General features: G+C 41.4%; 2 protein-coding genes and 1 long non-coding RNA gene across 9 annotated transcripts; 1 reads left to right on the plus strand and 2 right to left on the minus strand.

Annotated features, from left to right (window-relative positions):
- The first annotated feature begins 633 nt into the window (after nucleotides 1–633).
- Nucleotides 634–69,822, plus strand: ENPP2 (ectonucleotide pyrophosphatase/phosphodiesterase 2). Of its 6 annotated transcripts, none has more exons than XM_062627120.1 (26): nucleotides 634–897; nucleotides 15,296–15,398; nucleotides 21,120–21,275; nucleotides 23,388–23,513; nucleotides 25,436–25,496; nucleotides 26,650–26,747; nucleotides 27,578–27,657; nucleotides 28,836–28,955; nucleotides 38,458–38,513; nucleotides 40,726–40,791; nucleotides 41,531–41,603; nucleotides 46,278–46,433; nucleotides 50,028–50,139; nucleotides 51,300–51,425; nucleotides 53,393–53,424; nucleotides 54,228–54,355; nucleotides 56,389–56,476; nucleotides 56,600–56,687; nucleotides 57,554–57,726; nucleotides 58,027–58,078; nucleotides 58,566–58,702; nucleotides 59,199–59,334; nucleotides 60,488–60,565; nucleotides 63,038–63,170; nucleotides 63,841–63,997; nucleotides 69,212–69,822. In XM_062627120.1, the coding sequence occupies exons 1-26, from the start codon at nucleotides 634–636 to the stop codon at nucleotides 69,380–69,382; spliced, it is 2,970 nt and encodes a 989-aa protein (XP_062483104.1). In that variant the 3' UTR covers nucleotides 69,383–69,822. The 6 variants fall into 6 exon arrangements, with proteins under 6 accessions (XP_062483104.1, XP_062483103.1, XP_062483098.1 ...); XM_062627119.1 differs by having other exon boundaries at nucleotides 741–892; XM_062627114.1 differs by lacking the exon at nucleotides 634–897 and adding an exon at nucleotides 14,734–14,866.
- A 3,850-nt stretch (nucleotides 69,823–73,672) lies between these two features.
- LOC134168039 (uncharacterized) lies at nucleotides 73,673–75,665 on the minus strand. Of its 2 annotated transcripts, none has more exons than XR_009966380.1 (4): nucleotides 75,452–75,665; nucleotides 74,439–74,569; nucleotides 74,269–74,323; nucleotides 73,673–73,803 (listed from the first exon to the last, which is right to left on the minus strand). It is a non-coding gene; the product is annotated as an uncharacterized LOC134168039 (long non-coding RNA). The 2 variants fall into 2 exon arrangements; XR_009966381.1 differs by having other exon boundaries at nucleotides 74,264–74,323.
- A 32,132-nt stretch (nucleotides 75,666–107,797) lies between these two features.
- CCN3 (cellular communication network factor 3) lies at nucleotides 107,798–113,494 on the minus strand. The gene is made up of 4 exons (XM_062627121.1): nucleotides 112,897–113,494; nucleotides 112,446–112,697; nucleotides 110,446–110,654; nucleotides 107,798–108,979 (listed from the first exon to the last, which is right to left on the minus strand). Exons 1-4 carry the CDS (start codon nucleotides 112,898–112,900, stop codon nucleotides 108,683–108,685), a joined length of 762 nt encoding a protein of 253 aa, XP_062483105.1. The 5' UTR covers nucleotides 112,901–113,494; the 3' UTR covers nucleotides 107,798–108,682.
- Between the last annotated feature and the right edge of the window lie 30,685 nt (nucleotides 113,495–144,179).

A 144,179-nucleotide genomic window follows, 5' to 3' on the forward strand; every position in this document is an offset into this window, starting at 1 on the left:
ATATCCCAGTGTAAAGAGGATAAACTCCATCTTCACCCCCCCACCTCCAGCCTGGCTATAGCAATACTTGGGTTCCATGTGTGATATATATTGACAGCTTCTATTTTATATCCATTCAAGTAGGAAACCTTCAAATACTTAAAAATCAGCTGCAATAAAAAGATTTGTAATCAACAATTAAATCACTCAAATCCATTAAAAATCCAAAGGCTCTGCTCTTCTTAATCTGGATGTGCAAATGTAAAAGTATATGCACTCTAGAAAAAGTGGCCTGAGTTTGGAAGTGGCTCAAAAGATGGCTCAGGATATGGTATTGGAAGTTAGGGTACTCTGGTTTTGTAGTTAAATTCCTAAAAGTAGATAAAAGCACTCTAGTTAGTAGATTCTGGTGAAGCACTTTGAAAAGTGAAGATACTAATCCTATCCATTACTGAATAGCTGTACTAAGTGGTCAGAAAAAGCTCAGCACCACCTTGTTATCTGCACATGACCTGTCCTGAGGCATCTGTGGTGAAAAGTGAAAAAGGAAAGTAAAAAAGGGACAGATTAAGCAAGTGCCTCAGATTGTTGCATTTGAAAGCAGAGCTTCAGGACAGGGACGCTTTCCACAGAGTCATTTCAGGCAAAGGTCACATGCGTGCATATCAAATCATTCCTGAAAGCAGCGCCTTTGTTCCGCAGCTATCTCCCAGTGGAGCCATTGTCCCACAGGGCAGCTGGCACCCTGACTTCAGCCGTGCTGCGCCGGGAACCCAAGCCCAGGGTGGCCAGGGCCAAAGGCAGCCTGCAACCTCCCCGGGCAAGCACATCCCTCTGCAAGGAGCCATTGCCAGGCCAAGGAGAAGAGATGTTTCCATGTCAAGGTTCAGTCATGGAGAAAAAAGACCCGCTGGTACGGTAGGCGCATCTTCCCTCCCCTCCCACCCCCTGTGTTTTTCTGGCTCGTTAAAGTAGCTTTAAATAAATATAATTGCAAGGAAAGTCAGGCTATGAAGTAGCAAGAATGTGTTTTTGCCAAGTGCAACTTGGATTGGGATTTGGCAAGTTAGAAATCCTTTCAGTGTGCATTCAGGGGTGATGTTAGAAGTGCTCTGATTCATAAGGAAAGTAGAAAGTATTTGTAAGGCACAAAGAAGAAAATGTGTTTTAAAAGCCATATTAGACCTCTTATAGCTTGTTTTGATTTCTGAATATAGCTTCTCTCTTGACCATTTTCATCTAATCTGCCTTTCATTTATATTGTTACCTTATAGCAATGAATATTAAAATTGGCATCTGGCACAGACAGAAGCAAAGTATCTTGTGTTTTGCTTGTATTTACCTCCTACAATACTAATATTATGCAAGTACATAATTCTGAGTTTGAAGCTCCCACATCACTTAGCTTTTGATTTATATTAAAATTTCCAGTGTCTGGAGCTTCCTGGGCACCTTTAATGTGCTTAAGACTTAAAGGCAGTCTGTCTAAACAGGGCTCCCATTACAGGCACCTCTACCTAAGACTTTTCCTCCAGAGGAAATATATGGATTTCTTTAATCAGGGCAGTTACACCTCAAGGATCTATCATTTCTTCATAACTCCCTATGCCACAAATGTAAAGTGCTGACTAGAGAGGCAAGTTGATAGGAGTTACTAAAACTCCTGCATGCCTTGCAGTTCCCCTCTGGTTGGATTTATAATGGTTTTAATTGCTCTGATTTTTAAGTATTAATCACTGGGTCCCTGTTTTGAGTCTCTTTTGCTTCTGATTTGCTTAGATTTTAATTGTGATTTACTTCAAATTACTACCGATCTATGCAAGTTTCCTGTCGGCATCAGTGCTGTGCAGGCTGCTCTTATTGCCACCACATTAGTGATGGAAATGCAGAGCTCTGCAAGTCAAAGCAGGGGATTGATTTGTTTGATATAAAAGATCCCCACCAGGAAATCAGGCATTTTTGTTGCAAAGCAGGTTTGAAACACTGCATTACCTAAGTGGTGTCAGGGCTCTGTCTACAGCTTACACAAGTGCTGCAGCCCTCCCCGCTGGACGCATGGTGGGTGAAAGAGCTTCTCATGAAGTCCAAGGCTATAAAAAAGTTTTCTCCTAGGAGGCTGGCCTCTATAGGATGTTAAGAAAACAAAAGAGCGCTCCATTTGTGAAGCAATGTATATTCTGCAACACCTTGCCTGATTTCAGAGCACGTAATACAATGGTTAAACTATAAGTTTAAAGTGACTGCAGCAGGGAGGTTTCCAGTTGTGCATCAAGGACACCAGGTGAGTTAGAATGCCAGATAGCTAAAGATATGCCAGCATCATTCTTGAAAGCTATAGCTATTACTAGCAGCACTTGCACAGCAGCCTTTACTAAATGATGCCAAATGTAATCCTTTGACAGCAGTTCAACTGGAAGTGGAGGGAATGAGTGTTTCTGAGAGGTGAATGAAAGGTGGTGGCATGAGGCTGCTCTGGGGCTAGCACCACCTTGTCCAAATTCCCAATGAATGTAAGTGCTCGTTTATGGCCCCTCACCAGATTAATGGGTCCGTTATGGAAATGGAGCAAAACCTGCTATTGCTGACACACCAGTAACACAGACTGGTTTCATGTGCTTGCAAAGGTGGTGGCATCCTTGACCTGTGCTGCATCTTGCTGGACAGGGGCTTTTGAACCACCCACGCTGGCCCAGTCCAGCTGGGATGCAGTCTCCCTTGGGCTCATCACCGGATGAGATGATGACTATGATTGCAGGGTGTCAGACCAAATGATCTCACAGACTTCTTTTGTCTCAAACCCCATGAAACTCTGCTCCTTGCATTTAGAGTAAAGGAGAAGGGATCGCTGTCACTTGGGTACACACAAAAAAGTTAAATACATAAATAAATGCATATGGGCTCTATCAACATTTGAGAGCTATTTTGCTGTTGTGTAATGTTAAAATTCCATGTGAAAAATCCATGTGACTTCTTCAAGTGTTTTCCACAGGGAATCACTCCAGCTTTTAGGCAGAGCCCTGTGCAAACCTAGGACAGGATCTGAACACTTCCCTCAGCACTTTGCAAACAGCATAACAAAGTAAGGAGGAGGAATATAGCCTAGGGTCACCCCATCACACTCCCTGTGTTTTCAATGAGTTGACTCCAGCAGCTCAGCTCTGCAGAATTGCTCCAAACTGCCGTATGTAAGTGCAAGTCCTTGAGGCAGGCCCAGATTCTGGTGCAGCAGGATGCACCAGCATTCTTGGCAAATAGCAGGAAGAAAAGGCAAAGACGATTGTCCCGATTTCTGAAACCAGGACAACAATGAAGTGAATTTCAAGGTAAAAGTTACTATCTACAGAATATTTGCTCACCTATTGTTATGTATTTCCCCTGGCAGGATAACCTTTTTAGTCATCTATACATCCCTGGTGCCGTTGATGAACGTGACAGCTTGAAAACCTTTACCCAGCAATGACAGGGGAGCAGGGGGATGGCCAATGGCTGTTGGGGGTTACTGGAGCAGGGACAGGATGGTGGTGAGGAACCTGTGTTGTGGCAGCAGCAGAGGGTCTGCGAGCATCAGCCCTGCGGTAAATTCAGTGTCAGGGCAGCCAAAGCTGGGACACAGAAACACTGATTGCAACCGCAGGAACTGTAACATCATTGCTAGTGGCTTGGTATGTGTGCATTGGCCTCAGATGTGAGTGGGATAGTGGGAATAAGCCAATGACAGCCCAGGCCTCATCTGTATCAGGATCAGTGAAGGATGTTGAGTGCAGTACTTAAATGCTTCATAAGCTGTATACAGGCAAAATAAGGCTTGGCTTAGACATCTTTAGGGAATGAAGAATGTGAGTTTGCAGCTGTGGTCTGGTACCTGCAGCAGGTGATACTGGAAGTGTGTGGCTCAGCCTAGGAGAGTTACAACTTCCTCAGTCATTCTGGACATTCCTCAAAGGCTCTCTTTGTACCCTCAACAGGAATTTTGGCTAAGACAAAGCATCTGTGAATGAAAATATGGCAGCTATGAGGGGGTGAGGAGAAAATGTCCTGATGAAATAACACTTTGTAATAATTCCATTGCTATCACCTGTAAATGCTTGCTTTTGTTTCTTGCCATGCTGAGGCTGCACAGCTAAGTTGGCAGTGAAGAAAAGAGGCAAATGGGCAAGGTCACCCCCCTGGGGTGGGACAGGGATGCTGCTATAAAATTAGGTGAAATTCCCTTGGAGATGATGGCCCTTCAGGATAAATGTGAGAAGATTTTAAATGCCTCTTGCATATCCAAAACAATAGCATTCCTTTCCCTGCTCAAGGAAGCAGCATTTTTATGTACATTCTTTGTAAACGACAGGAGTGTACCAAAAAATCCCTTGATGCCACAATCTAAGTCCTTTAAGTTCCTTTAAAGGAAACAGCCTGAAGGGTTCAAATATCAGCTGGCTGCTGAGTCCAAAAGGATTCATTACTCAGGTCATTTGTGCCTGACCAGATAAAGTCAATGCACCTAAATAGGCTTTAATTTTCTGACGTCTCTTAACTTATATTGGACTTGTGTGGTAGAGTACAACTGAAACAGAACATTTACAATTGTTCAGAGATCACAAGCATGGTTTCCTTCCCCCAAGCCCCTCAAGAAGAAGGACCAACAAGGCAACAAGAAGGAAAGATTCCATTTTGCAATCTCCAAACTTTTGTTCTGATTCATTTTGTCTCTGTTTGCCCCCAACACTAAGACGTCTTTTTCTGCCTTTCTATTCCTTTGCCCAGCCAGCCCAGCATTCCCCACAGATGGCAGGAGATGGCTGTGACAGTCATGGGATACTGGGTGCCCTTCAGCTACTACTGTGCAGTCCTGGCAGTTGCTGCTGGCAGCATCAGACCTGGATTATTTGCTGAAGCTGCTGATTCTATGATTCTATGTGCTTCTGCTCTGTCTCAGTGCAAAGTGAACCTGGTTCACCCCAAGGGTAGCGGTGCTCCTCCTCTGCTGAATTCAGCTGCCACCTGAAGATACCGCTGCTCCTTGCCTGTTTCCATAGAATCATACAGTAGTTGGGGTTGGAAAGGACTTTGAGATCACCAAGTTCCAACCCCCTGCTCCATCCTCACTTTTTTTTCTCAGTGTTGGGTTTTTTGTTTTCTTTTTCCTATTATGTTTTGTTTGAGGTGATTAAATCATAGAGTTCCTCAGCACCAGCCTGCCCTCAGCACCAAGCTGGAGGTAGGTAACCCGAGCAGTGAAGCTCCCATGGTCAGCATGGCGAAGAAGAGGGCTAGAAGAAGCTGGGCTGGTCAACTCCTCACCCAGAAGGACGAAATGTTGAGTTTGCACACCTGAGCAGGGACAACATGCACTAGAGGGCTTTCCTTTCAAGGGCAAAACTACGGCTGGAAAAGGTGTCTCCACTCTCTTCACCAGAATGGTAGTTTAAAGTCCTTTCTATGAGGGTTAGATCAGCTGCTGCCTTCAAAGTTGTTTGGTTGCAGCATCCTGGGAAAGGGGGCAGTGAAAGGATGCTAAATTAAATAGTCCCAGCTGCTTTGCAGGCTCTCTATGGATGCCCAGGAACATCTGCCTCTGCCCTGAGAAACTTCAACAAATATGATTTCAAGCTGACTGCATGGTTGTCTGCTGTGAAAGAGATTTACTGGGTGGGGAGCCTTCTGTGATGGATGAGCAAAGCAGAACTGCTTTTGGTTTACAGCAGTCAGCAACCATTAAGCTGAGGAGCCTACTCTGTCTGAAAGTCTTGTATTGCTAAATGAAAAAAAAAGATAAACCTTAAATAGCTTAGATTATTTGCTTTAAAATAGTGAAGAAATCTACTGATATTTAAGTGGCCAGAGTTTCCCTAAAGCCTACTTGTTTAATCTGTTAAAAAAATGACTCTTTATTCCTTTCCAAAGTTTTATGCTGAAAGGTGAAAAAAGTATTTGCATAAAAACCCCGATAATCCTTATGCAAATCTGTGCTAGCTCAGAGTAGCATATTTTTGATTTTTAGCGCTTTCCTTCTTTTACTTTTTTTGTATATTGCATTCCTGCAGAGCTTGACATTTCTTCAGTTACACATTATAATATGGGTTTAAAAGAAGTAATCCAGCAACAGACCACATTGTTTTGCTGCTGACATGTTGCTTTTACTTTTCTCACCCGTAGCAAACAGGGAGTACTGTTCCAACAGGATGTTTTTCCCTTTGTACTTACATTCGTCATCTTTGCACTGGGCTGTAATCAGAAAAAAAAGCTGGCGTTGGACTAAAGCGGCGGTGACACGGTTCAACTCAGGAAAATTTGTGATGCTTGGAAAGTGGCCCATCTGTCCGAAATGACCCCAAAAGTAACATGCAATTGTTTTAACCTTTTGTGCGTTGCCATTAAAAGAGGCGGCAGCAGATGCCTGTTAGGAAATGGGGAGAGCTGAGTGTAGCACTGCTCCCCTGGGAGCAGCAGGGAGAGGGGGAAGAGCTCGTCTGTGCTCTGCCCTCCTCCTCCCTGGCCATGGGATGCTGCTTATCTCCAGTACCCAGCTCAGGGTTCAGAAGCAGTGGCAGTTGGCAGCTCCCTGTATCTCACAGGCACGCTGCTTTCAGAGCTGAGGACCAGAGCAGCGACCTCATCCAACTGCAGAACCTGAATTTTTTAAGCTGTTTTGACTGCCACTGTGGCCCTAGGAATGATTAGTTGGGTTGAGAGGGTTGGAAGTGATGGCAAGAACCAGCCAGTCTGTCAGGACTGCTGTGGACACTTGATATCTGGACGCTAGTGCTGGTTTTGTTTCTGTTCTGAAGGAAAAGGGCAGAAAATCCAGCTATTTCCAAGTGAATCAAATACCTCCCCCCTCTAACAGCTGGAGGTAGCTTAAGCTTGTGTAAATTGAATGTCTTTCAACTGTGAGGTAAATCAGTACCCCAGAAAAGGGGCTGTATATGGGACTAAGGTTGTGACAGTGTTAGGTGTGTCTATGCATTTTTGTTTGAGCAACAGCCTGTACAGCTCCTATTGTATTCTCCTCCATATAAATGTTCATGAGTCCACTCAGTGAATCTGATCAGGCAGCTTTTAATAACTATTTTCCAGAGGCCATCTGCATCAGCTGTCCCAATTTCTTCAGGATTTCTTTTTAATGGAGGATTTCCTTCCCTTTCTGCTGGACTAATTGCATTTAGTGGTGCAGTCTTGCAGTCCTTATGCAAATAGCTCTGCACTTGAATCGGACTTGTGTTCATGTGAAATAGGTTCAAGCCCCAGAAGGCTCTCAGCCTTTTTTTTTTTTGTCTTAACACTGCCACAGCCTGTTCTGTGTCCATGCAGTCATTTACACTGCCAAAGAAAGCTTTCCTAGGTGCAGACACTTACAGGTCACTATAACAGCAGCCAGTTCTTCAGTCTTGAGATGCCTCTTTATGCATAGAAACAGAGGGAAAATGTGCCCATATGAAAGCATGTCCCTGTTTGTTGTGGAGGAGCCCTCTGTTTCCAGCCTGACCACACTTCACTTTTTCCCCAGAAGAAGCATTGGTGCTCCAGACCATGAATGTCCACAGCCTCAGCTGCAGGCAAGCTGAGAACAATATTCTTAGGGACATATCTCTTTACACTGAAATCAAATCGGATTTTGCTATTTAGAAAATGTCAGTGGGTTGGGTTTTTTTTAGATTAGCAAGAAGAAAACTGTTGATTATAATACTTCTTTTGTGCTCCAAGGGCCAAAAACATGTAAAAAAATAGGTATTTCAAACAAACAAACAGGAACTCTTGTTTCGCAAAGAAAACAAACTCAAAGTCAACAAACCAGCATTAATTATATCCACATTTTACTTGTAGGGGTGAGATTAGCACTTGGAATTTTTTTAATCATATCCAAGCCTTGAGCTTGAAAAGTGTGCCAAAATTGAGCTTGAGCTGAGGGTAAAAGTGATTAAGCAGGAGAGGTATGTGACAGGGTTATTGAGGAAGTCCCCCCAAGAAGTTTTATATACACAGGAGATTCAAAGCTAATAGTCTACTGAGAAAGGCTCAAACATGGTGAAGGATGTACATACAAGTTACTCAATGAAGCTAGGAATATAATTTGAATTCAGGGACTGTAGTGACAGGACAAGGGGTAACGGGTTAAAACTTACACAGGGGAAGTTTAGATTGGATATAAGGAGGAAGTTCTTTACTGTGAGAGTGCTGAGGCACTGGAATGGGTTGCCCAAGGAAGTCGTGAATGCTCCATCCCTGGTGGTGTTCAAGGCCAGGTTGGACGAGGCCTTGGGTGATATGGTTTAGTGTGAGGTGTCCCTGCCCATGGCAGGAGGGTTGGAACTGGATGATCTTAAGGTCCTTTCCAACCCTATTTTATGATTCTAAGTATGATTCTATGATTCCAAGTCTAGAAAACCTGCTTTGTTGCATCTTTAAGTAGTTTCTTACTCATTTTTTTGATTTTGTTTGGGTTTAGTTGTTGGTTTTTTTTTCTCTTCCAGCTTTAACTCATTGTTTCTAAAGGGCTAAGGTTTTTGTGGGATGGAATAGGTTGTATCGCTTGTAAAACTCAAATGAATTAACAGTGAATGTGTGTGGCACATTCAAGGTACCATGCAAGATTACTGTCAAGGGGTAGGTGGGGGATTTTCACACCACTGAAACCTACAGTAAATCTGTTGATGAGCACCTGTGACACCTGTCACCATCTCAAGCAATGGAAAGCAAGGATGAGGATGTGAAGACATATCTAGCCTTGCATGGGCTGCATTAAAAACATATATGGGCTTTTTGGCTTCATGTTTCACCCATTCACCCACTCCATGCAGAACTGATTTTTCATTATGGAACAGTTTTTATTCTGCGTCATGCTAGAATTTTTATATATGATTATCTTAAGAAATATAGTTCTGAGCTCAGTGCATTTTAATGAAGCACTTTTGCTGCTTCATATTAATAATGTTGTCCAGAAACTGAAATGGGAAATATTTGTTTCTTTGAAGGAGAAGAAGGTATACATGTTGAACTAGTGTTAATACTGTTGCTGACATGTGCAGTTCACAGGGAGAGGTGTAATACCCTGCGTTGGAGTGGTTGGTCTATCAGCTGTAGTACTGCTGGGAGGAGAAAGACGAGCGTTCAGGCACATAGAGCTTTCTTCAGGTCACTGAAAACTTCGCTATCAGGAGATAAAGACATCTGATAAAAGATGTGATCTCACTGATAACATCTGCTTGCGTGCAGGCACAAATGGTGACTGTGTGTGTAGGGTGCACTTGAGCCAAGGCCCCCCCCAGGCTTCAGAGGCAGGTTCAGGAGCTGCAGTGCTATCACCAAATCCACAGCCCTCATTTAGCCACTGAAACCGTTGTATCTGAGGTGGGGTGGGGGAGAATTTATTTCTCCGCTCCATTATGCTGCCCTTTTATTCACTAGGATATTGGGTCTCAGGCCTCATCACAGTACATATAAAAGGGTAAAGCAGAGGCTGGCACTCAGGTATTCCCTTGTCTGGCGGTTCCTCCTCTCTCCAGGTAGGCAGAGCATGTAGGCTCCGTTTCGGACAGGCACGCACTCAATACACCAAATATACCTGTGTTTTGTGCAGAACATGGTTTGCCAGCCGTCTTGGGAGGGTACTTACAGGAGAGTGAGGAAAGGGATGTGACAAGGGTGAGGAAAGGAAGGATGCAACGTGCTTTGCTGGTTGTCCTCAGTGAGTTCTGTGAGCCCTGTGAGCCCTGCAGGTGTTATATAGGCTGCTCAGAAATGCTGATGGGCATAGAGGTGCCTGTGGCACTTTGTGCCTCGGGGGCTGGGCTGAAACAAACTGCAATGTTGAAGACTTTAATTTGTCTGTCACAGTCCCCGAGGGTCTGGCACCCCTTTATGGATCTTTCTGGCTAAGAAAGCTATTCTCAGCACACTCCTGCACCAGGCCTTATGGTTTGCATACCTTTCCCTTGAGGGTGGTGATGAGCAGACAGATAGATGGTGACTGTTCCTCAAGCCTCAGGGTGCTGACAGGTGGTGTGTTCAGGCTCCGTGATGAGAAGGGTGTACTTTCATGAGCACAGCCTGGTTTGTGGGTGTTCCCAGTCTCACGGGGTAGCAGTGGCCATGGTGGTGCAGTCAGTCCTGTGCCCCTGCCAGGGGATAATTATAAAAGGTACAAAACGTAGCTTTTATGTGTCTAAGAACAAAAAATACTTGCAGAAGCTGCTGCAACTCTCACAACATGTCCTGCAGGCCAAGGAAGGGACAGGCTGACCCTTGCCTATGCTAGCAGCTTCTTTTCCTCTATATCCTGCTTATCCCTTAATGCATCCATGTGAACAGCTGTGTCCTCTCCTACCCTTTGTGACCAGATCATAACTTTTTGCTCCCAAGCCATTTGCTATCTAGCACTTGCTGGAGTGTTTTGCCTCCATCAGGTAAAAAAGGACTTCTCAATGACCCTCTTTTGGGGTCTTCAGTGCTGCTCTTACAAGCTGAGCAGATACAGTTCCTTTGTCATTCAGCAACTCCGGTGTCTTGCATACATGGGTTGTGAAATCATGTTTCTGGACTCCTCTATGTGGCTGTAGCCTGGATCCTGGGCTGATCTCTGCTGAGAGACTGCTCATCCCAGATCATCACCCTCCTGCACTGAATCTTATCCACCTTGCCCCTCTTTTTGTCAACCTGGCTGGTTTTGCTGTCCTTGCACTCACACACTTGCCTTCACTTCCTTCTCTATCTTGTTTATCAAAGATATTTGGTTTTGAGCTATTGATATATGAAGTCTAAAAAACAAGTTAAAAGTCCTTTATACACCAAATTGGCTCTTCTTTCTATGTTGTGCCTCTTTGGGTTTGCTAAGAACGCTCAGGGTGTTTTCAGTGAGGTACTCACATCTTCCCATATTCATTTTGGCTGCTGGAGGTTTATTTGGTTTCATAGAGCTTGTATCTGGGGAAGCTTGATGTTGGCACTGCTTGAATTTCTATAGTTTATCAGAAGGTTTTGTTCTCTGAGTTGCTATTTCATGTACCCAACTGTTTTCCTTGGCCACAACTACATGTGGAAGCTGCCTTCTGGGGGGAGATGGTGGGTGGTGAGAGCTCTGGGTCACTTTGGAGAAGTCCTTCACATTTCTGTCTTTCATGCTGCTGTCAGGCATACTGGAGGCTTTCACCCTAGTCGCCCAGTCACCTGACGTGGCTGCATCCAGCACCCAGTGCAATGTGGAGACAAGCAGCTGAAAAGGCCCATTTCTTTAAAGCCCACTGCTTCCCCAGCCTCTGATTCAGCCAGTATACTTAATTTCTCTGCATTTTCTTGTCTCAATTAAAAAGAAATGATTAACAAAAAGTAGTTTTAATCAGACTGTAAATATTGCTTCTCTTATATTAACTGTGTGGAAGAGCCTTTGACACCATTTCCTACAGCGTTCTCCTGAAGAAACTGGCCAGTCATGGCTTGATGGGTGTACTGTTTGCTGGGTAAAAAACTGGCTGGATGGCCAGGCCCAAAGAATGGTGGTGAATGGAGTTAAACTCAGCTGGTGGTTGGTCACAAGTGGTGATCCCCAGGGCTCAGTACTGGGGCCAGTTCTGTTTAATGTCTTTATCAATGATCCGAACAAGGGGATCAAGTGCACCTTCAATCAGTTTGCAGGTAACACCAAGCCGGGTGGGACTGTTGATTTGCTGAAGGATAGGAAGGCTCTGTAGAGGGATCTGGACAGGCTGGATCTATGGGCTGAGGCCAGTTCTATGGGTTCAACAAGGCAAAGTGCTGGGTCCTGCACTTGGGCCACAACAACCCTCTGCAACATGCCAGCCTTGGGGAAAAGTGGCTGGAAAACTTCTGGGCAGAGAAGGATGTGAGGGTGCACAGCTGAAGACAAGCAGCTTGTGCCCAGGCAGCCAAGAAGTCCAACAGCATCCTGGATGCATCAGAAATAGTGTGGCCAGCAGGGCCGAGGCAGTGATCGTCCCCCTGTACTGGGCACTGGTGAGGCTGTACCTTGAATCCTGTGTTCAGGGCTGGGCCTCTCGCTCAAGAGAGACATTGAGATGCTGGAGCAGGGCCAGAGAAAGGCAATGGAGCTGGTGAAGTCTCTGGACATGGTTTAGTGGTGTACTTGGCAGTGTTATGTCAACTTTTGGACTCGATGATCTTACAGGTATTTTCCAATCTAAACGATTTTACGATCCTATGAATGCTTGTAACTGTGGAAGTGTTACAGGATGAACTTCTCATGTAAAGTGTCACCTAGTGGTTGGTTGGAAGTTTTGCATCCCGAATTAATAATCAGTATGATCATATAAGCCATAAAAGCCAAAGACCAACTCTTAAGCACAATGACTGATGAAGGATATTTCATATTCCGTTGGTCTGGTTAAAATTCCTTTTTAATGTGTTTCATTTATGCCCTAAAACTTGCACTGAACTGCTGCATTCTTGGGCAGAGAATACATTATTTCAGCTGAAGTCTTTCCTGTTCTGATGAATAAAATAGCAATTAATTGCTTAAAAAGTTAATTGCCAGTGATCCCAGCAGTGAAATTTTGCCTGAACAAAATCACTGGGCTTTGTTTATTCTAATAGGTTCCTTGTGCATCTACGGGGTGGCTCCAGGCAGAACCCTTGTGACAGAAAGATGATTGTGCATCTGGGTATGCGGTCAGTTCAGAGCTACTGAAAAATGTGTCTTACATAACACATATGAAAAAGATTAGCAGTTTCAGAGTCAGCATCATCTATAGTTCTAAAGGATATTACAAAGGAAGTTAATTAATGTAATATACTTGCAACATGGGCCAGGAAACATAAGACGAGCTCCTCCACTTATGTAGAATTGTGCTGTTTAAGAGGTCCAGAGAGGTTACATGAATGGAAAAATGAAATATGTATTTTCACATCAGTAGAAGTCATCCATGCTGCTGTATTTTGGGGGTTTCTTTCTTGCTTTAATTTTCTGGGTGGCCATTTTTAACTTATGTAGGAACTTCCTTTCAAAAGAACAGAGCACCTGTGTGTAAGGAAGAGTTGCAGGAACAGCAAGGGCTCAGCACCTCTGAATGGACGTATTGGCTTGGGCACTCAAAACTGGCCACCAGATTTGAAAATTCAACTGTGTTTTGCCTGGGTCACTCAGTGACCCGAAGGTCCCAGGACAGAGGAGAGCTTCAGGCTGCTGATTCCCATGTTTTGCCTGTGGAATCATGAATTCCATTAGCTATGTAGGCAATACCATTGAGTGATTTTATTTGTGACACTTTTGGTTTCCCTTCTGCTGCTGTCACACACTGCTGTACTTACCTAGTGTTTAGGTGTGAAGTTGTTTAACCATAGGATGTACCAGAGGCTAACAGCGAAGAGTTTTATCAGAACAGCTAGTAAAAACTTTGGTGATTACTTTTCTCTAGACCTCTATGCACATATTTTTTTACTAGAAAAATATTGCCTATTGCAACCTATTTAATTCCCACCCCAGCTAGTGATGGAGTGACCATTAGAAGATGGGTCTTGACTTCACAGCCCTGGTCTGTGCAAGGGAGAGGAGCATGATGTTCTTGTGTAGCTAAGATGTAGGTCTTTCCAGGCTAATTACATTTATGGGAGCCTTGCAGTGCAAAGATGCAGCTGCACAATGGAGCCACTTGAGTTAGAAACTGCATGAAAAAGGGTCAGCTCTCAGCAAGGGCTGGTGGGCTGGTAAGATGTTGGTAGGAAAATGGGGGCTTTTTAGCCTCTGCTCTGTAAAGCTACACAGTGAGGAAGGAGGGATATCGAAGCAGGTAAAAGGTGCCTCTAAACAAACCTCAAAGTTATATGTGTTTAATATTGCAAGATAGGTTAAAGAAAACAAAACTGTGTTTCTCTTCATTCCAGTATAGAACATGGGACAGGTCCCAAGGGAAGCTCAGACCATAGAATCGTAAGATCATAGAGTCATAGAAAGGTTTGGGTTGAAAGGGACCTTAAAGTTCATCTAGTTCCACCCCCCCACCGCCATGGGGGGGATACCTTCCGCTAGACCTTCTGAGGGCTTACAAATCTAGACTCTGTCCCTTTAAATGTGATTGTTAGTAAACACTTAAATGAAAAAAACTTTCATCAGAGAAAAAAGTGCCAAACTACACTGGTAAGTAATTTGCCTTGGCAGATAATATATAAGTCACTGATCCGAACCGTAATTCTGCTCAGCGTTATCATTTGCTTTGTAAATAGAAGTGTTTATCCAAACAGCCGAGCTTTCTGTTGTTGTTGATGAAAATGGGAAAATGTGGAGCAGAAGGAACATGTCACTTCCCTTCCTTTCTGGAAGTCTATGGTTTCCAGCTATTCAGATAAAGTTGCTTGTGTTTCCATCAATCCAAGCCTTGCACTGCCACAGAAGCACGGGAGAACAGCATTGAAAAATACACCCCTGCTCTGAAGGTGTCCCCTGTTTGGGGGAAACTTTGCTCTGCAACACAGTTGGAAACTTCAGGAGTACCCATGGAGAATGAAACGGGTGCCCAAGCTCCCCAAACCCATAGGGAGCACCGATCCCACCACATTGCAACACTGGGTGACGTTTGAGAGTGGCACCAGGGTATTTTAAGTTCTCAGCTCTCAGTGAGCTTCTCCCCCTCCACTTTTTCTTCTCTGAGCCAGATGGAGATGCATTTGGTTTCTCTTTTAGTCATGTTACTTTTGCGAGGAGAATAAAATGAGCAGGAACAGCTCTTGGCCGCAGCAACACAAGACAGCCCTGCTTTGCCAGAGGAAACCACATAAAAGCGTGTGTGTGTGTGCGTGTGTGTGTGTGTTTGGGGGAGGGCGCAGTGAGGGATGATGCCTGGAGCTCCTCGCACTCGGAGCTGCGATTTGTGAGTGAAACATGATGAAATCACCCCCTGGACAAATCACACGAGCCTGTCAACCTCACCAGGTGGGATTACTTGTAGCTAATAGCCCCAACTCCCCGAGCAAACAGAGCTCTGCGCTCCCCGTAAGGAAAAGGCGAGGGTGCGCGCAGGCTCTTCAAGCAGGCTCTGGCATGGCTGGGGAGGGCTGCGTCCGCCCGCGCCAGGTAGGGAGGAGAGCAGCGTGTTTGCTTTCAGAGGAGGAGTAGCCCTGCTCTCCTGAATAAGTTCCTACAAAAAGGAGCGTTTCAACCTCAGCAAGAGATGTTTTATTCATAAAGCCCTCCTGGTTCGTGTTACTCTCCAAGGGTGACGCTGTCAGCTGCTGCTCCAGTGATGGGAACTGCAGTGCTGGGGAGCTCCAATGTACAGAGGACCATCTCTGCCCCTTTAACCATAGTGCTCTTAGCACGCAAGCACTGCGCTTTGCTTACTTTGCTGTTTTACTTTTGCAGGTTATATCTTTATTTGCTTTTGCCTTTGGAGTAAATGTCTGCATGGGATTTACAGCAAATCGATTTAGGAGATCTGAAGAATGGGATGAGGGCCCGATCTCAGGTACAGTAACAGACATAAATTGTACATCACAATACCCTTATGTTATATAGTGTACTTAGAAACCACTCCTACTCTGAAACAGTAGTTTGCTTGTTCCTTTTCCCTCTAGGATATAGAGGGGAAGAAATAACTCGCCGAGCCTGAGTCAGTTGACCTTTGGGACTCACCTATAGGTCTCCTATTTACTTAAACTTTTGCTCTGTGTGCATGTGACTATGGAAAATCTGCCTTATTTTAGGACTGAGTGCTGTCAGTCTCTCAGAGACTGCTCTCAGAGCACGTCCATAGCATTTGTCATGTTTTGCGCTTCACACACTTTCCCTGAAGAGCTCGGAGAAGCTCCCCGGTGCGTTTAAGAGTCCTGGTTTTATTTTGGTAGCTATTGAAGCGGTTTCTAGAAACTTGATGAATGCTTTCGAGAGGCGCTGCTGAGAAACGCTGCTGGGATTTGTGCGGCTCCTGAGGTCATGCTGGTTTGCGAACAGCAGACGGCAGACATCTGACGGCGGGGAGGGCCGGGCAGAGGAGAGCAGGTGTTCACCCAGATGTGCTGTAGCCGAGTCCTCTGGTTTTGTTCCGCAGCCTCCTTTTTGATTTGGAGGAAAGCAAGAACATGCCACAGGGAAGACTGTTGTTTGTGTTCTGGGGCAGGATAGGGGTTTGTGAGCTCGGGCAGAGTCCGAATGGAAAAATACATTAAATGGAAAACTAGTAATTTTTTTCTTTAAAGAAAAAGTAGGCTTGACTTGTGTGTCTGTTCCCTTTGGCAGGAAAAATGAAACCTGTGGTCGTTGACTTAGAGCTGGTTAATATAACTGAAGTGAAAGGGTTTCATGTGCAATGCCTGTCTCTAAGGATAGCTTGTGAATTTTAATTACAAAATTGTTTACTGTGGCCAAAGTTTGTTGTGTTCCTGGTAATGTATCTTGTCCTCTTTCACGGGAATTGGTGTTTAATGACAACCATAATCAGGACTGCTGATAACTGAGCAAAGGCATTTTAGATAATCAGAAAGATAGCATCCGTTGCTTTTGATCTTTATGTAACAATAAAAAAATTGTTTGAAAACTAAATATATTTCTATTTTTATCTTCTGGTGTAGTTGCAGAGTGTGTTTAATAGTGATGTGAAAGATCTATATTTCATGTCTTCAACACCTGACTGCCAGTTGCTTGCTTTCACTGGTGATCATCTAGGCTTTAGTGCAGGGCTGCTCAGCTGATTTGTACTGAAGTCCCAAAGGTCTGATATTGGGAACCCATTGCAGCTGGTCAGTGCCAATTCTGCTAAGCCAACCAGCACTGTTCAGTGGTGTTCCTGCCCATGGCAGGGGGCTGGAACTAGATGATCTTAAAGGTCCCTTCCAACCCAAACCATTCTGATTCTGTACCACCATCACTTCTGGGATCAGTAGCTGTGTGCTGTTTCCAATAGCAGGAGTTTTAGCTCAGCATTCCAGAAAAATAGGAAGCAAACAGAATCTCTTGCAAGAGAGCAGGAGATGAGGTACTTTTGGTACTCTGTGGAGAATTTGCTGTTAAGTGGGACTGGACCAGCACTTGGCACTGCAGTAGTGCAGTTGAGGGTGCAGTAGTGAGAGATGGAAAAGTGATGGAGGGTTTTGTCTCTTCTGTGTTTATGCAACTTGGTTACTTTTATTGCAGTAAAAAAACAGGATATGATAGCAAAGAATAAAGTATTACAGTGTCATCTGGCTAAAGGAGAAAGTAAAAAGTAACACTGGAGAGCTGGTTTTCTAATAAATGAAAAGCACAGTGGTCAAAGAACCTATTTAGGCTCTCCCAATTGCATGACTTCCAGTTATATTTTCAGAAATCCAGTGCAATGAAATATCCAGAACAAAATATTGGTATAAATTCTTTTGCAACATCACCCTCCCTTGGCTTATTTGTTCCAAGTTTCTTGGTGTTTGGAGTTAATTATTAAATTGACCAAACTCTTTACCAACCATTACTGTGTAGACCAGGTATTTCTCCAGAGGTTTGCCATGACTGTAAGCAAATTTCAGTTTTCATCTGGCATAGACCTCCTCTGTGAGCCAAAACCAACATGTTTTGTTTCTTAATGCCATGTCAAAGAAGTACCATAGTTCCTGAACACCCCTTCTTGTTCTATTTTTACTTTGTAGAGGTATATAAACCTTTATACGTTTTGAGATATTTAATATTTGTACCCAGCAAATCATGCCATTGAAATAGCTTTTTGACTTAAAATTTCTAAAAGACATTAAAGAACCAAGGCCCCCACTTTTTCATAACTCAGTGATTTGCTTTATGAGCTTTCTAGATAGCTCGGTAAGAGCTTGCAGGGAAAATGGCCTTAGTGTCCTAAGGCATGTTCCTTGTTCATGAGAGGATGATGGCTATAAATCTGGAAGGAGAAAAGTTTTTTCTGCCCTTTCTCCCTGGACTTTTAAACGTGCCATTAGAAACCGAGTTCTATCTTTCTTGTATTACAACAGTTAGGACTTCTTTTTTTTTTTTTTATCTACTTTATGGGCTTTTCACTGGAATTTTACTCATTGCAATTGGATTCTCAAAAAGAGAATTCGTAATATGAATATTATCAGGTAGTGTCATTCTTGTAATGACTATGTAAGCACATCTATGTTGTGTAGTTCTATGACCAAAATACCACTGAAAGTAAATGGATTTGATTTTTTTTTATTTATGTTTTTTGCTGTTTTTTTTTTTAATATTGTAATTGGATAGAATCAGAGCAAGTAGTTGGATATGGCACTTTACAATGGAAATGTAATAACCTCCATGGACTGAATCAGGAAGGCACTATTGCCCCAAGTAATGTCTCTTTTGAACCTATGACATGAGGCAATCCTTAGATGGTTGTTTTGAGCTCAGCTGGCCAAAAAAAAAAAAAAAAAGTACAGAAAAGGACATAAAGAGCTTTATGTATTAAATAAGGAGGGGAGGATCTTCATGTTGCTGTTGTGCTGCATGGTTTGATGGCAGGAGCTGTGGAGGGATGCAGGCGTTTTGCAAAGGACTTTGAAATTGTGCAGGATTGTTCTGTACAGGGGTTTCTGTTAATTTGAAAATGCTCGCCAGGGTTGGAACTCCTGATGATGTATTTTCAGACTATTCTGCCATGGCATTGTGCATGACCTGAAAACCATGGTCTGGCTGCAAAAGCAAGGTCAAGCACTATAAACAAAGGAATGATCTTAATGTATTCAGAGATCACAGGAATTAAAACAAGTCCTTTTTCCTATTGCTGTATGGAAAGTGTCCTACGTTGGCTCAGGAGGTGTGACCTGAGTTTGTTAAGTAATTTAGGATAATTTGTCACATCAGTAATAATGTGATTGTAAAGAGATGTGAAAATATAACACACAAGGTAGTTGGGCTAAACCATTCTTATGTGAAATGGAAACTCTACCTGCAGTTATAGAAAATGGATCTGGAGAGGATCCTGAACAGGTATGTAGACTTTCTCTATATCCCGAGACATGGTCAGTTATTACTGAAGTGCTCCTGATAGATCTTGGTTTAACCTGTTCTTCAAAATCTCCAAGATCAGAGATTGCACAGCCTTGGTGGGCAATTTGTTCCAGCTCTAGATAAATGAGCTGCTCTTTACAACGGCTAGGCATTCCTTGAGCTGCAGGTGACTCTGTCCCTTATGCAATCTGCAATCAGATTTAAACCTTCTCTTTCCTAAACATGTTGATGTGTTTTTTAACCTTCTGAAATGATCTCTCTCATTCCTTTGAAATGAAGAGGGCAATGCCAGTATGAGTGATATATAGTGTGAGCTAGTATGTAATACCTTTGAGTCCCTAATATCTTTGATTTGCAGCTTACTGAATGTGTGATTGTATATTACCTAGCTTCCAAAAAGGGAAAGTAATAGAAGAGGTTAAATAACATGGAAATGTTATTTAGTAACAGATTTTGGGAAGTATTTGTCAGGAAGCAGCTGTCATTAAGAATAAGGAACAAGAGTTCATATCTCTGAAAATATCCCAGTGTTGGCATGCTTTGAAACAATTCTCGTGTGATTGCTTTCTAATGTAACTTTGTGGCCTATTTATGTGAGTAAAGAAAATACTGATCTGTGTGCTGCCAGCATAGATACACAACATTTAGCTTCTTAGAACTCCAGATGACCAAAATACTGATGGCTCAATAAGAACATGTTTGCATGGTATGTACCATGGAGTGAAACTTCACTCTGTATGTGATGTTACTTGCTCTTAGCTTTACTGGCTTTACTGAAAATCAAAAACCAACCCAAACCCAACAGCAGAGAGACACAGTTGTCTACTAGTACCTTTTCCAGCACTCATACAAATGCACCTTGCCAGTGCTATGGTCCATGACTGCAACTGTGGTAGGTTTGAGTTTCTTACCCGTTATCCTGCTGTAGGGTTGATTTGTTTCCAGGTTTGCTCCCTGAAGTGGTTTGTGCTGGTGTCCAACTAGTGCCAGTGCCTCTCCAAGGAAAGTGGTGGAGCAGTAGTGCTGGGGATGGGAGCTGATAGAACATCAACCATCCATGTCACCTCAAACTCCCCTTTCATCATCTTTTCCACCCATTCTCATGGGATAATGCCATCTTGTTTGGGAAGGGGTTTCCTCTCAGTTGATGTGGAGACTAAACTTTTAACTACGTAAAAGAGTAGGAAAATATATAAGAAAAGATCAGAGCAGCTGTTTCCCAAAAGTGCCATTGCATCAGTCCTCTTAAAATCATACTGCTAATCATGGTGAGGTTTGCCAAAACCAAACCGTGGTCTAAAAGAAACCAAACCCCAAGAAAATTTCAAAGACTTAATAGGTCTCAAGGAGCAAAAGGCATTGTGAAATTTTCCTTGGAACACCTCTGTTTCTAAGGAATAACATAACAATTTTTACTTTATTTCATAAAAAATGATTAACACTAAAAGTAGCACACAACCTGCCTGCTTCATGTAAGCTGCTATGTAGAATTCTCTTGTAGGAAAAGTGTATAAATTATATCAAGTAAGTTCTGAGAAGAGAGCAGAGAAGTACATATCAGCTTTGACAGTAAAGGCCCTCACTAATAAACAGGTTATTGAAGTCTAATACATTATTCATGGTTTTCAGACTGGCAGTCCTTCATTTAGTTATACACATTAAATACATTGATATTTTTTTTTTTACATATTTCTGAATTTTGTTTTTATGACTTGATGCTCTGCAGAAGCCCACCAAAAGATAGAGCATTTTACAATTTTCTTTCATGCTTGACATTGATTTGGCACCTTCCAGTGTAGCAAACCAAGTCCTGCTGACTGTGTGTAGATTAATTGCAGTCCTTTCCTATGCAAACTGCCCAGCCAGCCATGAAAATGTCACTTGGCTTCTGAAAACAAAGGCCTGCTTCTGAGGAATAGCTTCAGCTCCTGGAATTGGGCCTTGGAGACTTCAATACATTTCTGCTAATGATCTCTTGATTGTTACAGAGGTAAAGCCTGTTTCTTTGCAGGACGTTATCACAGCATGCTGCTTCCTTCCTCTTTCTTTCTTCCCCCAAAAAGAGCAACCTTTTTGGAGTTTGTTCCTTTCTTTTTCTCCCTCAAGCAATCCTTCTCCTCTCCCTGCTTCCTTCTCCAGAGCAGGCAGCCAGGGTTTTGCTCATCTGAGTGGCTCAGGTCTGAGCCACCCATAACACCGCTGCCAGCCTGACAGATGTTGCCCTGTTTCTTGTTCCACACAGTCCTGTCAGATTCCCCCTGGATCAGTACCTCTGGCTCCTGCAAAAACAGATGCTTTGAACTTCAAGAGGCAGAGCCTCCTGGCTGCCGCTGTGACAACCTCTGCAAGAGCTACAACAGCTGCTGCTTCGACTTTGATGAGCTGTGCTTAAAGACAGGTAGGATGGGTCTCCTGTCCCACACTGCCAGGCGCTGCTGATACCTGGTTTCTGCCAGCAGTCAGGACCTGCCTGCTGAACCAGCGTTCCCTGACATAACCTGCATCTCCTCCTTACCTCACCTTGCCTTGCCGGGCAGGCTCAGCTCAGCCCAAAGTGAAGCCCATGTTTCCTTGCAAGAAGCAGTAGGGATGCGCACCTATTGCTCCTCATTGCTGGGCTTCGGCCATGGTTTCCAGGGCACAAAAAGCAGGGTACTATTCACACTACTTGAAAAATAGATCTTCTGGTATTCAGCTAAAAGCAATACTCAGTGATCAGGCACCAGTTTGACCTCCAAGTTGCAATGAAAAGAGCCATGGTAAAGGCTGGAGGGTTGGTGATTCTGTGTCAGCCATCCTTTTTTTTCTCCCAAGTGATAAATTCATATTGGACCAATTCATGCCTGTGGGCAAGCGGTTGCTTGTGAAGCAGCTCAGAAGCTGGAAGCACTGAAACAGCATGGGTCCTTTGGGAATGAGCTGCAGGTGACAGGTGGGGCTTGTTACCCTTGCTCCAGTCTCCGATTTCCAGATGTCAGGATGCATATAACACACTGGTAAAAACGTTTGACTTCAATTCATTAGACCCTGGAGGATAGAAATACAGCACTGGGTTCATTTTCATTTTGCTTTTTTCATGAGTCATGGTCAAGAAAATCTTCAAAGAGCACCAAAGGGAACCATGTTTCACTTCATAGTATAGTGCATTTAAATTATTAGTTGTACCCATCTCCTTGGGTGTTTGCACATTGGTCAGTTGACACAGGTGCCTGATACTTCTGCCATTAAAATTTTGATTGCTTTATCAAAAAATTACACTTATTAAACAGCCAGAAGTCTGATGGTTAAAAATATCATTGCCCATGGATGTGCAATGCTTGAAAGTCCTGAATTCCTCAGTTCTGTTTGTAATGGTATCATTTTAATAATTTAGTACCAAAAAAAAAAAATGGTGAGCTAATCTGGTATGAAAAAACTTCTGATTTTTAGGCTGATGCTGTTTTGCTCTTGGTGTAAATGTCCGCAGAAAGAGCGGCTCTATTTGAAGACTTTCAGTGCAATACAAGAGGTTTGTTACCAAAGGACAGATACTAAGTTTCTCAGCCACCTGTCCACAGTGCACCATGTCCGCATGTGTATGGGTACCTGCATGGACCTTGGGACTGGTGTGTGAATTGTCATACACTCCCACAGGCATTTATTAAGGCAATTATCACATGTACATCTGTAAATACTACGTAATTATAGAAAAAGGTCCCAAATGAAGGAGAAAAAGGGGTAAAAGTCGTTGCTCTTATGTGGTGTGTTTGTTGCTGGCTGCATGTTGTCTAAAGTGATTCTAAAGTTTCTTCTTGGTTGAGCTAGGATGTGGAAAACAATATGCTTACATCCTTAGGCCCTATTCCAAAATATATCAATGTACTGTCCTTGAAAGAGCACCCAAATTTAGACAAATGCTTAGATCCTAACTTAATTTATAAGATGAGAAGGTCTGGGGTGTTTTACAGGAGCTGTGCCATGCTTTTCCTTGAAGAACAGCTCTTGTACTCGTACCTTTTGTGGTTGATACTGAATCTAACCCTATGGGTGAGGAAATGATGGGAGGAGAGCATCAATTTGCACTCACATAGTCTTACCTTTCAGTCTTCTCTTATTTCCTATAGATTGAATCAAGGACGGGTATTTGGGAGAAAAAACAGGATTACCCAAGAAACATCAGAATCCTTAGCTTGTGGTTCAGGCCTCACTGCTTTTCTGTTGAGATCCTTTCTTTCCTTCTGCTTTCCATACTTTTCCTGGCATTCAGGTTGTATAAAGGACAGAGTACAAAACCTGAGGGCAGCAAAAGCACTTGTGGGTGGGTGGAGGAGCCCTCCTGCACTTGCAGGATACAGGGGTCCTTTTCATTTCTGGTTGACATGCCAACTTCAGAGGTCTTGAAATCACTAAAATGGGGCCATAAACTTTACCTCCCACTTTAACGACTAGAGTGTTGTCATTATGGGTATAGTGAGTACTTTTTTGTTTTGATTATAATCTCTCATTCTTGCTAACTTTATGAATATTTTAGCTCGGGGTTGGGAATGTACCAAAGATCGCTGTGGAGAAACCAGGAATGATGACAATGCTTGTCACTGCTCTGAAGACTGCTTAAGTAGAGGAGATTGTTGTACTAATTACCAAGTCGTTTGCAAAGGTACATCTTTGGTCTTTCTACTTCTTATCTTTCCAAACTCGATAGAAGGCAGCCCTGTGGGTAAAGAGTCTTCTTTTAAGGGAGGAATCTTCTGTTCTGATTTTTCGGAGGATGGGGTGAAGAATGGGGAATTGCATGGGAATTAGCTGGAATTAGTTTCTAATTTATTGATAGTAGAAGGACATTGTCTTTACCTGTAGAGATAATTACAGGAAGAGGAGCAGGTGGATGAACAAGAATTTAAAGCAAAACGCACAAGTGTTCAGATGCATTTGCCTGCATCACAGGGAAAGCAGGGATATCTGATGGTCTGGGAAGGAATGGAGCATTCCTAGATATGTTATCTCTGTTTCAAAGACCTCTCCCCACCCCCACCACAAAAACTCCTTAAACTACTTGGCATAACACCTGCAGGGTTTTTTCCTTGTAGGATTGGAGTTGTGAGAATACGGAATGGTGGCAATTTGCAGATGGTGGCATGGGCTTTAGATAACTGCCACCTTTATGCACGCCATGCACTGGTAGGTGGATGGACTTTGAGGGCTTAATTTGATCCTCTACCCTGACTTTTTGGAGCACATCCTGCCTTGTGTAATGTGTCTCCCATTCAGAGCAGATCTTTTGATCCTTCGTAATGTGCTCTACACGTTCCTATTTTTTTTGCCTCAGCTAGTTCTTAGATTTTTATTCATTAACTTTACCGATGGAAGGGTTACAGTTCAAAAGTCTTCCTTCCACACAATTTTGGCCAACTGCATATGTTGAGAAAAATGTAATAATCCAGATCCATACACTGAAAACTGGGTTGGTTTTTTTTCTCTTGAGCTTGGAATCCAAATGAAACATGGACTTCCCAGCAAGCACTGTAGATTATGTTCTTCCCCTTCTCAAAGAAACCCAAGGCTGAGACCACTTAAATGTTGGTATAGTTTTCAGTTCCTGCCTTTTTTGTGAGCTCCCTCTTACAAGGGTCAAGACAGAAGAATTTACATGTCTCCAGCTTTAATGTACATAATCTTTGTTGAACTGGCTAATAACAAATGATCTCAGTGACCCTGGCACTCTAACAGGAGCAAGCCTTATGTGAGAACAGTGTTTCCTCTTTCATGCCTTTGCCTATCTGAGGATAGTGTGTTTGGGGTTTTTTTGTTTGTTTTGTTTTTTTCCTTCTTGGAAATAGTCCCTCCACCTCCTGTCATGGTCAGTTGGCATTGCTGCAGGACATATTTCCTGCAGGTCTTTTCTATGGTGCTTTTTTGTTTTGTTCTTTTAATTGAACTGCAGTTCCTTTAATAATGCCAGATTCAGGAAGCTAGCTTCATTAGCTAATAATTTGTTTTTCAATTGACCTGTGAAAGTGCAAGTCATGAGCCACTCTATACACAGCATTCAGTGATGAAACCCTTAAGAAAATAGTTGATTACATAAGGTAATTTTAACTAATCTAGCTCTGAAAGAGTATTAATGCTTTTTTTTAGCTGTGTCTGGTCTCACCTGATCTGTGAGCTGATCAGCTGGAAACTATTTAGAGTTGTTTTTCTTCCCCAGAATGAATTTTTGTTTTGTGGCTTTAGCCAGCTGCATCAGCTCATGGAGAGGAGGGTGGGAATTCCCTGCCAGAAGCAGCGCTGCATGATTTTGACAGATTGAATATAAAAAAAATGAAATAGATGACCGCTGAGCATGAAGTGTAACCTCTGTTTCCTGCACTCAAAAGGACACTCTTAGCTCCAGTTTTAAGAGCTACTTCTAGGAGTGCTAGTTGGGATATTCTTGTTGAATAGAATAAAAACAGATCATTCATTCAGCTTTGTGAAGAAACCTGCTCATCATTCATGGGAACTATGACAAGGGAGTCTGTTACCTGGAGCTGGACTTTATTTTCTATTTTTTTTCAAACTCCAATGTGACTTTTCTGGTAGGAGAAACCCACTGGGTGGATGATGACTGTGAAGAGATAAGGACTCCTGAATGTCCAGCAGGGTAAGTATTTCCTACCAGCGGCAAAGCCAATGGTCCCCAGCTCTGCCCCAGCCCTCTGAGCTCTGCATTTCTTCACTGCCCCATCTCATAGGTTGAATGCCTGTGGTCTGGATGCTTTCCTGTGCTTCACCATTTGGACAATTAGGCAGATACTATTGTAACACGTATGCTTTGAGCTGCTAGGTGAGAAATGGTGGGCTTGAACTCTAGGTCTTTGATCACCTGCTGATGGGTTTGCCTGCTTCATTTGCCATGTAAGGAAGGTAGCCAAACTCTATTTGTTTTCCTCTAACCTAACCAAATGGTTTAGAGTTTTTTGGCTGCAATAAAATGCAGGTTGGTCCATATGTGAACATAGTTCAGGCCATTTTTTTAAATTTAATTTTGTATTAATGTTCCTAAATGAAAGGATTTCTAAATTGCAGTGGAGTACAGGATTGACTGAGTGAGGTATTTGAGCACATGGCCAAACTGAGAAAGTAAGCACTTCAGGAATCAGGTGGCTCACTGTTAGCCTTAGAGGTAAGCATCTGGTCAGGTGCTGCAAAGTCTGTGCTATTAAGAAGATAGTTTGGAGGAGATAGGAGTGCCTGCTTCTCCTGGTGACAGTAATGAGTGCTTACCCCAACAGCAGGTTTCCAGCACCCATTGCTGCCCACTTAGGGTAGCAGTACTAAATAAAAATGTAATTAAATAACATGAAATACTGTTATCTTTATTATGTGAGAATGGGCTCTGCCTCAAGAGCTCACTCAAAATGCCACACAGGCTTTTGTCTGTGAAGGGAGACCAGCTGTCACAAGCCATGTGGTTTTTAACTACAGATTGTATGCTAGGGTGGGTACTCATGCATACTATTTTTCTTTGTTCTCCTTGTCCTTCTATAAACACTTGCCTTTTGGGGCTAAATGCTTTTAGCTGCTCAGGGAAGTTGTCTTTTATGTTGGAGTTCAGCCCTTTCACTGACTGTCAGTGAACAATGGATGTTACTAAGTGTGAAGATTATCGATTTGTGCTGGTCTGTTAAGTAAGCAAAATAATTATAGGCATATATCATATGTAGTAGCTGTAGATTCTCTGGAGTCCTAGTGAGCAAGTGGAAATAAAATCACTTTGTAATGCTGTATTACACTCCTGCCGCTTTTGCTTTTAGCTTTGTTCGTCCCCCTTTGATCATCTTCTCTGTTGATGGTTTCCGTGCATCATATATGAAGAAAGGGAACAAGGTCATGCCCAATATTGAAAAACTCAGTGAGTACATCTGTTTTCTTGCAATAACTGAAATACAATCTCTTGCAGCCCCATTGTTTCCATTGCTTATTGAGCAACAGACGTAAGTGTGAGCTGGTGGGTAGAAGGGCTGCAACAAATGCAGGGCTCCTCTGACTGAAAGGTCTGTCAAAGATTAAGTCTTTTCTTTTTCCCATGAAATGGCAGAAAAGTCTGTTTTGGTTTAGATGGCATCAAGTGGTGACTTGAAAAGCACCCTGGCTAAAGGAGCACCCAGCAATCAGAGTGGGGAGAGAGATGCTGCTTTCAGGAATGCTGGTCAGAATCGGTGGCTTTCATGTGGCTTTGTCAGCGAAAAAAGCAATCTTCAGTATGTTATGTGTACCATGCACTTATAAGCTAGTTGGGAGGTACCCAAAAGAATTTCCAGTTGATTCAGAAATATTGAAGATAGCCCATTGTGAAACTGCAGCTTTAGTGTATTTATCATTCAAAAGTAGCCTGCATTTTCTCATGTTGTTTTACTTAGCCAGATACTCCCAATGACTCTGGATTCTGGAAGGAGGTAGCTCAGAAAGTAAAACAGTCTATGGAAATGCAGCTGGTTCCGTAGTCCTCTGTCTGCTTCATTTCAGTTGCTTATTGTGAAGTACAAAGTGCGCATGAGTGGATTTACTACTGGCCCATGGGAAGATCTGCCACTGTTAAGCAGCTGAATGTTCATTTAAATGGGTTAAAATTTAACCAGTTTCTGCAGCATTTTGAGTCCTAGCAAATGAAAATTTCTGTTCTTGTTTTCCAAGTCTGAGAGCTCCACTTCCTAATGTTTATATTTGCTATTGAATTTTCAGGATCTTGTGGAACACATTCTCCTTACATGAGACCTGTCTACCCTACAAAAACCTTCCCCAACTTGTACACCCTTGCTACTGTAAGTCCCTGTGAAAGACTTTTTGATGATAAAATGTTGCACTGCAACAGAAATGTAGGTTGTGGGAAGCAAGGTTTTGTTTTATTTAATAAAACTGCTTCACTGTCCATCCTTTTCAGTCCTCAGTTAAGTATTTTCTTCATCATTTTGCTGTTCTGAGATAATGTATCTCACCATTATACACTGTGCCACAGCTTTTGTGTGCTTTCTAATGCCTGCTTTTGCAGTTATTTGTACTGCTGTGTAATTACAGGTTGAAGTTTTTGTGTTTTTTTTTTTTGGGGGGGGGGTGAGGGGGAAAAACCACCCTGAAACCCTACCCAGAATACAAACAGCAGTTGTTCCTTCATTGGGGTAGCTGAACTCAGTGGGGCTGATTTAGCAGCTGACTCACAGTTTACAGTTGCTGAGTGTGTTGGATGCTGCACTGGCCCTGCAGTACAGCAAGCCATCACTTCTGCACTCCGGTGCCAGCCTGTCCTCATGCTGGCATGCAAATGTTCCCATGTGACAGGACTCCTAAAACTGGGATGAGGGACTTCCTACCTGCAGTTGCATTTTTTTTTCTCCTTTCTTTCTTTCCTGCAGCCTCTGCACAAATGTTAAATGGGAAAAGAGGGGATGGAGAAACAAATAGCTGGGGATGGGAGAGGGCCAGGAGAAAGGGAGAAGAGCAGAAATTTCTTACATTGCCTTTAGTGATGGACAAATTGCGCTGTGGCTTTGGTTGCCTTGCCTTTTTTGTTTTTTTATTTCTTGGAAATAATTTATCTCACAGAGGCTCTGGTGAAGATAAAACATTATAAGATGGAAATGCTAAGTGTTACTCTTGCAACCAGAGAATGAATTACTGTTTCCAGAGAGGGAACTGAAAGTCCAAATCAATCTTTTCATAAAATTTTGCTTACTTTAGATGGCCTCAAACTAACTTTTAACCAGTGTGAAAATACTTTGAAGTATCAAGTAACAGGAGTTTTTATGCTTTTTAGCACCATTCAATCATGTCCTACTGCTTTCGTTACTACAACCAGTTTTAAATGTGCTTATCTTAAAACTTTTTCTGGTGTGCAGTTACAAAGATACCTATTTTATAATAATTCAGTGGTCTTTGCAGATAGCTGTGGAGAACTGGATTTGCGTGCATTAAGGTTTTACTAATAAGTGTACTTCTCACAAAGGGACTCTATCCTGAATCACATGGAATCGTTGGCAATTCGATGTATGACCCAGTGTTTGATGCCAGCTTCAGTCTTCGAGGGCGAGAGAAATTCAATCACAGATGGTGGGGAGGTCAACCAGTAAGTTTCAGATTCCCTTCTCCTCCTTTCCTCCTCCCTCTCCTCCCCTCCCCCTGTGCTGTGGAACACAGCCAATAATAATAATTAAAAAAATACATCTGTGAACAATTTGTACCTAATCTCCCCCCTGGCTGGCCCTGTGTCTGTTAATTTAACCTCATGTTTTGAGTTGGCTTTTGCTTTTCAGAATAATAAAGCCATTGACTATGGAAAGGTGCTTGCATTGATACGTATAAATTAGATGTGGCTAGGAAAAAACCCTCACTTTGGGCAGCAGTTTAACACTGTATTTTCGTCACAGTGGCATAATGTTTCCTTTTCATTATGGGTTTCTCAGGTTTTCATCCTTGTAATGTCCTTGTGGCAGTATTAATGTTCTGTCAGCACACTGTGGCACAACTTCATAATTAAGTCCACAAGCGATTGCTGTTACCTGACTTGCTGCAGAGGCTGTAGAAGTTTGAATTAATTTCTGCCTTGAGCATAGCAGCAGTGGCTGAACCAGGTCCTCTTGGACTTGGTGTTTTCTCTAGCTCTGATTCCTTATTCTGGGCATAGAAACATCCTCCTTCAAAATATTCCTTATTAGTACAGCTAAGAGTCCCCTTGCTTCAGCTACTCTTTTCCTCTATTAGTGCATGCTGTGGTGGCTTGCTTTGCCATCAAAAGTGGGTTTAAATTAAACTAACAAGTTTTACGTGCAAGCCACCATGGTGCAGGCACACATCATTGCACTGATTGCTTACAGAACTGTCGTTTAGCAGCTTCTTGTTCAGCTAAACCGACAAAAGAGTGAGGTGACAGAGCAGGGAAATTGGAGGGGGTTTAGGAACACCATCATCTGTCACTGCTGTTTGCTGATGTGATAAGTGTTATCCCCCAAATCCCTTAAAACAGAAATATCCCAGGAGACTAAAGGAAGTTACTCAGATGATTTTAGGCTTAACAAGTGTGTGTGTTATTTGTCTGCATGTGGTTTTAGTCCACAACAAATGTGAGACAAGGCAATTTCAAGCTGCAGGCAGATGTGACAGGCAGATGTGTATGGCTGTAGCTGAGCCAAAAGGAGGTATTTTTTTTCCCTCATAAAATTTGTCAGCCTAACACTAAGCATAGACACTCCCTTGCCCAGCTATGACCTGGGTTAGCTTTAAGCACAGCTTGTGTCAAGAGGAGTGGTCAAGGAACCTTACTAGCTATTATCCTCCTAGATGCGAGCAAAGAAACAGGATCAAAACTAGCAGCAGTGAAAAGGTGGCAGTGGGTTGCTTCACCTCAGCTACAGCCGGAGCCACACAGCTAACAAATCATTCCTGCTGCATTCGGGCAGCAAGCTCACAGACAATCTCATGGTTCAACTGCTGTGTGACAACTTGTTAAACAGCTGTAATTTAATTATACATTGCATATTTAATTGTGCATCTTAATCACAATTCAGTAAGAGTTAGAGGAGAAGTAACTGTTTGGGACTGTACAAATGTATCTATTTTTAAACTGTGATATTTATACCAGTCAAAGTCTATAAATACTTCACACCTGCTGTGTTGAGTGGGGAATATGTGTAATTCCCACACACGTCCATTAAAAAGTTATGCTGCTCCAGCAAAAAGAAGTTTTTCTGGACTGTAAGCAAGGGTCATGAAAAATGACAGCTGAGAAGTGTTCAAGAAAGTTACACAACAGTGGATGACCATATGTTGGATGAAATCCTCAGAGGACAGGGAGTGCGTTGCTTAAACAAGTATGGACAATAAAATCAACCACCTGATCCGAACAAGTGTTAAATAGGAAAATACGCAAGCAATAAACTGGAAATGCCTTTGGGAAACGGGAAATATGCATAGGGGAAGAGCTGTAATTTAATCCTAAGCATTTAATATGAGGGAAACCAGTAAGTTGGGCAAACCTGACTGAGTGGCTGTAGTGGTTGGGTGAGGAGCTGGTAGATCTCCAGAAACCTGATACACATGGACCCTGCACATAGAAGAATTGCACATATGATGAGTGAATTTCAGAATTTTATAAGAGGAAAAAATTATCTCCATCTATACATGGGTTAGATACAGTCTGTTCTAGCTATCTATAATTTTTCTCTAACTATCACATTGACATAGACTGCCAAAAATAGCTAGGTATTGAAAGACAAGACAGTAAAACTAAGGGGAGAGGAAGGAAAACCTTTTCTGCATATCACAGAAGTCTTAGAATCATAGAATCGTTAGGATTGGAAAGGACCTTAAGATCATCCAGTTCCAACCCCCCTGCCACGGGCAGGGACACCTCACACTAAACCACGTCACCCGAGGCTCTGTCCAACCTGGTCTTGAACACTGCCAGGGGTGGAGCATTCACAACTTCCCTGGGCAACTCATCCCAGTGCCTCACCACCCTCACAATAAAGAACTTCTTCCTTATATTCAATCTAAACTTCCCCTGTTTAAGTTTTAACCCATTACCCCTTGTCCTGTCACTACAGTCCCTAATGAAGAGTCCCTCCGCAGCATCCCTATAGCCCCCCTTCAGATACTGGAAGGCTGCTATGAGGTCTCCAAGCAGCCTTCTCTTCTCCAGGCTGAACAGCCCCAACTTTCTCAGCCTCTCTTCATACGGGAGGTGCTCCAGTCCCCTGATCATCCTCGTGGCCCTTCTCTGGACTTGTTCCAACAGTTCCATGTCCTTTTTATGTTGAGGACACCAGAACTGCACACAATACTCTGTGAGGTCTCACGAGAGCAGAGCAGAGGAGAGGGGCAGGATCACCTCCCTCGACCTGCTGGTCACACTCCTTTTGATGCAGCCCAGGATAAGGTTGGGTTTCTGGGCTGCGAGCAGACATTGAAACCAGCTCATGTTCATTTTCTCATCGACCAACACCCACTTTACTGTCATAGCACATCCATCTGGTTCTTTGTAGGTCTTGGGTCTCAAACTAGAGTACTCAAACAACTGCAGAGTGGTACTTTGTTTGCACACAATCGGGAACTATTATTTTTCTTCCCAGGAAGGCATAAAAAGTGTCTGAAACCCCCAGCCTCATATTATGGCTGAAACTGCCTAGAAGAGAATGTCATTTAATGCTGATAATTTCTGAAGTACTTCCTTGCTCCTGGAAACTGGTCTATTGTATCTGGCTTTATTAAAATGTGGAGGTTCAGTGGGATTTGAAAGATGAGTAGCTGAATGTTTCTACAGCAGGAATTATGTGAAATTAATTTTGAGAGCATTAGGAAAAGAAAGGGGAAGAACGTAGTTTGGAAGTATTTCAAGGTGCTGTAGCTGGCTGTGGGACTTCATGAAATCCAGTCTTTCTGATTCAGCATACAACCTTGATTTATTATACAAGCTTAAAACCACCTTGTTTTCAAAACAAAAGTGTTTGACAAGAAACAGCTGCAAAACCACTCCTTTCACAGCATCTCACAGAAATAGTCAGCATCAGGGCCCATGGTCCCAGAGGGGAAATTAAGTTTACTGCTCATTTTTCATGACACTGAGGCTCTCTTTGCTCATCCCAAGTAATTTCATGCACTAAATTAGGCCTCAGCTGCCTTTGGCTTCTGTTAAGCAGTACTTTTCCATATCTTGGTTTGATGTTGCAAGCTTAAGCTTATACTACAGACAATATATTGCTTTTCTTTGGTGATCTTTCATAATCCGTAGAAATCTATTGGCCTTCCCAAGGTCAGAAGATCACAGAATTGTAGAACTGTGGGTCTGTGGTTAATGGGGACAGACCTTCATTCAGAAAGTAATCCAGCTTGGACCTGAGTTTGGCTCTGATGATGACTCTCTCTTCAGCAATATCTTAATTATAAAAGTATTGAAGCTTGTTTATGGCACCTTGTAGAAGGCTTTATTTTCACTATGAACCTTTTAAAGAGAATACAACCTTCATCATTGTTACACAGCTTAACTGAGTGTTCCTGATTTTATCTAAATTTCACATTCTATATCAGTTGTTGGGATAAAACCATTTTTCTCTCTTGTTGGTTTGAATTCTGTTGGTTTTTAAGTATCTAAAGATTACAGAAAGAACTTCTTATTTTAATTTTCATACTTATTCAGCCTGAGCATTGGCAGCATAGTTGCATTTGAGGAGACCAAATTTTGGGCTCAGCTTTGCAGAAAGCTGTCATCTGCCTTTTTGTCCGGAACACATTTTGCAATCACTTTGGTGGAGACATAAAAAGAGGCATGTCTATAATTGTCTTTTTAGAAGCATTTCTTTTTATACAGCTTGATCCATAAACAAGTAACAGGGCTCTCTGAGTCTGTCTAATTATTTTTGAATCAGGGTCGGAAGTTCTAGTTCCAATTCTAATTTCATCTAGTTCTAATTCCATTTAGTTTCAACAATCATTTGTGTCTTGTTAAAGAGTAAGGAGTATTGAAGGTGCTACTCCATGTTTTACCTTGTTGGGAAGACAAATTGCAAACAGTGCAGGAGTGGAACAGTGGTGGCACCACCCTTGTATTAATTCTCCATGTTTGCACCAGTCTTGGAGATGTTTTTTCTCCTGGAAAATGTTGTGATTTCCCATTTACCACTTTTGCCTGGATGTGGAAAGGATTTCCTGTTCATGGATTACTAACTCTTGTATGTGTTTCCCCTGCTTCTGACATGAGCCTCCTTCCCTGGTTGGTCAGCAGGCTTGTGTAACTTGGCCCAAGGGCCAGACTTCAGAGCTGCCCCTCCCATCAGCCTTGACCTGAGATGTGCTGCTGCCAGTCCTATCATAATGCAACAAATACAGGGCAGCCTCTGCAAAGTTATGGGCTCTTATTTATTCATAGAGGATTAAAAGTAGGGAGGCGCCCTACTTCCTATGCAGGCTTTCAAAGAATTCATCAGCTATCTCAAATAATTTTGTATGTAGTATCTGTGAAAATGTGTCTAGCAGTCAGAAGAAGGGAAAACTTGGGGCTTCTATGTTCCATATGGCATTGCCTCTTAAACTATTGCTTAGCCTGTCTATTTTTATCCACAAAGGAGGGAGAAAAACTGTAGTCATTCAACATATAGGATATAAAAATTACTAATTCAATGTATAGGATGTTTCATAGACATCTAGAAAAACATGTATATTATTTCCTGTGGCATTTGCCAGTGTACTAGGTTTGAATCTGTAGTTCCATAATTTAACAGGTCTGTATTATAAAAATTAGATATTCTCTAATTCCTATGGCATGATAAGAAGACAGAATGGTTAATCTTTAAATCTTTTAATATTTTAAATCTTTTATTCCCCTCCTCTCTGCTCAAGCAAATTAATTCAGAAATACGTCCTTTATATAGTTTGTAATACAATAAGATTTGTTCCATATGCAAAACAGGGGTGCATGTCTGACATAGTTAAACAGCTGACTCTAAGATTCTAACACATTAACAGTTAAAACCAACGTATTTACATACAGCAAATAAATTACATAAGCTCACAAATGGTACTGACCTCGCAACACCTAAGACAGCAAACTTTATAAGTGACCTGAACTGATGTGACCAGCCACATAGCATATGTAATGTATTGCAGTTACATGCTGTGTACTGGAACATCTAGAATTAATCAACTTTAAGACTGTGACTAACCAAAAGAGAGGAAATGGAACAAGAACTCCTATTCCCATCTTAATTTCAATTGGTTTGGATGGGCAAGGTTGAGTGAGCATTGGATAATTTAATTTTCTGTACATTGACTGACAACATAGAGTCATGTTAGCCTGTGAGAGGCATAACTTGACTTGAAAGACAATGAATTTAATTTAGACAGTGAGAGATGTTCACTGGTGATTAGGCTGCAGTAACAGTTTGCCAGGCTTTTCTGGTGGACTTACTATCCTATAGCTGAGGGTAATAAAGAAACTTATGTGCTCCTATGAGCTGCTCCAGTTTGTTGTCTAATTTTACCTAGCCAGTAAAGGGCCCGGCTGATCACGGACACTTCTGGGAGATTGCTACCATTAGATTAATCAGCAGTAACTGTCACAACTATAAAACACACTGAAAAGTTGATTTAAAGCTTGTTCAATGCTGATAGAAATTCCTCCATCTACAAGACTGCTGCTACTCTGCATGCTCAAAGACATCTCTGCAAATGTATAGCTCTAAGTAGGAGCTTTAGGTAAGATGTTGAATACTGTTGAGTTTTCTTATTTTAATTTCAAATAAACCAAAGGCTTCATCTCTTTAAAAAAAAAAAAATGTAAGAGGGAGGCCCAGTAGTATTTTGTTATAACCTTGAGTTGAATCAGGCTTTGCCTGGCAAAGTCAGGATGAAGTCATTCCGACTCACTGCTCAGGTGAGTCAGATAGTGGCCTTTTGATTTGCTGGCCTTTGACTTCAACAGAACATTGTCTTTGCTGTTGAGTTTTTTTCAAGTGCAACAAATGTGTCCCTATCCAAATAGCTAATGCCAATGTAAATGCCTGCATTCCTGAGGTGAAATACTGAGGAGCAGGGAGGGTGCAGTTTTCCTGTCTGAAGCCATCCCTGGATGCCTTTGGACTGTCCTTACTGCTTACTTAAGCTTGCACAACTAGGAATGGTCTCCATTTACTTGCATTGCTCCTGCTTCAGAAAAGTGTTCAGTGCTGTTTCCACATGGCATTCATAAAGCACGCTCTATGCTCAAAAGGAATAAAACCCACCTAACACCTTCTTGCATGCATGCTGGGTACACCTTGGCAATGTAGGTAGGGCCTGATTATTCATCTGTTGACTGGTGTTTTACTTGCTTGGCCAGAGGGAGGGTGTCTTTTGGTACGTGTATAAAATTGTTGCCTAAAATAGACAGTGTCACTTGTAATTTAAGCAGTGCTAACAGTGAGGAGCAGCACAGGACAGCTTCAGCTGCTAAGGGTGGAACTTAGCTGGTGTGACTTGGCCAAAGAGGCAGCCTGGACCACTTGGACCTGTGCAGGGCAAAGCAATAGAAAGTCAAACTAGAGTTAACATATGGTAAAATCCAAATGCTGAATTCCCTGGACTCAGTTTGTTGATACCTTCCCAAAGATATCTGCAAAATGATTTAAACTTTGCAGGAACACAAACACTTTCAAAGAAAAAGAAATCTGCTGCAGCTCTGTAGGAACAATGGTTTTCCAAGTACTGCAAGACCAAAGAGCATAACAGCAGTGGAGCTGGCACTCCTCATACTGAATTTGTATTTGACTTCTTTGCCATAGTGGGGCTCTACTCTAGGAATAAATCAGCAATGCAAAGGAAAATGTAATTGATTAAAGTGTGGGCCTTTTTTCACCTGGAAAGTCCATGAACTACTAAGGGATATGGAATAGCTCCTGCCCTAGTTAGACACAGGGTGTAGGCTGAAGGTATATAACCTGTGCTGATTTATATGACACAAATGAGCTTGTGGATGCATCCTTGAATTACACCTCTTGACTGCAGCATACAGGCTCAGTGACATGATAAGTGGATTGTAGGCACACTTCCTCATCTCTCCTGTTCACCTGCTTCCTTCTTCCCTATCCCATAAGGAGTAATATTCTGTGAGCACTTGAAGACAATATCCCTGTTATTCAACAATTCAAAACCAAATTCCAGTATAAATGCAAAGTCATCTTAAATTTTTTTTACAGTAGATACTTTGCAGTCACATCATCTTGTGGTCATTGTCACCATGCAAACCCCAGTGCTGGTGGAAGGCTGAGGCTGAAAAGGCTGGGGGAGGTACATGGGGGACTCCTCATTTGGTGGCAGATTGAGCATAGATTAATATGAACCAACCTTGAAATCAGACTCTTGAGGAGAAGCACTTGAAAACAGAAGGATGGACTGCATATCTGTGGCCATTTTGCTCCTGCTGCATTTGGTAAGCCAACGTTTCTATAGAGCTAACATGGATGTATTTTTGCCTGAAAAAGGGATACATTGCTAAAAAGTTAGAATACAATGAAAACAAAAGATCTTTTATAGCTGTGATTTTAATTTAACTGGATTGAGTCCAGTAAGATTTTGAAGAGTAGAAGATGAGAGATCAGTTAAAGGGTGTGACCAGGGCACTGGAAAGGCAAAGATAACCAATTTTCCCATAAATAACATAATATCCAATTTTAATTGCTGTTAACTATAGCTTCAGTGTGCAAATGATCTTCCATTAGACTGTGCCAAATTTATTTCAATTAAGATTGATACATGAATAGTTCAGGCATGACATTTGAGCAGTCCATGCCCAGATGACAGTTTATAAGTGCCTCTTTGAGCAAGGTAGAGGAATCTATTTTCAGAAAGTTGATATAAAGTAAACCAAAGATTTTGCAGTTATGAAGTAAGGGAACTACATTTTGGTGTAACTGCTTATGAAACGGATAAGTATGCATAAATAGTGGGAAGAAATAATCTAGTTGTACACATGATGCTGGCCTTTAAGCCATTGCCACGTTTGAGGTGAGTTTTGAGATAATTTGGATAGCTCCTTGCTAGAAAAATTTAGTTCTGTAGGGTTATAAACTCATATTGTTTGTTTTCCTTAACAGTGAATCTTTCTGACATTTGGTCATTCTCATTCTCCTGCATTGTAAAGATATCCAAAGAATAGAAAAGAGAAAGTGGGTGAAGGACAGAGAGGAAGAGAAGGGTAATGAGGATAATGAGTGGTATGGTACGGCTTTTATTATAGAAAGATCAAACAAACTAAGGTTGCTCATGCTTGAAAGTAATAAATAGAGGAGAGTGTCATGACTGTTGTACAGAAGTGGGAAGAGAAAGGATTAATAGCCTGTTTTCAAAGTATGAGAACAGTACCCTAATCCCAGAGATACTGGCATGTTGAAACCAAACAAAACCAAAAATACACTGATGCAGTGTGCGAATACATTGTGGAACTTTCTGCTCCAAACTGATTTGTAGGCAGAAAAATACATGGGATCTGAAGGACTGAAAAAAGGATTTGAAAAATTAATGGAGATTTGTTCCATCATTTCCATCAAGCACTTGGGATGAGCTCAAAATTAAACATCTATGGAGGAAGGTGTCCCTCATTGCTTTCTTTATAGCCTTGCTCACTCATCTGTTCCCTTTTTTTGCGTTCTCTTTTCTAACACATTTTCTGTTGATGGTTGCTGGTGGTAGAATATCGGGAAAGAGGCACATTTTTGCAAGCACTGCTTAGTGTTAAGCCGTGTTCCTTCCTGCAGAGTATCCTCCAACACCTGAGTCTTAAAAAGCTCAGGGGAGTAATGACTTATTTTTGAAAATCAAATAGAATACTGGGGAAATCCCTGGCCATGGATCGTAATGCTTTGTATTAAAAGCAACACAGAGTTTTAGGGGTGAAAGTCCACAGCACGGTGGCTGATCCACCAATACAGAACTTACATAGGTTTGTCACTCCACATGTTTGAACTGGGGACACAGGCTGAAAACTGCAGTTTTCACTTCGAGGCTCAGGGTAGAAGAATGTGTGTTGAAAACATTTCCTTTTGATTTCAGAGGGTAATTAAAGATCTGAACACATTCTAATCCTCTTATATTTTCCTCATTAGATTTGGATTACTGCAGCCAAGCAAGGGGTGAAAGCTGGCACGTTCTTCTGGTCTGTGTAAGTGCACCCTGTTTTCTAGAGATTTGTAACTAATAATTCAGAATTAATCTGATGCAAGGGTTTATTAAGTCATTTTTCTTAATCTAAGCATTTGTCAGCTTGGAGACCATATCTGTAAGCCTCCCTTGTTTCATTTGTGCAATGTTTCTGATGCTACAGTTTGCTGCTTGAAGTTCATACACAGTTTTTTAGCAGTTGTTTGAAGAATAGATGTGTGAATATGTAATAAATTACTTTCATTACACGGTGTGTTATTTCACATCCTTAGTATTGCTAGTAATGTTTCCTAGTCCTTTGAGTGTTTGTGGAAGACTCTTTTATTGTCCTCTTATGTCATCTGACATCAACAGCCTAATTGACTCAAAGCCTGACTCATTCAGTTTACAATCCAGTCTGACCTTTGAGTAAGATATCCAATTTCCCTTTCCTAAAAGACAGCCTTGAGGATTTTTGCTGTCTATTCTTTTGTTTAATGGTTCCAAATTATTTTCCCTTGTCCCAGCTAACATATCTTTCTAACCAAACATATCTTTCCAACCAAACAATTAATAAATTTTGATAATTTCTGAGTTCTGAGGAATTTGTATGGGTCAGCCTCTCTATTTCATTTTAATGGAAGGATTGGAGGAGCAATGAAAATGAGCAGACCGTCAAGGCTGAAGTACTAAAGGAGTTTTGCCTATTTTTTTGTGATTCCATTAGGAATAATACTCTTTGCTACTCTAAATATCATTTGGCATATGGAAGGAATAAAATAAAATATATTGTGTATGAACCTAATGGTAGGTTTAGGCTTGCAGGATGGTTATCTGTCAGAGCTCCAGTCTGGTGCTCTACAAAACAAAGAAATTAATGTGATTCCTAAGCTCTAGAACTACATAGTCACCATAAACACCCTGGCCAATGAATGCCTGGGGATATAAAATGTTACGGAAGGCAACCGCGGATATGTCATGTGAATGGCAATAATACGAGAGCAAGACAGCCACTTCAGCTACGAATGAGATGGGTGAATGTATATGTCTTAAAACTTTATTTTTTAATTTGAGACACAGAATGATTTTTTGGAGAGTTTCAGGCAAACTCTTTTTTTGGAATAGAGAAGCGTTAAAACCATCTTAGTCCCAAATTAGTTAATTGAAACAATGGCTTTTTTCTTAGTACACAATTAATACAAATTTTAAAGCTGGGCAATACCCAAGATGATTGTTCTGCTTTACAATATTGCCTTGTTTGCAAATTTTAGTACAAATTCTCATTTTTATAGTTGTTTTACAACCTAAAGTTTTCCCTGTAGTTAGAGACTGAGGACCACTGCTGTTCTACATGGCATTAAAAATGAACTCATTTTAAAATGGCTGTTGGCATTTTTATTTCTCTGTCAGATGTTTCCAAAGAGTGCTTAATTCAATTCAGCACGGTGAATCCAAGACAGTTGTATTTGATTCCTGCCCGATTAATCTGATGGAATCTGGACTGACTATGCTATTGTATTAAAATAGCTGCGTGGTCACTGACCAGCAGAGCTTTCCTAGGATGAGCTATTTAACAGCTGTTTATAAGGTTAGTCCTTTGCATAGCATAAACTTGGCCTCTGCAGCCAAGTGAGAAGTCTCGGGACACAAACAGTGAAAAAGGATGAGTCTGTTCTGCAGAGTGAGAAGCCGTCAAAGTTATTGTGCAAGTCACCATGCTGATGGCCTGGTGTGTCAGATGGCTTTGTTTTCATTTACACCAGACTAGCCCTCAATTTGGTTACCATTAAATCTATGGGAACAGCCTTCAAGACTGCCAGAGCAGGATGATAGTTTAAACCTGTACTGATGTGAGAAAATTAATGGTTTTTACTCATGCCAGCTATCCAATGGTAGCACCATTGTACATAAAAAAAAGTCCATCTGGGTTAAAGCTACCAGAATGTTACTCATTTCTATTTAGAACACTTAGATTTACTGCCTTTAGATCTGACTCCAGTCACAACCTTTGGTCATCTTTCTTTTGGCGTATGTGGACATCCAGGAGATCTGAGGTAATTCTATTTGCAAAACAAGAATCAGGATCAAACAAGAAACAAAACACAGCTTACTAAAAGCAAATAATATTGTTATAATTGTTTTTAATCATGTTAGAATCAGTTCATAGCAAGACTGTGTTGATAGTTTTTTGTATTCTATGATAACAAGGTATATTTTTGTATTTTGTGGTCCAGTGTCATCCCCCATGAGCGCAGAATATTAACAATACTGCAGTGGCTAACTCTTCCAGACAATGAAAGGTAATTCACTTATTGGCATCTGCTGTTGGATAACTGCTAGCTTGTCTTCTTCTTAAAAGTAGCTGGAAGAGCAAGGGGAAATTTAGTTCTAAAAATAATTTTTGTCTGTTAAATGATATCCCTGATTTAAGGATTTATTTGGGATTCATGTTTAGTTTTAATCTTTTATTTTAGTCTCAGCTTTTAACCGTCAGTATTTTCATTCTTGTCAATAAATGTGTAGCATGGTTTGAATTTATTTCTTATCAAAAAGTATGTAGTTACATGGATTAACTTGGATTGTCCTTATCCTACTGAGTCTAATATGGTTTAACAACCTTACAGGCTGTGGCAGTTGCAGGACTGGATCCTGAGCAGTGGGAAAATGTTAAGATTTTAATTATGAGTATTTTTTAATATGCAAGTTCCCACATGTTACTGGCTGCAAAGCTCAGGCAAGCTGCTGTTGTGATCTCTCCTACAAGACTTAGAAAGAGCATGTGTCCTCAGATGGTACCCCATGTGCCTCCCCGCATGTGTTCTTGGATTTAATAAAACTGTAGAACAACTAATTGCTTAATCGTACCATGGGAACATATGACTGCTAAATGAGTCTATGATTTTGTGATTGAGAAACAGTTCTTTTTCCGTAAAGCCAACTCTCATTGGAAGGTTGTCTTGACCTAACAGATCTGAGGTTTTGTTGTTGAAGGAAAGCTATCCTGAACAAGACCTTTCTTTCTTTCTTTCTTTCTTTCAGGCCTTATGTTTATGCTTTCTACTCTGAGCAACCAGATGCTGCTGGTCATAGATACGGTCCTTTCAACTCGGAGGTTAGTACAGATTTTCTTCTGCAGATAAACCATGTGTCTGAAATACACTTACTTTTTTTCTCCCAATAATTGCCACTGCTCAGGAGTAACATTTCTAGCAACCTTTTTTCACCCATTTCTGAAATATGCTTCCCCTCTGCCAGAGAGCAAAGTTGTTGTCTAAAGGATTCCTTTCCAACCCTAATGATTCTCTGATTCTCTGATTTATCATGTGAGATTCCCTACTGAGAGAAGGAACTGCCCATGCCTTTCAGAAGGCTGTTGCTCTGTGTGATATGATAATGCAAATGGAAACATTTACTTGGCAAAGACAGGAGTATATTTAGGTACAACAGCATAATTTAACTTTCCCCTAAGGATTAATCCTTCTTAAAAGTAATAAAAATATAATGCAGAAAATATTAAGGAAAAATGCAGAGGAGAAAAAGCTTTCTTTGAAGCTGACAGCCTGCAGTAGCCAAAGTAATAATTCCAGTCTGTCATGAAGTGTAAAAAGCTGCTATTTCCAGTTTCATATAGGCCCTACAGGGGTTCTGAAAGCTTTGCCAGTACTGTTCCCTCAGGACCATACTGTTGAGTTCGGAAAAAGTTTTGAAGCACTGTAAGGTATTTTAATGAGAAATGATGTGCAAAACACTACAGTAGTTTAACCCCTTGTTTGAACTTTGGGTAGCTGGCTGGGACTGACGGGTGCTGCTTCCTTGCCAACACTGTCCAGGTGACAAGATCATGTACTTGTTTGGGTTTTGTAGGGAGGGAAAGTAAATTCTGCACCTGAATATCTGCTTTGTGTGGCTGGGATCTGGCATCTCTGGTGATCTCTGACATCTGGCAAAGGTCCTCTGCAAAGTTCCAGTGCGAATGTAGGCCTGCAGATTGCCATCACAAGACTTCAGGAGTTTTCATACATGCTTTTTAAAGGGTAAACAAATGTTTGCAAATCTTCAAATACTGAGGAGTGTGTCAGATACCTACCCTGTGGAAGGTAATACAAATCTCCCTGAGCAGTCCGGTACACAGCAGTAGTTTCTTACTTATTTGGTATACATCTGAGAGCTGAACTCTGCTGGAGAGCAAAGAGAAGCAGGAATAGTATTTTTTAATATTCCAGAGCTATTTAGTCTGTTTAAATAAGTTTGCAGTGGTTATGAACTTGCTGTGGGTAGCATCGCTGTTGGAGAGCTTTGAGCCACAATCACAGAGCAGTGAGTGTAAGGAATTATTCCAAACCAGCACTGGAACACTGCACTGGAGAGAAAGTAGTCCCTTCTCTGGATAAGTGGCAGTTCAAATCTGCCAACACTCTTGCTAAATTGACAGGCATTGATATGTCTTCATGTTGTCATTTTGCTTAAACCAGGAGAGATGTCTGATTTATTTGAGTGAGGTATTGGTAACGAGAGCTTTCTGAGTCAAGGATTTATTGCTCGGTGATGCTTTATAGTTCCTCTCATTGAAGTGTTACAAATATTATGTGTGACTTATGACTGACAACTCTAATTTTATTTATCTGTAGACAGTCACTTCCTTCTGAATAGAGTTTTGGGACTCTTTACATGGACTTTGAGGAGAATATGAACATGATGACACTGAATTTGTCCTTCAAATTGTTGTCTTTAACCAGTTTAGCATCCAATGTGGTAATCTAGTTTTAGGTTAATTATAAGTGTCTAAAAGTGAAGTCTAATTGTATCTTCATAGAAAAAGTCACTATAAAAGCAAAAATACCCCAACACATTTTAATATTTGGTGGCCCTTCTGGATGGTTATCTGAAGGTTGCCTCTAATTGCAAGGCAAAGCTTAGGCTCTTAATAAGCATGAATTAATAGCTTATGAAAATTTTACAAATAGACTGATTTATGCCATTAGTGTTAAACACAAGAGCATGAAACTGATTGTTAGCAAATTGAGAACAGATAAGTTAGCAGATGAGCATGTATGGGTTTGCAGTTCAGACAGTGGACATGACTTTGTGAATGGAAATTTAAATAAATGAATACAGCTGTGTAAGTACACAGATGCTGAAATTTGCTGGGGGCCTCGTTTCAGGACAGATATTTTATATTGTTTTTCTTGACACTGTTTTCAATATAATTTTTAGGAGCTATGAATGTAGGTAAATCAACTGGAAAGAAAGTCCTCAAAGGGATCCCGTTCAGCTGCTTTCTTGATACCACCAGCACGACCTCCCTATGAAATCATTCTTTTCTTGTATACAGCTGGCAGCAGTTAAACAGTTGGAGTAATACTTACTGGCCACTTCATTTTCCCCAGGCAAAGGCAGACCAGCCAAACAATAATGTTTGAAAACAAGCTCTTAATAATTCTGAGTTATGGTTAAGATAGGCTCCTTACTTCTTCTTTTGAAGAGTGAAGATTTTATGTTGAGTTTTCTTGCTGCTTTTAGTAGCTAGAGGAATATTTTTACACTTTGGAAACCTGATCATTAAAGTGAATGTTTACTAGAGTTTATTATACCAAATAATGTTCTAAATGCATTTAAAACATATAATCTAATGTCACCTATTACTGACAATCTTCATCTTCTAGACTTCATCAGATGGCACTTAGAGCTTCACAGGACATGCACAACAGCAGTGTCTTAAAAGCTAGAAATAAAGGCACTTAGATGCTCTTAAACTTTATGGGTGAATTGCCAGTGTTGTTGATGAAAATGGAATACAAATTATGGCCAGTGTCCAGTAGTGTAACATTGCATGTCCTCTAGCGTTATGAATTTCAGTGTAAATGAATTGGCTCTCTAGGATTTGGTTTTTTTGGGGGGGGGGGGAGGGAACATGAATAAACATCACAGGAAGTATTTCAGTGAGTTCCATTATGTTTCCAGGAGTAGTTATGGGAGTTATCAAATATATGCTTGCTCTTGATTTACTTCTGCATTTTGTTTTTCTTTCCCTCTGTGCTTCTGCAGTTGAATTCTGGTAGGTTGTTCCGTCCGGGTCAAGAAGCAAAGCTTTGGCTGGCTAGTTACCCTTGTGATGTTACAGTTCCCTTCTGTAAGTGAGGAGGGATTCGTTTCCCTCCTCCATAACTCTGTTCTGACTCTTCTCAAGCAAGACTAAGATTTGGCTGGTTAATAAGAACTTGGCTTTTTTTTTTCTCCTAGCTAACATTTTTTTGAAAATAGAATATTCTAGAAATATACTACCATAAGAGCTCTAAAACACATCGAAATCTGGCACTGCTAAGCCGTTCCTGCTGCTCTTCTAACATGCTGTCTTGAGACGGCCAATTTCAGTGTTCAGACCTGGGTCTCCTGCGCTCGCGTGTTTCTGGCATTGTGGAGCTCTGTCTGAGCTGATTCAGAGACAGTAAACCGAGAATCCTTCCTTTCCCTGCCGCTCCTCTCATCAGGACTGCACAAAGCTTGAAGCCTTTTAAAAACAGAAAACTCTGGTGCTGCTTTATTAAAATGCCTTTCTGGAGAGAGACGAATGAGACTGGACTAGAATCTCCTTTCCAGCTGCTTGCCTTGGAAGCAATGAAACAGCATGGCAGATGGTAACATCCCCTTCCTTCCCTTCCCTGTTTACATAGCTCTGTAACTGAACAACTGTGAGAAGCTGCCTAAGTACATAGAAGTTAAATATCATCATAAATCTCTGACTTTTCTCAAGCCCGTTCAACGTGCTCTGTTATATGCAGCATATTGTAGTTACTGCCTCCCTGTAGGTATCATCTATCAGCACTTCACACGCAATCCTGAGCAATGCCAAGAGCCTGCAAGTTGTGTTAAAGTCAGTGAGAGTGGTACAGTTTGTCGTGGTTTAAGCCCAGCCAGCAGTTTAAAATTATGTGCAAGCTGATTAATGGGACGGTAGTTTTTTCCAGTCATGTCTTCATTTTTTCCCCTTCTACAAGTCTATCCCAGGTATTTGTGCATTTATGTACAGTAACATTACCCAGTAAGATGCAACACCAAAAGTGCTAGGAAATTAAATTCTAAAATTGCCCATAAAGCTGGTAATAAGGCAGGTAACAGTGCAGCTCCATGCTGAGTCTTGCATTGTAGTTTTGTCCTGCAGACCTGCAGTCCCTGAACAGTGGCTAGTGGGGTTCTGGTGATATCAGTGGGGTGCACGGCTGGCACACAGTGGTGGCACCTGTTAATCCTACTGTTTAGGGTACCTGATGTCACTGATTCAGCCAAAAAAAGTCAGTGTGGAAAACCTTTCAGAAAGCCATTTGAACTGGACAGGCTCTAGTACTCGCACCTGAACCATCCTCCAAGTGAAATGTTGCGTTTCCACTAGCACTCTACCCCAGACTTGCTAAATTGTATGTAATTAAGATTACTTAAATTGAAATTAAGTTTACTTAGATTTTGCTAATATTAATAAGTTAACATTTGATAAATAACTCCCCCCATATAACTATATATTTTCAAAACCAGAAGCCTCACCTGTCTTTTGAAACACCAATTTAATTTGCTTGTATGCTGCCCGCTCTTGTAACTGCTGTTCTGCTTTCAGTACAATTTGGTGGATTCCTCCTTAAGAAAAGATAGACCTTAAATTGTCCAAAAGCCTACATTTTTGAAAAGGCCACAGCATTTATGCTTCAGGATTATCTGGCACAGGTAGCTTTACTATCTGATGTGAGCTGAGACAGGCTTTTTTTCTGAGTCCAGACATCTCTCCCTGCCAGTACAGGAGAGTAGTTATGGCTCCCCTCTTACTGCGCCTAAGAGACCTAAGAGAAAGCTTCCTCCTAAGAGGAGACAGGAAAGACCAGTTGCAGCTCCAAAGAAAGGAAGAGGAAAAGTACATAGCGTGGATCAATATGCTGCGGAAGCTCGTCGGAAGAAAGTAAGTTTACATATGTTCCAAACTGTTATGATGGAAGTGCCACTTTTTCGGCACTATGCTAGCTTTATTTTTTTTTAACTTGAGAGTTCACTCCATGCTTCAGGTTGGGATTTGGCAGACAACCTCTATAAATGTACTGAAGGACCCAAAGAAAGCGGCCAAACCCGACCAAGTCTTCTGGGAGCTATGTTTTTCTTGTTCCAGACTCTGTACTAGGGAAAGTCTTCTTTGTAATCTCTTTATAGTTTTAAATCCAGCCATCAGCTGAAGGCACTGTCAAACAAATCCCTGGGAAGATGCTACCAGTGCTGCTAACCCTTCTGAGCTATTACAAATTGTGCAATATATTGCAGCTTCCTTAACTCCCAGTTCATGGGAGCCTGGTGATTGTTTGAGCTTCCATGTGTAGTCATTGTGGTTGTGGAAAAGTCCTGAAAATGTGACTCATAAAATCTTAAAGGGAAAAAAAACTTCAAAAAGTTGTTTAAAGAACATGTATTTTAAAGCCAGTTTGTGACTTGGGAGGAGATTCTTGATTGCATGATTTCTGAACTCTGCGTTTGCAATAGAAGTGGTGCCTAAGCCTGCTTTCACAAGAAAAATGTCAAATGGAAATTGCTCACTACGAAAAGGTGCAAGTGGAGGAAAAGGGTATTCCTTAGTGTGTCATCTGTCTCCAGCTGGCGCTAAGACCCTGGAAGGGTTATAGACAACTTCAGTATTATTCTTATTTCAAAAATTGAACTAAATAATTAAAAAACTCTTCAAATAAGCAACCTAATATTTCTCCTTTAGGCTTTAAACAAAAGCCTTGACACTCCACCCTCTCCTACAAGAAGCTATAAACACTTTTCTCAGTATTTTTTTTTTGTGAGGGTGTTTTCTTGACTTGTTGAGTGATTCAACTTAAACCAGTTGTTTTGAGACTGATTCTTTAAGTGTAAAGTCATGACTGACAGTGACACGCAAAAAATGATCAAGTATAAGAAAACAGGAATTTTCCAGAGATCTTGTGACACAGATTTACCTGAGAGGAGAATTGAGAACTGCTATGGATGATATTGCTATTACTGATCAATTTGCCATTCCAAGTTATACCCTTCTGTCATGAAGTATAGCTTGTAACATTCCTGCTGATATGAGCATATGTAACATTCCTATTTTAATTTCTTTCTTGCTCTGGATGAAAAGGTCACCCAAACTTAGCCCTAAAGAACTCTTCCTGTTCTAAAATATGAAAATTTTTAATTATTATTCCAGAAAAAAAAATCCTAATATTTGACAATAGTTCCCATTGTATCTGCAAGTTAATCTTTTGGTGCTGTTTGAGAGCAATGGAATATAATACAGGCTGGATCCTACTAATTAACAAAAAAACAAAATAAAAAATGACAAAGTTATAAATTCTTTCATCCTTCTAATCAAGCTTCTTCTAAGGAAAAGCTCAGGAGAAAATCCAATGGTGTGTATCTCAGATCCCATACTCGGAGCTGTCACAGTAGTGAAACTCTTTATTGTAGCACCATCTTAGAGATCCATAAATCCTGAAAGAGAAAATATTTCTGTACAGGCTTCCAAAGTCTTGATATCAACATACTAGCTGAAGAAAGGTATATGCAAGAGTTTTACTTGTTTCCCAATAACCCTTTGGAGGTTGCATCTTGGAAAGAACATGAACTGTAAGAGCAACATGTCCGCACAAAATATCCTTGCCTGAATATGCCACCTGCAGCCAGACTTAGGCTGCGAAGACTGGGAAAAAACTTGAGCGCTGTGTAGAATAATAAAAGATAGCTGAATTTAAAATTGAAGAGAGACAGAATGCAATGAAATGAAGAAATATAAGTGAGGCCTTTCTAAGGGCTGCTTTAAATAGTCAAGTAGTGAAGATGGCAGATTTGAAGGTTTTTTTTTGTGGTTTTCTGCGTGAGTTTTTTTGTTTCTTTTAAAACCAAGATTTTTCATTTATATTGATCTTCTTACTTAGAAATGTGTCTGCAGGTTTACAGATTAATTTGGTGAAGAGGGTATCTAAACAAAATTACCATCACTTGAAATCCTTGAAATCTCTGGAAGTATTGTTGCTCTATTTTTTTATTCTGATTACTTTTTAAAAGAAGACTCAAGCCTGCTGACAAATGTAAACATTAATGGGAAATCCATCTGGATTTCCAGTTTCCTTGAATAAGCTTTGGATTCTGAGTAAAAGTTGTATTTCCTTATATGATTGATGTTATACAAATACAGCTTCATAAAAATGGAATTCCCATTTGTTGAAGAAATTCATTTCAAAGTGGAAGAATACTGAAACAGACAATTTCCTTTTTTTCTAAACTTGAAAAGTTTCAAAGTTTTAACTGAACTGACTACTCAGGCTTTCCTGAATTAAAGTATTTCAAAATTTTACTCTTTGCCTGAACCACTTCCATATGTTGCAGAAACTGTTCTTCTTGTTCCCCACTGTGATTCCATCTCTCATGAGCCTCTTCTCTCTGTATTTATAGTGCCGCATGGGAGATGACATATCCTGTCTCAAAACCTATCAGACTCGTTTAACATCCATCCCTTAATGACTCATGCAGAAGGAGAATTTCTGAACCGTCTCTTTCTGGGTCAAACTAACATGATGTTTATTTTTTCTTCTCAGAAAATTCTGCCAAGGTCTAGGTTTTTCTGATTCAAAATTTGCTAGCATTCTGTTTGTCAATGGGAGGATGTTTTGTTGTGGAGACTTGGACCAGCCAAATCAAATGGAGAAGCAAAGAGGAAGTTGGCATATAATGACAAGAAATGTTTTCTTCTCAAAGCCAAAACAAAATATGAGTCCTCTGCCTAAAGTCTTACTTTAAAATGTTTCCCTTCTCTGTGCCATCTGGTAAAAGATCTTTCATTTTCATATAGCTGAAAACAAAGTCCTATGAACATGTCTTGGTGTTTTCTGTTTTGTTGCTTGATGAAAAGGAAACTTAAATGAAGAAATTGCAGTACTGCATCCATGTCTTCTGGGGCCTGTTGACAATTTTGCCAAAACTTCCATTTGATATGTTGAAAACTCTTGGCTCTGAAGCTGAAGAATGCTCCCTCTGAGCCCCATGTGCTGCTCAAGTGACTTGCATATTGTCATCCTAGTATCAGATTGTTACTTGAATTTCATTAAGTGACTTGGCGTATGAATCCCAAGCCCAAAACTTCACTTCACCTTCAAATTTTGACTAAACTATTCACAAAAAATAGCTTTTAAAAGTCTTGCTATTTATCTACGAGAAACAAACCATGCCCCAAAGTAACATGTGTTTTTCTGATATCTATTGTCTTACCAAATCTACATGTGTCCATAGGAGGACTAGGATCAGCCATAAAGACCTTTTGCTGTCTTGCACCAGAATTTCAGCAGGACTTTCTCATGATGAAATCACAATGTGGATATAGGAAAGGAAATGGGACTATAACTGTAGGTGTAACAGCTCAGCCAAGGCTTTGCCTCTTGACCTGGATGGTTTTCCTATCAGAATTTTGCCAAAGGATCTCCATTTGTAGAATGGGAACATTGCAATGACAGCATTAACCTTTTTTCCTATCTGCATGTTTACACAGATGATGGTGAATCCTCTGAGAGAGATTGACAAGACAGTAGGACAACTAATGGATGGACTGAAACAGTTGAAACTACATCGATGTGTCAATGTCATATTTGTTGGTGATCATGGTAAAATAAACAATATTCTTTATCAGCATGATCCACCCCTGGCAGTGTTCAAGGCCAGGTTGAATGGGGCTTTGAGCAACATGGTCTAGTGGAAAGCGCCCTTCCGCATGGCAGGGGATTGGAACTGGATGATCTTTAAGGTTCTTGTTCTCCTTTTCATGAGGAGAGAAGTGGGGCTTTAGAGTGAGACAGGGGCTTTAGAGCGAGACATTTCCATGGCCAAGTGAGTCAAGTTGTCCTACTAGGCGAAAGACTGGAATATTAGTAAGAGACTGTGTCCAGCTTGGGTGGGAAATGTCATCAAAATAATGGGGGAAGGAGGAAAACGGTAAAATGATATATTGGGTCAAGGTTAGATAGAGAGTCACCCAAAAGCAGAGGTATTTTTTAGTAGATTTCATTCCTTCAGGCATCAGAAGAAACTCTACAATAAACAGAATAGTAAATATTAGCAAAGAAAAAAAGAAAGCTTTATTAAAGAAAAATGTGACCATGTTTGAGATAAACCTGCTTCTGCATAACATTTTAGCGATGGTAGCAAAGGTCCTTTTCTGTTTAGAACTTTGTTTAATAAAGTCTCACACTAACTACTACATTGACAATAAAATGGCGTATGTCTCCTTTCTGGCTGTGGGGAGAGAGCACAAGGGTCAGGGAAGATTTCCAGGGGAGGCAGTTTTGCGCTGACAAACGCCTGTGACTGGGAATACATTCCTCCCTGCCACAAACGGCTGTAGAAGAGAATTGTTTATCTGCGGCTGCCTTGGAACAGACCACCAACAGACAATACCTTTTGTGTGCAGTTTCTCTTAAAATCCTTTGTTTAAAAAAACCCAAACATCTCCAAAGTAGTACACTAAACTAGAAACAGACTTCCATTTTTCCATGAGCTTAGTTTGGAGATATGTCAGTGCACACATGGTATATGTGGTGACTGTTTCTGTGGTGCTGAGACTGGTATTTCTCTTGTGAAGGCAAGTGCTAAAATCACCCGTAGTTTGACTCCTACCAGTGTCTGATGTTGGAATTAAAACACTGGAAGGAACAAGATTAGTCAAACAAAAGGGAAGAATACATAGGCTGTTTGGAGTCTCTTCTTGTGCTGTTTTGGAAAACATATTTATTTTCAAGCTGGATTAATTTTTCATTTCCTTCTGCAGGGATGGAAGATACTACATGTGAAAGAACTGAATTTTTAAGCAACTATCTCACTAATGTGGAAGATATAATTTTGCTGCCTGGATCTTTAGGGAGAATTCGCCCCAGGTCTAGCAATAGCATAAAATGTAAGTTACTTGTACCCTTTATGTCCTGAGAACTAGACTCCATCCCCTCCAAAAAGTGTACATGTTGGCTGGACATTCATATGGAAGCCCACTGGAAACCAGCTGCTTGCTCCCTTCGCAGTCTGTAGTTCACAGACCCCATGGTGACACAGCTGTGTCAAGAGGATGGCTGAAATATTCAGAGTTAAAACCTGCCTTTTTGTAGCAAGGAGTGAGTACTCAAAGAGAGTTTCACACATCATCTTGCATGTCACTGTGACTTTATGCATGCACTTCTCTCTGCCACCAAGCATGATCTGGGGTACCTCAGACATGCATGGATTTGATATATAAAAAAAGCATCTGGTACCTTTTCTGAGCTAATGGAAAAGAAATGAATTGTTAATTTTGAATCTAGGAGCTTCTTCATACTTTTGGCCCAGATGAGAACACACGGGTTGCTAAACAGCAACAGGTCTGCGATGTTGAAGGATAAAAGGGAGATTTAGAGCATGCATTCAGGGCCAGTGTTGACAGTAAAACTTGCTGCTTTTTTGTACTGCGCTGTTAGAAACTCATCCTGACTTGGTGTTTGAGATTATCTGGTCTTTGATGAGAGCACTCAGGGCTCAGGCAGGAGTCCTCTAGTGAAGCTTACTCTGTGATTTAAAGCATCAGAGACCCAGCTGCATCACTACTGCTCCTTTGAGGACTATCACCTGCAGGGCAGCAGTACCTCGACGGGGCTTGTGCCAGCACTGTGGTTGCTCTAGTTCAGCATGCCAGTGCACATCTGGCTTTGTCAGCAGCATAAGCTACCATGCAAACTGTGAAACTCATAAATTAACCATAAGCACCTACGGTTTTTGCAACATTTGCTACGAGGATGACAACTTTTGATAGAGGGGAAGGTCAGCCAACTGACTCACCCTAACACTTCAGATATACTTTGGTTGAGGCCAGATTTGACAAAAAGATCTTTGAAGAGTAAATGTTTTCAGAATAATAGCAGGAATCATAAGAATGTGCTAAAACTTTCTTAGAATCTGATTTATGCATGCATTTATTTTACTATAATTTAACTGGGTATTTATGCTCTAAGAATATGGAATGAGTGTGTAAAGATCTGTTGAAAATATTGTGCATGTTGATAAAACTTACTAGACTAGCATAAAGACTGAATTCTTGTACTTTGCAGTCTACTGAAATCTTGTATTCGGTTCCAGGCATCGGGGTGTTTTTTTCTTTGTGTGTGGTTTTGTTTGTTAGTTTGATGGTTTTTTTTTAAGATCTTTCAACCCTTGAATTCCCAAATTGCTGAGAAACTATGGGTTTTCCTGTAATACCATTTTCCTCTTTTTTCCTCTGCAGCTTCCTAATTTGAATATCTGCAAACAAACAAACAGAAAGATATTCCTTAGTTTTAGAGCTTGGGTTTGTCCCCTGAAATGGCAAATTATGAACTTTTTTATTCCTTGTCCATTTTTCCATTCCATAATACTGCCTCAATATTGCAGACACACCTTTGCAATGTTTTGAGATTCAGTAGAGCTCATTCCAAGCTCAGCAAGATAATGACTTAAGCAACCAAAACAGTAATAATTAAGCAAGAGATTTTAATTTCCTAAGATCTTCTCTTAACCTATTTTTTTCTCTCAGGTCTGATAAATGCCACCCCAACCTTTTCACACACCCCTGCCCCCTAGAAGAAAACAGAGTTAGTGTGGACTGTGGTTTTAGACCTTCCTTAGACCTTTGCTGGTTTTAGACCTTCTACATCTTGCGTGTCCCTTTAATAGTCCAAAGACATATCCAGAATGTTTTACTGTGGCTTTTTGCATGATATATACACTGTACTTTTAGTAAAATTAGCCAACTTTTAGGAACAATTCTTCTGTAAAGCTGTATTTTTTTCTTGTATTTTATTCTGCAAATTGTTCATCTTCTATATTTTTGTCTTTTTTTTTTCTTTTTTCTTTGCTTAACAGATGACCCTAAAGTGATTGTTGCCAACCTTACAGTAAGTATTTAGGACTTGGAGGCATCTCTGTCTACACTGCACTGCTCACATCACATCTTAATTTGGTGCATTATTCAGGATTCTCTCCTCACTCTTTAGGCAGGAAAACCAAGCATGAATAAAGAGTGTTAAATGGTGCCCTTCAAGAGTACAGATTAATGTTTGTCATAAATTCCACTGTTTGCTGCTGTAGGAGCTTTTATAACCTTTTTGGGTAGTGCAGAGCCAGAATCTCTCTGACCACCTTGACTCCCTGAACTGAATCTGTTTATTCATTCCTTCAGAAATGGAAACTAATATTTTAGGGTAAATATTTTACTAGCACTTTGAAGATGTTAAAAAAGTTCATTTGATAGCCTCCAACTATAACCTTGCTTTTAATGGGGAAAAAAGTGTTAAAATAAAAGCTGATTAAAAAAAAAATCTGATTTTGTAACCAGATGGTTTTAAATATATCTGCAGATGAGAGATATTTTGAGCATTCAGCTTTCCTCTGAAACTTAAGTTTGGGTCCAGTTAGAATAAAATTCTTCATCCCTGGGCTAAATAAGTGTGATGTTTTGCATGATGCTTTCAAAAAGACTGTCATGAGAATGGAGCTTTCCAAATACATCTTTGAATGACTCCCTGGGCCCTGATCTTACGTAAATACTGCACAGAAGGGGTGGACCACATACTTTAGATGTACACTTTGTTTTCAACACATCAGTAATGACCTAAACAGCTTGATTTCTGTAGTTCAAGGCTTTATGTGCGTCTAAGCCAACTGACAGCAGTGTAATTTGTAACTGTTCATTTTTTAGTGTAGAAAGCCAGACCAGCATTTCAAGCCTTACCTGAAACAGCATCTGCCTAAGCGCTTGCACTATGCTTACAACAGAAGAATTGAGGATGTCCATTTACTGGTGGATCGCAAATGGCATGTGGCAAGGTAAACTCTTGCTTTTGCTTCCGTCCTGATTTTCAGCCTTTTTCTCTAAGGAATGAAACACCTGGGATTGCCCTGTCTTGAGTTTTGAACTCATGGTAAGGTTCAATGACGTTTGGTGCAGGCTATGCGTCTGAGGACACAAAAGTGGTTTAAGTTTTGGGAAAATCAGTAGCTGGACAGAGGGCAGAAACCCAGATTTGTTTCCTCAAGCAGCTCTGTGTTTTTTTGACTGATTAGCTCAAATATAGAAGCTGATAAGCTTTTTTAATGCAAGCATATTCAAATTGGGAAGCAGGGAATATGGAAGGAAGGGGAAGCTGTATGTGACTGACCAGGGATGTTATGGAACAAGAGGCTGAGTGCATGCAATAGGTAAATGGAAAAGAAACAGTTACTGGCAGAGTGGGTAAATGCCTGAAAACATGTGGAAGGGTATGACAGGGTGGCCATCAAAGTGCCAGCAGCTCACTGAGTTGGAAAACAAAATCATAGAAATCCAAGATGCATTACCTCAAAAAAAGCCCTGTTTTGGGTTGTTCTTCCCCATACGCCTCAGGATTTTCAGTTATAAAATATGGGCAAATTTAAATTTTCCCAGTCGGCTAAAAATCAAGTGAGGAAAAACAAGTTGGCACATATATATATAGGGGGAACAGGAGAGGAGTAGCCTTTGTGTATGAATTGTGCACCCCTTTCAGGTTTAGTATGTATTCTGTTTCTTGCTTCGATCTTTTGACACATGTTGTGTATTACAGTGTAAGAATGGCTGGGTCTTTATGCATAAAATTGACTCAGTGGTTCTTGGAAGATGACACAGGTTTTGGCTGATGGTAAACTGTAATGAGCTTTAAATTATGGTAGGGTTTTTTGCCCATATAGCTGCCAGGCATGCACACGATGTGTTGCAAGTGTCTTTTGACATCTGTGCTTATCTTTCCATGAATTATGCAAAGATCACTCTGCTGAAGCAGTGAATGAGAAACCCCAATTTTTTTCTTGCATAACTCTACTAGCTGGCTGGCCAGCTGCCCTGTGCAGTTTCTGTGGCTAGGGTTTATATACATTTCAAAGAATCATACTTAGGCCTATAAAAGTTTCAGTTTTACAGATTTTACTGGAACTGATGGGATGGCCAAAGTTGATTTACATTTAGTAATTTCTTATTAATTACATCAGACTTTCTTTGGCTTATTTATGCATTAGTTCTTCTGAAATTACATTCACCGGTAATTCATTTGTTAATGTAACTGCAATTTGTTGTATATTCACAGCCAGGAAAATGGCAGTTACAGAACTGATTGCTGTAACTCTAGTAATTTACCAGGCCAAAATGAGCATCATTTTATCGCGGATGAAGAAATTAACTTGTAAGATAATGTGCTCCACTGTATGTATTGCCTGCATGTGGCACTCATAAAAGAGTAAAAAAAAAGTACTCCAAACAAGCTCATGCTTATAATTCCTATGACATAATGCTTCTTTTTCCACATATTAAAAAAAAAAAACAAACCAAAACTACCAGTAACAAGCTGGTGATTAATATTCCTATGATACAGCACTTACTTCCTCAACTATTCATTAGAATCTTTCTGTTTTCCTTCCAGCTTTGTTTCTGCTCCCCATTTTTAGTTTATTGGATGCAAGGCAAACAGGTAAAAGTGCTTTACAGCATTGTAACATCACAAAAGTCCTTTTTTAGAAGCCTCTGTTGGTCTTTTGAGGATTGGAAGAGTATGGTCCAAAATACCTCCAGTTTGTAGGAAATGAAGTGATACGAGAAACTGAGAAGATAAGTAAACAGATGCTGTGGTTGTTGTCAATGAGTAAGAGTTGGGTTAGATTTGCACCCTTTTATAGTGGGAGCAGAGGGGGAAACCCTGAGGTTGTTGGATGAGCCTGCGGTCCTCACTACTGCTATTCAAGGAAGATAAGCAATGAACTGCTTTGTAACCTTATCCCTCCTACCTCTGTTGTATGTTATCAGGTCAACCACCTGCACCTTTGAGGAAATTCTAATTTTTTTTTCAATTTAGGAAAGCTGTGGATGTTTACAAGAAACCAACAGGAAAATGTTTCTTCCATGGAGACCATGGCTATGACAACAAGATAAACAGCATGCAGGTATGAGTAATGCAGTAACCTTTGTGGGAGGGTCATTAAAGGCAGAAGAAATTGGAGGTCTCTAAAACATAAATATTCACTGAAAAACCCTACCTTTTAATGACTTTTTTTTTTTTCCTTAAGACTGTCTTTATAGGTTATGGCCCTACATTCAAATATAAGACCAAAGTACCTCCTTTTGAAAATATTGAACTTTACAACGTCATGTGTGGTAAGCTACCTACTTGAGAAACATGCTGTTTTAACTAAGAGGGCTTCATTTAGCCACCTATGAGCACATGCCCTGACTTCCTCCCAGTGTCCCTTCCCCAGTCCCAAACGTTTGTCTTTTGTCAAGGAGGGTTGAAGGCTCTTCTTCAGGGCCTCAGTTTGCTCTACTCTAGCAGCTGGCCAGTAAAGGGGGAGGTCCCATAATTTTGCCGCATGCAGCTTGGCAAAGTTCAAATACACAGCACTACAGTGCGTGGTGTCCACACCTCAGCAGTCTAGCAAGAACCCGCAGTTCTCATGGAGCAGCTAAGGAACATCACTTAGATTTCTATGTCATCTCCTGGTATGATTGTGTTCCCTGAACTCATACTATAACAGCAAAGAAGAACCCGATGATGTATTTTCATTAGGAACTTTAATACTGATTTTCCAGTGAAATAAAAGTTCCAAGCCAAAGGTGTGTGCATGTCACTTATTTAAACTTTTTGTTTCAAATATTGAATACTAAAAAGATAATTAGCCCTTCTCTATAAAGCAGGTGACTTAAATAACCCTGTGTTTCAGTTGGCTGGTGTAAGGTCATTATACATTGACTGTAGGTTTGCACTGGAAGCTGCAGGAGTAGTTAAATTGTTTACCAGTCTTGATGTGAACAAACTTTCCTGTCATAAAGGCTACCATACTATTCAGCCAGCATCTGCAGTTTTATGGTGTGGACAAAATGTTAGTATTTTTATTGCATTAAAAGCATTCATTTACTTGTTTTGGGTGTAAAAAGTATTGCAAGTAAATGCTTATAAGTGGAGATGCTGCTGAATACATATTTACAACCTAACCATCATTTGTTTGTGTTTGGTGGTTTCATAGATCTGCTTGGATTAAAGCCTGCTCCCAATAATGGCACCCATGGAAGTTTAAATCACCTGCTGAGAGCCAATGTTTATAAACCAACTGTGCCAGATGAAGTTGCTAAACCACTCTATCCTGTTGCTCTACCTTCTGCTTCAGATTTTGATATAGGATGTACATGTGATGATAAGGTAGGTGTTTAGGATCTGCTGAAGTTTCCACCATTTGCAACAGTTGCCTAGTAAAGTTGAGGCCATTTTATCTCTTTTGTGAGGATTTGATCTGTAAGAATTCCCCAGATCCTTCCTGTGAAGTGTTTGTGCCCTTTTGGAACAATTCTGGCATTTTGTAAAACAGGAAACAAAAAAATTATCAGTGTTTCATCTCTCTAGTTTTGTTTTGCTTAGATGTTTTGCTTAGCTGTCTAATAATACTAGAAGTCAGAGTGCTCCAGTGATCCTAATCTTGTTTCCTTTTTTTTTATGCTTGAGAAGAACAAGTTGGATGAACTCAACAAGCGCTTTCATGTTAAGGGAACAGAAGGTAAGTGATAAAAGTACCCTTCTACTGAGTGACCACTTTTGCTTCCCCTTTGAGAGAGACTTTAGAATAAACATAGGAAGGAAAGTCTGAAGAATAGTGGCAGGAGTGATAGGATAGGGGTTGACTTAAAGGTACAAAAAAAGTCATCACCTCATGTGTGACTGAAATGTGGACATAAAGATCCTTGTGGAGTCTCCTGTGTTTGGAGAAATACCCTTTTTCCATGCTATGATTCCAACAAACTTTGATGTGCAAAATGGACTTTTAACCTCAAAGGGGGTTGTGATCCTGGAATGGGGATCCTATCCAAAACTATTGATAAATTGCTGCTCTCTCTGTTGAAAGATTTCCTTAGCTGTTATTCAGCATCAGTGTTCGATTAAGGATCACTGTAAATTCAGCATGAGTTGGAAAGAAGACACTTTTTTCCTTTTGACCTTTAAAGTTTTCAGTAATAAATGTAAATGTAATTTCTTCTGATTTGTAGAGAAGCATCTTCTCTATGGGCGCCCTGCAGTACTGTACCGCACAAAATACAACATCTTGCATCACCATGACTTTGAAAGTGGCTACAGTGAAACATTCCTGATGCCTCTCTGGACATCCTACACTGTATCTAAACAGGTTAGTTCTGTGTTTGGTCTTAAAAAAGTGCTTAAAAAACTCCTGGGGAAATCTGCTCAGTACCTCTTTTCTTGAAGACCTAAAATTTCCCTTCCCTGGGTAGATTTTTCCCACCAGAAATTATGTTGTAAATTCCAGAAACACAGTTGTAAACAGTGCCAAAAACCTTCTTTTCCTTCAGGAGAAAAGAGTTTTAAGGCAGAAAGGGCTGTATATTTCTTTTCTGTTTCATTTTCTTTCTAAGTTTTGCTTGATGCGGGTTTGTTTTACTGTGATGGAATAAGCAGCAATTTCATTGGGGTTATTTCCCATGGTGACTTAATTCCTGAAAGAAGGGCTTTGCAGCAGATGCAGGAGCAGGTTTTGCTTGCACAGCTAAGTGGTTTATTCCACACAAGGTCTTCCATGTAATGTTGACTATATGAAATAGTTTTATTTTAGCTATAAATGCTGGAATTGCTTTCTTTGTCATTTCTGTCTATATTCCTCAATGCAGGCAGAGGTATCTGGTGTCCCGGAGCACCTGGCCAGCTGTGTGAGGCCCGACCTCCGCATTTCTCCTGGGAACAGCCAGAGCTGTGCAGCCTACAGAGGAGACAAACAGCTCTCCTATGGCTTCCTCTTCCCTCCTCGTAAGTTCAGAGAGATTTTTAATACCTAGAGGTTTTGTAATGGTCTTTTTTGTTAGAGAAAACTTTAGGTATGACACAGCTTCCTCCAGATATAATCAGACTAAGGAGTATTTGAGATTGTTGGGAAAGAAGAGGTAGGAATGGTTTAATTTCCCCCTGCTCCAGGGTGATTCCTTCCTCTGTGATGTCTCCACCTCAGAGTAGCTGCTCCTTCACCTGCATCATGTATGGGCCCCAAAGGAATTGATACATTATTCTTGCTCCTTGCTCCTTGTGGAGGACCAAGGACCCAATGCCACTGCTGTGGTCCCTCATCTCCATGAAAGATGCTCCAAACTGATGCCCAGCTTCATGCAGTAAAGAGTGCAGTGTCCCAGTTTAGTTAATAAAGGTGAACAAACAAGTGCACAGAATAGGAGTACAAGCTAGAAGACAGTCTTCAAAACCTGACCACTTAAAGTCAGTAGGTAGATACCAGCTTATACGAACTAGGAATCTAGTCAGAGTTTTTAATTTTTAATTCAAACAGCAATAAGATAAATGTATATTTAATTTATAAATCCAAAGTAGGTCATTGCATACTGTAAAAATTTCAACCATGCCACAGGGATAATGCTAGTAGAACACTTGCATAAATGAGTGTCCTGATTCAGCCTTGGAGCAACAATCTTCCAGAGCTAGATAATGTTCAAGGCACACAACTGTCTCACAGTTATGAACTTCATTGCTCTGCTTCCTCACTCAGTGGCTGAAATATTTTATGGTGGATTTCTGATACGGAATTACTGGTGCAAAAGCTTGCTCATAATTAGAAGATAATCCTGCACTCCTCTCCCTGGAAATTGCCTCTTTTGTAAAATCCTGCAAAGCCGCTCTCTGCTTTTGAAAACTGCAAAAATAGATGAGCTATAAAAGTATTTGAACTTGTTGACGGTTGAAGCAAAGATAACATCCTCACTTTCCACGTCCAGTTGTCACATTGAAGACAAATTGTATGCATATAATGCACACTTCTGAATATAGCATCCAGATTGCTGTTTAGATGACAGTGTTTCCTTTGGTTAGTCTCCAAAGCCATTCCTAAAAACATTTTTATATTCTTTGAATTTCTGACATTTCATCTTGTTAATATTTTCTGTTTTATTATTTTCAGAATTAAGTTCCTCTGCAGAAGCCAAATATGATGCTTTTCTAATAACAAATATCATTCCAATGTATCCTGCCTTCAAAAGTAAGTACCCTTTTCATGGCTGTACTTCTCTTTCCCAACTTATTGCCTAATATGTGTGTTGGACTATGGAATAAATTGATGGGACAAGTTTAGAACACAAAGTTGAGTTCCCTGTAGCCAGGAGATAATGCATGTGGGCACCTGTATAGTTCTAGGTATGGGTAGGCACAATACCGCAAGAAAGACTTACATTGTAAGTACGGTTTATTTTCCTTGGAGCTGGGTTAAGAGAAGAGCACAGACTTGATGTAGTTCAGCAACCTCATGCCACAGTAATTCAGTTTGTGCAAGACAATTCACACTTTCTTGTCTGTAGCTCAAGCTAGTGAAGAGCGTACTTCAGCAACATGTTTTTACTTCTCAAACCTGGGAATGTGCACTTAGCATGTTGTTGTAGTTCAGGGACAAGTGGTTACTTTTAATTCTTTCTTTCCATGCCCTTAGAGGGAGACCTAACATATTTATTACCTATAAAGAAAAGGCAAAAGGAAAATAAATGAGGAATGACTTTAACCTGGCTGAAACTTTCAGCACTGTAGGGATATAGTATTAACATTTCTTTTGTCTGCACATCCTTTTTCTCTCTAGTTTTGCCAAGAGGTAGGAAAACCATCAGACTATTCTGGTGGCATTTTTGGCTTGGCAGGAATTGGGAAGCCTTGGAAGAATCTCAAAAGCCTGTTCTTGTGAGATTTCCAATTCAGATTTTAGGCCAGAGAGGTTTGGATAAACATCAAAGCCTATGGGAAGCTTTTTCTTTTTAACCAGAAAAGAGTGTTTTAACTGAAAAACCTCTGAGTAGGAACAAGCGGTGATGTTTGCTGGAAGTATAAGCAAAGGCACTTAACTGATTACAGAGTGCAAAATTATTGGGGATTTCCCACTCAAATCACTTCATAAAAATGCTTTTATGCTAATGTTAGTCTAAGTAAATTAGCCATGATTCTAATCACAGGAGAACAACCCACCACTAGCAGCTTATTTTGTCTAATGACCTTCCTTTTCATCACAAGTGGGTGAAGGACTCCCTAAGAAAAAATGCTGGAACTGATACCATTCTGTTATGAACCACTGCATGTGTGCAGGTTGCAATGCTGAGAGCTGATTATAAGCGTGTTACACAGGGCTTTTTCCACACCAGGGAAAATAGAAGGTGGCAGTTTTATGCTTTGGTGGCAGTGGTGGCTGCAGAGGCCCACTGCTCTTTGGGTTTTTTAATTCACTGTCCCATCACATCCCTCCCAGGCAATAATTCTGTATCCATGTTTTCTGTAGTGAGTATGCCTTAAGCACCTCCTGCTCTGCTCCAGGAGCTCCAAGATGATGCCCTTGGGCTGGCCCCCTGTTGCACTGGCATTGCTGTCTTTGTGGCTGCAGTAGGTACCTATGTTGGGCACTGATTCAGCTGGAAAACTGAGGGGGGAAACATTTCCTTTTGGGCTATTTTTATTCTGATGCATTGGAGGAGCAAGCAGTTGGAGGAGGGGTACTGCCAAGTGCTTACCACAGCTGAGGTTCTTGTTAGACTGTTGCTTGTGGGGCCCTCTGTGTCAGCTCCAGCAGGGAGTTCATGTGGCCCTGAGCACTCTCAGGACAAGGTGTACTGGGGAACTTGCTGGCATTGCCATCACCACCAGGGAATCATGGACTTAATGGACTGAGCTGGCAAGAAGACAAAAGTTAAACTTTTACAAGTCTGAGATGTTTTGCTTACACACACTTCTATTAGTGTTGGAAAGAAGACGGAAAAGAATGATGTAATGGGAGACTCCAGTGTGTTTCTGCAAGCATCTTAACTTGTAAAGTTGAGGGGGGTGTGGTGGGAGAAAGTGTCATGCTCTTCCCATAAGCTGCTGTAATGAGATGCCATGCCATAATTTGGGCATCCTTGATGGCACCTCATTTAAAAATTAGTCATTTTATATCCATTTAACTCCTTTGTAAATACCTTTGTATTCCTTTAAAATATTTGGTTTTTACTTTTAATTATGGTGCTGTTTCCTTTCTAGAATTAAACAACAGCAACAACAAAAAAGCCACAGCGCCATTCCCTGTAACTAGATAAAAAAGACAAAGGAAGTGTTTGCAGGGACATCAAAAGCACGTGAATAGCTGTTTCTGCTGTTTGATGAAGGAACAGCAGGCTCTCTGTGCAATGTCTATGGCAATGCTAGCCTGGGAGTGGTACCATGCATTTCCTTTATCACTGGTTGGGGAGAAAAATAGTCAACAGAGAACAAAGAAGCCTGAATAGGATTTATTGACCTAACTGAATGAAACTGCAGTAAATCTATAATGCTTAGTCCTTGATTTTCCCTACCAATGCGGTAGGGAAAAAAAAAATCCACTGGATTTTTACTTTCAGGAGAAAAGAAGAATTGTTTATAATCTTGACTTGTTTTGACATCTAAAAATTGTGGTGTATGTTATTTTCAGTTGTTTGTTGGTTTGGCTTTTTTTTTTGCCTTACAGAGGTATGGAACTATTTCCAAAGGGTTTTGGTGAAGAGATATGCCACTGAAAGAAATGGAGTCAATGTTATAAGTGGACCAATCTTTGATTATGACTTCGATGGTTTACATGACACACCTGACAAAATAAAACAGTAAGAGTTTGTCTTTAAATTGGTTTCCTGTTGCTTGTCTAAACGATGGCTTTGTCTTAAGCAGTTCATTAGCTGCACATTATTAGAGTTTTGGGAGGAGATGCAATTTTTTAGTTCTTTCTAAAATTATTGTCCATCAAGACTGAATACCCCTGTAGGTAGGACAGTAGTTAAAATAAGTGATTGACAATTCTGTAGGTAACTGTTCACTTTGACTTTGCAATTAAGTGTTCATTCATCCTTGAGATGAAGCTGAAATATGTTCCAAATAATCTGTTTTCCATAAAATCCTTCAGAATTTAAGAGCTAACAACTGGATACCAGATCAAACCATAGCAAGCCATAGCAGTGCTATTGAGTTAGATACTCAAGTCTTTCCTTAATTCAGTAATGCTTTTTCCTCTCTGTCCCTGAACTGAAGTAACCTTTCAGCACTGGTGTGTGGTATTTCTATAGCACAGTATCAAAACTGGTGTGTGGTATTTCTATAGCACAGTATCAAAACATGAGCTAATTGAATACTCATTTTCAGATAGTGTTTAGGAATCAAACACTTCTCAACAGTGTACATGTGTCCTCTCACGTAGAGGAGAAAAGACCATATTGTTTGTGTAACCTTCTTCCAAACAAGTTTATCCTTTGTGGATAAATGTTTGCTTTATTTCCTCAGGTTTGTGGAAGGCAGCGCCATCCCCATTCCTACTCATTACTATGCCATCATAACCAGCTGCTTAGATTTCACTCAGCCAGCTGACAAGTGTGATGGACCACTCTCTGCTCTCTCATACATCCTTCCCCACCGGCCTGACAACGATGAGAGCTGCAATGTAAGTTCTGCTGCACTACTGTAGCCCTGTGGTAATACGATCCTAGGACATGTGAAATCCCATTACTATTAGATGCTAGTGCTCACTGATGTCTTCAACTATTACTTCACCTAAAATTGTCTGGAACAACTGACATACAGTAGGTTGGCAGTAAACAACTTGTAGGCTTCTACATTATGGCAGACACTGTCATTGTAACTTCAGAGCAGACTGGGGGGAGGTTGTGTGTGTAGGTGTATTGTGCTGGCAGTGGTCTGATGTTTTTACTGAGGTCTGTTTCCATGTGTAGGTTCACTATAGTCTCTCTGCTATGGCAGTCTGGGTGCATCAGACAGCATGATTACATTCAACCCACACAGTCTTAAAACTATATGTTAAAACCTGACAAGGGCAGAGTGTCAATTCTTGCTGTTTCCAGAATATGTCTTGATTCAAGGGAAAATTTGGGTTTCTTATTAACAGAGACGAGCAGACACCCTCTGGTTCCTTTCCTATCTTCCTTTAGGTTGCAAGATCCTATAGTGTAAGAATCTTTGTGAAATACAAAGGCTTTGGTCTGGTCAGCACTACAGAAAGTAACACACACTCAGCAGCTTACCATGCAGGAGCAGAGCAGTCGGGTCCCCATGAGCTCTGATGCTCTGCAAGGACGTCAGTCCTCCCAGGCAGCTGTATTTAGACTTGTCCTTCCGCCTGAACTTGTTCTCCCATTACACAGCTGTGCGGATTCCTGCACACAGACACTTCACTATAGGCTGCCAGGAGGCCGTTTCCTGAATGAACGCATTAATGTTATGAATTTTGTATTGGCACAAAAAAGTGAAGACTCCTATTCCAGCTACAGGCAGAAATAGTCATTCCAACTCTGTACACAATTCACCTGGAACACTGTCTCTTTCTCATTCATCAAACATCGCCTGCTTTCAGGTCCCTCATTTTAAAACCATGCTTTTGAAGCAGTATCGCTCTCTCTCAAGCAGATCTGGCTTCCCCTTGTTTAGACTCTTAACTTCCTTGGGCGGAGATGTCTTCCATCAGAAGTCTCAGAAAGTCCTACATATATTTGATTGTGGTTATTCTCTGGACTCCTCTTCTGAATCAAGATACAGTTGGTGATCCTGAAGTTACTAATCTGGCAGTTATTTGTGCCTCTGTTCTTGTATCTCTGCCCATATGTAATTTTATGACAGTCAATTATTTCTTTCTCCTATATTGCGTGACACAGTCCTCTTAAAATGCTGAAATCTTTTTTATGAGGTGTTTAGAGTAATGGCCTCTTTTAGGTTTTGGTTTCTTATATTTCCAACCCAGGCTTCTTTTTCCTATAGGTCATACTACTTATGGTATTTGCAGTTCTGGGAGGAACTTCAGTGATACTACAAGGTTATTAGCAGATACTGGTCTATGCTTTTTACATGGCAAAGAAACACTCCAAAATTGTTTAAATGTAGCTCTCGAATGAAAATACAGTTAGACAAAATTTTACCTTTCAAATTCAGCATCAGTCTTACTTCTGCCCATCGTGTTCCATTTTATTTGTTCAAAGAAGTGGTTTTGTAAAACCTTACATACTTAATGGGTGAAATGAATGGGGTAATATAAGAATTTTTCCTTAACCTCTCCACAGGTTTCTTATAAGGTCTGAAGAAATATTAGCTTTCCCCCCACTCTGCCCTTGTTGCACACACTTTCTCTCTTTTTACATGGCTGTTGGAGAACACCGCTACTCTTCTTATTTGAATTTGTTCCATTTCCAAGCTGTGTTTATTCATGGTGAGCTTATACCCATTTATTCTTGTGTCAACATTTTTCTATGGCTTAAATAGCCCTTCACTGGGCTTCTTTGGGATTTACTCTAGTGATGATTTATGATGATTCTCAAGGCATATACTTCTCTCTGTTCATGGGAGACCCAGGATCTTTTTTGCTCTGTTTGTAAGAAAGGATGAGCACTTTGGTAGCCTTCCCATGCATCTGTTCCAGACTGGTTTTTTTCCTCTTTTTTACCCTGCCTGGAACATGAAGGAGATAAGCACTCCAGCTGAGATCTCAAAATGAAAGTGATTTTCTTTCCACTGAACACAGCTCCTTTGATAGTATCTAGGATTTGCTTTTTCCATAGCTGTGCTCATAATGGTGGCTCAGAGTCACACACAACCAATACACCCAGGTCCTTCTCTTCTGCCTGCCTTTTCATGTGAGAAAATCCCAGTTTAGCAGAAATTTTCACTGTCATTGTGGATAACCCAGTTTCATACTGTACTGCATCTGCATAGAATCATAGAAATAACCACATTGGAAAAGACCTTTAAGATCATCAACTCCAACTTTTATCCTAGCACTGCCAAGGCCACCACTAACTCATGGCACTGAAGGCCTCATCTACATGGTGTGTGAACACTTGCAGGGACAGTGACTCCAGCACTGCCCCAGACAGCCTGTTCCAATGCCTGAGCATCCTTTGAGGAAGGAATTGTTCCTCATCTCCATCTAAACCTCCCCTGGTGCACGTTGAGGAGGCTGTTTCCTCTTGTCCTATAGCAATCTTAAATTTAAATCTTAAATTAATCTTAATTTCTGTCAGAAATCTGGGTTCATTGATGCCACTTCTCAGCCAGCATGTTGGTTATTACAGAAGGGTATCTTCCTGCAGGGCTCATTCATTAAGCAATAGTGTTTCAGACTGGGTTTCATCCTCCAGTACAGTGTTAGAATCATAGAATCATAGAATAGTTAGGGTTGGAAAGGACCTTAAGATCATCCAGTTCCAGCCTGCCTGCCATGGGCAGGGACACCTCACGCTAAACCATGTCACCCAAGGCTCTGTCCAACCTGGCCTTGAACACTGCCAGGGATGGAGCATTTACAAGTTCCTTATAGTCTTCCATTGCATTGACAGGAGCTCACAGTTTTTGTTTTTTGGTTTGTTATTACTAGCACACCAATGACCTTGGCACAAAAAGCATGTATGAAAACATTACACAAACCCCTTTTCAATATCAAAGCTGAAGGAACCCTACTAGAAACCTCCTCCAGGCCACAATTTTCCCTTTCAAATTTCTCTTTTTAGTAAGCGGGCTCCTCACCCACCTTATCTACATTCTGATCATGTTCAATTTTCCCAACTAATAATCTGACATCCATCTTTTGTCCAGAATATCTAGTATTTTTTCCTGTGAATTTTAGGCTAGCCTCCTAATTGGTTGCCTACTTATGTTTACCTCCATGTTTTCAATTGTTAGTTTTTCCTTCTAAGACTCTACTATTCAGGTGCTACTATCCGGCACTGATGGAGAAAACTATAATTTTAAATATATATACTTAATTAATTGTTTTTCAGTAATATAATACCCTGTTAGCTGATTATTATGTTTAAAATTCTTCCTGCTGGACCTGAAGTTTCATGGGCCAGCTGTGAAGAGGAAAAACTACAATCTAGATCAGTTGATTGATTTTGTGGAGCTGTCTTGCTGGACTTGGTTTAAACCAACCTCACAGTCCTGTGATTTATTCATGTTCATATTACAGACCTTTCGCAAACATTTAGAGGAGTCCTCCTTATATTCAAAAAGAGCGAGCTTTGTAGCAATGAGACTTCCCTCAGAGCTCTGTAAAATGTAGATTTCCTGCTCAGAAGGAAGGCTTGAATACAACAAAATGTCACAGTGATTGCATTTGCAATGTAGTAATAATGCTATTGAGGCTCCTTTGTACAGTAGCAACCTGATTGTTAGAAGAAAGGCTGAGTCGGGGGCTTCTTTCAGCCAAATCCTGCCAAGCAGTGGCATTCCTGCAGCACGGCCACAGCACTGCAGGGTGTGAGGAGGGCACTTTCCTTTCTCTTCACTCTTAGTTTGCATGCATCTTCTTATGCTCCAAGGCCTGGTTTTGAGCTGCAGGTTGCTAATCCTCAGGTTGAGAGGAAAGTCTGTTCTGAGCCAAGAAAAACCAGACAAGCACTAACTGGGTCATGGCAATTTGCTTTAGAGCAGCCAGCAGTGACCTAAGCTGGTACTTGGTGACCTCTCTCTGCAAATGATCACGCTCGCCCTCCTGGCCCTTGCAGGGCAACCCGCTGCCTTGTCCATGGCTCATCTACTGCTTTGGGTAGGCTGTGGCATTGCTGAAGCTTAGCCTTGATCAGCGAGAGGACCACTCTGCAGGGAGACCTTGAGACAGCCAGAAAAGGGCCCATTTTCAGGAGTCAGCCCAGAAATAGATTTTTATCAGCAAGATTTCCAAACCACACATGGAGTCCAAATGGCCAGAGGCACAACCCTCCATTCCTAACTTGCTTCCCCAGCAGTGGTGTCGCTGTACCAGCCAGAGAGGCCAAAGGGGGAAAAGTCCTGTTTGCTCTGTCCTTTTCCCACGTCTGCTCCCTGCTGTGCAGGGCTGACTGCGATGCTCATAGGACTTTTCACTGGGCTTGTTAACGTACTCAAAAGAGCCAGGAACTGCAGTGTGTTGCAGGGCCAATTTTCTGATGTACGAGTTACATTAAGTTGGTGGATGGCTCCAACATGTGCTGGATCTGGCACAAGGTATGCAGCAGGAGCAGTCTCCTAAGAAAGATTACACCCATGCAACCCTACCCAAACCACACACTCTGGCAGCATCACCTGCCTTTTCATATTGGGAAATGCTTAGTGGAAGTCTTCTTTTCTATCAGTGTATAATATGTATGTTCCAATAACAGGATTTTACAGGTACAACAAAAACCATAATCCCAACTGTTCAATGAATTGTAATCCTAACATTAAAGTGGAAAGTTTAAAAGAATATTATGCTAGAGGTGCTGGTCAAATAAGAATAATGTGTAGAGGCAGGGTTCAAAGCTAAACAGCCTGGTGTTTGGGCTTTAGTAACACACAATTGATGAATATGGAGCTCTTCTGTGGGAGAAAAAAAGACATAGGGACAAATGGATATTCTAAAAGCATATGGCTGTTCTTCGGCAACGCCTGCAGCATCAGTCCAGCTTTTCCTAGATGACTATGGTCGTTGTCTCCATCCCATCATAAAATGGGTCCCAAAATAAAATAGGAATCATCTTGTATGTTTCAAATCTGTTTTCTTGGAACTTGTTTACCTCAGTCATTCTTGAACAGGGCACAGAGATTCTTCAGATGGACCCAACGTTTAGAAAAGTTGCATTTGCTTTTGGAGCTGATTTTGGCGTGGCATGTGATAAAACTTTATTTTACCTTTCAGAGCTTGGAGGATGAATCGAAGTGGGTTGAAGATCTCCTTAAGATGCATACTGCACGTGTGCGTGACATCGAACAGCTCACAAGCTTGGACTTCTTCCGAAAGACCAGTCGCAGCTACACAGAAATCCTCTCCCTAAAGACATACCTGCATACGTTTGAAAGTGAAATTTAGCTTTCTAACCTTACTCAGTGCATCCTTTTATCAACTGGTGTATATTTTTATATTGTTTTTATATTTATTAATTTGAAACCAGGACATTAAAAATATTAGTATTTTAATCCTGTATCAAATCTTAAATATTAAACCCTTGTGTCATTTGTTTGTTTCTCTAATGTTTAATATAGGTATGTCTCTTGGTTTATTTAGTAGCGCTTGTAATACTGCAGCTTGAGGCCCTACTCCGAGCTTTTAAGTGGTGCTGCAGGGTTTGATACGTGCATCACGGAAATATTAATTTCCCATGTTCCTTTACCACACTTGTAGTCCTGTACTGTGTATCAAAATACTGAACATGTAAAATTACATTCATTTACTGTTAACTATATGACAGACATATTTAAACCCTATAGACAAATAGCATCTTAAATATAATAAACCACACATTCAGTTTTTTTAATGTGTTTTGATTTGCTTTCACAGGGACATTCAGAGGGGCTTGTGGGCAGCTGAGTGCTGCCACATCTCTCTTATTCACCAGGCAGAGCTTAGGTTTGCTTGTAAGAGGACTGCCAGGACTACAGGTGCCCTGCCTTACTGCTCAGCAGTGAGTCCGTAAACCAGACACCCACAGAATGTCATTACTAGTTAGGTTTTGCCATAGTAGCAAAGCTGGGAGAGGAGTTTGCTTGGTGTCATAAGCCACTGGGGTACCCCATACATGGCCCTGCTCGGGAGCTGTGGGGAGGCTGTGACATGACAATATCTGCTGTCACTGATAAGGCTGTGTTACATTCTTCTGCGCTGCTGCTGCTCTTGGCTGGTTCCTGGGAATGTCTGCTCCATTACCTGTGCCATCACCAATACCTGCTTTGACTTAGAGACGACAGTCTCGTAATCCTGGCAAGCCCCTCCACGTGACAATGATGGCACAGTCCTAAGCCAATGGAAGAGACACTGTTGCATGCTAGCCTTATTTGTCATGGACAGCTTCTACAGAAGGTATATGGTATGAAGCATTAGCATTAATGTAGTTAGCTGATGTAAAAGTTAAATTATTGGTTAGAATTCTTCTCAAGACTCATACCACCAGTGGCGCTATTACAAAGCTGTCATTTGGGGTTACAGGTTTCCCTCTCTACTGAAGTGCTTTGCATCTATTTTCAAGGGTTGAAATCCTGGAGGGAAGTGGAAAGGGCTGGAAAGCATCTCAGCCATGTACACAGACAAGTAGCCAGGTCTCCTAAGTAAAATTAATCTGGCACAATTTTAGCAACTTGCAGCGCTGTAACATCTCTTTAAGAGAAAGCAGCAAACAGGAATTAATCATGTTAACACCGTGATAAAGTTCTTGTGACCAGTAGACAAAATTTTATTATTTTAGATTAAATTAGAAAAGCACGAAATTTGAAGGCTTTAAAATCCCTCCCAAAATGTTAGGGTAGGAATTCTAATAACTGCATAAAGCTCTGGGAAACATCTGATTCCTGCAATTTAAAAATTGTCTCTTGTGGTTGTCTGGTAGCACAGAAGTATTTTCCTCTAAGCTTTTGGCAGGGCTTCTTGCCATGATAAACTTTATGTTCTTACATGTGCTACAAAGGGTATTTCCTCTGGATTTAAAACCATTTTCAGTTAAGACCTAATTCCTTCAACACCAACTTTAGTGATTATATAATGTGGTTGTTCAGAAACTAAACTCAAGACCTCCACTACCATTTTGCTTTGACATTAATCTGTTGCTTTGGTTTTGTTTTTTTTTTTTTATTTCTAATTTAATCTAACAAATGATGTAATTCTTTTATTTTCTCCCAAAATATTTATACCAAAGGAACATTTAAGCTCTGAAAGATATTCTTACCCTCAGAGAAGCTGGCTTTTGAAATAGTTAGTGATGTTGGATGATGGTTGGGAGAGACTGTTTACCTCAGTTTCACTAAAGAATGATGATTGGTGTGTAGGAAATGTGATTTTCTTACTCAGCTGCTTGCTGTGAGAATAAATACTAGTAGTTTATTTCTATTCTGCTTAGTTCTCTTCAGCTCTTGTCCCATGCTGTTGTATGGCACTGCTGATTTATTTGACCATGCTGGCAGAAGTAGCTATGCTGGTGACTTCTGTGAATTGCATGGTTTTTTTGCCTGTTGAAAGATACCTTATCAACACAAATGTTCCAGTGCAAAGCTAAAGCCTTGTAAATCCCTCTAAACAGCATGGCCTCTGCAGGAACAACAGACGTTTTAAAGGAAACTTGTAACTTGCCTTTGGTATTCATCAGGGTGAATGCTAGCTTAGGGCCATGTGTAGGAAGGACCCCCTCTGCTTTCTATTCCTGTTAAACCATTTTGAAAATATGAAATAACACTTGCTTCTGTTACATGTTTCCTTTCCTTGATATTACTCTGGCTTCTGCAAGAGGTCTGTTGAGGAGAACAAGCTCTGAATTTTTCTGTCAAGCAACCACTAGTTTTGAGGGTTTGGGTAATCACTGTTTGCAATGGGTGATGTAAATCTGAGGCATGTTTAATGGGTTGGAGGCAGTTCAGTTGACCAGTTGTCAAGGCAACAAAAGCCGTATGTGTCCTGCACACCTGCCAAAGTCCTTTTGCTCTGGGGAAACCCTTCAGAGGCAGTTACACAACTGGAATATCCCTGCAACGGGAAACTGTTACCTTTTTTAACCCCTTTTCATAGTCACTTATTCTGAACAGATAAACACTGAAAGCAGGTCAAGTAACCTGACCAACAGCATTACCATGATGACAAGTCAGCTGAAGTCACCATCCTATACTGGCAGTAGTGGCATATTTAATTACTACTGATTATATTCTATCCTGGTCAGCTAACAGCTTGGATAGATTGATACTTTCTGCTTGCTGCTACTTCGCTGTTCTTGATTTCCAGCCTTTATTCCCTTCATGGTGTTAGGTGCAAGGTTTCTGCACTCACTTGGACACTGGCATTGTTTTGGCAACAGAGTTTGTATTGTGTTGTAAAACACTTTACAACACAATACAGATGAACAAGAGAATTAAAAAACGTGATTGTCAGGTCTGTGCCACCTTGTGAAGTTTTCCCAGTATTCAAAGGAAGTAAATTTACATACCCATCTTTAAGTAAGCCAATCTTGCTGTGTCCCTGGATACTGCTCTGAAACAATCCTGCCATAGTTTCCAGCTTCTAAGTGCTGTATATGTAATGGTCAGCCAGCTGATGGTGCGAAGATATTTTAACAAATGAAAACACAGGTCTTGTAGGAGAGGCCAGAAAGCAAAAGCTGTCACAAGGAGATAAGAGAGGAAGTTCCCACTTCCAGAAACAGAAGAGACTGAACAGGTTGAAGGTCCAGGAGATGCTGCTGGAAGCGAACCAGGGCTGGAGAAGATTTATTTGGCAGGTTTATGAAGTCCCTGTTTCCCCTGCATCCAGCCTCTCCGGATAGATCAGTCCTTTACATCCAGCAGATGAAATAATACCCTACTTTCTGCACACAGCCAGGAAACAAAAAATTTCTCAGGAAAGTTGAAGGAGTTCCCCCCTGAAGGTGTTGCTTGTTGCAGGAGCAGAACAAGGACTCCGGAAGGATGGAGTCCTCTACAGTGAGGGCAGAGTGCAGGACCTGACCTGAAGGAAACAAATTTATATCAGCTGGATCTCACATTCCATCCATTCTTCCCTTCAGACTTGTGTGCAACCCAAACATCTTTAAGGTCACATTACAGGGCTGTGCAGCTTACCTCAGCAGCTGTCTAAGGTGACAGAGGGGGATACTACTTGTGGTGCAATTGAGAAAATTCCCCTTTTTTGCTTTCCATGAGCAGGGCAATGTGCGGGTGCTGCAGAGCTGCCACCTCCCCTCTGGTGCAGTCCAGTGCTCTTCAAACCAGTTTTGCACTTATGGCAGTGTGGTTTATGCTGCTGTTTTGGCACAGGGAGACAAATGAATCTTCACAGCCTTCCTTGGAGGTGGTTTCTATCACAGGCATGGATAAAACTGGGGCATGGAGAGGTTGAACAATATGCTTAAGGACATGCATACAGTAAGCCCAGTAAAGCTGGTCACAGCGCTCCTGCGTTGGGTTTAATATGTGAGGTTTTAAAATAATTCCTGGTTAGTGGTACCACTGGTGGTAGGGCACAGGGGAAGTTTTGTAAAGCAGAAGCCTCAGAATCATGTCGCTGAAATAAAATTTGAATACAGGGGCTGTAGAAGCAAATCTCCCTTTGGAGACAGTAAATCATGCTCAGTTTTCTATCAATCCCATCCATTCAAATGCTTGTGATAGGCCTGGTTCCTTGCCAGAGTCCTCCCCTGTCTCCAGAGGGATGACACAGAGTGTGTGCGTCCATCCTGTCTGTAGTCCTAGTCCAGCTTGGTTTTGTGACTCTAGTATCCATTTCCCTTACTGCACTCCCAGACAACTGTTGCACTTGACCTGAGATAGATAGTCATGGTAATACAAGTGTACTCTGATCAGGATAGACTTGCCAGCAAATGATGAGTACTGTGGTAACTGCACATTTTCCAAGTGAGACCACGTGTTTTAAACGTTTAAAGTTCAGCCCTTGTTCAAGACAGGATCAAAAAAGGCATTTTAAACATTGTGACAAAATACCTAATCTCGTTTCTTTGCACTTGTTGTGTAAATATAAGATAAGAGCAGTATTCCCAAGGTTACCACAAACAGTCCATCACTACAGAGTACAAGCTAACATTGTATGTTGACATAAAAAGCAGCATTGCTGCAGTCAGCCATGGTAAATAAACCCACAGGTTTCTTTGTCTTTACAAGTCAAAAGTTTGGGATGTAACCTATTCAGACCTGCCCTCACAACGGAAAATCCCTGCCCTGCTGTGGCATCCACAGTACATGCATAGTTGTTCTGCAGCCTTACCATACCTGCTGCTTTCTAAACACAGGAGGGAAAGGCAGATGTAGACCACCCTGGTTTCATCTGCAGGTTTCACCATGGAGAGATCAGCAGGTAAAGAAGTTAGTAACTGGGGACTAGCACAGCTGTAACTGATTGACTCTAATGCTGGAATTTACTAGAAAAGAGGTGAGCTTACTTGTCATCATAAACCCTCAATGGAAAAGGATAAAATCTTTTACAGGTGATAATTTTTTGAGAAGTTTTCTGTTTCTTTGCTCTGTGCAGAAAGTAGGGAGTTATTTCATCTGCTGGATGTGAAGGACTGATCTATTGGAAGAGGAACAGGGACTTCATAAACCTGCCCTGGTTTCCTTCTGGCAGCATCTGGTGTCTCTCCAAGACCTTCAATCTATTCAGTCTCTTCTCCCTCCTGAAGTGGGAAAAGTTCTCTCTTATATCCTTATAATTAATTATTTTTTTTTGCCTTCCTCTTTTATTTCAGCTTTGATCTGTTCATCATCTGCAACAGCTTTAGTGCCAGCCTAGCCAGTGCAATTTCCGTGCACAAGCATATCTCTACAGTGTGCACTGCCACCAGCTCTCCCAGCTATTAGGTACATCAGGTCTTACACACTCCTCCTGCAGAAAGAAGGACATGGAAGACCATGATATAGTGCTGGTTTCTTCTCTAGTACAGCTAGAGAACCCCAGGGACAGCTTTTGAAAGTAAAAACCCTCTTCAGAGAATTTTAGGTGGTATTTGCCTTTGTGTGTGTCTTTGTACAGAGGCATTTAATGTCATTGAGGGTAGGGTGTCAAAGATCCGATGAATCAACCAAAATTCTCCATATAGGCCATGACTGACTAACAGTGCAGAAAATGAACTATTAATGTCAGTATTTTCTCCTCTGGGACTGGAAAGTTCAGACCAATCCAGGCACATCAGTGGTGAGGATCTGTCTCAGCACTGACTTCAGTGGCTCATCTGCCCATTTTAGTCTAAAAAAGTCCTTAGGATATTGGTGACAGCTGCAGTTTCACCTCCTCTCTTCCTGATGCACATTGTCATTTATGCTATAAGTCTTCTTCACGTTTCTAGCTGGCTGTTGTGTTTTGGGGTGCATAGCCATGGTGTTCTGGGTCAACAGCAAATGTACCATCCTCTTCCTCCTCCGTTGTAGAATCACATGAACAGTTGTCCCTACTCACCTCACTTAATCAGATGCTCATCTGCCTTGCCCACCATTGTCTCCTGCTGCCCAAAGGCCCTTGGCTGAACTCAGGGTCTGTAGGTCAGTTACTGGCTGCATCTGCAGTCTAGTGGAAAAGACAATGGGAAGCAGGTCACAGATGATGTGTTTGCTTCTGGCGGGCTGTATCTAACCTGTGTGGGCTGCAGCCTGGTCAGAGATTGGCAGTCTTTCCCCATGTGAGAAAAACTGAATCCCTGAACATTGTTCACTAGCAGTCACCCTGAATTTCAAAGGTTCTCCTTGCTGGTAACACTGGAAGAAACACTGCTGCTTCATGGATCTAACACCTGACACTTTAACAATGATTCTTTTATGGCAGTAGAGAAAAGTCTGCAGAACAAATGCTTCCTTTTATTTCTCTATTTTGTTGAAGATGAAAGCCATATAGCTGGCTTAGCTGGCCTAGCAGGCCTCCAGTCTGAACTAAGGGTGCACCTCCATGGCTTTCATCTTCCATGCCTCATGATCTATTTCTAGCCTTTCTCTAAAGGTTACCATATGCATCCATGAAACCTGGGAGCCCTCCTGTGGTCAAAATCATGAGCTATTCTTGTGGTTATTGCCCCAGATCTGTTGTAGTCAACCCAGTTTTAAACTTATCCTTGGAATATTCATTGAGAAAAGTTTCAATCCATTGAAAAAAAAATCTACATAGTTTCCTTGGTCTTCGTGGGGGTGACCTCATTACACCTTATTCCCCTGGGAATGCTGTCCACATCTCTTTTCCAAGGGTGGGGAATTGCCTGACAAGCTGCCTATTACTTCATCTCTCTTCCCTCCATACTCCTCCTCCCTCTTTGCTGTCCTTTGTAGGCTTCTCCTTTTCTGCTCTGATCTAGCCAGGTTCTCACCACCAGTCTGTCTAAGGACATCCAATTTTGCATTAAATAATGTAATTAACATAAATTCAGTGTTTATTGTCTCATTGTCTTCAAGTTGTAGATGTACGTGATTCACAGGGCTTTGGTGTGCTTAATTTTAATCTTATGCTCAAGATGGAGAAGTTTTATGCTTCCCTGGGGACTTCATTTTGTGGTCTTTGTCCAGCCCCTTGGAAAATTCTGTTTCCACATGGTGGGAAGTTGCTTTTAACAGTTTTTCACTGTACACGAGTCAAAACTGTGAGTTATCTGGGGCAAGCTTATGAGGGAATAGGAAAGGGTGAGGTGAAGATGAGGAAGGGCAAGAGGAGTAATAGCCCCTTTGCTTTTGCCTTTGTGGGGACTGACGCTGTATGTTCTTCCCTGCTTTATAACTAAAGAGGGGAAACAGCCACACAGTTCTGCCAACACCCATGGCATCATGGCTGTGTGTGGTTTGCATCACAGATCTCAGGATGGTCCATTGGAGATGCTGGATTCACTGCACAGAGTGACTAGGAGAGAAAGTCTGCTGAACACGAGCCAGCTTCAGGGTGCGCTCGCAGCCCAGAAAGCCAACTGTATCCTGGGGTGCATCAAAAGGAGCGTGACCAGCAGGTTGAAGGAGGCGATCCTGCCCCTCTACTCTGCTCTTGTAAGACCTCACTTGGAGTGTTGTGTGCAGTTCTGGTGTCCAGAACTGTAATGATAAGAAATGACAAGCCTAAATGTGTTCATGGTCAGATTATATCCTCTTATCCCTTTTGTGTCAACATCATTTTTATCTTGACAAGCTCGCCTTCTCACTGGTATTTAAATAATCCACCCACTCCTTCCCAAATTTTTTAGTTTTGTTTTGTTTTAAGCTGCAGGGACATCTCTTTTGAACAAGAAAAGAAACTTCTGCAACTAGTCTTGGAAGGCAGACACAGGGACTGTGGGAATGAAGACCTTGGGCCTACTGTAGGAGAGGATCTGGTTCAAGGCCATCTTAAGAACCTGAACATACACAAGTCCCATGGTGAAATCCACCTGCGGGTCCTGAAGGAGCTGGTGAATCAAGTTGCTAAGCCACTGTCCATCATATTTGAAAAATTGTGGCAGTCAGGTGAAGTTCCCGATGACTGGAAAAAGGGAACTATAACCCCCATTTTCAAGAAGGGGAAGATGGATGACCTGGGGAATTACAGACCAGTCAGTCTTACCTCTGTGCCTGGCAAAATCTTGGAGCAGATTCTCCTGGAAGGCATGCTGAGGCACATGAAAAACAACAAGGTGCTTGGTGACAGCCAGCATGGCTTCACTAAGGGGAAATCCTGCCTGATCAATTTGGTGGCCTTCTGTGATGGGTCTACAGAACTGATGGACAGGGGTAGAGCAGTTGATGTCATCTACCTGGACTTGTGTAAACCATTCGACACTGTCCCACACGACATCCTTGTCTCTAAATTGGAGAGACATCGATTTAATGGGTGGACCACTCGGTGGATAAAGAACTGGCTGGATGGCTGCATGCAAAGAGCTGTGGTCAATGGCTCAATGTCCGGCTGGAGACCAGTAACGAGTGGTGTCCCTCAGGGATCGGTGTTGGGACCAGTCTTGTTCAACATCTTTGTCACTGACATGGACAGAGGGATTGAGTGTGCCCTCAGCAAGTTTGCCGATGGCACCAAGCTGTGTGGTTCGGTTGATACCCTGGAGGGAAGGAATGCCATCCAGAGGGACCTCAACATGCTTGTGAGGTGGGCTGATGCCAACCTCATGAAGTTTAACCATGCCAAGTGCAAGGTCCTACACCTGGGTTGGAGCAATCCCAGGCACAGCTACAGGTTGGGCAGAGAAGAGATTCAGAGCAGCCCTGCGGAGAAGGACTTGGGGGTGTTGGTTGATGAGAAAATGAACATGAGCCGGCTTCAGTGTGTGCTCAAAGCCCAGAAAGCCAACCGTATCCTGGGCTGCATCAAAAGGAGTGTGACCAGCAGGTCAAAGGAGGTGATCCTGCCCCTCTACTCTGCTCTTGTGAGACCTCACCTGGAGCATTGTGTGGAGTTCTGGTGTCCTCAGCATAAAAAGGACATGGAACTGTTGGAACAAGTCCAGAGGAGGGCCACGAGGATGATCAGGGGACTGGAGCACCTCCTGTATGGAGACAGGCTGAGAAAGTTGGGGCTGTTCAGGCTGCAGAAGAGAAGGCTGCTTGGAGACCTCATAGCAGCCTTCCAGTATCTGAAGGGGGGCTATAGGGATGCTGGGGAGGGACTCTTTATTAGGGACTGTAGTGATAGGACAAGGGGTAATGGGTTCAGACTTAAACAGGGGAAGTTTAGATTGGATATAAGGAAGAAATTCTTTACTGTAAGGGTAGTGAGGCACTGGAATAGGTTGCCAAGGGAGGTTGTGAATGCTCCATCCCTGGCAGTGCTCAAGACCAGGTTGGACAAAGCCTTGGGTGAGATGGTTTCGTGTGACGTGTCTGTGCCCATGGCAGGGTGGTTGGAACTGGATGATCTTAAGGTCCTTTCCAACCCTAACTATTCTATGATTCTATGATTCTAATTCCTGGAAAAGGGGCTTGTTTAGTTTTTGTATTTATTTTATGGATTTAGATTCATGGGAGCACACACCTACATTTTATACCCTGGGCAGCTTTGCCTAATTCTAATTTTACAATCTCGGTGTCATAGAGAGGACTGTATTTTCCATTCTCATAATTAAATGTACCCCAGCAAATAAAGCTTGCACAAAGATAACAATTCTCCAGCAGCCACTTAGTCCATCTCCACATAATTTAGTGTTGGTTTTCCCCTAAGGATATATTCCTGTGGGACCTTCCAGAATGCTTTCACAAGTCACCACCTCCAGCAGAAGGTTAAATTTCTTAGCATTGCAGAAGTGGGTCGTGTGATGTTCCTGGGCTTTGGACACAGACTATTTCAGCTGCACTGAGTTGGCTGAAGAAATTATTGCCTCCTCCCCCTGCAAGGGTAATTGTTTCCTCCGTGCCTGCAGAATTGCTCCCCACTAACCCACTCAGTAACAGATTATTTCACAGAGCAGTTTAAAAGCTGAAGATCTACTCATATGGCTCAATTTCCTTGGAAATGGGTTGGAAAGGGACACAGCACACGCCTAGTTAGAAAACCAAAAAGAATGGTAACTAGTGATGAAGGGACTGAGTTGATTTAGTGGGGAGTATAAATATTTTCATCTGAGACAGCTGGAATTAGGAGAGATGATGCTTCATGGCCCTTGTCTGCTTCAGACACAAAGCAGATTGATTATTTCAAATCACCTTTACTAATGGTTCAAACTAATCCAGTTAACCAGGTTGGTGCAGGCTTGTCCTATGAGGCAGCTGAGCCTGTTAAACAACACATTGCTCCCCAAAGGTATGGCCTTACCACCCCTCATTACAAGGGGGGGTTGGACTAGATGGCCTTTAAAGATCCTTTCCAACCCAAGCCCTGCTATGATGCTGATTCTGACTATCTCTTGCTTAAGAAAACTTCAGTCCAAAGCATGAGGACTGTGCGTGTGCTGAGGTAATTATTTTACAGTGGTTCCAGGCAGTTGCCTGACTACCTCTTTGCTCACTTAGCCACATGACTCGATTTTTAATGGTGCTGCTTGTTTTCAGTGACTCCAGTAGGATTCCTCAGTTGCTCGTAAGACCTGAAAATAAGGCCCTGACTTTGCTGAGCTCTCTGTTCAGCCAAACAGTTCAGGAGCTGCCTAAGCCCAGGTATGTGTCAGTGCTTGATGCGACTTCTGTGTGTGAAAAATACACTCCTCTCCACAGTGCCAAGTATTTCTGGGCGGTAATGTGATCACATCATTTGTGTGATCTCCTCCCTTTAACAACCTTCATCTCTGTGGGCTTTTTTCCACACATATAACCACTGGGTCTGAAAAATCTGTGTCTGACAGGTATCATAAATGTAAGTGATGGTCCACTCAGTGCTTTCCTTGGGAAAGTACCTTTGGAAAGTAACATGCATAAACTGGTGGATCGCTGTCTTACTAGTCAGAAAGGAAGCAGAAGATGCGAACACTGGGGGGATGTTTTGGCATCCCATATATGTCACTTGTCTGAAAGAACACAATCAGACATGAGGAGAGGGGGGTCTGACAGAATGCAATTTAAGCCTCTTCCACTGTACCAGATACTATTCATGGAAAATCCCTGTTGATCTTATTTTTGCCTGCACAAATGTTCCCTGCAGTGTGTTCTCACTTCAGTTCAAATGACCCAAGGGCTGGGGTTTAACCATTTCCCTGACAGTCTGTTCCCCTTCTCCACAAGCTTTTTTCCTGCACCCAACATTTTCTTTGCGTTTCACACCTTGTTTCCAGCTGAAGATCCTCTCATTGAACTCTCCCAAGCTCCTTTTAGGCAATGCTATTTTTTCCTGTTCACTTTTTTTACCCTTTCAATGGGGGTATTTGCCAGGCTGAAAGAACAGAAGAAGCCATTTTTGCAGGACCTCACTGCCAGCCTCCGTGTATGCAGGCTCTTTTCTTCAAAATGTGCCTAACATTTGAATGAAAAAGCTCCTCTTATTATCTGATTCATCTGTGTTTTCTCTGATACCCTCTATTTGCAATGTAAAGGGCAGTATTTCCCTCTGAAAGGTGCTTAATCTCTTTCTGTCTTTCATCTGGTGTTATGCTGAATTATCTTTAGATCATGATTCTCCACTGTGAATTACTTTTTGTCCTACCTACCCTGGTAGACCATTGCCAAGCCATTTACTAACCACATTTACTGGGGGTACAAGGAGATGAGTTTTACATCGGGTCCTACATGTGGTTAAAGCTTGGGATTGTCCCGGTTACCCAAGCTGTACAAATTAGTAAATGTGTAAGTGTAACAGTTCCAAGAAGTTCCTTTCCAACCAAAAGGAATTTCAGTGCTCCAGTGCTTTCATTTCTTGGAAAGATGAATATTTAATCGTGCACAACATATTTTTTTGCAAGGATAGATAAACACTTACTATTATAGAAAATAGATCACTTTCTGGGTTGGCCAGTTATTCAACACTCCGGAGTCCTGAAGGCTTAAGTTAAGAGGAAGAACCAGTTACGTTGTTCCTCTGATACTGTTTATTTCCAGGGAAGTCTTCTATAGTTTAGCCTGGGTTTTGAGAAGATGGCTGTAGTGAGAAACAGACTATCTATGGCACACCCAGAGCCTGCTTGGTACTCTTGGATGCTCTGAACACCAAAGTCATCAGCACAGCATCCCAGTATATCCCAGGGCCCCAGATCTGCTGCACAGGATGAGTATGGCACATCTACCATCTGCTAGGACCAGAGCTGCAACCACAGCCTCTGAAAGCCACAACTGAGAGGCAGCACTGACCAAGTCTTCAGTATGGAAGCTGCCTGGAAAAACTTCCCAGCTGGAAAGAGATGAAGTGTTGCAGGAAACGTGGATTTAAGGTAGCTCTAATTAAACTGAAATTAAAAAGCTGTGTCTTTCTACATAAAGCAGGACGCTAGCAAAGGAGAAAACTCTTCTCAGTGTCTCTGCTCTTTTCTAATTCTTTTGTATAGACATCTACTCCTTCTCAGAACAATTCCTGGAGGACATACTGAGTTACAGTAGAACAGATATGTTAACCATGCGACTGCCTTGGCTTTAAACAATGTGGATTCAATCAGCCATACCAGATCTGTGTCAGTGTGTAACCCAGCAGGATACTTCAGTGTGCGCTTAGCTCACATCTGTATACTTAAATCCCTTTGATTTTTGAGGGCACTTGAGCATGTGTTTGAAGCTGTAAAGCATTTTTCTACATTGGGTTTTACTTTGGGGGAGAAGTAGATTGGGGTGTCGGTTTATAAATTACAAATCCTGTCATATCTTTTGGCTTGCCTGCTGTGTCTGCCTTCCCCTCTGCAAAGCAGAGTGATAATCTCAGGAACTTATTCCAAAGTGCAGTGAGGACTGGACAGTGCTGCACTGCACTTCCTAAGTGTAGAATGTTGTGTCCTACTGCAGTTCAAGTGTAGGTCCCAAACCTGACTGAAGTCTGCTCAAGGATAATTCCTGCTACTGAGATAATAAGAGGCTTTGCATTACAATATGTTTGGTCTCTTTCACTGTGAATTATAGGACTGAACTATTCTACATAGTGATACCAGCTGTGACAATGCTTATGTTCCCTTTGGAAAGAAATCACAGTTTCCAGCTTTCCGAGTCTGTCTAATCATGTCCTTGGCAAATCACTGTCATTCCTCCAGTTCCTAACCTGTACTAAAAATAATGTAGATTGATTTTCCAGAAATGGTATGTATGGTTGAAAACAACCTTGATTTTTATAAGTAAGCATTTTGTCTGTCATCTATACATGACAGTACGTATAAGTTTATTTGCCCATCACATTTCTGTATAACTTCTGAATGTTGGAATAGTAATTATTTGCTCCATTACCTTGAGTTTATTCCATAATGCATGGGTTTAGGGGGCTTCTTGTTTGTTCATTTTGTTGTTCTTTATGTATGCCAAACTGCAGTAAATTCTTACATTGTCAATTATGCAAAATAGTGTATAAAAGGAAATGAGATAAAAGAGAAAATGCAAGTGTAACAGGTATTAAAGTTGCAAAATGTTCAGCAGCATCTAGACCAGAGAAATAAATATCAAGCTAGCATCTTTTCATACACCAATTAACCTGTTTTACATATACAGCTCGGTCTACTTTAGACCTGTTGTGTTAAATCTGTTCAAAGATATGAGCAAAGAAAATGTTTTAAGAAAATAAGATAACCTTAAAACATGAAAAATCAAGTAGCAGCTTGTGTTTTTTGGTTTGGTTTGGTTTTGTTTAGGTTTTTTCTGCTTGGGGAGGCTCAAATTAAATCCAACTTTTTCTCAGGTTAAAAAGTGAATTCAGAACACAAAAGTCCTTAGTTTTTTTCTAAACGTTTTAGTCTAGCAAATATCCCAGCTAAAATTTTCTTAAGCAATGCATGGTGTAAGTTAAGGTATTAAATTTTCATTGAGCAATGATCCTTGAAATAAGTGCTAGGATGAGAGATAGTTGTGTGCCTAAATAGGATTTGAATCTGGGAGCATGTCCGAACAGTTTCCAAAGAGATGCCCAGCTACTTTTCTTCCCCATCTCATTGTTTTTCTCTGGGAAGTGCTGTTGCAGCCAGCTTGGCAAGGTAAGAGGGTGAGATGAGAGACTCACAGAAGAGACCAGTCATGAAATGATCTAAGAGGGGAATAAAATCCTAAGAGGTGAGGGAGGCCCCTGCAGCAGACCGCACCAGCATCACTCCTTGAAGCAACACAGTGGTTGCAAATAAAAACACGGTGAGGTTTTCCTCCAGTCTCTATTTCTGTGTGGAAATAGATGGAAATAGGGCTGTATTTCCAGTCCCTTTTGGAGTATCACTGGCACCCAGACCAGCTGGGCATCAAGGCAGTGAGGAGATGGATCAAACCATGCTCATGTAAGTGTTCATGATTTACTTCCATAGGTGCTTGTACCACAGCTTGGGAATCCCATCCATCTTCTTACAAAAGAAGAAAAGGACCTTGCATCTAACCTGTGTGAAATCCACAGCTCCTGGGCAGGATTGCCAGAGGGCATTTCTGCAGTGGAGAGCCAGCCAGCCACAGCCAGCCACAGCCTCAGCCACAGCCTCAGCCTGGCATTGCAAGGTCGTAGAATCATAAAGATCCTTAAGATCATTGAATTCAGTGTATTGATCATTTCCAGTAGCTCTTTCCTCTTTGGACTGTCCCTTAAATGTGGCAGAAACAGGCAGCACACCCCTGTTTTGCTGAAATGTTTCTGTGGTTGCATGTCTTCCTTTTCTAGCCAGCAATAATCTTTATACTCCTTTGGTTGTTCATATCCTTTTTGTTTCCTCGTTTGTTCCTGAAGAGGATGAGCCACAGAAATACTATTTTAAAGCTTCTCATAGAACTAGGCAATGTGTATTTTTTGGTTTTGTTTTCAATCTTTTGAATAATATTCGATGTAAAAAAACTCGTCTGGAGAGGGTGGCATTGCGGCAATGGGCTAAAAGCCCTCAGTCCAGGTTTGAGCCTTGGCTCTGAGTGATGTTGGCTGTGAGAAGAGTGGGTGATACCCACCAATCTCAGGGAGGTTTATGCACTTTCCTGAGAGCAAATATGCCTGGACACCAGTGGAGCTTGTCAAATCCACACCCAGGTCTTACTGGAAGAGAAATTACAACAAGAAAGCTTCAAGGAAATCTGAGATTACATTAAGAAGATTTGTAAATAAATCTGGCTCTTTCTCACTGTGTCTTTAAGTTCAGGTCCTTTTCTTTGAGCCTGCTTAGTTATGCCACCTCATTCCAGCTTCTCCAATTGCATCCAGCCCTCCCAGTCCCCTCCAGGCATCTGGGAGAAGCACCTCGCTTCATGTCCCACTTTCTGCTCCATTGAAGGGCTCCCCTTTGCCAAAGGAGGGATGTTCCCTCTGCTCACCACATCATCCTTCCTGACAGTTTTCTCTTATTCCCAGGATTTTCGGGAAAGACGCCATCTCCCTTCCCCATGGACAACTCTGCCTGACCCGCAGCACAGCAGCCAGGATGAGGCAAACTGGTAGTGTTTCTCTCTGTTACTCAGCCAAATCCTTTCAAAAGAACGTAACATATTCACATGCAACCAGCTGTGAGCAAAACACATACCATCTGTCCCAGCAATTTCAAACCACTGTTCTCATGGCCTGACTCTTTGGAAGTCATCATAAATGCCATGGACCAAGTTAGCATAGGAGCCTGGACTTTGCAGTCATTTTAATGATGCCTCTGTAACAAAGGCAATTGAGCATATTTCCAGTGAGCACTACACTGACGTCAATGTTCTTTCAAGGGTGGGGTGTGAGCTTGCATTAAAGGCTAAATGAACCAGCAGAAAGCCTACAAAACCCAAGAGATTCTGTGCCTGCATGAGGTCACAGGCCCCACCAAGCTGAAGACTGTGGGAGCTGAGCGTAGAGGGTGAAGAAACTGGACATAGAGGGTGAAGGATGCTTTGTGCTGGCCACACTCATGCTGTTCACCTCAGAACAGACCCCAGGGCTGTGGGGAACAGGCACTGGCATGCAATTCAGAGGCCAGGGTTCAGTGTTTAACACATACAGCGTTGGGTAGATCATACTTAGATTGCTTTTTGGGCTCCTGAGGTGCTCAGAGACCAGCTTTGCAACCAAGCACACGGTCTGTGCTGTTGTGGGTATGGTGTATAAAGGTGGACAAATCTGCAGCAAGGGAGAGGGATGTCCTGCAGAACACCTCTATCAGCCTGCAGAGCTGAGCGATGTGGCCTTTTCCTCCTAACACGCATCCTGTGAGACCCCAGGGCAATGTATGCCTGACGAGGGATCTCTGGTGGGACAGGGCTTTGCATACAGCCAGAAAAGGTCCATCTTCACACCTTCCTGCCAAAAGGAGTAGTGCTCCTTTAGGTAGGCATTTCTGAATATATTTAATGTACACCAAATTGAATTTCTACTGTTGCATTACTTATTTCCTGTTCTTCCGTTCTAAATCAAAATCTGCTTGTGGAGATTTAAGTATACAGTGACAACATTAACATCTTTAGCAACAGCATTCGTAACCTCCATAGAAAGATGTGTGCTCATTTGACAAGGCTTATTTCTCATGTATCTATTGCCACTGCGTTTCTTGCCTCTCCTTCACTCAGAGTTCTTCACTATCTAGCTCAGCCCCATCACAGCTATTGCTATTTTGCCTACACTCTGTGTCAGGCAGGTAAATCTGTAACTCCTTCAGTTGCCCTTGGTCACCTCCTCTGAAAGCTGCCTGAACTTAAACATTCTTACTGTCCTGTATGTTTCTTCATACTCTAACAAACTGAAAATCACTGTTTAGAAACTTAGCTCTGGGTGAGATACTTGATTGAAAGTGATGTGTTCTTGCCACTTATTTAGGTGTATTTTTCATACCCTTTTTTATTATTGCACCAGCCCCCAGCCAGCTCAGCACAGAAATAGGAATTCTTTTCCTCCCAAATGGAAAAGAAAAACAATTAAAATCCTAACCTATGATTCATAGTTTTTCCACATTTACCATGTAACAGTGAATGATTACTACTCCTCTGATACAGTTAAGAAAAAAGGACCCTTCCTACTGTCATTCCAATGACCATAACTCCCTGCCTTTGTATTCTGCTGCTTCCCGTTCCTGTCATCTACCTTTGCTGGTGTTTGATACACAGTTGTTATCAGTAGTTCCTTCCTTATTCATTATGATATATGAGGTTTTGGTTTGTTTAATATTTTGTTGCTGGGAGAATGGTGGAGGGGGACTGTTTGCGGAGGTTTCTACAAAAGCTGATTTAATTTCCTCTCTAAGCCAGCTTGTGCTTTTGTTTTGTTTTGCTTTTGTTTTTAACTCCACTTGACCTCTTCTGTGCAATGTGAGAATGTGCCTTTTGGGGCACTTGGTAAATTGTGTTTGAATAGTTTCCAATTATCACTCACATTTTTTCTGTTTAAATTCTCTCTCTGAAATAATTTGGCTCGTAACCGTTTTCAGCTTTGTGTAATTTGACTTCATGAAAGCACTAAGTATATAGAATTGCTGGTTTGGATTTCAATCTGGTTGCATGCAGTTTGTGCAAACGAGCCTCTCTGATTCTTTACTTTGTAACTGTTAAGACAAGCGTAATACTAATGCTACCTCCAGTGGGGTGCCATATTTCTTACGTACTAATGTAGGAGTTACTGTAGGTGGTGTTACATGTCCATTCATGTAAGTCCTGTGCTCAGTCTTGTCCTTCACATTGTATTTTCCTACTTTCCTACTTGTCCTTACAAATTCCCCTCTTCCTTCTCAAGCTGAAAGTGTTTCTTGATGCTCTCTACCATGATGAAGTGACTAAGAAATACCCTTCCATCTGCCTTTTTTCAGTGCCAGTAAGGAGCCCTCAGAGAAGAGTGGAAGATCTGTGACAAAAGCCAAGTTACTGTTTCTCTTTGCTTTATTGCTGCAGGAGAGCAGGGCCTGCCATGAGATTCACCAAAGTGATAAATATCACTACTCGTTAATCTGCCAGCCTGACTTGATCCTGGGACTGAACCTTCTGCCCAGCCCTCCTTTTTAGCACCTATTACAAATAAGAACTGCAGAAAGTATGGTCTGGAAGGACACATGAGGCAGGAAAGTGATCAGTAGGGGAACCTGTTCCCATGGATTGGTGGTGGAGACAACTGTAGAGGTTGTAAGGACCCACATTCAGTTCACTCTTCCACTTGAAGAGGTCTGTACCTCCTCTCTATAGATGCCTCTCTCCAGGAACATACACTGGCCCTCGTGGTATGGGCAGACCACTCCAGGATGTCCCCCGTGTTGTTGCTGATGCTGGTTCCCACTTCAGGAAATGCTACAGGATTCCTGCAGCGAGAGGAAGCAATAGTCATTCTCCAGCTTAGTAGTTGCGGCTATGTGGGATACAGACACAGTGAATATTTCAGTAAAATAAATTGACATGTGTATGTGTTTTTAAAGATGAGACCCCATTCTAGAGCTCCATGTGGTTGCCTCTGAGTTAGGAGAGAATTTAAAGTCCATCTTGGACTTATGTCCCTGGATGTTGCTGAAGGCTAACACAGCAGAACATTTATCCAGCCATGAGTATATGTTTATTCTTTTTGCCAGGTGATTCCATTGTTTGTTGTGTGCTTTTAAACTTCTCAGCCATATTTCATTGCCAAGCATCCAGGATTTTAATTTAATGGTCCTAATTTGGTCCACAAAAATCTGCATGTTTCATGGGAGAAAAATCTTATGCTAAAAGGACCACTAATGAAAGATGATAATAGCCTTGCACAATGAAAGGAGGTATGGTACAGGGCAAATAAAAAGCCCTTTTACAGCCTTATAAGGTTGTTCCCTTCTGTTTTGCTTAAGGCTCTATTCATTTTAAACTGAATGGTGTCTCTAATTCCGCACTCTCTAATTTTTCCTCCTCCGGGAAGGCATTGATCAGTATCATTGCCTGGTTCACTACGTGGGATCTCAAGCACTGCTACTATTTACTCCTTCCCAAGAATGCTAACTTTGGTTTATTTACCCATCATTACTAATCCCTGAGGTTTGGCTATTTTTTCCAAACAGTATGATGAAAGTAATTTTCAGTGTGCTTTGAGTAAGAAGTCCACAATGTCTTCAACACAGTTGCTGAAGCAATCTATCCTACATTCGCAAAGCTGAATTTGTATTGTTTAAGCACCATTACACAGGAAGGACAACTGTAATAGTTGCAAGTTGATTTGTCTCAGAGTTTGTTCCTGGTTTTGAGTTTCTGGACATAAGTGCTTATGACAAGAAAAAATATATAAATAATCATTTGAGCACATGCTAGGGAAAGCTTCAGTGGTTGCTAAACACTAGTGTCATCAACAGTAGCTTCCTAGAGAGTGGGTTAAATAAGCAGCAGCTAATATGAACCATGATAAAGAGAACTATGAAAAAACCATCTGCGTGGTTTAAGGAACATTGCGGTTGTGGTTGTCTTTGTTTCAGAAAACCCCTTTGGTTCCCAATCGCCAAATGTCCATGTGTCCTGATAAGGCTGGTGCAGCTAGGCAAAATCTGCTATGAATGAGCTGCGATTTCCTCTTGCCCAGTTTTCTCTGGTTTCAGACCGGGTTGAGCTGAACCATGACTGTAAATTGTGGTTTCAAGCATATCTCCCTGTGTAATTAAGAAGATGGTTTAGCCACAGCAGCTGCAGGAGCTGAATCTTGGCTTTTGAGCCCCTGACTGTCCACCAAGCCACCCTGGCAGTGGCAGGAGCTGCTGAACTCTCCTGCCTGGCCCAGAGAGGCTGTTCGCCACTGCTGTTTCTGGAGAAGGCATGGAGGGAAGCATCCCCTCAGTCATGCCCAAGATCTTCTCCTGCTCTTTGGGCTGCCATAGGTCCAAGGTGATATGCAAGGTGAGGACAAACGCAAGACAGTAGGGGCAGCCTAGGGGTAACCTGCCTTGGAGTGGCTGCCCACAGCTTGGTGGCCAAGCCTGAGGGATGTCAACTTACTGACCTGGTCATTCAGCTGTAGCAGCTCTCCTGGATACATGGATTGAAGGATATTTGTGCAATATAATACACAGGAGGAGGGAAGTGTAAGCAGGGCCTAAGCACTACATGCAGTGAGGTGTTTTAAACTTGGAAGATTTGCTCAGCAGTTTTGGATGGGTGATGTGCCTCAATCTGCCTTCATCAGGAGAATGGGTTGAAACCTTTCCACCGGAAGATGTTTTCCCATGTTTCCAAATTTCAAAATCATAAATGTTGCTCGAGAACATGGCTGTTTTAAAAAAGGTTTATTTTGTGGAAATATAAATTAAGCCGTTTAGATAAAGCTTGAAATGTATTGCTTCACCTTCTTGGAAGAGAACTTTTTATTTTCTAATTTAAAAGCAACAGCTTCAACATTGCTACCATGTTTTTAAATGTGGTATGCTATTATTAATCTAATGAAACAAGGTGATTTCATTGAAAAATGATTCCAGAATGCCTTTTTAAAAATGTTTTTTCATATAAACATTGACTATTGTTTTAATGATATGGAAATAATGGAAAGAAAACTGATGTTTAGATATCAAAACATTCCTTGGACTAGGCATTTCTTGACTTCACATAGCTGTATGTTACAGTTTTCACCAATTTTCTTTAGTTATTTTAATATCAGACTTCTTTTCATATTTACCATAGCTTATTTTCATAGGAGAAATGACAAGACAGCAGTGTGTTACTTTGATTCCATCTTCCTTGGGATTTTTTCCATTTTCATTAGAAAAAAAAAATCTACTTAATCTTACTGCTATTTCTCAGCAATTAATTCTTTTAGGCTTTTATTTTTTGTACATTTAGCCAAAACCCTCCTCCCCAAACCCCAAAATATTCAAACAAAATGTTTTTTTCTTTAAGCAGCAGTTGATTTGAGGCCAATATGAAAACTCATGGATGGGAAAAATAGTAGGTTTAGCATGGGAAAATGAGCCTTTCACTTTTAGGTCACTTTAGGTTTCAGATCCTGCAAACAACAGACTGCCCTCCACTCCTAGTCAGTTAAAGGAAGACTGATGATGTCTCACTTATCTGAGCCAGGTGCTTAGTCCATATGGCATGTCATAGCCTGCCACACGTAACATATGATACTATGTTCTGGTCTGGTCTCTGTCATAGACGTCACTATGTGCCATCCCACTTCACAAGACTGTGCTGCAGCCTGATGAAGAAGACCATATTGTACCCCATGTTGAGCCTCCTCCTCTTCCGCAGGCCTTCTGTGTGAGCATCACAAGATCCACTGAGGTTACATCAAGCTGTGGCAAGGCCAAGTGACTTGCCCAAGACTGATGAGAAAAACCCAGATGGGTGTTAAAGCTTTCTCATCAGTGGAAGGAGAGAGAAAATGACCTATGGAGCTGTGTCTAAACAAAGCACAGAACAGGGAGCAGCCTTGAGCCAGCCCTTGAAAAGCAAAGTGCCATTCTGGGTCTGACACTAGATGAAGCCTGTCTCCTGAACTGAGACTTGCAACATTGACCTTTCTGACCATTCAAACCTAGCCTGCTGACGGTGAACAGAGGCAACCTCAGGAAGTTGCCTGACATCAGTGTTTTGGCCGATGTCAGGTTGACTGGTATTTAGTAGGAGCATTGGGTTTGCATCACTTCAGGTTGAGGAATGTCTCCAGCCTCAGATTCCACTTCCCAGACACATGCTTTCTTTATGGACAGAGCAGGTGGGGTGTGCTTGCACCCCATACTCATGATGCTTCCTCGGAAGAAGTGGCTCTAGCTGCCTTTTGTGAAAGGCTTAATCCTGCTAGTGTGTATCAGAGCCCAGATGTCCCTGCTGAAGGGGCTCAGAAAGAGCTGGTCCATCCAGGTAGATGGTTGTGATTTTTGGCTCCCAGTAGGGTTTACATAGGAGCTTTGTGACTTGGTGTTGAGCAAGCAGAGTTCTGAGGTCCCAAGTAGCAGGTCCTGGGCAGCTTCCTTACCAAACAGGAAAGCTGCTGACTCAAGGAATTATTCAAACTGGGATTTGGATTTAAGGACAGAAGTCTCTCCTTCTAGATAGGAGACTTCCACGAGGAGTCTCAAAGTCAGCTTTTGCTTTTCCTTTGTCCTGTGGAGTGGGGATAGGTATTTCCCTACCTGTGCTCTGGCACAGGGAACAGAACGATATGGGGACTCAGGGCAATATGTCACATCTTCTTGGTATTCTAGTGTTAGAGGGAGGAGGTATATCTGAAGATCCTGCCTATGCTGATGGGGACAGGTAAGTCCCACAGAGGGACTTCAAAAAGATTTCTTTGTAAGCTCTATGTGGAGTGAAAACAAACTTCACCTTTGGAGTTCAGTCCCTTTCTTCTGATGATTTCTTTTTTCTTCCCCCCAGATTAAAAATAATTCAAGAGGAAACTACTGTGAAAACAGGCTTTAGGGGCGCTGTTCATGGGTGATAGAGTGTGGGGACACCCCACTGTACACTGAATAAATTGGTGGGACTGGTTGGAGGAAAGAACTTCCTTGTTTTCCTGTGAAAGCATCTGCATTTGCAGACCACTCCATAATCTGACTCCATCTATATAATACCTTTCTCAGCAGCTGAACCTCCAGATATACTGTGACTGGATGATGCCACTGCTATTTTATGGGCATATGACTTTCTAATGCAAGAATAATGCAGCTTCAGATATACCCATTAAATGCACTGGAACATGAGAAGTTTGCTTTAGACAGTGGGTAGCAATAACAGGCTTAGTGGAAGAATTAAAACAACAGTGGGATCATTTGCTTTACACTGTCAAGAACAGTATCAGTACCTTTTACTTGACTTGGTCATTTGTAAATAAAGGAATGGAAACTTATGCTTTCTTTTGGAAAACAGAGTGAACATTTGCATCCAAAACCTGCCCTGAAACAAGAAGATAAAGTCACAGAGCAAGAAGCTAGTTTGCGTACCTCCTTATCCTGAAAGGTCATGATGGGTATAGTCAGGAATGGAAGGAGTTACTGGTCAGGAAGCTGGAAAACATAAATAAGAAGAAGAATGCAAAGGGATAGAGATGAACTAAATATGCACCACTTAATGCCCTAACGAATAGCAAACATAGCTTATGTAGCTCTGAGTCATAAGGTATCTGAGGAAATACCTCAGTAAGCAGTGCTGCGCAGTTGAGAAATATGTGTTTAGGGGAAACCCAAATAAAGCTGGATTTCTTTGTTTGTGGGTTTCTTCTCTTTCCTTCCTCTGTTTGTTTTTTGTTTTCACAGGCTTTTTGAGTTCCTCAAGTTGATTCCAGGATGAAATAAGATGAGATGAGGTCTAGTCTTCTTGCTGTACTTCCTCCAAGCAGGATCTGAGGTATCACGAGAAAAACAGACTTTGTGCTATTTCAGACCCATAAGCTCCTGGATTCCAAAAGCACTCTGTGAAAAACATGACACGAATATATGTGTAAATGCTAGTTCACATGTCTACCTCTGTCAGGAAGACCAGAGCTGGCCATCTCCTCCTGGAGAGCTGCAAACCTGCAGAAGGACACAGAGCCATTGTCTTCCTGGAAGCCCAACATCCTTGCTCCAGCTCCCTGCAGAGGTGTCCCAGCCCAGCGTGCTGGAGGTGGCAAGCATGAGGCATGTGCTCCAGTGCTGTGCCACATCTGGTAACACAGAACCATGTCCACACACACAGCTTCCCACTGACTTAGGGTTGTTTCGTTAGATGTCACATTCATTTCTCAGTCACAGAGGCCAAGAAGTGTTGGAACAGTGTGTCGTGGTGGGGTGCCAGGGGCAATGGCAAGCATAAGCATCAGCAGCATTAGCATCAGCATAGTGTTTGCATAAACTGAGTGTATCTACATGATCTTCCTTGTATAAAAAAACAAATCTCCATGGCTCTTCCATCTTGTGAAGCCATATGCTCCTGATACATTTTTTTTCCCAGAGTACAGCTTTGAGCAGTTCTACTTTCATTTTTTTTCCCAATAAAAGGTCAGAGATAAAGAAGAATAAGACAATTTTCTGCTACAACCAAACACAAATGACTTGGTTTACTTTGTCTCTTTCCTTCACTAATGTTGCACAGAAGATAAATTTGTCTCCACAGGCTTGGCCTGGAAGAACTGCTGCTGTTTCCATGTGACAAACAGCTTTCCAGGGGTGGTATGCAACATCTTCTCTCTGCAATCTCTTTTCCAGAGTTTTTAATCTTACTCCTCTCCTGCTCCCTCCCTCTTCTGTGTTTGCCTAAGTGAAAGACGCCTTTCGCAGTGCTGGGATGCAGGCCCAGGGTCAAGAGAACAGAACATGTAATCAGCACTCTTTGCCTTGGTTTCTGGCCTTGACACTGATTTGCTGTGCCATTTAGAGCAACTGACCCAACCTTTCTGTGTCCAGATGGTAACATGCCATTTGCTTCGCAAGCAGCCATAAATACTGCCCAAAAAGCCTTCACCAAGTCCAAATCAGAAAGTGCCCAAGATGAGTTTTACATAAAATGTCTTCTGAGCCTTTAAACGCATTTGCAAGGGTCCACCTTAGGGATCGTCAAGAACCTCCAAAAAAGCCCACTCACCCCTTCTGACAGCTGAAATCCTTCTTTCTTGCCTCCTTGGACTTTGTACAATCTAATTTGTTAACAAAGATTTTGCAACTTCCATGAGAGAGTAAGGAGTGAATGTGAATGTCTTTTCAAAGGCACTATGGAAACCTGAAAGTGTGTTAGCAGTAAAGAATATGTCACTTACAATATGCCAACACTGCTCCATTGGGTTATGGCTACACTGTTTGCGGTATCTGAGTAAGCTTGTTTAAGGACAACGTGTGCTTCTCTACCTTGTGGTATCCACTGACACCAGAAACGAAGAGACTGGCCTTTAAGGTCCACTGGGTTTCTGAGCACGGCTCTGTGCAGTGCTGTGCAGTCCTCAGCAAGGTCATTTATAGATAGTTAAGGCATTTCTACACAGCACTTCACTGTGTCCTGTAGATAAACCCTCTGTGTATGTGAGTACGTGTGTGTACATGTGTATTGCAGCAGATTAAACAAGTATCTGCTATTCAAAGATCAATGTGTATTTAGAGTTTGGATGGACCTAAAAACATAAACCAAGAATTCAAGAATGTCCAAAACGTATAAGAAAACTGTATTTGGGCAAGACTCGAAGTAGTCATTTGTGGCTAGAGATCTCTGGTTTGCACTGCTCCACCTCCTCTATGTAAGGAGAAGAACCAGGCCTTAAAATACAGACCCACAAGACTCAGAGACTTTGGAAAAGCAGCTCAGGCCTGTAACTAGTTAACGAATGAGGCAAACAACAAGGAGCCCAATTAAACTGTTTTATTAGATGTAGGAGAACCATCGATTGTGAAATTTACTGGTAGCCAAGTTTTCCTCCCTGCCCTACCATTTATAATTATGCCTTAATTGTAGCTACTGGCTGTGGCACAAAGCTCATGCATATAAACAAGTCCCAGGATGTACTGTAAAAAATGCACTGTATGGGAAGCATTAGCAGGAAGACAATCAGGAGTTGGAACTGCGTTCCCACATGGAAAGCTGCGGGTGGTATAAAGAGCTCTGTATCCATATGGTTAGTTATGTGTAATATCTTTGTAATGACATTAATGCCCCACCATTGCTTTTTCTGGCATGTTTCTAGCCCTGAGTCACTTGGACTGATAGTTACCAAATCCTGGTTTTTTACCAACGAGCTTATGGTAAGTGGTCCACAGCTGGGCTGCAGAACCAAACTGAACAGCTTTTGGCCAGGTTTTCAATTAAAGGTTTGATGGTACAGGGTACGTGGTGCTCCACAAGAGGACCACCATTAGCACTAATGGTGGTCCCATTACCCTAGCTGGCTTAAACAATCATGCAGATTAACAGTCTATTAGTGTGATGTTGTTTGAAGTTAAATGTCACAGCATGTCCTCTCTTTTCATGTGTTAGGAGCTGCATTGTCTGTTCTGCTTGTCAGTTTTCAAAATAAAAATGTCGTGGAGTGACAGATAATTCTCAGTGGTCTGGTCTTCCCAGTTCATGATTTACTTAGCTCATAATTTCATATGTACTACTGTACAAATAGTTACAAATCAGAAGTATTTGCCCCAAACCCTGTAGTATTTTGGGAGGAAAACAAGAAGGATGTTTTCCATGTTTCATTCACTGAAGTGGGAGCTGGGCAGATGTGGAGGCTAGAACTGAGTAGCAGAAAGGCTTTGGAGAAACAGTCATTGCAGTCTGCTCTTGGAGGTTAAGCTGAGGCAAGTGAATAAGGAGATGAACCTTATTTTCTTTGGGAAGTTCTATTTGGTGCTTTTATTGCTTCCTTAGGTTAAAAAATGTGAAATCCTCTAAAAGGGAAAGTACTCCAGCTTAGGCTGGATATTTAAGATTAGGCAAAGGAAAGTATCTGTTCACAAGGTTTGCTTGATCTTTATAAGGGGCTAGAGGCTTACAGCTCTTAAAGAATGCTGTTTACAGATTCATCAGCTAGGAGTGGCCTAAGGCTATACCTCCAGCAAAAGCTGTTTCCCCTCCCATACCTTGGTGGTTACAACAGTTGTTCATCATTCAGAACCTTGGCTCCCCTCAAACAGCAGCCTCTTAGTCACTCTTCTGGACTGAGCAAGCTGCATTGCTCTTGTGGAAACTGCAGTGAAGAATAGGATGCACTGGAGGAGAGGAAGAGCACAAACATGACCTTTTAGTTCAGGGCAGAGGGCATTTAGCTGGGAAGGAAGTGGCCTGGCTTCTCCTCTCTGCTCCCAGAGCTGTTTTCATATCTTATCCAATGTCTGGTAACATTACAGAGACTCCTGGGAGCAGGGACAGGATCTGCAGTTCTTTCTGCCCACAGACTTCTGACCTTCTCCTCTTGCCTTCTCTGTCTTGCTGAGCCATGTGGTACTTACCCCCACTGAACATGGGTCAGGGTGAGTTCCCACCAGGTCTGTGCATCCTGTTTCCCAGATGAATACGTTCACTGCTAAGATACAACACATGAGAGAGCAGCACCCCTGCCCCTGCCACCTGGAGGAAAGCAGAATTGCAATTGTGTGTGTACAGGTGGCTGATACTGCCAAGTGATGGTCCCAGAGCAAAGCTGGAACCTCAGCCTGAAATTCTGAATGGGTTTAGGAGGCACAAAAGACCATTTTTTGTCATTCTAGTTAGTTTCAGGGGTCAATGAGTTGCTCAACTACTTCCTCTGGTGAGACTGTGCATAGCCAAGACTGTCCAAAGCCTAGATCTGTAAAATAATCAAAACTTAAACTCAAGCCCTTTGCCACTGCAGTAAAACAGATGGTTCAAATGAATTTTACAAGCACTATCCTAGAAATAAGTTGGGGTTTGTGCTTTTTCTTACTGGAATATGCTACTGACTTTCTGCATTAGGAGCCCTTTTTAATTTTCCAGCATAAACTTCTTCATTGCCGCTCTGTGCCGATGTGTTCTTGGATGAGCTGTTCTAGTTTACTTTATTAGCTCTTTCCCTTCTCTGGTTTTGGTCTACTTTGCTGTGTTTATAGAGAGTAATAACAGTTTTTCTCCATGAGTGTTTGCTTCAGGCAAACCCAGACTCTTCTAATAGTGTCTTGTAAGGCAGACATTCCCCTCCTCTGGCTCCTTTATAGCTCCTCTGCCTGAAATTTACATTTACTCAAACTAGGTATTTAAGACAAAAAAAAAACCAACAACATATTGAATACTGTTCCTCCCCAAAAATCCTTTGTTCTGGGTAAATCCTGGAATATCAGTTATACTCTGTACTCACAGAAATATCTCTCCCTGTGTTCCATGACATATCCCTGGCTGCCTCACTGCAGCAGCTATGATACACCTCAGTCGTTCTCCTTCTCTAATGTTCTTAAATCACAACCTCATGTTTTCTGTCAAGTACTCTCCTTAATTCCTGAAATGCACAGTTTTGTGTCGTATACCAAAACAGTTTCATCCTGTTTCTGCTCCTTCAGCCCCCAGGGTTCATCTAAATTTCCCTTGGTACTGCTTTGCTCTTCCTGAAGGCTGATCAGGGCTGCTACCTCCAATCCATCAGCCAGGTTCACTGCTATGCTCCCCATGCTGGTGTAAGGCAAGGCCAGATGCACTGAGCATTTGCACCTTACTGTGATTGTTAGTGACATGTCCTAACACTATTAGCATCTGGGGATGGTAAAGCAAGGCAGCATGAAGCCACTTTATACGGACTCCCATGCAGACTAACATCCTGCTTTTGTCTGGCCCAAACCAGAATGCTCTTTGGTTAGCCCAGAAGGTGAAGGGTTGGCCAAAGCACAGTGGTTTTCTTCCTGAATCTGTATAGTTTGGATGGTTTTAGTTGCTGGCCAGGCACAAGTGCTATCTCAGTTGCAAAAGCTCCACCTGTTTGTGTGGAGTTTAATCCCACATCTGATCTATTATTATTACAATTTGTCATGACCTGTATTGCATCAGAGCCATAAGTACGAGCCCCATCATGCTGGGCACAGGTAATTAGGTTTGTTTTCAAGTAGTGATACAAATATTTGAAAAATACCCGCAGAAAGTTTATGCCGATTTTTCCCTCTCTTATTCTGGAAGCTTTGTTTGTAAGTATTACAATTTTTGTTTCAGGTAAGCACCTGTGGCCATCTGATGCTGTTCCTTCACTCTGTCTGAAACAGAATTCAGAACTGAAACAGTAAAACTCAGAGCCAAAACAGTTCAAAGTTTAGAAGTGTCTACAACATGGTCATGTTACAGGCAATTTTCTTCTGGTGGCAACTTCCTTGCGCTTTTTTGACATGCTGTGGAACTTTAGTTTTTGCTAAATCTTACAGATACAGCTTAAAAGATCACAGTGGTGTCCACTGACCTTTCCCATACCTGCTTTATAGTCAAGAAGAACATCTCCACTACAGCTATTCCATCTCCTGTCTGCCTGAATTCACCTTATTTCAGAGATAGCACAGATTGTTTGGCTCATACAGCTTACTTCGCTGTCTGTTTGCAAGGGGAAGCTGGTTCCCTGTCATCTTGGCTTGCCATCATGGAGCCTCCTCCAGCTGCTATATGCAGTACCCCCAGTTTATTCAGAGGGGGGCCTTGGGTTTCACAGTAGTTGCTCTGATCACAGATCCCAGGTAAAACGTGAATTCCTGGTTACTTTCTGCTGTGGGGATCGTAACATCAAGATTCAACTCTTAAAGCAAATAACGGGTGAGACTGATGAGAGGACCTGTTTGAATCACACCTCACACGGACAGCTTTATCAGTGGCATTCCTAAATTGGGAGGGCTTGAATTTGCAGTAATCTTAATTGTTCTCTTTTAAATGGATTTAGCTTTTAATACAGATACTTCCTTCTGTGGCTGTCATTTTTGCAGGCTGACTGCCTAATTGGAGAGGCTCTGTTGACTTTCCTCTGTGTGATTTGAAGTAATTGGGATAAGTAATTGGGATAAGTCCCAGTGTGAGCTAGGATCTAGCTCACTGTTGTCCCATGTTCCTACATGCCATCTGCCTAGCCTTTGCCCTTGGCTGCAGCCCTGTCTTCCCACAGGCTTCCTGCACATTCCTCTCTGTGTGGTTACGTATACCTCCATCAGAATTTGGGCTGGATGTGGGATTTTCATTTTGTGGTAATATGGAAAACAACTGCGCCTAATGGGGTGAGACCTTGCCAAGTGACATTATGGATCTGAACTAGGGTTTGAGAATTTCGTCCAAGATTTCTTTTCTATGAAGTTGAGTTTACCCCAGGCTGTGAGACACCATCTGTAAACTGCATGGGTCACAGGGGGCATAAAATGCACATTGTCTGGGTTTGGCTGTGTTGCGGTCAGTTTCACATATCTTTGGGCTGAAGATACCTTTTCAGTGGTGACATATGACAAAGGTTATACAGTTGTTCCCCATCACAGCTGCCATATGATATGGTTCTGGTTCTCTGCAGCTCAGCAGGCTGCCCCTACAGCTGCGCCTTGAGCAACTCATGGTCATTAATAGGTGGAAAACACAGGCAGCTCAGCAGGGTATTGAGGGAGCAGAGCCCTTTGTCCAACCCTGTGTTATGCTACACAGCCTTGGGCTCTTGGGCCACATGCCACTGTGTGGTCTCCCGTCACCACATTGCTCAGCATGCAGGCACACCGACCTCCTGCAATTAAGAGATGCCGCATCTTCCAGCAATCACTTAATCCACCATCCATAGAGAAGGCTAGTCTGAAAGCCATCCTTCCTTACCAGGGGTCCTGGGAACTCAGATATATGTGATGATGAACATCTAGAAACTAGCACTTACGGCAGTGGTTACCCCCCTTGACCTGGTGGGTGTGAAAGCAGCCCTGCTCTGGGCTTTGCAGCATCATCCTGCACTGCGGCACCATTGCAATTGGCTTCCTATGCTCAGTGGAAACTGAGGCAAACAAGGGCTAAGTAGACCAGTGCTACACAGCAAGCCTGTGGCAGAGCTGGGAACCAAATGCAGACTTTCTGACTCCCAGTCCTGGGCTTTAGCTACCCACTGAGCTCTAACGTGGGACGAAGTGAATCTCACCAGAGACATCAGATAACCACAGTTTAATTTGGTTTCTCTGTGCTCCATACCCTGGGGAGATAGCAGACCTCTGGCCACGAAAGGCAAGTTATTGAGAGATTTACCGTTAATTCCTCCTTATGAGGTCCATCTTGTTATGTTTGGAGTTGCCATAGGTTTCTGTTTGTTTTGTCTGTTATTTTGCGTGTGGGGCTTGTGTATTTTATGAAGCCTTTGGCTAGTATCTTGTGCATGTTTAAGATTTTATAAGGGCTTCTTTCGAGGTTATTCATTATAGCTTTCAAAGGTGGCCTATTCTGCAGGCCTGCTATTGAATGCCAATCTTTGATAGACTCATGTCTCACACAGGGGAGAAGACCATTTCTCACACGCTCATAATTAGTGTTCCCAAAGGGTTCCCCAGCTGCTTTTCATAGCTCTACACTCACAGTGACCTCAAACATTGAATGCTCCACAGCTTCTTGGAGCATAGTCATCAGAGACACTGAAAGAGAAACCTCCTTTATTTTTATCAATTGAAAAAAGAAGTTACCCAAGAGATACCTTGTTAGTACCTTGTATTTTTGGATGTACCACTGATCTGCTGGAGAGCACAGGGAAGGGAGCTGACCTTTCTCTGCCTATTTTGTCTGCCTTGACTGCTGGTACAGGGGGCAGTGGAAGTTTTTTGGTGACCTTAGAAATCATTCTAAAACTTTTTGTGTTGTTAGGTTTTGGTAGCTTTGTCCTTGAAAATTCTGTTTCAGACACACAGAAGATGAATTGGGTTAGGGAACAGATCTGGAGTCTGGAGAATATTTTATTAGAAAGGGGAAACTGATGCTTTTTTTTAGTACAAGTTTGTATTTTTTCATTCAATCTGTAATATATAACACATCTGAACTTCAGAAAGATTTTTTCCTTGATCTACTTCATATGAAACATGCAACATGCATTTGCTGGTTGATTTAAATAATGGAGAAACTGTTTCTGCTATTTCACTCCATACATAGAAGCAAGAGCATCTTTTCCATCAGAAGATTTCCTGCCTGGGGGAAATGCTGCATTTTATTCTAACTGCAATAAATACCATTTAAAAAAATAACCTTTACTTAAACAGATATGTATTGATAACAGCCATGAACAGGCTCATCAGGTTAAGTTTGAAGACAGATTTGCTGCATTCTTTTTGTAGCTGTCCCTGTGTTTTTCATAAAAATATGAGTTCTAAGAATGGGTTTCTGATAATTTTTCAGCTGCCTCCCCCTTGTGGTAAATCTGGAAACCCTCTGCTTATGGAAATACTGAAAGGTTAAAACCTGGGTGCAGCTCAGCACTTGCATTCCAACAGATTCCTTTTACTTCTCTTTTTTTTTTTCTTTACTTTTTGGAGGGGGTCTTTAAGATGCAGGACAAATGTGAATTCAGGCAAGAACACGTCAGCTCTTTCAAGGAACCAAAAGCAAAGTCAGCTTAAACAAAAGACCACGAGATACCTCAAAGAACTTGGTGTAACAGCTGCAAGTGGCTTGAAGCTTTTTCTACCTCTTTAAACTGTGCTCTTGTCCTTCCCCCTTCCCTCTCCCCTCCCACTTCAGGCAGGCCTGAAGGTTGCAGCAGAAATTTCCCTTCCCTTCCCTTCCCTTCCCTTCCCTTCCCTTCCCTTCCCTTCCCTTCCCTTCCCTTTTTCCTTCCCTTCCCTTCCTCTCCAGAGTTGTGGTTCTGCAACTTTACATGGTCTGCAAATACTGCTCCCTGGGCTTTGTGGGTTTTGCACACTGGTACGGAAACTAAAATGTTCACTACAGCTTGCACAGCAACCACACTACAGCAGCCACACTAATGGTCCGTGCAAGTGAAAAATGAGCATTTCCTCCACAGGTATCCCAAGGAAGAGAGGTGTAAAGCCATACTCCAGCAGGCAATGTGTAACCCAAAACATGGCGGTATGCATTCAGATGAAGTAAGATTAAATTAAGTAAGTACACCTGTATCATATGCAGCAAACAGGCTCCTCATGGTGGACTAAAGAGTCACTATTCTTGAGACCATCGTTTTCCTGTGCCTGTTGTCCTTCTACTCTGTAAAGCTCTCATGTGGAGTCTGAGACCCCTCCAATTCTCTAAAGAGACGCATATTGCTTCATTTCCTCTGCCACATGATCCTCTGAAGTGAAGGATGGACTCAAAAGGGTAAAGGAGCACAGCCTTTGTGGTTAAGTCTGTGGATGGTGACTTAAGAGAAATGGGCTCATTTCCCGGTTTTGCCACTAATTGTGTGTGGTGGGGAAGAAGCTGCTTGTATATTCTGAGTTTTTAGTGCCTTGTGTGCTGACCAGAGAAAAGGGCCTCTCCTCCCCCTCATCCTTTGTGTCTTTGCCTCTTAACTGGAAAACCTCTGGGATGAGAAACTTTATTTTGCATCGTGTATTCACACCAAGCAAACAAGGGCCTCCCACAATGCTAATAGTAATTTGGATACGATCAAAAACCAGACAGTTATCCACTGTTAATGTCCCCATAACCAGTCACAGTTGTCATAAGTAACATCGGTTGGCATTCTCCTTTCAGATGCCTTCCTATTTGCAGGAGCAGCCCCAAAGTGTACCACCCTTGACAGCAGAAAACGGCTGTAACCACAAGGTGTCCCCCTTCTCCGTGGTTTGAGGAGATCTGGGGCATCCCACTGAAACCCATCATTTATTGTAAATTTGCATTGAAATGCTGCTTGTAATTTTCGTCTCCAGTCATGGACTCTTTCGCCTTCCCTCTAATGCAGTGGTGGCAAAAGCATGGCCCTTAGCATGGTCCTGGCATGAGAATGGCAGAGGTTAATGTACAATCACAAGCTCATATCCCACAGAGTGAGAACATTAGCTGCAGAGTGCTAAAGGTGTATGCTTTCAAAATGTTTAAGGTCTGATCCTTTTCTCCGAAGAGATGCACTTTGTTTGTGAAGCAGACAGCCTAACATGTTACAGGCTGAAAACACAGTCTTTGCAAAGTGATGAAGGTAGTGCAACTTTTCAAGCACAAGCAATGACTGTAGTTGCTTACAAAGGCAGTTCAGAGGATTTAATTCCTCCTCAATCTGTGCATGGATTTCTGGGATTTGCTTCTTTTTGCACGAAAGAAATAGCTCTCCACTGAAGTGCAATTCTTTAATTAAAAACGGGGGGGGGGGGGGGGGGGGGGGGGGGGGAGGGAGAGGAGAATGAAAAATAACCCAAACTAGCAATCCTGACAGGGGCTTCATGTGCTTATTTTTCTGTCCTGATTGCCAGAGCACAGCCCTGGTTTATGTGCAGTCTCAAGTCTCTGTTTGGCCTAATGGATATATTTTTTCTTTCTGAATTCCTCTGAGTCAGGCAACATGAGGTGCTGAGCCTGGGTTTCTAATGAGCCAGACCCAGAAGTGCAGGAGACTGAATCTCCCCCTGCCCCGTAACACGTCTTTCCCTCTTTAGAATATCCTCTTTATATCCTTTAAAATATCCTTTATTCTTTACCTCCAGCAAAATCAGACTTTATATGCTTCAAAAAGCTCTGATTAGCTCCAAGGAAGTGCTTTTGCAATCACGATGGACATAAATATCATGTACCCTGCAGGCTGCAAGACTTGGAGAAAGGGAGAAAGCAGGATGCACAGGGCGCATGAGGTGTATGGAGAAGGCCTCTGGCAATGGGATATGTATGTTTAATTTACTGCATGAGGGCACTGTAGAAATCAATAACAAGGAGTGGACTTTGAGAACTGGGGTTAAAAAAAAATCATTTTATGGAAAAAATACAGAAAAAAATATGGAAAATGGTGGAAAACATCTCATGCTGATCGAATGAAGAGGAGAAACAATCTAGGAGAAGAGATATACATGTCTCCCTGTATGAACTGAAACACGATATTCTGGTGGCAATATTTTCTTCTAACACTGAGAATAACAACAACCACATCAACATCCATGAACACTGAAGCCTTTTAGGTCAGTAGGAAACTTTTCTGCGTTATTTTAATGTGACTATCCAAATGTCCAGGGCTGACAAATCTATTTCTTGTGGTATAAATAAGTATTTTTTCCTGTTTGCAAGAGCCTACAGATCATTCAATTAAATAAATTGATTATCAATGGCTATTCCTTACGGCTTCTCTGAGTGGAGAGGCTTAGTGTGAGATTCATTTCATGCTACTCCAGCAAGCTCCCTAACAGGCAATCTACTGGGCTCCCTCTGCAGTCCATGGAGAGAACATGAGATTTTAAAGATGGGCTCAATCATACAGAAACAGGATGTGAGTTCTAACTTTACACATTTATAGGGGTAATGTTGTTAACTGCAGGGATTTAAACAAATATAAAACATATTTACTAGATATTTGCAAGTAAATTATTCCTCTCACAGCTGCATGGTAGGTATCTTGACTGATATTAGCATAGTATCTCTGATCATAAAACAAGTGTTCATACTTGTGTGATGCATAAACTGGGGATTGGTACTGGGACAATCAGAGCAGATTTTTCCCCCAGGTCACGCTAAGTTTTGTGCCTGCACTAGAAGCTCATATTACAAAATTTAACATGGCAGATATAACTAGAATAGCTTTTTGAAACCAGAGTTCATACAGAAAGCTTTGGTATAAAAGAATTATTATTGTTTCCAAAAAAAAAAAAAGAGAAAAATAAATTCCAGTGTAGCAAGTTGCCAGAGGAGAGAAATACAAAGTTACTTCATGAAGTTCTGATTTGGCATAAGATATAAATACTGGGACTAGCAACAGTGGCTAAATTTCTTCCTGTCCCTCTCCCCACACAGATATAAATTAATAAAAGTAGAATGAAGGCAAATTATAGCTTGGACTAGAAAGAAAAAAATTCTATTTTTCCTGAAGATTTTATTGTACTACTCCTAGAATTAGACTGGAAAACAGAAAGGGTGAACCCATGATCTTAATGAAATCAACTGTAGTATTTTACTCACTGTGCGGTTTTCACTCTAGTGTCACGCATAAGACAGATGGTCTTCTTACTTGGTCAGTGAAGGCACATTTGCAGCAAATGTATTTGCTGCATTAGAGAAATTTAAGGTAGATTAAACTCAAAAAGCATGTTGCTTTAATGAAGTCCTAGAAATGAAACGGTCCTGGAAGCTGAAAGTAGCTACAAATATCTCTACTAGGCATATGTGCTATAAGGGGTGATGCTGGTGATCATCAGCACCAACTTATTGAAGGGGTACCTAGCCCACCTGGCCCTACAATCAAAAACTGTTAAATAGATAGATAGATAGATAGATAGATAGATAGATAGATAGATAGATGATTGATAGTTAAGGTTTCTAACAAGCTTATTTTTTTTGGACAGTACTAGCAAAGAGAAGGTAAATTTGTTCAGAGAGCACGGAATGAACAAGTCAACCAGCATATTTTGTGCTTGTTCCATCAAAGTACCATGGCATTGTATAGACCCATGCAGTGAATGTCAAGTGATGTTCCCTGAAATGCTCAGATGGGTATCCTTGGAGATATGAAAAATGAATCACTGACATTTGAACGATTTAATTTTTCTCAATCTGAATGATTTAACTTTGCTTGTTTGGGAACATCACTAATCTTAAATCATAAATGCTCAGGATTTTATCACTGGGGTTTATTTATGCAAATGTCACAGGCTTGGCTCACCACTGTTGGGTTTTAATTAAATCAGTGTCATGACCTTTTGCAGGAACATACTGAAACTGGCCCAAAGACTAAGACAGTAACCATCATATTGAAGTAAAACGAATACAAATGTATATAACAAAACTGATACCAGATGAAAAGCTGCATCGAGTGAATTGAGGTAAAAATAGCCACAGAATTGGCATTATGCATATAGTCTAAAAGACAGTGGAGAACTGTGTCAGATCTTTGGCTCCTTTTGTCCAGAGAATACATTTGTGTTCATTTCCAAAAGATATTTTTCCTGCTAAAGTTCTACAGAATTGTAAAAACACATTGAAGCTGCAATAATTCTGTTGTTAATAAAGGTAACGTTATATTTGGAAATCACTGCACAAACCAGCCTGGTTCTCAGGGGGCAGGTAAAGATGTGGGGAGAGAGTAGTTTTAAATAATCTTCCTTCCCTCAACCTGCCTCTTAACCACTCCTCAGCCACCTAGAGGAGTCTTGGCCACATGCTTTCCAGAACTCGGCATTTTCCAGCAGGTGCTGGGGTGCAAAATGAAGAAGAACATTACAAACTCTTTACATTAGAGACACACAGACCTGTTGGAGTGGGTCCAGAGGCGGGCAATGAAAATGATCAGAGGGCTGGAACACCTTGTCTGTGAGGAAAGGCTGAGAGAGTTTGGGTTGTTCAGCCTGGAGAAGAAAAGAGGCTCTGGGGAAAACCTTATTGTGACCTTTCCATGCTTCAAGGGGTTTATAATTAAAATGGGGACAAACATTTTAGTAAGGCCTATAGCAATAGCACAAAGGGTAATGGCTTTAAACTAAAAGAGGGGAGATTCAGACTGAAACTACAAAATAAATTTTTTATGCAGAGGATGATGAAACGCTGGCAAAGGTTGCCCAAAGTAGTGGCAGATGCCCCATCCCTGGCAACATTCAAGGCCAGGTTGGATGGGGCTCTGAGAAACCTGATCTAGTTGAAGATGTCCCTGCTTATTGCAGGCATGATTGGACGAGGTGACCTTTAAAGGCCCCTTCTAACCAAAACTATTCTATGATTCTATGATTGGGAATTCACCAGTGGAAGGGCAGGGAGTGTGCATGTGTGCATGAGCACACTCCTGATGAGGGGCAAGACTAGTCTTGTTTCAGCTGTTTGAACAGCATAAGGTAGGCAGGGATGTGTTGAAAACAATTGCAATGGCTACAAAGAAGGTTATCAGTGGTATCGTTAGTGGGGGAAGCCAAGCAAGAATCTGGGTGAGGACCCAAGGTCTATCTAACCTTAACTGAACCAGTATGGGTTTTAGCATCAGGGCCTCATGCTTTCAAGGATGACTTAAGTTACTAAAAAAACTTCAGCTGCTGATGCTTGGTTACAGTTTATTTTACTTTAGGCTTCAATGGCTAAAAAGGGCATCTAGATATCTACCTGTAGACACCAAATTTAGGAGTCTTAACCTGGAGCTAAATACCCTGTTGTGTATTGCCAACCTCTGGAGGTTGCTAGCTCCCTCCAGAGAAGAAGGATGCTAGGCCAAATATGGTGAGATTTGGCCTTCTGCCTTTTTTTCTTAAGAGAGAATTATTTCCTACCACACAGTTGTAAATACAGTTGTGACATAAGTACTACTCTGGTTTCTCTAACAAAGATAGACACACACTGAGCTAAGCTTGGTCTCAGAGTCTAAGCAGCTGAATGTCTGCACACCTGTGCTTATGACCTGTTTGCACAATCCCGTTACATCCATACTTTAGCATACATGAGACTGCCCCCCTCAGGCTCCATATCTCCTGGGGTTATTGCCATACAGTATCTAGCACAAGCAGGGTCACAGGCTGTTTTGGGGAGGATGAAATGATGAAATACTCAAATTCTTTGTTAGTACTTCAGACCGAAACCCAAGCTCCAAGTCACACAATTATTCTTCCCCACCACCACTATGTTTCAGGGCACACCACATCCCAACCTAACTTTATTTGCATCATCCTATCTCCCAGACTGACTCTGAAAGAGACCTCTCTTCTAATGTGTGCCTCACAAATTACTCATCCTTTCCTGCACCAAGACACTCCATACCTGTTAGGACAGTGATTAGGATGAGGTACACTAAGAAAATCACAAGATAGGGCCTTCTATCTTAGGAGTCTGCAGGTCCCTTCCCACTGTTTTCAGCTGTTAAAAGTTTGTCGTTTCAGAAGAACAACTTTAGGAAAAATTATTTTTAGTCATATAAAGTTTATTTACTTAGTAAAGCTATATTACAATATATACAGTTTCTATTTACATGTACACCTTTCTAAGATACAAAGCACCATATGATACAGTTAGCATTTTAGAGGAATTTACAGAAATTTTGTATCTAGTTATATCTACAGACACACATTGGTTTGAACCAAGTTCTCCTACGACGCCGACTTCAGCGCGTTTTGGATTAGACTGCTAGTAAAGCTACCAAAGAGAAATTGCTGTCAGCTATCAATCTGCTGTACTTAAGGATAAGAAATCTTAGCTGTGTCATTTCAGGCGCTATGTGCAAACTTAATCCTCAGAGGAAGCTGGAGGTACAGATAGAAGGTATTTTATAAGATGCAAGCATGCAACACTTTCATCAGTAAGATTTTTACTGTCATCAGAAAAAGAGTTTCATTAGAATGGGGGAAAAAGCCCCCACTGCATAAGTGTTTATATGCATTATGCAAAGTGAAGTTAAAAACCTGGAAGCTTATGTGATATGGTATCACGCATTCCCCGAGGAATCCATTTACTCTTAAAGAGCCCAATCTTACAGCTACTGAAACTCCAGGCATGATCCCCTTAGCTCTAGGAGAAAGTCTAGCTGTTAGTTTTGCAATCTTTATGCCACCATCAAGAAAAGAAGGCTCTGTCCAAGGTACAACATTTCCTTCAAATCAATGAAAGACATTTGGAGGGAGAAAATGTAAAATGAGGTATTTAATAAACTACAGGAAAACCAAAAGAGCCTAGACTGTTTTGAAAAACATCTCAGGTATTTTATGTATGCAACTGTTACATTCACCTGATTGTGGGTCAAGTTTTGTATAAACTCTTTCTATCTTTTGGGCTACCGAATTTGTGCTTTTCATATTTTTGCTTCATTAGACGTTGGATCTAATGGCTGGAAGAAAACAATGTTACTCTGAGGACAATTGTTATGACAGACACAGGTGTTGATCAACATCATCGGCTTTTTTAGAACTTTGCCCTGAGGACAGCGGAACTCAACCTGAATTGTTTTGGTATTGTGTGGGGTACAGCATCGCCCATCATTGCAGAGGCCGCAGTACCGAGGCTTGTATGTCTGCACACTAGTACAGTTCTTGTATTCAAAGCGAATGGCGTTCAGGGACTTCTTTGTTCGGATACATTTCTTCCCCTTCTAAGAGAAATATTAAGAGATATTAGATATATCACTGCAGAAAACAGAAAGCAGTTAAAAATTGACATGCAAGGATATAGGTTTACTTAGAAAACTTAAATTTGCTGTCTTTGCTCATTCAACAGCAGTAAGACTCTGCAGCTGCTTTAGTAGTAACTTACAGGTAGCTCCTGCAGCATCTGCCCTTTGACAGCGGTGTGTTATTGGGCCAGTAAAAGATGACAAATAATTAAAGCTCATTCTTGTCATGCAAGACAAGTCAAACCAACATTCATTATGAAAATATACTCTGCTGGAAAACTCAGGCTAGTGAATCAAAGAGTCAGGAAGCCAAATAAGCAAGTTACAGGACTAGATTCAGTGGGATAAAAAGAGAGCTAAAACTAACACCAAGAGTCATAGACCATTATTGTGAACCAAAGCAGAACCAGCTTTATCCATGTTAATTCTTAACAGATGGTTGTCTAACTTATCCTTGGAAATCTTCAGTGACAAAGACTCCCCATCTGCCCCAGACAATCCTAACAGTTCATTATTCTTACTGCTTGGAAGGTTTTCACTCATGTCTTAATTTTTATGCAGTCTAAACTCACCATTTCTTGTTGTATCCCCATGGACTCAGAACAGGCTGCAATATCTGATGAGTTATGAGAACATTTCTCTTACATTCAGAAGAAGTTCAGTTTAATCAGTTTTTCCCTAGACATGTTTTCTAGACTTCTGATCATTCTTGCTAGTTTACCTAAATCTTCCCAAATGTTTCAAATCCTTTTCAAACTCAGTATTTAAAACCGCACATACTATTCAGCAAAGGCCTTAGCAATGGTTCCAACACTCAGAACACTATGTGAAGTGATGGTCCTCTTATTGTGTTACTCTCCCTGACAGTAACATTTATATCATGTGTAGAAGCAGCAAAAGAGACAGCTTCCTTGGATACACATTTATTGCACCTGAAGTGTCAGTGTTGGATTTGTTTTTGGAAAAAGCATCAAAAGGATTAAGATGAGGCTTAATTTACCCAAGCAGACTTTTCAGGATTTCACACATTTCTTTGCAGTTCCAGATGCTTAACAGACTAGAAATCTGACATACCCATTCTGCTTGACTGGAGCAAGTACATGGAAGGGTAGTACAATTGCATTTGTGGGAGAAGTTAGACTGCGTGAGCTGTTGAAATAGTCTGCACACACAATACATCTGATCTGTTTGGGATGGCTCAAATTGTTATAGAATGATTTGGGTTGGAAGGGGTCTTTAAAGGTCATCTACTCTAACCTCCCCTGCAAGGAGCATCTTCAATTAGATCAGTTTGCCCAGAACCACATCCAGCCTGGACTTAAATGTTGCCAGCAATGGGGCATCTACTACATGTTGCATATCTGGAGCATTCTAGACCACAATATTGCAACCTTGGAATCAACAGCCGAAGAGACTCTGCTCCATTGCCACTCTTTGCAGCATACCTTATCAAATGGCTCTTCATTTTCACAAGGTCTTATCATGCAAAGTCGTGTCTGCTTCACCATCTCACACTGTTGATTTCTGTTGGTAACACGGGTGGAAAAGCCTATTCCACAGCTTTTGGAACATGCGCTCCATTCTGTTGTCTGCTCAATACAATTGGCACTTGAATCTGACAAACCGATCCCGAGTGTGGCCTCTTGTCTGTAGGCTGGAGACAAAATCCCACAGAATTTTATTAGAAGTTTGTGTGAAAACCCAGTATCTGATTGAGTTTTATAACATCTGGGAAGGAACAAAGAGACAAAGAAAGGTCCAAATCCATGCTTTTGTCAGAATTCAGGAATTTTAAAAGCTGCCTTTTTAGGAACCCTGGATAGCAACTCTCTGCATCTAAAAAGAACAGAAAGGTGCACAACTCAGTAATCAGCAAAGCATTTAGATCCAGTTCACACAAGTCCACAGCTGGAAAAATCATTGCCAAATTTTTAACCAGTTTAGAACTTTGCTTTAATAGCAACTCCCTTTTCCTCATTCTTCAAATGGAAATACTTCACAATTTGTTCTAAAGCTACATTAAAAATATATATATAAATTAGATGTGTTTTGAGAGAGGTTGAATGATCCTCTAAACTAATAATCAGCATGGAAACAAAAGCCTTGCATTCCAAGAGTCATAAAGTCACCTGATCCTTTCAATTATTGACATACTATAGCCAGGGTGATGGGTGGGAGGAATGGAGTAATTTCCAGGAGTCACAACAGCTACTCAAAGCCAACCCATGTCTGATCATCAGCCTGCCCTCATGCCAGTGTTAAGCTGTATTCTGGAAATATTACTAACTGTATGGTTTCATCCAGCAGTTATCAGCGGAGTAAAGAGAATGAGGCAACACAACTGAGCTGCCAGTTACAGCTCTGGAGGTTAAGCTTCTCTATATCAGCACTTCTGCCTTTTGCATGGTAAAGCTCCAGGGTGGCCTCTCAAGAGGGATGGCTGTTGCTTGAAAGAATGCAGATAATCCATCCATAGGCATTTTACGGATTAGCTTGTCACTGTCAGATAAATCAAAGGAAAGACAGTAGAAAGGTGGCAAGCTTTTTGTTTAGACCTTATGTCCCTCACAACAAACACTTCATAGCCCTCTGAAAAGTTATTATGGCTTTTCTTCCTGGATCCTTCCTTACTTGTTTTTCAAATGGATTAGCTGAGTTTCAGCATAACTAACCACTTAAAACCACTAAGAGCAGTGACTGGAAGAGAATGCAGTGCCCTCAACCCTCAGTAAAAGTAGCTTATGAAAATTCATGTTCTACTGACAGTCTAATTCAGTAAGAAAACAGGGGAAAAATATAATGTAGCTTTTTTCAATTACAAAAGCACTTTATGAGGTCTGTGTTTTGGAATGGGATTTTTTTTTCAGATTCCCTCACTGTGTTCATAACCACTGCTTCTGTGAGCACTTTGTAATGCTTTTAATGTCAACAATAATGGCGAGAGCTCTAGCACAGACAGGCAGGAATTTGTTGGCATTTTAGCTGTCATGCTGACCACTTGTAAGAGCTGGGGAATTAGGGGGGTGGGGAAAGTCTCTTGTAGACTAAGCCATTACAATAATATTTATGATGTAATGATATTCTTGCCCAGCAACTGGCAAGACTGCAGCTTTGATTTAGGGGGTAATATTTGGAGGATTATGATCTCATCCCTGTTTTATTCTACTTGCATAAACAGCAATTTCAGAATTGGGAACTAACTTAATTACCTTTAAAAACTGCTATGCACATTCATCCTTTGCCTATATTTCCTTTTACCTATCAAGCTCTGCCTTTATTCATAACCACTGTTATACTTACTAGTGACTCTAGATGAGAAAAAGGATCATAAAACAAAAGACTGCACAAAGCACTGTGTCTTAGATTTGGCAACCCCATGGATATTTCCAGTGTGATATCACCTCCTCCTCACAATGACTCTGACAATTAGTTTTCATTTCCTCACCAGCCATAGCAAAACCTCCCAAAATCACTTCATCTTTAGGGTCGCAGATCCACTTCTCACAGCACTCTCCAGGGACTTCGACTTTCCTGGGGAAAGGGCAGTCGGGGCCGGGGAGCAGTAGGTCCAGGTTACAGCGGGGCAGGCAGCCGATCTGTCCGTCTCGGCAGGTGCACTGGTACTTGCAGCTGGGCTGGAAGGTCTCCCCGTTGCGATAAATCATGCCGTCGAACACGCAGTTGTCTCCCTCCAGCACTAGCGAGCAAAGCGAATGCGTTTCACTGAGAGGGCACTCTACCCGCCAGCGGGCCGCACTTGGCACATCCACAGCGCCCTTGCCCGCATGCAGCCCCCGGGAAGAGCGAGTAAGAGCGGTTCAGCGGCAGCCCCTGCGGAGAGTCCCCGCGCCGCCCCGAGGCGCGCTGCCGGTCCCCCCAGCCCCGCCGCCACCTACCCATGCAGATGCCGGCGGCCCCGCCGCCGTCCTCGGGGCCGCGGTCGCAGTAGAGGCCGCTGCTCTCGTCGCAGGGCAGCAGCGGGGAGCAGCTCTCGCCGCGCTGCCGGGCGCACACCAGGCAGCAGGAGCAGCCGTCCAGCACAGCGGGCACCCCCGGGGCGCAGCGCGGCGGCTCGGCCGGGCAGCGCCCGACGCAGGGACGGGCACAAGCCGACTCCCGGGCGCTCACCTGCGGGGACAAAGTGGCCCCAAGGGCCGGGTCACAGGAGCCCGACCGGCCGCCGGCTCCCCCCCACACACACCCGCCAGGCGCCCCGCACTTGCCTCGCACGGCCGGAGCAGGAGGAGGAGCAGCAGAGCTGGCAGGCCCTGCCCGGCGCCCGTCGCCATGGTCCCGGCCGCCGCCTCCCCGCCGCGCCGCTCGGCTCTGCCGGCAGAGCCATTGTAGCCACTTATATGGAGCCCGTCGGGGACCCCCCTCCGCCGCCACCCCCGCGATGGGCAGCGCGGCCCGGGGGCGGGAGCTGGAGCTGAAGCTGGAGTTGGAGCCGGGCCGGGAGCTCCGCTCCCCCCGCCCCAGCCCCGCACGGCCCTGCCCAGCCAGGCTCCGGAGGCGTTATGTGGAGAGGGGACCGGAGTCCCGGCGACAGAGCCGGCCCCTTCGTGCGGTTGGGCCGGCGGAGCTCCCGAGGTGAGGGGCTGCTCCGGACGGGGATGGGCCCTTAGCCCGTCCCTACAGTCCGTAACCCACCCTGTTTGCCTGCAGGCATCTCCCATGGGAGCTGTTGGTGCCGGGCGGCCAGCTGTGGGGAAGCACGATACTGCCCGTTGCTGAGGGGCTACACCACGGCCTCTGGCACAACCGGTATGGTTGGGCAGTGCTTGGCATTTGAGACTGGCTGCCCCAAACGCAACCGTCTCTCAAGGCTACACTGCTTCTGGCCCTGGCGTGAGGCCTCCTGAGCTTGTGGGCATTACAGAGGCTGAAAATGGACGTTGTGATGACAAGGGGTTGTGGGGGTGAAGTGTGCTCTTCATTAAACTCTTCAGTTTCAAGTCATGGGCACTGTTCATTACCAGGGGGCTGTGAGTGCATCAGCTGATGGGAAAGAGAAGTTGTGCAGGGAGCCCTCCATGCTCTGTACCCACAATGAGTTGATAGGGTAGCAGATTCCCCAATGCTCCCATGGCGTGCAATCATGGGAGATGCAGAGCTGACATGTCAGGCCTCAGGAGTGCTTTGGAGAAGTAACTCCAGTGCTCTGTCCTCTGCAGTTATTTTGGTGTGTGCTGGACGGATTTAGGCCAATCATAAGGGAGACTAAATCTGTTAACAGGTTTTACTTGTGAGGAATTGCCTTCTGCCCAAGGCAGGACTTTGTGTCTTGCTAGGATACAGATATTCTCTATCCCTGGTTGTCTGGGGCAAATAATATGTGCTGGATTCTGTTGTGGCTTGTTAAAGAGAAAATGTTTGAAAAATAAACAGAAGTTGTAGATAGACTAGTGAAAACAAGATGTCTTCTAAGCTGAAGACATGACACAACTGGTACACATGAATTTACAAGGCTGCTCAAGCCCTATGCCAAAGGAATACTCAGCACAAAACCAAAAATCACCAAATACAACTTTTGTTTTGGGCAAAAGTCACCATTCCTTTCTTGATGCTGAGTGGCAGCAGCAGGGTTTCTGGAGAAGCCTGTCATTCTGTCACTTCACTGGTACAGAAACACATTCTCTCCAGTCATGTTCTGGCCCTTTGTTTTCTCACTGACAAACAGCAAGAGCAGCCAAGGGGAACATAAGGCTTTTCAAACCTTATTGGCAGCTTGGACATGGGTTTGAGGTTATTTCAGTCATCCACTGCCTTACAGGTATTTCACCTTCCTTATCTCCTTTTCTTTTTTCTTTCCCCCCTGCTTCTTTGCCACTTGCCTCTGATATAGGCAGTCAGTGCAAATCCACATTTTGCAGTACCTTGCTTCTGAACAGCATGGCCAGGCATGAAGATTTGCTAAAGAGAAGCAAGGCTGTCCCTGGAATTTCCCAGAAGGAGGGCTGTAAACCAGAGGGACACATTCGAGGCCTGGATTTGCTGGTCCCTGTGTGTGTGAATCTGATGTTTTCAGTGCTGATGAGCGTTCACAGCCACTGAAAGTTATCTTATCTTCTCCTCCAATTAGATTATTTCATACCACTCTTAAATATCTTTTGGTCTATAAAAATGTTTCACCATATAAAGCCGCAGAGGCAATCAAAGAAACTAGAATAATATTTACCAACATGCTTAATTTGCAAGAAATAACTGTTTCACATCATTTAATAACTTTATTAAGGCCCTGTTTGTTATAAAATATCAGTTACAAAAATAAGGTGATGCTGCAGTTCAGTACAGTAGGGCCAAATACCTTTCCCCAGACATTTCAGTCCTTCCAAAGCATGTATGATTTGGGGTCTACTGGTTCTAGGATGCTGCTTCATCTTCCTAACAGTGAACCTTTTTGTCTATACTTGTTTGCAACTTTTTAGAGGGTGACATACTTTTCTTATCATGTGAAAGTACCCTTTGTTACTCCTCACAGACTAAAATCATGATCAGGTGGAGAGGCTTCATGCCAGCCCAGCTGGCAATGAATAGCATTTATTCATGATACAAAATTAGTCGGTACAAATAAATATTTTAGTTTCTCTGGGTTTGCTTTTTTCAAAGAACTGTGTTTAAGTGAGTTAATATTTGGGTTGCCGCCTTGGCTCTAGCTGGTGCGAAGAGTAATCCCTCCTAATATGTAAAGAAATTAACCTCCACTCTGCTCTGCGGGAAGACACATTTGAAGAACTGTGCTGAGAGGTGTAAGCTCAGGAACAGAGTCCAGCAGCAGAGTCCAGGGATTAAGGATGTGCTTAAGGGCTTTCCTGCACCAAGGTCGCAGGCAAGGAAAGTGCTGCAAGGAAAGTGCTGCAAGGACAGTACTGGTAGCCAGTAAGAGGAAAAAGGCCAGTATAGTCTGTAATTTCTGACCATTAGGACCATAACCTGTGTAAGTACCTAAAAGGCTAACTAGGGGCTGTGGAGGAGAACAAACTGAAGTGACACTTTCACCCATCCTGTTTACTTCCACATCACCAGATGGGTTATGTATGTTTTACAATCAAAACGCTGAAGGAAGCTCGATCTATAAGGCTGGAACCAGAGGTTACAAATAAAAGTGGCTTAACTCTTAGTTTCTAGTCATTGATCCAATTCCTATCCAGAGGTGTCTAGGTATGTATCAAGCATTAAAAAAATGCAAGCATTCATCTCTGGGATTCTCTGTACCCACATGGCCATAAAACATGACTGTTGTTTTGGGGAAGGCAGGATGAATGAACAAAGATCTTTGAGTAACAACAGGGCTATGATGCAGTGCACCAAAATTATGTTTTTATACAAGGAATCTGAAGGTGTTGCATGCCATGGGATTTGGTATGGATGCCTGCTCCTGTTCAGGATGGCAGCAGGTGCATGTATTCAGTAACATGTACTCGTGTGCTCTCATACCAATTTCTGCAAAGCTGGGAAGCAAAGGGATGACGCTTGTGCCAGATAAGGGTCAGTCATGTTTGCACTAAAAAGAAATGAAGTAGTCTTTATTTGCTTATTTCATTTCATTTTAAAGTTTATTAACCCTAAATGTATAGTTGTGCTTTGCATCTGAAATTCCCAGGCTCACATTTCTGAGGTTCATTTTACTGAATGAGATTATAATGGATAAACAGGATTGGAGAAATTTTCCTTTCTTCATTTATGGAGTGAAACTCATTTTGGTGCAGAGGGCCGGTAAGGTCCTTGAGGACTGTATCATCTAATTTCTATTTGAAGAGCTTCAGTAAAAGATACATGGATAGGTCATGTGGAACACTTGGTTTTTTGGCTCTTGATGAACCAGCTATTAAATGGTTGCCTCTCAGGTTGCTTTTTGAGGGTAAGAATACCTGTGTAGGTGTGGGCTGGGAGAAGAGGCTGGCAATTTTAAGAACCCAATGGTGATAAAATGGGTGTTCTGCAAGCTGAAAGTTAGTTCAGCAGAGTTGGGTTTCCCTGTCTTTTTTTTTTCCTTCTCTAAAGAATAGCCTTTCCTAGGCCATGTCTTAGAGAAAAGGATATTGCTAATGAGATCCTAATTCAGCAAACTGATGTTTCCAAATAAGTGTTGTTAGCAAATTACATGATTTAGGGCTGTCCTTTGTGCCCATTTCCCATATCCTCACTGGTCTCTGCCAAGTGCTGAATAATCTGGCCATACGTAATGAAAACATATTTTATAGTTTTAATTTTATTTTCCAATATGCTTTTATCGTACTCTTTTCGTGGCCATAACTGAAAAAAAAAAAAAGAAGGCTTGGGAGAATAAACAAAAACTTACAATGTTCCTGGGAATGAACAGTTCTAAAAGTTTTGAATTGAGAGAGCTCTGAATTGGAAACTGTAAACTGCTGAGAATGTGCGGCAAGGAAAACAAATGACGTACAGTTAAGTTGAACTCTCTTAGCTTGAGCACTTTTTATCATCTCTGCTGCTGCTTAGTGCCACAGGTGTAGAGGCAGTCTCAGAATTAATTTTCACCATTTAAGGTTTTTAAGGTTAAAACTAGCTTTTGCTCATAGAGCAAATGACTAGCTGGTAAAGACAGAGAAGTGCAAGAATTGTATGTTCCCTGCAGAAGAATACTCCCTAACAAGCTCTGGCACATTGTGTAGCTGCTGCACTCTGTGAGGGGTCTCAAGAGTGTGTGACAGCCATCCTGTTTCAGAGTGAGTTGAGCAAGGACACTGAGCTCACATATAGAGGGTTGTATCAGGGACATGCCTGGCATGAGGTGTTCCTCCTTCTAGCTGGAATAATTTTGAAGACCATTCATTTCAGTTCAGATGTGTGATATTGAGCATCTATCCTTTATCGCAGTCAGTAGTACATTTGCATTTTCCCCATCATCTGTTCTGAGTTCCTACATTGTCCATGAGTAACCCATTTGGGGCTGGCAACCTAGAGGACCTACCAAGGAACAGTTCCCGTCCATAGTTCCTGGACCAATTATCTGATCTTCACAAAATCTCCTTGCTGTTTCCCTAAGTTAGGGCTTAAAAATACTTATAAGGAAACACTGAAATTTTGGGCTTCTTGTGACAGCCAAGCCTTTACTGCTGGCACTCCAAGGAGATTTTTTTCTCCTTTAGACAGCCATATGATATCAGCACAGCATACCATCTAACTGCATGTACTGACTCATGCCAAAGGAAACATACTGAGCTGAGCTTCACCCATCCAGAGGAGTCACTGAGTCCGAGCGCTTTATCAGCCATCAAGCAAAGAAATCGATGATATGAGAGACGGAAGAAGCGATTGGTCATCTAATCTCTTCTGGTTTTGCTGGTCTGGTTGCCAGGGAGATACTGTATAAAAAGGAGTGGTACACATATTTGTTTCCCTTATAAGCTGCCTCATTGTAAAAACAGCATTTAAAAATAAAGTTTAAAAATACTTGTGGACTGAAAATGTTATTGTGTCATTGTTTAGCCAAGCTCAAATAATTTAATACTTTCAATATTCCTTCTAAACAATCCATTCAGGCTTTTTTCTGTGTTTCTCTAAATTCTGTCCAGGTTTTCCTACTGCTATCCATGGAGCAGAAAAAGTCTATTAATTCAGCATGCCATTTTTTCAAATCAAAGTCAGGGGCTTGTTTATAGAGTGCTTTAACATAGTTCATTCCCATTTCCCATTTTCCTTTCTTTGGTCCCTATAAAAGGCTTCCAGGACAGACTCCCTCTGATTTCCCTTTTGTGGAAATGGAAGCTGGATATGAATTCACATAACTTCTTTTTTTTTCCATATACTTTCTCCTTGGGACACATGTGCTTGCTGATATGTATGCTTTTAAACTGAGAACAAACTCAGTGCAAATACTCACCAAGATTAGCGTGACACAACCTTGTCATCACTTGCCCTATAAACGTTACTGAATTCAAGGAATGGACAGAAGATACAGAAGCCCATAGGTAAAATCTGAAATTACTGTCTACTCTTCTATTCAAAGACGAGATCTGGGGGGGATGCAGAAATTCCTGGAAGAGAAGTGGTCCTGCATCATAGGAAAGGGAAGCTCCATTCCTTGGTAGAGCTCAGCCCAATAGTATGTACCATACACCATCATAGCTTGCGCAGCTGGGGAGCAGCAACTTCAAATTGCTGCTTCTGCCAAAGCTGGAGAGTACCAGAAGAATTTACCAAGGTGAAAGGAGGGGTGGAGGCCAGCTGATCTGGCACATAATGCTGGGTCATGGGAGAATTTAGCAACTACTTCTAGCCTTGAAAGAAATCGATAGCCTAACCAAATAAGTGCTAGACATGGAAAACTGTTCTGAAACACTATAACCAAACACAAAATTTTTGCAGAGGTACATGAAGTAAGACACAGCACTTCTGAAATGGAACATCATCCCATTTGGTTGATGAGTTTGGTAGCAAATAGCTATAAATAAAAGCAAATGCTCAGCAAATACAAATGTGAAATTTTCTAGATTGTTACTACATATAGAGGTAAATTTTGCAATGTGCTCAAAGTATTACCAGACGTCTTCTGAGAGCCTACAGAGCTGAGGAAGTAGATTGAAAAGCATTCCTGATAGTGTAGTAAATGATTTCATTACTGACATTCACATTACCTCCTGCTTTGTGATTTCTGAACATTTGTGTGAAGGGTTGACAAGAAAATTTACAGAGAACTGGAGCACCCTGCAATAGGATTCGCATACATTTGTATTCATGGGCATTCGCACTACAATCATATCTGTGCCACATTGAAAAGGTCTGTTGTCTAGTCCTGCAAAATATAAAACAACACTTCAAAAACTGCAGAACTGGAGTCTCAATGTGAATTTCAGTGATTGGCTGCTTAATGCCCATCTTATCACTAAATCTAGATTGCAAGGAAAAAAGGGGCAAATCTCCAAATAAATATTAGCAAGACAGTAATTTGATGAATTCATACATCTGTAATAGGTGAGATTGGGCTGAAAGACCCATGACAAGTACTGTACAGGACATCCTGTTTTGTTGGAAGAAACTGGGGACTCTAAAATGTAGATGACCCAAGAACGGAAAATCATACCCTATATATCAAATCAGATTGTCAGTGATTGCTTTTTTGTACTGTACCACTGCCACAATAAAATAGTAATTTAGAACTTGAACCATAAGGATGTAGTCATCAATCTGAATGTATATTCCTTACTCTTAGAAAGTGCAAAACCTCAGATGCACTAATCAGTGATTCTGCTTATCCTTAATATCTACTGACTTTGGTGGATGACGGTTCTTCAACAAACGTAGGTCTAGATAAAAGCCAAAATATTACAATAGCTAGTAGCTGCAAGGGTGAAGAGTGAGGGATGATGCTAGTAGGGTATTGTACTTGGTTGCAGCAGAGAACAGGGTGCATTCACAACTGACACTCAGGCTTCAATACATGAAATCTTTACATGGAGCAAGTGTAGCTACTACTACTAGGTGCTACCTTAGTGTAGCACCAGCATGCTGTGAATAGAGATGACCAAGGGTTAAGAAACCTCTGCCTAGGGAGAAAGACTGAAACATTTGGTCAGCAAATAGCCATTAACTTGTTTGTTTAATGGAATAAAAAGCACCTTCTTCCAGGCTGCTTGCCACCTGTGCACAACTGGATTTTCCTGTACTGCAGCCTTAAAAGGGGGAGAGAGGAAGGGAGGATAGTAAAGTAAAGCAGAGCTGTGTGCTGACCTATTTCCTTTCCTCTGATTGCTCTGCTCTTTCATCTCTGCAGCAGCTCATATAGGTGTTAACAAGACTGGCAAAGACCTTTGGTGTGTCCTGCTCACTGGCACCTGTCCGTCCTTCAGTACCTATGCCAGGCAATTATAAATGGCTGTAATGTTCTTTTAGTCCATAAAAATTTCCAGAAATATTTGCTTCGGTATAGCTTTTCAGTTGAAATGCTGCACAGACTGCAGGCTGGGTATGTGAAACCCATGGCTACACAAGTATGTTTTAAAGTCTCTAGGCCGCAAGTCTGTTCCTCTTGCCAAGAGGAAAGGAAAAAATTTATAAACTGGAAACAGAACTGAAAGGAGGTCAGGGACAAACCAGGAGAAAGGAAAAGAGAAACTGCAGAAATACAGGCAGGAAAGAGACATATATTATATTAATAATGCAACTTTTTAATTGGTTGTTATGGCATACAAACCTGGTCTCCAAAAATAGTCTTGTCAAAACTGAAGGCTAGACTGGCATCTTAGCAAGTTCAGTAGTGCTTTGGCAGAAGTCATTCACTGATGTTGTACATATTATTATTATTAATTAATAACTTGTGTTTCTTGTAACAGTTATCATTGTAGATTCCTAGAATATTATGTGGTAGGCACAATACAGACATAGAAAAAGACACAATCCCCAATCCTGACAGCCCTGAACATAAATAAAATCAACAAGCTTGTTTCCTCATAAGGATGTATGGATAGTAATGGAAACTGGAAGCAGAAGTCATATCTATGATCATGCTAAATATTTTCTGCACCACATCCTTAAACTGATGTATTCAGCACTTGAGGTTTCATAGTGTAGGATAAAAACAATGTGTGCACTGCACCATGCAAGCATTGTTCATCCAAACATTGTCTCAGCAATATCAGCTTTCTTTAAACAAGCTTGTGAGTTCTTTGCAGAGTAGGTGATTTCTTTTCTCTTCCTCTTTCTGACAAAACTATATGCTCTCTTCCCCATATAATGAAATTCCTTGCTTTTCTACTCTGATTATGTTTTTTTGTAAATTAAAATACTTTAATTTGAATAATTTGATTACATCTCCTATTAACATAATTCAGGACATTCAATATACACGTAAGAGTGATAATTTTTAATGTAAAGTATAAATTAAACCTTTAAAACTTTCCTTGTGAGCAGAAAAAAACCCTGGCAGCAGTTAAGAATATACCTTTTCTCAAAGTCATGTTTGTCAAAAATGGTCAAACTAGACTCTAAAACATTTACTGAAGAGATAAAAGTGTTTCCAGTGAATAACTGGAAAGGTAGTGCCAGGTTGTATAAAAATTCATAGCCTAGATTATGCAAATTTTACATTCCAAGGTTAACAAACCATTTAATAACTAAAATGTGTTCTTTAGTAAATAAGGATTGTACTGTCAATTAAACAGATTGATTGTAAGAAAGCTTAGTGAAGCTGCATTATGTGTAGCCATTTTTTATGCTGTTAATGTTTAATAGAAAATTTTAGGCATTAACCATTTTATGTATGATTAGAAGATGCAATTCAAACCAAAATTTTGGTCATGTTGGTTGGTCTTGCTTAGGTGATTATAATGATTATGAAGGAATATATTATTTTGTAATGTACATAAAACTCTTAGTTCAGCATCCATGGAGCAAGTAACAGTATGATACAGTGAGCATTAGGGAATTCAGTGATAATTCAGGAACATTCAAATTATGACTTATAATAAAAGAAGGGGAAGAAGCCCCTTTCATGGATTCTCTTTGTACTCCTGTTTTTTTAAATCCAAGGTATTAAAATCTTCATAAACAAGGTATTAAAACATTTAGGACCATGTTAAATATGAATGGAGAAACATCTCATAGTCAACCAATAGGGAGTTTGTCTTGCAGGAGTGAAAAACAGCTCCCCAGAGCGGTTCAAAACCAATGGTTTGTTTAATCTGTTTCACACTCCAGCTCAGCTTTCAGCCATGGACATAAGAAAGAAGGTATGTGAGTGTTCATCTTTGTATTTTCATAGTGAGTAAGCTCAATGCTATTACACCCAGATGTTTCTGTACTGTGGCAAGTGTGGCAAGTTGATGAGGTCCACTGGGCTTCCAAGATCCACAGGTTAATGAGTGACCCACTAGCTGAAGCGGTAACCCTCTATAACACCACATGATCTCCTTGGGGGAATTTTTCTTTCTATCAGATTTTGCAGGATATAATCTTTCTTGGTTTTCTCAGTCTCTGGTGCCTAGAAAGAAAGCTTTGAATAAGTTAAATAAAAGATTAGATGAGACAAGACAGGGAAGAAAGCAGTGCAGGCAATGCCTGACGATGATGCCATTTGTTTAGTAAAGACACCTTGCTCCATCACCAGAACAAGATGAACTTGCACTTAGAGACAGAAGACACTGAAGAATATAGATTTTTAGTCCTACTCAATGCAGTATAAGGTCTCATATAAAGTTCATCTAATTTATTGAATAAAAGCCCTTCTTTGATTGAGATAGGTGTCACAAATCTGCTTCAAAGTATACTCTCATATCTTGTGCTTTAGGTAACCTTTCTGTATTAAAATGCCATCAAAAAGAAAGACATCTCTTTTTGCTTGGCTTTGCCATAGTATGGTGAAGGGCAAGGCCTGGAGCGGTAAATTCGGGCTGGGTTTTAGGGCAGAAACCTTGGTAACGCATCTCCATCTCCCCAAATCTAGCAGAATAGTTTAGATACAGTGATGCTCCATTGCTTTCGTTAAACATACACAGTGATCCGAAACTAGATCCACCTGAGGATTTTCACTGCCCCACTGCCCAGCTGCCTAGGAATTCCAGGGACAAGAGGTAGGATTTCCCATAAATATTCTTTTATTCAGGGAATTTTTATATGATAATGTTAAGCAATTATATGATCAGTATCTGAGTTCTATTCCGTCAGCTCAGTTTTTGATTTTGCATGGAGTAAAGCCCAAAACCATTGTTGTTTTTTTCCTTTTCTCCAAGTAAAAACACACTGTTTTCTCACACAAAGTATGTGATGGCTTCAATATTTTTATAAATTATTAAAATGTTCGTGCTTGGTTTCATACAAGAGAAAATCTTTCTGTGAAATTAAAGAACCTGCTTTTTAAGTAGCAAGATCTTGATGAAGCTGTATTGACTTAAAATTGAAATAGCTCTGAAGTATCCTGTTTTATAACAAATGCCAGTTCTTAACAGTCTCAACAGCCAAAGTATATATATACCATGTTTGAAATTGCTTCTGTGGCATGCAATTATTGGGGGAAATACTTTTCTTTTTAATGATATATTTTTCTATTTTTTCCCATCTGATTTCCAAACCCAGGAATACTCTAAAGACCAATGGTTTTAATGTCTTCACATTGTAGGTTTCAAAGTTAACCAAGATTGTTGGAACAACTCCAGAGAAGGGCCACAAGGATGATCAGGGGACTGAAGCACCTCCCATATGAAGACAGGCTGAGAAAGTTGGGGCTGTTCAGCCTGGAGAAGAGAAGGCTGCGTGGAGACCTCATAGCAGCCTTCCAGTATCTGAAGGGGGCCTATAGGGATGCTGGGGAGGGACTCTTCATTAGGGACTGTAGTGACAGGACAAGGGGTAACGGGTTCAAACTTAAACAGGGGAAGTTTAGGTTGGATATAAGGAGGAAATTCTTTCCTGTTAGGGTGGTGAGGCACTGGAATGGGTTGCCCAGGGAGGTTGTGAATGCTCCATCCCCGTCAGTGTACAAGACCATGTTGGACGAGGCCTTGGGTGATGTGGTTTAGTGTGAGGTGTCCCTACCCATGGCAGGGGGGTTGGAACTAGATGATCTTAAGGTCCTTTCCAACCCTAACTATTCTATGATTCTATGATTGTAAGATTTTTCACAATCTGTTTTGTTCTTTCTATTCTCCAGATTTTAACTTTACCCAAATAGATATTTTTATCAGAGTCCTTCTATTTGAGTAGTTTCATGGGTGAAGAATGGATGAAGTATTATTATATCTTACTGCAAATGTTTTGGTTGTCCAAATCTCACTCTAATTTTCAAAGCTGCTGGAAAAATTTAGATATGGAAATCCTCTCTAGCTGTCCTGTGGATTTAACACTGCTCCCAGTGAAGTCAGTACTGGTCCTTTTCCCAGTTCCAGTGTAAGTGCTTCAGCCAATACCTCCAGAATTACCCTAACCTGTGGAGATTAACATCTTGGTCACCCACATTAATAAGGAGATCTCTGTATTGGAGGGGGACACAAGCTTTTTTGAAAACAAAATTATGAGATACTTGAGCCTAGAGGAAGGAGGAGGAGGAAAGTAAGGAAAAGGAGGTTAAAAATAAGGGAGGACAAAAAGAAGGGGAGCAAGGAGAATTAACCAAGTCCATCAGTTGTTTTGCTCATGTGCAAATACTTGGTTGCGTCTGGGAAGTCCGTTCCTGGAGTCAGCAGGAAAACGAACTCCAGCACAGGGCTCCATGGAGCATGTCCCTCGGCTGGCTGGCTTGCTTCTGTGTGAGCCAAACCACTGAAGTGTAGATGAAGGAAAGAGACAGAGGTGCCAAATATTGGGATGCAGCTGTCTGACTTTTCCATATAAAAGTCAGCAAAATAGAGATCTACATATTTTGTAAAACTCAAACCAGCTTCCAAAAGAAGGTCATAGAATTAAAACAAAAACATCTCAAAACATTTACAAATAATAAGTGGATTATGATTTGAGGTTCTTTCTTACCTAACAGATGGCAAGCCCAGCATATTTGCTGATCTGGGGAAAATCAGGCTCTTTCTCAAGCAGCTGTGAAGAGTATAGTTCATACTCTGTAACCAGATATCTTGATTAAGTACTTTAAGGTAATTAAGCCTATATATATATATATATATATATATATATATACATGTATATATACTCATATATATAAATTTGGTTTTTTTTTTTTAATTCCCAGGATACAGTCTTTTGTAATTCTTTGGTTACCTCCATGACATGTCTCCATGTTTTGTTTTCTGTTTCCTAACTGGCATTTCAGTCATTTCATATTTCAGTCAAAAATATTGCGTTCCTGAATTCTTTGACTTTCTGCTTTTTCTGCTTCATAGCAGTCCTGTCCTCACTCCCACTCTGAGTCTTATCCAATACTTGTTGATGTTAATAGAAAAAGATTCCATCAAAATCAGCAGATCTGGGGCAGGCTTGTTCTCTAAAGTATTAAGTAACAGCAGGTAGGAGGCACATATGTGAAGCACAATTATTAGACCAAGGGGAAAATCCGGACTTTTCCAGACTTTCTGTGATCCTGGGAAAATCACTTCATATCTTGGCACCCTGAGGCCCTCCACCTCTCATACTAATGATGATACTCACCAGTATAAAGCAGTTAACATTGTACAAATGAAAGGAGTTATACAACTTGTGGGCAATATTATTCCTCCTGAGGATAGTCTGATAGCATGGCCTAGGAAACTGGAAGTTTGTCAACTCTTACGTTGAGTCTTCTGACCACAGAAGACTTTTAAAAGTTGCTGCACTGTATTGCTTTTCAGATTAGTCATTATACAATTCTTAACTGAAGTCCAAGTTGGTGGCCATCCAAACTTCAGGAGCCTCTGCTCTAGGGAAAAGCAGTCTGCTATCAATGAGGAGAAGGGATTGAGGGGTAATGCTGATGGATGTCCCAGTGTGACATCAGATAGCAAATCAGGCAGAACATGAGGACAAGAAAAGGCTGTTCATGGTTTAGAGGAACGTTATGCCACAACTTTGGCTAAGAAATCAAGGAGTTACACTTTTTGCTATGGAGGTGATAGTGGTATGGAGTTTCATCACATCAGAGCTTACCAGGCTGCACAGACCTCCTGAGAATAGCTTTGGAACTTGGAAGGAGTTCATCTTGTTATCAGTCCGTGTTTCAATCTGCTGAAACTTCCATGTCAATCTAGCAGCAACTCCTCGTTTACCCCATCAGAATGATCTCAATTCTAAAAGAAAGCCTGTGGACCATTGGGTGTCCAATTGTTCAGAGCGAGGGACCATTCTATAGTGATATTATCAGAAGGTGTCAAAAGAAAAAAGCAAGACTTTGATGAGAAAATGCCAAAATCCATTTTCTGCTCAAGGTGTCATTGGATTCCAGGTATCCATTGCAATGCTTTTCCAATAGGATGCCTGGTCGGGGGAAAAATAGGTAAAGTGACTCTCAGCAGGACAGTAAAGTTCTTTTTATTTTATTTCCCTTTTTTCTTCAGAATGGTTTCTTTCTGTAAGAATGTAAAGTAAAGCCAGAAGTCTCTAAGGTATCTTTTCAACAGACTTCCAATCTGTAATGATGGCTCCAATTGCCAAAATATTTAAAAGGCCTCTGAAAGTCGGACAGTGCAGATATAAAACCTTTTCTCAGGCCTGAAGACCTAGATTATAGTATTTTTATGGAAACATTTAAAATAGGACCATAAAAAAAAGGCAAGGATGAAATCCTGCCGCTTTTTTCTGCTAAATAATCCCTTTCAGGAAGTCCATTGCAAGTTGCATTTAAAACTATTTTGGCACCTGACCATAGCACTTACCTAATGTTCTTTCAAGTTGCCTCTGTCAGTTGAAAAAAGACTTTCTGGTGCTGAAACTGTACCAGGTTCATTAACCTCTGTGTTAATGCGAACCCAAAGTTTTTGAAGACCCTTCCTCTTACCTGAGCTCTTTAGTGAATCTAATTGGGACTATTTTGGGGCCATTCAAGCTCAGACTGTATTATGTGGATAGCACAATGAAGGCAGTGCAGGGTTACTGTTTTCCCTTTAGGTTGAACAAGTTTGCAGAGACCTGTTTGACAGAGGGTAAGAATATAAATAAGCCAGTGTACTAATAGGAGAAGCGAGTGTGTTTGTCACATTGCTTCCCTCATTGCCAAACGTAGGCTATGGACGTGGATGGTTTACTTGCCTGCTTTGGTTTGTGTGCACATCTCAGACACGCCTTGGCTACATGTAGGAATGACACTTTTCTCCCTTCTTTTGTTTCTAGTGGGAGAAGTTCCAGGCTTCTGAGCCAGAAGCTTATTATGCTGCAGCAAACGCCTTGGCTTGAATGGTCAGGAGACCTGATCTACCCTGTGGTATTCACTAGACCTGAAATTTAGACAAGATTATGAGCTTAATGAGGTTAAGAGGTTAATGAAGTTATAAGGGGAGGCTTCCTGAAAGCAGGAACGAATAAACTCAGGATTTGTTGGTGAGATTTCATAAAGATATAACCTAAGGTAAAGGAGATACAGAAACATTCTATAGGAGCAAGCACAAACTATCAAAAAATGGCAAAAGAGTGAAAAGTTTTAAGAAGTTTTGGTTACATGGTTAACTCTTTATGGACATCTAACTCTAGAAGGAAGCACATAGGAAATGGGACATAAATTGAATAGGGTATAATAATGACTCAATAGCACTAGCTAAAGGCAAAACTCAGCTAGGGACAGGAAAGTAACAAGAAAACGTTCTATTGTGAATTGATATTATTAATAAATCATGCATTTATGTTAATTTATGTCTGTATACACTAACAGGAAGTACAATAGTATTTCCAGTTTGCTGTTCATTAGAAAGAAGAGCTAGCAAAATATGATACCCTGAAGATTCAAGTGTTTTCTGCATCTGTTATAATTTAGAAGATCAGCTGGTAACTAATCCAATACTGTGTAAAGCCACAGTCTAGCACACACTTAAAAGAATCCTTAGATGAGCTGGGTGTTTTGCAATAATCTGAACTTGACAAAAGTCATCCATTCAGCTAAAGAACTTGCTGAAGTAAGCAAGAAAAAAAACAGCAGTTATCTTTGAGAATCTGTGGAGATCAATTTTAATACTGAATATGTGAAATCAGCAAATACAGCAATTACCTTGAGAACTAAAGAGTAGGAAATTCTTGTTAAACCAAAGTGTTATAGAATGAATAGATAATGAAAGAAACCATCCATAGGCATTTGGAAGATAACAGGAGGATGAGCAATGTGTTTTTCCAACAAAAGTTAATATCAAGCTCATCAAATTTCCTTCTACAATGAAGAAGTCAATGATGAAGCAAAAGATAACATAGGCTAACTCTGAGACAATTTGAATTGCGTTAATGACAGGCAAGCTAGGAAGATGTAATCTTGCTGAAACCATTACGCCCATATACAGGACAGAGTTGGAACCCAAAGAGAAGGTACCAATATGTTGAGTGAAATCTTCAATACTGGAATAAGCAACTTGAGTGACGGAGAGAGAATTGTAGTCTTAAAGCTTGTCACAGATAAGCAGCCAGGGTAGATTTCAGGAACGTTGGAGGGCAGGATAAAGTTTCAAAGAAACTGAAAAACTGAGAAATCATCAAAATGGTTGCCTGAAATACTATGGAATTGGTGTAGATCATCACCAGGAACAACCAATTGCACAAATCTCAAGTGGGAACAGCTGTATAGGTGCAGATCTTTAAAAAATGACCAGAGATGCAAAGTGAACATAACCTAAGAGTGTCAGGATGTTGGAAGAAGGCAAACCTCATTCTGAGATGCATAAACAAGGGTATGGCCTCCAAAGTATAATACTCCAAGGGGCATATGATGTCTCGTATTGAGCACTGCCTTTGAACAAATGTGTAGATAACTGGAGGAAGTTCAGAGCAGCAGCGATTTATCAGAGGACTACAGACAAGGGTGTATGAGGATAGGAAGACTTATTTGGGATTCTTTAACAGAAGACACACAAGGCTGAGCATGGAGATAGGTGTGTAAAAGGTAGTTCCAGATTAAGGTAGTATCTGTAGTGAACAGTGCAAGAAGTCACCAGCCTAAATCACAGCATAAAAGATTCTGGCTTAACACCGTTTTAAACATTTTTTAACAGGAAGGAGTGTGAAGCATTGGGTGAGATTGTCTGAATAAACTGTGAAATTGCAGCCAGCGGTGGCCTTGAGAAACAGGCCATAATAGGCATTTATCTCCTCAGCCCTTTCGTCCTTGTCTTAGACGCTGCCTTCCTTTCAGCTTGATCATATTTTTGAAGTCGTAACCACAGAATATTTCTCATTCACTGCAATAAATTCTTAAACAGTTGTGGCGGTGTAAGTGCAGAAATAAAATAGAAAATAAAGTGGGGAAATACAGGAAAATCACAGGGGGGTAAATATTAGGTTGTTGCATATTTTCTCAGCACCTTTAATGCACAACGCTTGAAAGACTAAAGGAGAAAGGATTGCTAATGTCACCACAGTGGGAGTCCGGGAAAAGAGAGGGACTTGAAAGAGGAAGATTTATTCTTGTGACTGAGGAGTAAGCAACTGCTATTTTATCCATAAATGTTGCTCTCTGTGGCAGAGATACTTGGAAACATAAGATGAAGTTGTGAAATATTGTACTTGTTGATTTTTCTCAAGAGGACGTGACACTACCTCCAAGTGCAAAGCCTTCAGTTGTTGTACTAGCAATTACTACATTGGCCCTGCTCAGAGCACTGATCCATGCAGTCCCTGCTTCTCTTCCCAGTTTTGTCCAGAATGCTGCCTGTTGAACAACTCATCCTCAGTGCTCTAAATGCTAAATGTAGATCTTATTCAGTTTGGATGAAGGCTAAGAATGTATTCTGAAGAATTTCATGCTAGGCTTGTCTGTTCTCTGTATTTTGAAAGATGTCAGAGCCAATGCCCATTTGAGGGCATATTTATGAGAATTCTCATCACATCAATACACTAATTGTATTCAAAGGATGCTTCTGCTCACTGTTTCTTATGATAAGCGGGAAGCAGCAAGATTGGGACAATTTCATCTGTGTTTGTACAACCCGAGAATGAATAAGTTATATATAACTAAGAGCTTTAAAAGCCTGGGACCTAATACTGATCTCTAAGCTAGGATTTTCTCACTTGTTTTGTACTTAATGTATTAAAACCTGTCTTCAGATATAACCAAAAGATAAATGTTGTACGTTTGTCTGCCCTGTCTGCCAGATGTCTCTGTAGCAACAGCTGTACTTCTAGGTGTGCTGATGATGCTACAAATCTTACGTTATTGCATAAATATTTTGAGTAGCAGATGAACCTATTTCTGGAAAAGCTTTGTCTTCAATGCATAGTAACTTCTGCAGAACAGTTTCATTCCACTTTGGTTATAAAGTTATGATAACAGAAATCATGACAGAGAAATAAGAATTTGTTAATGTGTTGAAGATATGTGTAATTAAGGATGCTAAGTGTGCATATTTTTAGCTACTTGCAATTTAAGGCTGTAGTGGCCAATGCATGTGAGATGCTTCTGTTGGGGCCCATAAAGAGAGGCAGTTAATGTACAGGACGCAAAGTCAGTTGCAAAGTTTTGAAAGCAAATTTGCTTGCAACTTTCTTTTGACAAGCTGTCCAATACAGAGAAATAATAGCTACAGTAATCTTCTTTTAGTTGTGTGGCTAATCTTGTTTGGTTTGACTTCCTTGGTATTTATTTCAAATATTGAAAGAAAAAGGGAATAAATTTTGAACTAAGATAAAACAAGAGATGATTTACACTGTCTTGTGAGTCTTGTTTTGTTTTATTTTGTTTTTCTGGCTCTGATTTTAACATTTTTTCCTGATGTTCTGACTAGCAAAATGTCACTACCAGTTTGAAGAGAGACAAACTCATTCCATTATGACACAGCAGCTATGACAACCTCTTTTAGTGTTACTTAATGGTGTGCTCAAGAATGTCCAAACAGCTTGCACATATTTCTGGTTTTGCTGTTTCAGGGACATGAAAACAGAAGCTTCAATTGTATTGAAATATAATTCAGAACAGCTTAATACGTTGGGAGCATTTTTTAGCATCTGTATGCTTGCCCATATTTCTAGTGATAAGTTGTCCACTAGTCTTCGAAAAGATACATTAAGCCTCTCTGCTAAACTCAAGTAAGCTATAGTCAATACAACAGAAGTGCTGTTTAATTGGATGTGGAGACTAAATACTTGATGGTGACTGTTCAGGTTTTCATTTTTCATTCTCAAAAACCAAGGAATAGCCCAGCTCATCTTGGCCTGCAGTTTCCAATTGAAATACTGTGTGTGACTGCCTGTTTTGATCTGGCTTCTGAGGGATTTCTGTGAAAGTAGTGCCAAATCACAAAAATCACCATAATAAATGAGACATTTATCAGCAAATTTCAGTAATTGGAGGAAGGAATTTGCTGGACACAGTTGGTGAAATTTGTTTCTGAAATAGTGTTTGAAAAGATTAGGCAAAACTATTATCTGCTTGCTAAAATGTATAGTTTGGAAAAATGTAGTAAATCATAGGATCATAAAAAAATTCATGTTGGAGGGGAGCTCAGGAGGTCTTCATCCCAACCTCCTGCTCAAAGCAGAGTCAGCGCTGAGATCAGGCTGGATTGCTGAGGGCTTTGAGCAAGCCCAGTCAGGGTTGAACACCCTTGACCCCATCCCCACCCAGGATGGAGACTGCACAGCCTCTGGGTCATCTGCTCCAGTGTCTGATTGCCCTTACTGGGAAAAAGTCCAGAGGTCTCAACTCTGGTTCTGAAGAGTTCCTTCAGCTTATGCCCAGAGTCTCTTATCCACCCATCAGGTACAGCTGTGAAAAGCCTGTCTCCCTATATTCGTGGTCATCTCCTCATTGACACTGGCTGGCGACTGCTGATAGCTCCCCTCAAAGCCATCCCTTCTCCATACTGAACCAGTCCAGCTCCCTCAGCCTCTTCTTGAGAAAAAGTGCTCCTGTCTTAACCATTTGGTGCTCTCGATTGAACTCACTCCAGTTTGCCAATGTCTGTCTTGTACTGGGGGCCCTAAAATGGGATCTCAGTAATATATCTCAAACTCAGAAAATAGTTTCTGTCTTCATCTTCCCCACTGCAGAAGAGAAGCTCATGAGGTCACTCTCTGAAATTTTCATAATGCAAATCAGGTCCCAGGTAGGGTACCACAGGCTTTGATTCTAGGTTTAGAGTAATGATTTCCTTTTATTCCCACACTGATGTTTCTTTTACAGTTCATACACTCACACTGTTTTTTTCCCTCAGACCTCTATGATAAAATCAGTTCAGATTTCTGATTTTTTTCTTTTCATTAACATGTGCCTTTGATCTGACTTAAGTCTTGCTCTGCATCAATTAACCTTGAGAACAGGAGGTACAGCAATTGCCAAACAATACTGTTTTGCTTCCAGACTGTCTGAGGGGGACTAGGACCTTTATTCTTTTGCCAGAGCCCAGTATTTGTTATCCCAATGCTGGCCTGACTTTTGCTATCTTTGCAGGTAGTGGAGGGTAGAAAGAAAGAATATTACTTTGGGCAAGACTTACTTATTCAGAACTACTTGTGAGGAGGCTAGAAAGAATTAGTAGAAGTAACACTGTCATGGGTGTTTCAAAATAAAAGCAGTCCAAATTTACCCACTTTTTGGGTGCTGCACCTATAAAGCACACTTATGGCAGAGCCATTCTTTACTTCTGTTATGGTTTAACCCCAGCTGATGCCATATCATATGGAATATCCCTTGGGTCAGTTGGGGTTAGCTTGGCCCCCATAGGGGTGATTTAGCCTTCAGGATTTTCCTGATTTTTATGCATTTATAGTTATAGAAGTGAAAAACAAACATTTTGAAGTGGATTTTAGTTTTAAGAGCTGTGGAAGAACAACTTCCTACATATTCCAGCAGTTTACAGCTGTTATATTTTTATTAGCAGTCTGGTATAAGTGCATTTCCTCCCCACCCCGAAATTGTCTACAACTAGAGATTTAAATCTGAACCTTCTTCCATTCACACAGGGGTTTTTGGAGGATCCTGAGCTTGGACTCACACACAATTCCCATTTCCATTTGACAATGTGCACTGAAGAGAGGCTGGGAGGAAGAGTGTGCTGTGAAGAGGAGATCCAGGACTGTCATCTTCTAGGCTTAAATTATAAATAATCACAATCCATGCACCATCAATCAAGTAAGTGGCTTTTAAATCATAACTAGAAAATGTGTTTGTTGCCTTCTTATGCTTGTGTCTTTCAGATTCACATTTTTACTTACTGGCTAGCAAGTGATCCCATGAACCAGCTGTTCCAGAAGCTGTGCCTTTGGAGGAAAAAAGCAAGTGTGGGAGATCAGTGACAAAACGGCATTTGCCTATGACTCTGGAGCAAGGCTGCCATTAGTGTGGTACTGGATTCCTGCTGGTGCCTCTCTTCCAGCATAGACACTTTGGCTTCTGTATCCTGGAAGTGAGATGTGGGGATGGGCAGACAATGGAAGCATGGCCAGGTTGAACACAGAACCTCAGAAGTGATTTGGAGTCCTGAGCATGATATTATCTTGGAGCAGGAGCCCTTGTCACCTGAGTTCAGGTGACTATAGAGTTAGGAATGTTAGAGGTTATGTGATGGACTGCAGTAAAATAACTTCCAGGCTCTATTTTGGATATGGCTGCAGGCCCATCACAGCTCCGAGTGTGATTTTGGCACAGTAGGAGCATATGCTGAGCCTATGGGTGGATCTTTGCCTAAATCTAATCTAGAGTCAGATCAGAACACTGCATCCTTGACCCTGCTCCGTACACCTGGCTTTAGTGGGTACAGCTCCCAAATAAGAAAATGAGAGGATCGTGGAACAGAAATGTCAGCCTTTGTTAGGAAATAAATGCCTAACAGTATAAAACAGATTAGTGTTACTTTAATTTCAGCAGTGCCTGATGGATTTTCCTTTGTTAGGTTAAGTTAATACAGGTATTTTCCAATTGTCTTTATCTGATTAAAGTGCCTTGATCATTAAATAGAAGCTCAGGAGTACTATGTTCTGGGTCACTAATTAAATGTTGCTCTGGTCCTCCCTATATTCTTTCATATTCCACCAGAAGGAAAATATACTCCCCAAAATTGCAACCAACAGAAACATGAGAAAAAGCACTTTCTGTCTGGTAAGTATCTTGCTTATGTCCTTTTGTGATGTTTTTTTTTCACCCAGAAAAGAATGATATGATATAGAGTGACTTCCACTTCAAACATGTTTTCCCATCGCTGCTCTACCAGCTCTGAAAATTGCTTTTGTTTGGATATTGTTATTATCTGCTAGAGACTGATAGGAATGTGGAGTCACTCACTGGGAAAGGGAAACATGGTTCTCATTCAGAAGGAATGCAGCTTCATCCACACAGTTTACAGCACAGTTGTATTTGAAGTTGAGCCGCAGGATCTTGTGGCAGTAAAAATCATTGTGATTTATAGGAAAATGTCACTCTGGCTGTCTCCTCTATAAAAGCTTTTTACTACTCTTGTTGAATATAAATCAGAATTATGTGGCCAACAAAATGATGGTTTTGGCAAAATGTTGTGAAGACAAAAAATAAACGGGTTTGAATTGTCTTGGCTTTATTCTGCAGAGAGATATTACTGGAATTTATTGCCTTGCCAAGATCAATATCCTTGTCCTTAAAAATAGGTGTGTGTAACTGTATGTCTAAATTCATATCCAAATTAATTTAAGGATGTTCTCCATGAATTTTACCTTCAAACCACAATAACGGTAAAACTTAACTGACTGCAATGAAGCTGACAGAATCTCAGAATCTCACTCTGGCCATATTTGTAGCACCAGACTTCAAACTGGTTTTGTCTCTTTCTAGAGGAAACTGCAATGGGTCTCAGCATATCTGACTCAAGGGTAGCAAACTTCACCCAGGAATTTAAGTAGGAGATGAACCTCTCCTCCCACACTGCTTATTAGTTTCATTTCTAAGTAAAACTATGTGACAACAAGTAAATGATCAACAGTTATTTGTCACAGTTCAGTGTTTCTGACTCTGGGGTGAAGTCAGTAGGGAAATTAATAAGACTAGTGTAAGGTAAAGGAGGCCAGGAGATAGTGAATAGAGGTGACAAGAATGTGAGGCTAGTCCTGCACCAGCTCTTTCATAGCCATGGTGTTATTCAGGGGTTGCCATTTCAGCCACGTGTGGTTAATGGGTGTCTAGCCAGTGTGGTTGCCTGAATTTGGTTGTGGACAGGTTATGTGGGCTATGGGGAAAATATCTTCAGCTTGCTCTGACACCCAAAGTCCCAGCTCTAGGCTGTTCCTGAGTGGAGCAGAAGGATCCACAGAGACACAGGGACACCTCTCACTGTTAATTGCTCATTGAGTCCTCTGGGAATGGTAGATCTCAGCTAAATGAGGAATAGCAGGGCAGAGGGGTTAGCTTCATCTTCACTTGCTCTACCAGCACTTAAGGCAGGATGTAAATATTGTTTGAAGAAACTCTGTGTTTGCAGCATACAGAAGACTGGGCTAGACAGAGATTGTAACCAACCCTTCTGGCCTTTATGTGTTTATGAGTTCACAGATCCTTCCCTGTACTTAAAAGACAGCTGAGAGCTGAACATCTGTGCATGTCTTCTACTCGTAATTAGTTGTACAGCAGCTGGAACAGACAGCACTCTCCTGACTGGCACATTATTCAGCATACCCAGTTCAGAGAGGTGACCTGATCAGAGGTGCCAGCAAAGATGTACAAACCACAGAAGAGCTAGGGCATGCAATGGGACAGCCCACAAGAGACTCACATGACCTACACAAACACCTGTCCTAAGAAACTTCTCGTTTCTTAGAAGTCCACATCTCAAAGAATATTGAGTAATATCATGTAGGGGGCAAAATAATCCACCTCTTGCTTCTGTAGCAATGCCAACAGAATTCTAAAAGGTGAGACATAAGGAGCAGGCCCAGGCTAGACATAATCTTGTTCTGAGGCTTTGTTCTTTGTTGGATAAAGTATCATGTAGTTCACATTAGATGGTAGGTCACAAATGCAACAAAGAATATTTCCATGTCAAATCATAAATAAAAATAGAATGAAGGATGATTAAATTAAAACTGCAAATTGACTGCATAAGCCAGAGTTGATATGGACTTAGGAAGCAGTGTATAATACATTTAATGTTCAGAAGTGTGAATATATGTGGTAATGAGCCCTGATTTACTTTTATTCCATTCTATTTGCTGTGTATAAAAAATGATGGCATATTGCTATGAAGGGTCATTATGGTATTCCTAAAATATACTGAAATATGTTCCTAAAATATACTCTGCTGAGTGTTCAGGATTAAATGATACAGATTTCTGACTTCTAAATTACAGGTGTGTTTCGTGATATATTTCCGCCTCAGTCTTCCCATCTGTGCAATGGAGATAAAGCTGTCTACTTTCTTTCTTCAAGGAAGCACTGGTAAGATTAAAGAGTTACTATTAAATAGGATTTTAAAAATGGAAAGGATGAGAGAAGCACATAACCACATCTGTCTTGCCTTACATGCGTAGTGAAATGTGCTTCCCTTTGCCTCCATTACCAGAAGATTGCGACAGCCCAGAACATTCAGCAAAAGCAATCGCACATGTTGGCTACACCCACATATTTCTGACGCTGTTGGTGACAAGTATACAGTCTGCATACCTCCAGGAATGAGCATGGACTGGTTCCTATAGAAAATGAAGATATAGCAACTTAACCCAAGTGCTGACGAATTGTGTCTATCCCCATCCAGCTTTTTGCTGCAACAAGAAAAAAAGTAATAAATTAAATCAGTACTTTTACTTCTTCCTCCACAAGACAATAGGCTTTCATTCCTTTCTTCTATTATGCCGATGTGTCATAAATGTCAATGTGGTATCTTTCAAAGTCACTTCAGTAGGATCAGATACTGAAGATCAAAGTGCGAAAGAAATTGGAATGAAAATCGTGTTGAAATTTGAATAATAGAGAGAACTTTAAATGTTAGAACTGTTCGCCTCCTGGAGGTTTATAGTTAGCTACTGTATTCTCCTGAGGACTGCTGTATACACAGTTTGTTAGCCAATACTTCTGGCAGGAGGGGAAGCAGGAATATGGAAAACTTCTAATATGGAGAACTATTATAATAATTTCTTCAGTCTTTTCAGAGGAAGGTTCTTGTTTAAATTTGCAGTGGGATACACATGATAGATAATATAAGCACACAAAAATTTGCAAGTTTTGGTCCGTAAAATCCAGCTTTTCAAATAGAAAGTTTTAAGTCTCCAGGCAAGCAGATTTCATTGGTTTGGAGGAATTTATGGTTCTTACACTCTGAAACTAAGAATGTGTATTTATTTAGTAATTAATTCCTGGATTTGAGAAGAAAATAATATTCACCAAAATACAAAAACACTTGACCAAAACAGAAAGTACATCTTGTTGTTTTCTCTATAACTGTAATTGCTTTCAAGCCACTTATCAGTGACAAGAGCCACGTGAAACCAGTAGCTAAAATAAGCTTTCTAGAACAGTAATTTTGCAATCACTGAGCTCTTATTTTGTTCTTGTAGTCAGTCACATCCCTTGTGGAGCCTCCTTTGCTCCCGTCATTGCCTTGGATAGTTATTAATGTTTTGGGCAGACAATTACACTCCTTATGTTTTAAACTCCTTCAAGTAGCAGAACCAGGCACTGGCTTTAGTTTGTGGTTGCTGGTGCATTGCAGAACCTCTCTTTCTTCCTTCTGAGGATGGAAAGCCCAAGCCAGAGCCATTTTCAGGAGCAACATCTAACTGTATAAAGGAATACGATAGCAGAACCAAATGAATTAGCTAAATTCCTACTTCACCTAGCAAATAATAAATGCACAGGTGCCATCACTGGTCTTATTTCTTTACTATTGAAGAGTGTTCTGAGATTTTGAATTAACACACATAGCTTAGAGTCTCTCCCCTTCCTGATGTCTGTTATAAATGCATTTTCTGGTAACATATGCATGGTCCAAAAGGTCACATGAAGGATATTTTGGAAGAGTTCCTCTCATGCTGTATCAGTGATACCTAAGTTATCCAGTCTTGAAACAAGCCTATAGCCCACTGTGCTTGCAAGAACTACAAATTCTTTTACATTTATATATATATAGATATACATATGTATATCTATATAGATATGTGTATATATGTACATTTTTATATATATTATGTATATATACATATATATATCTATATATACTGCTTTTGATTTAATCTGGATTTATGAGACATAGGAAACCTGAATAAAGGCTTCACCAATCTATGTATTTTAGTGCTGGGTGTCAGGGAGATATCCCCAGAAATGTTTCCCTAAGTATCCACTTCAGTGGGTGACTTTGCTGTCAGCCATGTGGTATCACTGCAGGGCGAAACGCATAGAGGAAGGGTGCACCAAAGGTTTATGCCACTACCTTGAATATACCTGAAAGCAGAGCAAATAGCCAGAGGTTGGCCCTCTAAAAGGAATCAAATGAATTCTTTCAGAAAGAACTCTAAAATACTCCTGAGGGCAAATAATGCAAATGGGTGTTGAGTTTGGCCTAAAGCCCAGCCTTATGACTTGCACAACAGAACAGATGTAGCCAATAGGTCTGTGGCTACTCACAACCTTGAGTGCTTCGTGTTAAGGAAAGAGTAGAAGAAACGGTGAGGATGTAGGCTGTCAAAATTCATGGTGTTTAATATTTGCAGAGTTTTAACAAAATTTGTTTTACTAGCAGATTACACCAGGATCTCCCAGCAACACAGATATGAAGACATAGATGAAATAGGAAAGGAGGATTTCTGCACAATATGGTAAGAAAGAAGACAAATCACTGTGATACCCTGCCATTGTCCAGGTTTAGAAATGGCTAGTCAATATCAGTGAGCACCATATATTTTTTTGCTTGACCTTTTGGTGAGTCACATAATAGCAGTGCTTTCAGCTGTCCTGGCATTCAGTGCAGGGCTGGGTAGGGTACACATATGTTCTGCCATTAAAAACAGCCTTATGAGAAAGAAAATAACATTTTGGAATCTGAACTGAAAGAAAAATACATGGGGTTTGCCATAAGTTGACACAAATTGGCTGTCTTATTAATCTTCATAAATCAAGTTCTATGAATAGATTAGCAACATGATTCTGCTGGTAGAGAGAGCCTGGTGTATACCTGATAAGCATCCAATCTATAGACCAGCGTTTTCAATGCCTTCTTAATTAGAGACTCAGCTGTGCATGCCTCCAATTGCATGAGCTGTCACTGGGAGGAGTTCTGCCAGAGCTGGGGGCAAAATGATGGAAGTGGCAGCATGACTTCAGCTGTACCCACAGAAATCCACATGCACAGCCACACCTACACCCATCCTTCACAGCACACATGATGAAATCACACAGTGCATTACCTGGTATGTTCTCAGGCAGGACACAAAAACAGGAGCCAGATTCTGAAAAGATGGAGACAGAAAGCTCTGCTAAACCAGGTTCTGTCTTCAGACACAGGCTATGAGATGGCCCCCAGCTTTACTTTCCCTGAGGATCCTACCACAGGAGCCATTTCCTCAAGCTCTAATGGGTATGTAGCAAGCTTATTCTGCTGTCATGCTGACTTACCTTCGTGGCCAAAACCCTGGAAGCAGGGTCAAGTCTGTACCTACTGGCACAGATCTGAGAGGACTGAGAGGACTGGTTATGCCTCCTCTGATCATTCATTGTATACTACTGAGATTTGGAGACAAGCTAGAGGAAAGTATCTGTGTAGCTTATGTGCCTTTATGTTCCTGCAGGCTCTCAAAAGAAGCAGACACAATATAATGCCACGTTAAAATGCCATCTCAGATATATTTGGCAAGAGCACCTGGGTGCTGCTGAGACACTTGACTTAATTCTACCACCAATTCAAATGGAGTGCTGGGCTGCTTTCCTGTCTCTGTTTGGATTTTAAATCCTCTCTGGATACCTCTGAAATAATCTCTGCCAGAGACAACTTATCGCAAGGTATTATTGAAATACTCCCAAGCAGCACATTTATGTCTTTCTTATTCTTGGCCTAGAACAGGTCACAAAAAATGGGAGGAATTTTAAAGAAAATTCCCAGAAATGAGTGCCAAGAATACTCCCCTTTTTGCCCCAAAGTCTCATCTTCCCCACGTTTAGGGTGAACAAGCCAAGCGTGGCTTTGCTTCACCCATATCCCTGGTCTGTTTTCCAGGAATAAAACATGAAGTGATGTGCTCTCTGCAGGTAAGATCACCTCCCTGCTTGGGTACAGAAGTAAGATAGCATTCAGATGACGTGGAAGGCTACTGAATAGACTCTTCAGTCTCTCAGACATCCCAGGTAAAAACAGATGGATTGCTACTGGGAATTCCCTTGTTTAAGGTGTTGGCAGTAGGCTTCTGCAGTGTTGCAGTTATATATATATATAAAAATATATGAAATAATAAGTATTCCACCTGCTGCATTTTTTAAAGACTTTCTGGTAACAAGTTCCATCTTCCTGTCTCCTCCACAAGTCCATGGCCAGGGAACCTGTGCAATACATGAACTTAAGCACTTTTCCATAGCTGCCTCTCTCAGCAGCTTTTGCCAGCTCTGACCATTCAGCAGATCATTCCTCCAGGGCAGGACCCTCAGGACAGTCAGTAACAGCTCCACCACCCATCCTACCTGTGCTTTAAATCCCTGGACCCGTAAGTGGAAGCCTATTTGTTTCCTCTTTAAGCCTTGTCAAGCACTTGGCTTATGGCTTGGAGTTTGTGTACTGAGCACTTAACCAGAGTCCAAGGTAAAGTATTAAATATTTGTGATACATGGTGAATGAATATAAAAGTAGGCGAGGAAGGACTGTTAACAAACCTTCCTCTAGACTAACGGAAAGAAAATGGCAAGAGTGAGTGGAGGATTTTCCTAGAGCCAGTACCAGAAAGCCAGCAAGTGTTTGAAGTAAATTTGTGATAAAAGGCTCATTGTAGATACTGGAGAAATTTTAATAAAATAAATGTGGAAAATTCCAGCTCTTTAATCTTCAGCGTTAATTCCCGCAGGAATGCTTAGGGTTTTATCTCCCGCAGTATTTTAGCGGCATATACTGTATTTACAGCGAACAGAGGTTTGTGTTCCTTGTGAAAAAGAAGGTGTTTAATTTGTTGAGAAAAGTTGTCCTCAGAAAAATAACTATGTGGTTTTATAAAAACGGTAATGTTTTTCTTTACACGTAGTAAAACAGATTCATTGCGAGCAGTTGATATGTCCTATTTTTCCCACCATGTTTTTCAGTTCTTGAAACCCCAGGATTTGACACTATCAAAGCGCAGGAAAATGTGCCAGACTTCCACTGCTGGGGATACCAGATGGTAAATTTCCCCTGCCTGGAGCAACCAAGGATCCAGTCCCTTGCCCAGGGACTTGTTGCCCCTTCCAGAGCTCTGTGGGAAGCAGTGGGGACCCTGCTGTTGCAAAGGTTTGTCTCACTTCTGGTCTTAGACTTGCGTTTCAGATAGTCTAAACCTATGTAAGGCTGTTGTATAGGAAATTAACACTACATACCCAAGAAAGTGAAGCAGTGATGCACATACCCTATTCAAAATGGCAGGGGAAAAGGAGGTGATAACTATTTTAAAGGAATCTGACCTTGAAAATATCACATTCTTGATTATTCTGAGGCATTCTTGTTCTTCACCAATAAATAAACTAAGCTTTAATACATATAAAATAGATTTTACTAGAATGTAAGAATGCATGGGAAAGTATAAACCATTTACTGAAGGAAACTTGAACTTTCTGTGAAATGGAAACAATTTGTGAGCAGAATATTAGGATCATTCACTGATTATATTCATTGGCCTTAAACTTTTTATTTATGGACAGTCAGAAAAGATGGGAGAGGTGCTAGACGTACCCCAGCCACAGTGTATGTATTTCCATTATTGATGCTAAAACCCAAGTTATTTTAAAGAGGATTGGTGCCTTCAGCTCACCTTCTGCTTTTAATAAAAACAGCATTTTCATAGAAAAAGTAATAATGGCTTCCCTTCATTCCTCCAGATTCAGATTTTGCTGTAGACTTCAGTACTGGAGTAGGTACAAGGTACAAGGTAAGACTTCCTAATGATTGCTTTTATGCCTAGCCATGGCAGTAAAATCATACTCCTTTTATATACATGTGTATATATATATATATATATATATATATATATATGTAAAATGTACCATACACCCTTTAAAGGCTAGGAGAACATTCCACAAGTTATTGATGTGGTGGAGATACACTACATACACTGTATATGTGCTCCAGACTTATGAAAGTCCATGGAAAGACTCTGGTGTTCCTTGGGGAGAACTGGATCCGGTTCCACATGATTAAAGAAATAGGTTAAACATTTCTGTTGCCCTCATTTACCGGATGTTAAGAACATAGAAAATGTTTCAGTGTTTTTCTTTGATTCAATTTCATTTCCTTATTGGACATCTAAGCCAACGCCTCTGAGTACTATATAGTTACTGCAAGAGATTAAATGCTTACACTTGAAGAAAAGGCATCTGATCAAAGCAGAAGTGGCAAATATTACTAGTGATACAACTTGACCAAAAAAGGGAGGAAAACCCCGCCATGCTAAAGATTCGGAAAAACTAAGAGAAAGAACACCCCCAAAATAATCAAAGAAAGATCAATCAGTTGAATTTAATACAACTTGCAAAGCACTCTGAGGGCAACAGTAAGACATGTGGGTGAGAGATTTCCACTAGCATCCAGACCCAAAGCAGCATCTAACAGTCCCTGAGCTTTGCACAGAGGATCTTGCTGTGGTGAGATCTCTCATTGCCTGTGACAGTGCATATACGGTACATCAACCTGGCTACAAGTGTGCAGAGAAAAGGAACAATCTAGACAATCTCAGCTTGACAACTGCAACTATTCTGTATTTCTGTGATTTATGGCACCTTTAGCAAGGCTAAAATTTCTGCATTGTAGCACTGAGCAGCAGTTCTAGTCCTATTGGTCTACCTCGAGACAGTGTTATGTGGGTCCTGCTGTTCAGGTGATTTGGTGTTGGAGAATCACCTGAGTTGCAAAAGCAAAACAATGTGCTCTGATGCTTAGGGGCCTTTTTGCTGTTGAGGTTTGCTTTGCTTGCAAAGACACATCATCATGGAATAACTGAGGTTTGTAGGGAACAATGGATCTCTGGTCCAGCCACCCTACTCAATGCAGGGTCAGCTGGAGCAGGATTCTCAAGGCTGTATCTAGTTGGGTTTTTTGATATCTCCAAGAGTGGAGTCTCCCCGGGCAATCTGTTCTGTGTCTAACCACATCTACAGTGAAAATACAGTGGGGGTTTTATGTTTAAATGGATGGGGCCATCCTTTACTAGATCAGGTTACTGAAAGCCCCATCCACCCAGCAAGGGGAACACCCACGTGCACTGTGATGATGTGCTGGGAGAGTCACCACTCCCATGCAGAACTGGCTCAGTTACGTAAACCTGGTCTGGTGTGTTAGCTTAGGGCCTCTGTAAATCTTAGGTCTTGTCAGCTGGAACTACTGTGCTTAATACCGAGGAGCTGAGAAACGCAAGGTGATTTCAGCAAAAGCCACGTAGGGATGGAATAATGTTGGAACTGGGAGCTGGTTTTGTTCTGACTTGTGTGCAGAGCTGTCAGTGTAAGCACCAGTGTAAGCACCTGGCAAGGGAACTGTACAAAAATGACTTGCCAGAGGCT

The sequence above is a fragment of the Pezoporus occidentalis genome, unplaced genomic scaffold (genome assembly GCF_034315485.1).
Source record: "Pezoporus occidentalis ecotype Australia unplaced genomic scaffold, CSIRO_AGI_Poc_V1 ctg3, whole genome shotgun sequence".
In the NCBI taxonomy this organism is placed as follows: domain Eukaryota; kingdom Metazoa; phylum Chordata; class Aves; order Psittaciformes; family Psittacidae; genus Pezoporus; species Pezoporus occidentalis.

What these genes read in the sequence shown, in the direction of transcription:
- ENPP2 (XM_062627120.1), top strand. Translation starts at nt 634, where the DNA reads ATGCGTGCATATCAAATCATTCCTGAAAGCAGCGCCTTTGTTCCGCAG. An exon ending in ACTCCTGAATGTCCAGCAGG is followed by an intron (nt 25,497 to 26,649) that starts GTAAGTATTTCC and finishes TTTTGCTTTTAG; the next exon opens with CTTTGTTCGTCCCCCTTTGA. An exon ending in ACTTGTACACCCTTGCTACT is followed by an intron (nt 27,658 to 28,835) that starts GTAAGTCCCTGT and finishes CTTCTCACAAAG; the next exon opens with GGACTCTATCCTGAATCACA.
- CCN3 (XM_062627121.1), bottom strand. An exon ending in GGGAGGTTTTGCTATGGCTG is followed by an intron (nt 110,655 to 112,445) that starts GTGAGGAAATGA and finishes TTTTGTCTCCAG; the next exon opens with CCTACAGACAAGAGGCCACA. An exon ending in ATGAAGAGCCATTTGATAAG is followed by an intron (nt 108,980 to 110,445) that starts GTATGCTGCAAA and finishes TATTTCTCTTAG; the next exon opens with AAGGGGAAGAAATGTATCCG.